This window comes from Triticum aestivum, chromosome 2D (assembly GCF_018294505.1).
Source record: "Triticum aestivum cultivar Chinese Spring chromosome 2D, IWGSC CS RefSeq v2.1, whole genome shotgun sequence".
NCBI lineage: Eukaryota > Viridiplantae > Streptophyta > Magnoliopsida > Poales > Poaceae > Triticum > Triticum aestivum.
This window is the reverse complement of record NC_057799.1, coordinates 397,841,795-397,985,973: the sequence shown is the minus strand read 5'-3', so window position 1 is coordinate 397,985,973 and position 144,179 is coordinate 397,841,795. Positions and strand designations below refer to the sequence as shown.

Here is a 144,179-nt window from a genome sequence, read left to right as displayed (position 1 = left end):
ATGAGTAATATAACCCTGCCAAGTTTGAGCATACACCTCAGGGGGATAATAGGACTGGTCATCTGCCTCTGAATCCTCCTCTGAAGAGCTATCTGTAACCAGCAAGATATCTGCTTCAGCAGGTAGCATTGTCTGCTCTGAAGACCTTGTTTTCACTCCAGATTTCTCCATCACCAATTCAAATGGCTGATGCACAGGAAGAGCAGTTGAATATACAAACATTGTCGACAAATGCAACGAGAAATACAAAAAAAGGACGGCATGATATAATTCACATATATGACGCTTGGCTAAACAGCATGGCATTGCATAATTCACATATATAATGCCTTGCAACAAGATAGCATTGCATAATTCACATATATAATGTCTTGCAACAAGATGGCATCGCATAATTCACATATATGGTAATTAGACACTAAACAGGTGGCATTCACACAAAGCATGTCTAAACTAAGCAAATGACATAGCAATGCAAGATACCATACGCACGATATGAGCAACATAACCCTGCCAAGTTAGAGCATGCACCTCGGGGGGGAAATAGGACTGGTCATCTGTCTCTGAATCCTCCTCTGAGGAGCTATCCGTAACCAGCAAGACATGCGCTTCGTCAGATAGCATTGTCTGCTCTGAAGACCTTGTTTCCACTTCAGATTTTTCCATGACCGTGCCGAATGGCTGATGCACAGGAAGAGTAATTGAATGTACTAAAATTGTTGACAAATTTAACACGTAATAAAAAATGATGGCATGATATAATTCACATATAAGATGACTGGCTAACCAGGGTGGCATTGCAAAATTCACATATATGATGCCTGGCTAAACAAGATGGCATTGCATGATTCACATATACGATAAAGAAACTAAACAGATGGCATTGACACAAAGCATGTCTAAACTAAGCAGATGACATATTTGATGTATCCAGTAAGCAATGCAAGGCACCATATGCATGATATTACCAACATCAGCATGCCAAGTTAGAGCGAAGACCTCAGGGGGTAAATAGGAGTGGTCTTCTCCTTCTGAATCCCCCTCAGAACAGTTATCTTCCTCTTGATTACGATCCGAAATGGGTGGAGGGGGGCTGCCTTTGCGCCCACCATGGAGCGACGTCTGCATGAAATTTTATTGCCACGCAAGGCTCGTCTCTTTTGCTCTACATGTTCAGTTCCATTGTGTACAATAACTGACATGCATAGGAATAAAACATAGTGAGATTATGTAAGGAGTGCATGCACAAATCCAGAGTGATGGTAGCAAACTGTGGATAGACCCAAAACCAATGATAGCAGGCAGATAATAGCTTTAGTTAAAAAATACAGATAATGGCTCCTTTAATGTTTGTTTGCACCCAACATGAAACTCATAGTAGACACCCGAGATTAACCAGATAGTAGACAGATAGTACTGATTGCTGCCCCAATATGTACCCCACAACCATTTAAAAACTCAAGTTTCAGCATTAGTTTGGACCTGACTCGGAGTCTAATAGGTGAACATGATGATAAAGTAGCATGTCATCATATTAAGCGATGCATAACGTAAGCAGACACGGAAGAGTGCGACCTCTCTTGCGGACCCGTGTAGTCCTCAAGGTCATCTGCTCAGTTGATGATGGTAATGCAGTTGTCGTGGCTGCCGGCGGCGGGGAAGAAGATCTGAGGCGGCGAAAGACAGTCTGGAGAGCGGATCCCTGCTGTGGTGAACCCTTCCGTCGTTGGAGCAGCTGAGCTGGGGTGGAACACAGCGCAGCAGGAGCAGGACAAACCACACAAGGTTTTCTTTGACACATATCTGTAACAGAAGTAATTGTGTAAGGGCTTGTTTGAATTTGAGGATACTAACAATCCAGGGATAGGAAATAGACAGGAATAGGATAGGAATGCACGTGCAAAACAGGGAATGTAAAAACACAGGATTTATGCCAATCTGGGTGTTTGATTCACAAGAATTGGAAGATCACAGGATGCAAAGAAGCAAGGTGAGATTAAGTCAAACCACAAGAAAATGTACGGTTATAATGCTATTATGCTACTATCTCTTAGTCTTGTGCTTCATGAATAGGAATTTGAAAAGGAGGACAAGTGGAAATTAAATCAAGGAGACACTAAAGGAACAAATCCTACAGTTTTCCTTTGCTGCATTCCTTTGAACCAAATTCATGAATAGTAGTACCATAGGAAACTTTCCAATTCCTATGGTTTTCCTTCACTTTTCCTTTCAAGCACTGGCGGTTCTAGTAGGCAGGCTTGAGCAAGGAAAATCCTACACTCAAAAAATGTTTTTGTGCTACTTCTATTACTTTGGACCCAGGCCACTGCCCTACTAGCTCAACTCCCAGGCCCATCGACAAATGCACAGCTCAAACGCGCAGAGATTAATAATGATGGCGTTCAAGAGAATCCATCATGGATAGCTAAGTTGCCTGGTACCTCACTGCTTGTCATATAGTAGGAGAAACTAATCGTATTTCACGTTACTGCGTGTGCTCAGTGGACAATATATATAACATGTAGAGTAAAAAAGACATGCAACAAGTGTACAACCTCTTTGGCAAAGCCATGTCGATCTCAGCATGATTGGGTTGGTCGGTGAGGATGATCCGGCTAACTTGGCTGTCGGAGGAGGGGAAGATCTTAGGCGTCTGGAGATGGAGCCCGAGGTACTGCTCCGCTGTGATGCAGGGTTTCATCGTTGGAGCAGCTCCGGTGAGTTGTATGACGCCGAGGCTGAAGCAGGACAAGAGAGACAACATTAACCTGAGTGGAATTCTAATAGCATCTCCAATATATGACGTAAATACATAACCTCAAAGTGCTAGCTGTAAAATACATCGGCCGCTCATCTCTGAACTTAACTGTCGAAACTGAATTTAACTGTCAAAACTGAACTTAACTGTCAAAACTGAATTTTTCTGTCGAAACTGAATGCACTAGTAGCAGAAAAGCAGTAGCAGCAACAGCAGCGCGTGCGAGAGCTAGGCCAGCTGGTCACGTAGCAGCATCAGGTGAGGCTACCCTGAGCCGCCAACCACCACTGGCCAAACAGCAGCCCCCCGCCGCCCGTGGCCGGCGGTGCGCCACCCCGCCCGCCCCAAAACCACTCCCCACCGCCGGTCCGTCGCCTCCCCGACCATCCCTCTAGGCCCCCGTGCCGAGCTTTTTCTCCGGCGATCCCCACGCCACCGCCCCACCGCCGCCGGCGACCACCGCCCCCACCCTGAACCCTAAGATAGATACTGGGGTACCTCTCCGGTGATCCCCCCTCCCTGCTGCGACTGGTTCTTCCTTAACTCCAGTGAGCCCCCCACCCCCACCCCCTGAAAATCGACTGACCCGAAAGTCGATTCAGTCGACTGAAGTGTAGCTAAATCGGAGCAGCATCACAAGCAAGAGCAAGAGCGAGAGCAGCAGCGCGAGCAAGAGCAGACCAAGCAGGGGACCGAGAGCAAGAGCAGAGCAGCAGCGCGAGCGAGAGCTAAAGCAGCAGTAGCTCCTACCGATGTGGTCGTCGTCGCCGAGGGAGCGACGCCATGGAAGAAGTGGCCGGCAACGCCGCCGTGGATGGAGCCACGCCGTGTCGGCTCGGGACCGAGCGCCGGCAGCACCGTGAGATCGAATCAAGAAGAAAATGCGGCGATTAGTGTACAACCTCTTTGGTGGCGCCGATTAGGCCTCAGCTTCATCCGAGGAAATGGTGATGATGATGCTCTTCCGGTGGTGCGGGTGAAGACGGTGGTGTGGGAATGGAGGTGGCGCAAAAGACGAGGGGAACGTCGGGGCAACTGCTTGGAGGTGGAGGACGGGGTGGCTGAACCGGCGGGACGACGAGATCGACGATGGATCCTCATCCGGTATGGTGGATGAGGGACGTCGAGGTGTTGCTGTGGACGACGTCGTCGGGGAAGAGGCTCCGGCTGGGTGGCGGACGGAGGAGGGTGTGGGGCTTCGCGGGTTTTCGCGGCCTCGGTGTACGAATGGGTGGGCGGATGGGATGGGAGTAGGGAACCATGGCTTAGGGACGCGCTTGTCCAAAATGTGGGGTAAGTTACAAAATTACCCCCACCAATTTGAGCTAGGCGGTTCTTTCGGTTCAGGGGTATCACGGGCATTTCGCGTGTCGGGATTTCACAGGAGGTGGGAGTTTTCGCGCGCGTTGTAATTTTGGAATAGCAAGGCGCGGGTTGAGATGGAGGGAGTTGTCAGAGCACAACGAGACAAAGATATATATTAAATATTTCGGGGTAACAAGGCGCGGGTTGAAGAGGCGGGAGTTTCGCAGCACGATAGACAGAGACGCTAGCTTGAAATTTCGGCATAACAAGGCGCGGCTTGAAATTTCGGGAGAACAAGCTTAACGTGTACCCAAAAAAAGACAATTCGCACCTCATCACTAGAGAGAGCTATGTCCCGTTTTACTATATTACTAGAAATGCATTCAAATACAACAAAAAACTAAAAAAATCAGGACAACAAACATAACGTGTACAGTACCAAAACAATTTGCACTTCCCTCAACAATAAAAAAACAATGTGTGTTGTCTAGCATATGGACTAAATTTGAGTACATTTTCCCTGTTTGAATGGGATTGTACTCGGGTTAGTTATACAACCATCTAAATATTATCTTCACAACACATGACATGAATATAGGAGAAGTAAATTCCTATATAAATACGAACTACATGTACATACGATCTCAAATTCAAATATATGTATAGATTTTATGTTGAATTCAAATCATAGTACATGTATGCTCTAGCTAGATGTTCGGAATCTAAACCATGTATGATATACTACGTACAATGTGTTTAACAAGCACAACACACACACAAACACCATTTAGACTAGTAAGGTACACGTGCATTGCACGCATGAGATTTGGCAACCAAATTATGAATAAATACCACATTATAGCATGTAAGCTTTGAGTCATATATGCATGATGTAGATGTTCGTTTAATTCTTATAGTTCATTTCATTCAAAATCATCTAGTGTTTATAAGAAAGCTAATCTATTTTAAAATTCATGAAATTGTGCGTTGTAAGGCATAAAGTAAAAACAAATAATGGCAAATCATGTAGAAAAACATTTGGGCAATTCTGATACGGAAGATTCTAGAACAAAGAAGAAGTGCTTGTGTTTTGAGGTTTGTGCATTATGCTTAAGTTCAACCATGGAGTCTTCTAGATTGTACATGTGGCAAAATCTGGTGGAATCTAGATGATATCCAACGGCCAGTTGTGCTCAAATTTGCCATCTCTGCACCATCGGATTGGCCTCATCCAACGACCATCTTTCAAAGTTAAAGTTATCCGCACACTATATAAAAAATATAAAATATAATATATATATAGGGGTATAGATATAGATATGTGATGCGAAAGCCACCCATCATCTCCAATTAGAATAGTGTGTCCATGCACGGATGCAATGTGGCCAAACGATGTCTGCCATCGATATCTCAAATACAAATCAGTCTGACCTTGTTCAATGTGTATACAGTACAACATGCTCGTTTCCAAACCACACCACGCATATCTCAGTTATATTCATGCATGCATGGGTTTCAAACATCATGATCTCTTATTCAAATATTTGAATTCTACTTTACATTGATTATGACGTCACCTAGTCTTTTACACCCACACAGTCATCTTCTCTTTATAATTGTACCATTAACTTTCTCTCGTGCATGCATGCACACACAGTACCAGTCGGCATTATCCATCGCACACATGCAATCTTTTTCTTCAGGTCGGTCTCCCATGCATGCACACACACACACCTCCCCCTCCCCATCATATCGGGCATTCTTTATCTCTCACGTGCATGCGCAACGATCGATGTTCCTCTATGTGTGTGTATATATAGCTAGGTCTTTCACAGTTTTCCACACAAACCGATCAATCTATATATCTAGTGAGGTCTCACCCTCTTTCCCACGTCCACATCGATCAATCTATACCTCTCTATATAGGATTACATAGCTAATACACCCACATTAATTATATATCCAACGTCCCCCTCTCATCATCCATGCCTCCGCTTCATCTCTCAGACGCGCGCACAGTGGCGAAGACAGGGGCAGCAAGGGCCCTGCCCCCCTAACATCACTATATATCGAGGCTAATATGAATGTGATCATTAGACAATTGCTGGTAAAATGGTTTAAGTTGATGAATTGGCCCTCCTCGTAAAGGATTAGCAATGCTTGGCCCCCTAGCTCATTTATTTTTCATGGCTCCGCCACTGCGCGCAACAGCGCACGTTCTCGCCCCCTCTCTTCAAATATCGATCTCGCACTTGTGCACTCCTTCATAGTCTCCCTCCACTTGGCCCCTCGCACCATCTTCTAGCCCCCACCGGATTTTGCCACATGTACAATCTAGCAGACTCCATGGTTGAACTTAAGCATAATGCACAAACCTCAAAACACAAGTGCTTCTCCTTTGTTCTAGAATCTTCCGTATCATAACTGCCCAAACTTTTTTTCTAGTTGAATTGCCATTATTTGTTTTTACTTTATGCTTTACAACGCACAATTCCATGAATCATAAAATAGATTAAGGGCTTCTTTGATTCAAAGGATTCTCAAAGGAATTTTGGAGGATTCTAATCCTTAGGAATTTTTCCTATCTTGGTTGTTTGATTCGTAGGATTGTAAACCATAGAAATTTTTCCATAGGATTCATTTGCACTAGATTTCATAGGAAACATCCCATCCACTCAAACCACTTTGAAAGAATCCTGCGTTTTTTCTATGCACAATCAAACACTCGTACAATCCTGTAGGATTCAAGACGACATTCCACTCTAATCCCATGTTTTTCCTATTCCCGCGTTTTGGAAATCCTACGAATCAAAGAGGCCCTAGCTTTTTTATAAAAACTAATTTATTTTGAATGAGATGAACTATAAGAATTAAACGAAGGTCTACATCAGGCATATATGACTCAGAGCTTACATGCTATAGTGTGGTATTTATTCATAATTTGGTTGCCAAATCTGATGCGTGCAATGCACGTGTACCTTACTAGTACTTCGAGTATGTGCAAACACGTAAATTAGAATTCCAATGGCACGCTACACAGTGTCTCTCTTACAGTTCATGAAGCTACGTGGCACATGTGGAGGCATTGTCGCGACCTCCTTGTGTGGATTGATCACGGTGACGTGCTGCTGCTTCCAAAAGAATGTACTCGTCCTCTCTGAGCCACACTGGCGGTACATGCACGAAGCGAAGATGTGCACGCACGCCACGCACGCACTCATTCCCTTGCACGCAAACGCGAGTACACGGGGCGACGCATTTTTGTACGAAGATCCACCCCATGTGATACTTTGACACGTGTAAAGTCCTTCATTTCATTGATGGTCAATTAATACAGCACATGCAAATTGAGTGGACGTGAGGGCGGAAGAAAGACATTACTACTCCATTGCGCGCATGCGAGTAGTTAAATCATGGGGTGCCAGTACTTCCATTGGTCTCCTTCGAATTTTGTGCCAATTTTTGACCATATTTGTAAGTAACATAATATTTATGCATGTCATAAAAAGTGGCACAAAAAAGGGGGCCAATAAACCAGGACGCAGGAAGCATGATCAATTTTTGCCAGGGCTACTGTTGGTGGCCTTTGTATTTAAATATTGAAGGAGTGGAGTAGTACTATCTTTATCTTAGCCTCGTAGGGCTCTCCCAGCGCCCAGGCTCGCCTCCCCGCCTCGCCCACTGGATCCCGCCACGGAGGATCCCGCCATGGATAATCCCTTAGATCCCAGGATCCCGCGGGCTGCCCTCTCGCTGCGGCCCGCAGCACTGCCGCCTTTGAGCGAAACTCACATGTGTTTTAGAGGGGATCCATTGCTCTGGAATCACAGATCGGTGGCGCCGGAGGACATGCCAGGGCTGCGTTTCAGGTGGTGGGCAGCAAGGGAAAATCGGATCAAGGAAGTGTCGCATCGATTGGAGAGAAGTCCCAAGGAGCTGCGCCTGGCGCAGCACAAGGCGGAGGCGCAAGTTGATCTCAGGGGAGAGATGTTGAGGGATGTCAGCATCTGACAGCGTCGCGTTGATTTCGAGCTAGGGCTAATGGCAGAGATCATATTCACGGAGTCGACTGCGGACCAAAGAACGTGCATGCATGCACAATGGCATGAGCAGCCGGTGCAACTGTTCAAATGGGCGGTAGGAGAACCCAAATCCCGGGACCAGTTGCGGCGGCGCCGCTGGGCATGCATCGTAGGAGAGGTGAGCTGCCCTCCTTCCCCGCCAGCGATGCTGTGACCTAGTCGATTGCTGCTGCAGTGAACTTGCAACGCTATGTCTGTTTGCAACCTTGACAATCACTCCATCTATAGGTATTGTTTTCCTATAAAAATACTTGGTCGTTTGGAAAAGGATGGTAATTGATTTATCACTAGTTTTAGAATGCTTGGTCGTGACAATCAACCGAAGCCACAACCAGAAGTCTCCATCGCGTAAGTACTTTACGGTCGGTCGCACCAACAGACGGTCGGTCGCACCCGCCTCTCACCGAAGGGACACGCATCGGCTTGGTCTGACATGTACGACCAGTTACATCACTGACTTGTGCGACCGCGTTTGAGCAGTGTAATACTCCCTCTATCTCAGTTTACAAGTCTTGCACGTGTACCTAGGTCGTTAATTTGACCAACTTAATAAGAGGCATACATTACAAAAAATATATCATTACAAACTTCAAATATTCTATTTTTTAATGATATATTTTTTATGTTAAACAATTTATGTTCTACTAAACTCATCGGGAGTACTTGAAATTTATGTTCCACTAAACTCATCGGGAGCCGTTTCGGGCCTCGAAACCAAAACCATCAAGTAATCTTTACCTTGTTCCCATCACATTCCAAAGTACTAGTGCTACAATTAAGTGCAAGCCTGCTCACACCTACCAGTACGTACCAAACCTGAACGTGTTCCCACTATGCAGGTTTTAGTACTATTGCTAGTACTTAGGTTATAAAAAGGGGGAACTACCTAACCGAAAATTACTCTACCTTCCTCCTCATAAGTCCTCCTCCTTCATCCGCCCTTGCCATGGCCGGTGTGCAGAGCTCTAGGTCGAGAACTATCCGAACTACTCATAACAAGGGAGCGGCAACCAAGGCTGCGGAAAAAAAGAGGGCTCGCCGCCACGTAGAGACCTCGAAAGATCTCTCACGGGCAGGCGATGGCTACAAGGAGCACCTTAGACGCGGAGGCGAACATGCCAAGCTGGCGGCGCTGGAGTCGTTATCCCTCAACGGCATGCCCGATCAGCTCAATAAGAACCTCAATAAGCAGAAGGAGTTCATCCACGGCTTGGTGGAGCTGCTGAAGGAGAGCCTCGACGACATGCCCGCTGAGCTCAATGAGCACGGGGGTTGACCGCCGGCTTGGTGATGCTGCTGAAGAAGAGCATTGCCTCGGAGACGAAGGCGGCCGGTGAAATCCTGCAACTTCAGGAGGACAAGGCGAAGCTCTGCCACGAGCTTGACCTGCGGAAGGAGGAGAACGCCGGCTGGAAGAAGCTGCATGAGAATAGTAGTTCCTCGATGAAGATGTTGCAGGCCCTCATCATGGAACAGAAGGAGGAGTTGGCAAACCTCCGCATCGAGCACCCGGCTGCTGTCAAGGTACGTAATGTGGCCGTGGAACAGATGATGAAGGCTCACGTCGAGAAATCCCGCGTCATGGACACAATGAAGAAGATGGCAGAGGAGACGCGCAAGGAGATTGTTGGGGATATAACTAGTAGGTATGACCCGCCCAGGAGGGGCCGGGTTATACCTACGAAGACTCTCGAAGCCCAAGACCAAGCTTGAAGATGGCGGTTCAGTTGAGGGCCTAAAGCCCAAAGGCGACTTAAGGCCCGTAGTGATAAACCTCCGTAATGGTATGACTTGTATTATAAGGCAAGATTAACTAGTCACTGAGCCGGACAGTGTTTATGAGCCGGCCGGGACTCTGTAGACCGCAGGGCGTGAACCCGTGTATATAAGGGGACGACCCAGCGGCGGCTTAGGGCAAGTAACATCAAATCGAGAGCCAGGCATAGCGGATTCGCTCCCTGGTCATCGAAACCCTAGCAATTCCACCTTCATCGCAAGGGGCCGAACCAGTATAAACCCTCGTGTCCTTTGTCCCGTTTTAACCCCTTTAAGCTTCCTAGTTGCGATGGCTCCACGACTAAGTCCTTTCACGAGGACATCTGCCATGACAATTCCACGACAGTTGGCGCTCACCGTGGGGCCAGAGCACGGTGGATTTGAGTTCTTGAAGGGCAGCTTCGAAGGGCTCAAGGGATACGCTGTCGGCCGGATGACCAAGAGTCATCGCGGCAAGCTCTACATCGACGACGCAGGCTGGGGCCCCGACGCCGGCTCAATTGAGTACGGGTACCGGGTCCCCTTCGGTGGAATTCACATCTTCATCGTCCGGATCGGCGAGCCGGGCCCTGAGCTGGACATCTGCACCGACATCATCGAGACGGCTCAGCGTGCGAGACCCGCCCAGGCTCCGCCCGTCATGAAGCGTGCCTTCGTGGGATGCGTCCATGGAGGAGAACTTCCTAAAGGATCCGTGTCTGGCGGTGAGACGGCCATCTATTCTGACAGTGAGTCGTCCATGGGTGAGACGGATTCGTTGTATCAACTACAAGATGGCAGGCTTGGGGGCTGTTCCGATGGCAGTAGTATTTTGGACCCCTTTGAGCCGCCGAGCAGAGTAGGGATCTTCATGGCCGGCACTCAACCAGGTCAAAACTCTACGGCTGCGGCAGCAATAACCTCCGGGTCAGCGGCAACCGGGGCAGGAGGCCCTGTGCGCCCGCCGACTCAGGTGCTGATTGATCTCACGGATAGACTGACAACCCTGTTAACCGCCACAGTTAATCCGGTGGATCAGGCTGAGCATGATGCAGAGGTGGTTCGGTTACGTGAGGAGATAGTACAAGCCAAGGAAAACTTAGCAACTGAGGACACCAGATTGGCTACGGAGCGGGCGGCTTTGGATGCTCGAGCCCAGCAGCTTCAATCAGAAGCGTTCCAGCTTATGATGGATCTAAACGCATCAAATGAGGTCATGAGGAGAAGGCACCAGAGGTCTCAATTCCGTCTGCCTTTGATTTACGATCCTAGAAATCTCTTCCGCACACCCGGTGCAGGTCCCAGTAATCCGCCAGAGGTAAACCCGGCTGCGACGCCGGGAGCTGGGGCGCCGGTTCAACCACGGGTGACGGAACCTCCCTGAGTAAATACTGCTCCGCCTTAGTATGTGCCAACACCATCGGGTCATTATTCTAACCCGCTGGAGAACATGATCGCTGCGGCGGCGCGATTGGCGGCTCTCCCGGGGGAGGGCGACTCTCCAACAGCAGTTGAGACGCGAAGGGTCATAGACGGCTCTGGTGTAGCAGGAGGCTTATTCTTATAGTCGAGACAGGATTCATTCGACTCCTCGCCCGAGCCGGAGCCCGAGTTACAGCAGACATATGGATTCGGCGGCCGTATAAAGCAATGCCCAGCGCCGTAACCAGCTAGGTGGGCATAACCCGGTACAGGACAGGATACGTCAAGAGGCTCAACAGGCGGCTGAGCGGACTGCTCAGCAGGTGGCTCACCAAACCTTCCCGGCTTATCCGACGACTTCTGTTGAGGCAGGCGTGGCCACAAGAACCGGCGGTGTTCCTTGTTTGGTGTCGGCTCTGCGTAATGAACGTTTACCCAAGGATTTCAAGGGACCTCGAAAAGGGCCAAATTACACAGCTGATTTACAGCCTGGGGCGTGGATTGAGAGCTATGAGATGGCCATGGAGCTGTTGGAGGTCAGTGACGCAGCGATGGCCACGTATTTCACTATGATGCTAGATGGAACGGCCCGCACTTGGTTAAAGGGATTGCCACCTAATTCCATTGGGTCCTGGGCCGAGTTAAAGGCCCGGTTTATTCAGAACTTCAAGGACACATGCAAGCAGCCTATGTCGATTGTGGACTTGACTAATTGCAAGCAAGAGGAAGGTGAGTCCACAACCCATTGGGTGCACCGGGTGAAGGAAATAATACATTCATCTGATAAGATGGATGCCGGCTCTGCAGTCTTAATGTTGGAGAAAAATTGTCGTTTTGAACCTCTGAAACAGAAGCTCGGGCGGCTCAAGCGCGATTGTAATGACATGGGCTAGCTGATGGCGGCTCTGGTTAAATATGCCGATACTGATAGTACCAAGGATCCCGCGTCTGATGAAGAGAAGACAGGGGAGGGAAAGAAGAACGGTAATGCTAAGGGTCTTGAGCATAACCCGGTGAATCAAGGAGGCAATAATAAACGTAAGGCTGATGGTAGCTCGGAGTTTATGGCGAATACACAGGGCAACAATCAACGACGCAAGGGGAGGCCACCTCCTCGGTCTGGTGGATCAGGTCCCACCCTTGAGCAGTTGCTGAATGAGCCTTGTCCAAGGCACGGCACCCGAGAGAAGCCGGACACTCATCTGTGGAAAGACTGTACGATTATGAAGGCTTTCAAGAATTCTAACATGTTCGACGGTAATCACGGGCCGGGCGGCGGCTCAGGCGGTGGCGGTTTTCATGGCCCGGGCAGCGGCTCAGGTGGTGGCGGCTTTCATGGCCAGGGCCCTCAATGTCACCAAGGTGGTTATAATCAGGAATCTGGCCAGGGAGGTTGACAGCAGCAGCAATCCGAGTATCAGAGTAACCCAAAGCAACTAAATAGTGGACAATATCATGTGTTCACCACTAGTCTATGCAAAAGGGGCCAGAAACTTCATAAGAGGGCCATGAACGCTGTTGAGCCGGCGGTCCCTCGTTATTTGAGGTGGTCAGAGCAGCCGATTGTGTGGAGCAGGGAAGATCACCCTCCTCGGGTTGACAATCCGGGTAACTTGGCTCTGGTAGTGGCACCTTAGGTTGGTGGATATAAATTCACTAAGGTGCTCATGGATGGAGGCAGCAGCATCAATATCCTCTATTATGAGACCTTTCGTCATATGGGGTTGACTGATAAGAATCTTAAGACATCTAACACTGTTTTCCATGGAGTGGTGCCTGGTAAGTCGGCATACCCAGTTGGCAAGATTGAACTGGAAGTAGCCTTCGGAGATGAGCATGATTCTAGGGCTGAGAAATTAACCTTTGAAGTGGTCAAGATCAAGAGCCCATATCACGCCCTGTTTGGACGGCCGGCTTATGCCAAATTCATGGCGCGGCCGTGTTATGTTTACTTGCAGCTCAAGATGCCGGGTCACAAGGGCACCATCACCGTGCATGGGAGTCGGAAGATAGCCTTAGAATGTGAGGAAGGTGACGCTGCTTATGCTGAATATGTCTGTGCAGCAGAGGAGTTGAAGTTCTATAAAGACAATGTTGACCCGGCGGACATGACGTCTCTGAAGAAGCCAACCACGGAACACGAGCCAGTGATGAAATTTAAGTCGGCCGATGACACCAAGCTTGTTGATTTTGTTCCAGGCGACTCATCTAAGCAATTCAGTATCAGTGCCAATCTGGATCCCAAATAGGAAAGCGCGCTCATCGAGTTCATCTGTGAGAACCGGGGCATCTTTGCATGGAAACCTTCTGACATGCCGGGTGTACCGAGAGAACTCGCTGAGCACACTCTCAATATTGATCCAAAGTTTAAGCCGGTCAGGCAGTTTCTTCGGCGGTTTAACGAGGAGAGACGAAAAGCTATAGGTGAGGAGGTGGCCCGGCTCTTGGCGACCGGGTTTATTGTTGAAGTTTTTCACCCGGAGTGGTTGGCTAACCCGGTGCTGGTACTCAAAAAGAACGGCACCTGGCGTATGTGTGTGCATTACACGGACTTAAACAAGGCTTGTCCGGCTGATCCTTTCGCTCTCCCCCGTATTGATCAGATCATTGATGCTACGGCGGGTTGTGAGCGTTTGAGTTTTTTGGATGCTTATTCTGGGTATCATCAGATCAAGATGGCAGTTAAGGACCAGGAGAAGACGGCTTTCATCACTCCGTTTGGATCCTTCTATTATGTGTCTATGCCTTTTGGGCTTAAAAGTGCCCAGGCGACTTATCAGTGATGTGTGCAGAACTGTCTCCATAATTAGATTGGGCGTAATGTTCATGCTTATGTGGATGATATTGTGGTGAAGTCCAGAGAGAAGGAGACCTTGATAGATGATCTGAAGGAAACCTTTGATAATCTCCGGGTCTACAAAATGATGCTTAACCCGGCCAAGTGTGTATTTGGCGTGCCAGCAGGCAAACTTTTGGGTTTTCTGGTTTCTAACAGGGGCATTGAGGCTAACCCGGAGAAGATCAAGGCAATCACCTCTTTGGCTAAGCCGGCGTGCATCAATGATGTTCAGCGACTGGCGGGTCGTATCGCTGCTTTAAGCCGGTTCATAAGCCGGTTAGGTGAGAAGTCTATACCGCTGTATCAGATGATGAAGAAGACAGACAACTTTGTCTGGAGTGATGCCGCTAACGCTGCCTTTGAAGATTTAAAGAGACAGTTATCTGAGCCGCCGGTCCTTGCTGCTCCCATTGATAAGGAACCCTTGTTACTGTATGTTGCTGCTAACTCATGTGCTGTCAGTGTTGCAATTGTGGTGGAGCGCAAGGAGGCTGGCAAGGAGCATCCGGTTCAACGGCCGGTTTACTACATCAGTGACGTGCTTATTGAGTCTAAGCAAAGATATCCACATTGGCAGAAGCTCGTTTACAGGGTGTTCATGGCGAGCCGGAAGCTTAAGCATTACTTCCAGGGTCACCCCATTACTGTGGTAAGTTCTGCTCCTTTGGGAGACATCATTCAGAATAGAGAAGCCACAGGACGAGTCGCCAAGTGGGCCATTGAACTTGGGCCTCATGGCTTAAAGTATATGCCACGCACTGCTATTAAGTCTCAAGCACTGGTGGACTTCATCAACGATTGGACAGAGCTGCAGACGCCTGAAGAAAAGCCGGACAACACATATTGGACTATTCACTTTGATGGGTCCAGGCAATTGGAGGGCTCGGGGGCTGGAGTTGTGTTAGCTTCCCCTCGAGGTGACAAATTTTGTTATGTGCTCCGGTTGATGTTTCCTTGTACTAACAATGCAACTGAGTATGAGGCCTTGCTCCATGGTCTTCGGATGGCTAAGGAGATGAACTTAAGCCGGGTAAGGTGCTTTGGCGACTCAGATTTGGTGGCTCAACAGGTGTCAGGCAGGTGGGATTCTAAGGATCCTCTCATGGCGGCTTATCGCCGTGAAGTTGATGCTATCGCTGGACACTTCAAAGGTTATCAAGTGGAGCACATTGATCAAAGAAAGAATGAGGCGGTTGATGCTTTAAGCCGGCTGGGATCTCAGCGTAAGCCGGTGCCACCTAACACTTTCTTAGATATTCTGCATAACCCTTCTGTTAAGTTACCCACAGAGGAAGACTTAGTTGTCCCAGACCCAGAAGCGCAATTGGTGGCGGCTCTTCACGTCATCCCAGATTGGACAGTGCCATATTTGGCTTACATGACCCGGGGCGAGTTGCCTGAGGACGAGACCTTGGCTAGACAAATCGTCCGGCGATCTAAGTTGATGACAATTGCTAATGGTGAGTTGCATCATCGCAGTGTTACTGGGGCATTTCAACGTTGTGTTTCACCTGAGGAAGGTCAAGAAATTCTTCATGAGATCCATGAAGGCGATTGTGGTCATCATGCCGGTTCAAAATCTCTTGTGGTCAAAGCTTTCCGTCATGGTTTTTATTGTCTGATGGCTCATGCTGATGCAGAGGATCTGGTCAGTAAATGTGATGGTTGCCAGAAATTCTCACGACGAGCTCATGTGCCAGCTCAAGAATTGAGGATGATTCCAATTACTTGGTCATTTGCAGTCTGGGGGCTTGACATGGTTGGGCCTTTCAAAAGGTCCAAGGATAAAAAGACACACCTCCTGGTGGCGGATGATAAATTCACAAAGTGGGTTGAGGCAGAGCCGGTCAATAAGTATGATGCAGCCACGGCGGTTCAATTCATGAAAAAGGTGATCTTTTGTTTTGGCTTTCCACACAGCATCATAACTGACAATGGTACTAATCTGTCTAAAGGTGCCATGGAAGAGTTCTGTCAACATGAGCATATCCGGCTTGATGTTTCATCAGTAGCTCATGCTCAATCCAATGGTCAAGTTGAAAGAGCCAATCAGGAGATCTTGAAAGGCATTAAACCCCGGCTCATGGTCCCTTTACAGCGGACGCCGGGTTGTTGGGTGGAGGAGTTTCCTTCTGTGATATGGAGCATCAATACTACACCTAACAGATCTACGGGTTATACGCCTTTCTTCATGGTTTACGGAGCAGAGGCGGTTCTACCGAGTGACATCCGTCATGACTCGCCCCGAGTAGCGGCTTATGTTGAAGCTAATAATGAACAAGCTCGTCAGGATGCACTTGACCTATTGGATGAGAAGCATGACTTAGCAGCAGCCCGTTCGGCGATTTACCAGGAAGACCTGCGCTGTTATCACAGCCGCCAGGTTAAGTCCAGAACCTTTCAAGAAGGTGACTTGGTGCTCCGGCTCATCCAGGATCAGTCCGATATGCACAAGCTATCCCCACCTTGGGAAGGACCCTTTCTGGTCAGCAAGAACCTGAACAACGGGTCATACTACCTTATCGATGTTCGAGAGCACAAAGACTCACGTAAGTCGGAGGAGGAGACCCGCCGCCATGGAACATTGCTCATCTTCGGCCTTACTACACTTGAGCCACCGGCTCTCATGATGTACATATTATGAAATATATATATTATGATAAGTAATAAAGCAGGACCTCTGTCCTTTTCATCCTCAATGATCATATGTCCTTATTGTTTTAAAACATAAGCGACCAGTTGGGGGCTGATCGTATTCGAATCTAGCTTAACTCTCTTGGTCCGGCTCATGATCGTATTCGAATCTAGCCGTTACACCTCATGGTCACTAGGGGGCTTCTTGTTCAAACATAGGTCGTATTCGAACCAAAGAGAACATAGCTGTCGATACCCTCTTGATCGGCACACTGCCATACTCACTAGGGGGCTTCTTGATCGTATCCAAATCATAGCTCAACCCCTTTTGGGTCTGACGTTGATCGTACTCGAATCAGCGGCGTTAAAAAACTCTCAAGGTCATTTGGGGCCTTCCTTTTCAAACATAGGTCGTATTCGAACCAAAGAGAACATAGTTGTCGGTACCCTCTTGATCGGTGCAACGCCAAAGCCACTGGGGACTACATGGTCGTATTCGAATCCTAGCTTAACCCCTTTGGAACGGTTTATGGTCGTATTCGAATCAGAAGCCTCAATTTTTTTTTTATGTTTTTTGCAAACAGTTTCTTTTTGAGTTTTTGTCTTGAGACTTCTTTTTTATCCTATTGGAAGCGTCTAAAGAGTAGCTTCTATTTAACCCGGCTTGGCCTTCGTCAATAAGTCGCCAGCAGATAACAATAATCATATGTGTGGAAGTACCAGCTTCTGCAAGATTGGGTTGTCACCCTTACTGTTTGGGTCACATAAACCAGCAGTATAAATCAAAGGATCACAGGTATGATATTGTGGTTATATTTCAAAGCTATAAATGATAACCGGTTTATCTATGACTCTTTTGCATATTCCGGGTTCTATGTAAGATATATGACCCGCCCTGCGAACCGCCAAGGGTCTTGTGATTTATTTCTGTATGCAGGACAGTGTAAAAGTTTTCTTAAGCACAAAAAAACAGATGATAAGCATAATATGGATGAATATAAGATGGCGGCTTAACAGTATTGAGCACCAAACACGTGCACGAAGGCATGGCAAAACCAAGTTATGTCTATCCTATTACATGACTCCCCGAGTCCAAATGATTAACATTGTTTTTTCAGCAAAATATAAATATGACCCGCCCGACGGATCAATTGTGTTGACGGCCTGAAGCTTCCGGATCATCCCTTTTCGCTCCTGCATCCTGTTCCCTGTCCTGGAAGGTTGATGATGACCAGTCAATGCCACTCAAAGCTTCAAATTTAGCTTCATCATCAATTAATCCGGCCGGGTCCACTTCAGGGGCGAAGGTATGCTTATGAATTTGAGGGATCAGGTTGATCACTTCATAATGCGGCGTTGGAATCCTCCGATTTTCAGCGTCATAACCCAGATAATACTTGGTAAGATCCATATCATCAGCAATCCGGGTCGCCACAGGGCGTATTTCTTTCACACAAGTGGTGAAGTCCTCCTGTCCACAAGGTGTGTCGTCCTCCTTTAAGCTTGGATACCCAATGGTGATGCTTGGCCCGGCTTAATGCAGCTACGGCTCTGGCTCTTGCAGAAGATCGCCCTAATTCCTTAAACCGCTGAGGTAGCACAGCAAGCCGCTTTAATACATCTGACAGGAGAGTGGGAACTTCATTTGACAGGGCCACTACGGCTAAAGCACGTTGAGACCCGGTGTAGAGTTACTCCACCAACGTATAAACCGCCTTCAGCTTTATTAACATGCTTTGGTTCAGATTGGAACTCCTGGGCCCTGCATTACAATGTTAGGTGAGTTGATGACAATATTATGCTCAGTTGACAAATTCCAATATCTAACACTAGCAGAATAGCTTACCAAAGATTGCTAAGACCATCTGAGATATATGGCGCTTTAAACCAGATAGTTCGGCGGTTGCTTCTGCAAGAGCCGCCTCTGCCTTCTCAGCTCGGTTGATCAAGGAGCTCTTTTCATCAGCCCAGGCCTTCTTCTCCACTTCAAAGTCTTTTTTCAGGTTTTCTTGTTCAGATACACTGAACTCGAATTTGGAGTTGGCTTTTTGAGTTTCAATCTCCTGAGCTTCCAGGCAGTTCTTCAAGTCAGATATTTCCGATTCAAATTCACTATTGGTGGCATGTACAAATACCGGGTCAAAAGCAGGATTTTCATGAGGCAATATTAAGTCCCAAGTCTTTTGCAAGCAATAACACTTGGCACTTGGGGACTAATGTATACTGAAGAAATTTTGTTTAAAGTGGCGGCTCATGACAGTAAGTCCCAATCACTTTGCAAGCAAGAGTATTTGGCACTTGGGGGCTAATGCATATTGATGTTAAAGCCTTTTAAATAGTTTGTTCTATGCAACCATATGAAGAACCGGTTCAATCATACTGATTAAACCGCCCCTTGGGGACTACGGAGTAAGCCGGAGTTCTTCTGTGTTTTAGTTTGTGCTAAGTTTTCTTTCCAAGTCTACAGCATATTCATCATAAGCAATAGACTTGGGGGCTGGCACAGTAAGGATAAATGAATATGGAGAACATGTTGTACCTCAAATTTCTGATACATTTGCTTCACCATATCAATTTCGGTGTCACGACTGCTGTGCACCTGGCTCATATAGCCAGAAAAGACTTCGCCAATACTCATGTGAGTATATTCAGTGACGTCAAATTTAACCCGGCGGCGTTCCAGAAGTTCATCCTTGGCAGAACATTTGGCTAGCACGGTTGGTCTCCCCGGCTCAGTAAAGCCGGTCTTGGTGATTTCAACATCAGCATCTTGAGGATCATCCGTCCTGGCAAGGCTAGGGACTTTCGGGTTTTCAGAACCATTGACGGCTTGCTCGACAGGCGGATCAGCAATGGGCGTCGGTATATCATGAGCTGGCTCAGGCGGTGGCTCATGAGTGGAGGCTTCAGGGGCGGCTGTTCCAAGTTCCGGCTCATTTAAGATCGGCTCTTCGGCCGGCTTGTTCTTCTTCGCCCTCTTGCTGGGCTTTGCTTGGCCACTGCATAAGATCAAAAGGTCAGTACAAGTGTAGTAAATTGAAATGAATACAGGATAAGCAGGTTATCATTACCCTGGAGCGGTTTTAAAAGCCGGCATATTGGACTGCATTGATTCGCTGGAAGAAGGTGAAGTTTCCTGATAATTTGAGTCAGAAGAATTGAGTGGTTGATGAGTGAGACCCGCCAAAGGATAAAAGGGATATAAATCGGAGGTGACCTCGTTCCGACGCTTTCTTGGTGTATTGGGCAAGCCGAAGGAGAGTTCCGCATCTTTGCTGGTCCGGGTCTGCCTCCGGCTCTCATGAATCTGTCTCTTCAAAAGAAATTGAGGATCTTGGTAAGCTAAAGGATGTGAAAATCTTACTTTCCGGGTTACTCTTCGGACTTTCTATCTTGGCAAAGGCTCGGAGTCGGAGGAAATGATAGTTACCTCTTCAACCGCTGCATGACTCGCTCCTGTATCCTCCTGAGGATAATCAGTGTCAATAAGATAGTTTAAAAAGGAGCCTAGAGAATCAAGAGCTACCTCTGATTCAGAGGTTTCCTCTAGCTGAAGCATGTCTGAGGCGCTGGGTTTGTTTCCTTTCTTCCTGGCGGCGGCTCTCCTGGCGGCTTTCTTAGCTTTTCGTGCCTTCTTTGCAGCCTCATGATCATAGTTGGCTTTCCAAAACTCGTCAGTGGCCTGTGAATTTCAACAAAGTTTTGAGTAAAGGTCAAACCTCAAAGGTGAGAGTATAAAATAAAAATGCTTAAGTTACTAACTTACTGCTGGAGCCGGGTTAGCTTTGCAGAAAGGGCTCAAACCTACTTTGCTACAGTCTGCCAGGCTCTCATTCAGGAGTGATTTTGTCGTATCATCAATGACGTCATCAGGTAAATTGCCAGGGCTGTGCCGCAGAGGATCATTCTTCTGGCCTGTGAAGTTGCACATCAAACCAAGGCGGTGGCTCAATGGAATAACCCGCCAGGCAAGCCAAACCCAGACCAAATCAATGCCATTTAAGCCATTCCCTAGAAGAGCCTTGACTTTGCTCATGGTGGGGGCAAGTTTCTGTCGTTCAACAGCTGACAGCTTATCTGGTAGAGGATGAGTAGACTCGAGGGCAGGGCGCGAAAGCCGGGCAGAGGGTTTTCACCAGCTGGAGAAGTATCTTGACAATAGAACCATGTCTGGTTCCAGTCTTTGGGGTGACTCGGTGGATCGGCATACGAAAAAATACAGTCTCTCCTTCGCTGGATTGAGATCCCACCATGCTCCAAGCTAGGCCCGTTGACACGTTCATTCTGGCGGTTCAAATAAAATAATTCCCTGAAGAGCAGCAAGTTGGGTTCTTCTCCAAGGTACACCTCATACAACACTTGGAAATTGCAAATGTTAGATACGGAGTTGGGACCGATATCTTGAGGTCGGAGGTCGAAAAAGTGCAGGACATCTCTGAAAAACTTTGAGCCGGTGGAGAAAAGCCCCGGTTCATGTGATCACTAAAGACGATGACTTCCCCCTCTTTGGGTTGAGGTTTTTCCTCTGTTGGATCAGGAGCACGATAGGACATGACTTCCTTCTTTGGCAGATAGCCAGTCTTCACAAAATCAGCAAGAGTGCTTTCTGTGACGATGGATTTGACCCAATTGCAGGTAACGGGTGATTTGGGCGCTTTCGGCGGCATTATAAAGATGGAAGCCTATGACAAAATAAAAATTTCCGGTTCAAATTTAAGCCAGAGAGAAATACTTCAAGTCATATTCAAGATGGCGGCTTATAAAAGGGGCCTAATGGTATATGGCTAATTATGTCAGATTATTTAAGCCGCCATGAGCAGTTAAGTTATTTAAGCCGCCATGTGTGGTTGAAGTTAGCTATTGAGAATTTCAAATTAAAGCCGACGGTATGAGCCGCCATGGCTAGGAGGATCTATCAAGATACACGCATTGACTAAGTGTGCAAAAAACAGATTTCACAGATTTCAATTATTACTTTGTATCAACGGATGCTCAGAAAAGGAAAAATATTCTAGACCTAACAAACTAGTACAGAGGAGTTCATCAGTTTTAAAGAAGCCTTTGTACAAGAAAAGGGGATCTACTAGCGTCTGAAATGGATGCGAAACAACTACCGCGTGAGTTTAGTACTTATTTTAGATCAAAAGAGGACGCAATGGAGAAACCATGGAGAATCCCTGATGAACAGCGAAGAACATAGAGGAACTTGAAAACCCTAATGCGGATCTGAGGTGCGGGAAGGCGAACACTTACAGCTGCAGATCTACTGCAGAGGGTCGCTGCCGTTCTCTGGACTAATTCAGGTTGATGCAGCGGCCAAGGTCGAGGAAGACGAGGTGCTCTGCGGCGGCGGCGGAGCTCGAGTGGCAGTAGGGTTGCGAGAGGAAGAAGACGAGGAAAGGGGAGAATGAGGAAAGACCTGGTCGTGCCTATTTATAAGGGAAGACTGATAAGTGGGCGCAAAAAACGAGGAAGCCGAAAACATGATTATCCAACTACGAAGATGCCTCGATTCTCGGGACGGTCATTAAGATAAGGATCCGTTGAGATACGTTGGGCAAAACGTGCATTCATGGCAGATGACGTCACGGCGGGTCACCATAAATCCAAAGGATGACGTCATGGCGGGTCACCATAAATCCAAAGGATGATGTCATGGCGGGTTACAAAAAAAATTTATACAAGAGAAGAGCAGAAGATTTTGCTTAAGTATTGAAGATTGACATGAACCAGTTCAAATCAATCTGGGGCCTAATGTTGGGGATACAACTAGTAGGTATGACCCGCCCAGGAGGGGCCGGGTTATACCTATGAAGACTCTCGAAGCCCAAGACCAAGCTTGAAGATGGCGGTTCAGTTGAGGGCCTAAAGCCCAAAGGCGACTTAAGGCCCGTAGTGATAAACCGTCGTAATGGTATGACTTGTATTATAAGGCAAGATTAACTAGTTACCGAGCCGGACACTATTTAGGAGCCGGCCGGGACTCTGTAGACCGCAGGGTGTCAACCCGTGTATATAAGGGGACGACCCAGCGGCGGCTTAGGGCAAGTAACATCAAATCGAAAGCCAGGCATAGCGTATTCGCTCCCTGGTCATCGAAACCCTAGCAATTCCACCTCAACTGGATTAGGCTTTTACCTTCACCGCAAGGGGCCGAACTAGTATAAACCCTCGTGTCCTTTGTCCCGTTTTAACCCCTTTAAGCTTCCTAGTTGCGATGGCTCCACGACTAAGTCCTTTCACGAGGACATCTGCCGTGACAATTCCACGACAGAGATGGAGGTCGTGGAGGCGATGAAGAAGCAGTTACGACTCCGCGGCCAGCAACCCTTCATGTAGTGAGAGCAGCGCCCCGGACTTGTGTGTGCGTCTTCCTTTTTTTTGGGGTGATAATCTTCCTTCTTCTTTTGCTCTTGTGTTTCTTCTTTTGCTTCGAGTGTTTCGCCGCACGTGTCGCCTTCTCTGTGAGGCATGAATAGAACAATGCTAAAAATGAGATGACTAGCAAATTAGGTCATTCTTTATCGCCAATAGAACAATGCCTCTTGCTAGTAATATATAATAAGAGTAGAGAGTAGAGGATATGGCACTGGGCTGCCGTGTTTCGTGCTCCTCCGTCGTACTCTAGTGGAAAACTTGAGTATACCGCACGGTTCTTTGCTCCTCCTTGGATCGTTGGCACATTTATACAAGCAGTCAAATCACAAGGCCCCGCCTTCCAGCAGTAATGAGCCGTCAAATCACAAAGGCCCTCGCCTCTCTTGAAACCGACCTAGCTAGACTGCCCCGCCCTCTAGCCTTTTAAAAAATGTATACTTTTGTACAGTAGTAGGATCGATGGATTGCGCCATGGAGCAAAACTAACAACATGCAATTAAATAAAAAAAGGTGGTACATATAGAGAGCGCTCATCGCCAAATTATGCATATAGTACTATTAAAAAAGCTAGCACGTGCTTAACTGGGGTGCTAAATTCTATTAAAGAAATTAGCATACCTATTTAATTCTTGGGTTCTTATTATTTATGCCACTAGTTTGTGTATCACTACTTAGTTTTTCCATTAGAAGTTACAACTACTCAAAAATGTCATCGATCCGTGAGATGCCTGCTCAAAAATGCAATTAGATATTTAAAAAATGCCACCGTTAAGTTAGGTGTTTGCTCAAAAATGCCATTAGACATTGTGATTTTCACGTCAAAACCGTTGACCATGTTACATGACAAAAATAAGCCGATTCTCACAATGATAAGTGTGGCCTCGCTTGTTAGGAGTAACCGAGCGAACAATTTTACAGGAAAATAAGAACGCTGTTGGGATCAAGTAGGCCCCACACTTTATTTTACTGTAGTGAGATAGAGGGAGAGCTGGCATGTTGGTCCATCGGTATTTATGTCATGATAACATGGCAAAGGAGATTTGAGTCACAATAATGGTGTCCAACAAAACACACCCCTCAAATAAAACTAAGCACCCTGAAATTCTTTGACAAAATTAAGCACCCTAAAATTCTTTGACAACTAAACTGCTGGCTATATGGTGTTGGCCATATATATTGTATGTATATAATGTGAAGAAACAAGTGGTAGTACTATACCAACTAAAAGATGAACTGTAAGAAATACTAGTATGTACGTACTGAAGAGTTAAAGTAACGAGAAGGAACATAACATAGTTCTGCTGGGGGCTCAGCACAACACACCCCTCAAATAAAACTAAGCACACCTGAAATTAAACTAAGCAACTAATCCGGTAGACACTGCATTAGAACCACCATGAGCAACGACACTACCACCTTACTCTGACTCCTCGTCCACGTGCTCGACTTCGTCCTTGTCCCTCTTCCTCTTGGGCGATACTTCTTTGCTTGAACCGCACACTTGGCTCTTGCTCTTCATCCAACCCTTGTAGATGTTGAAACAAAGGTAGCCATCCATTGCAGCGCAGTGGATGTGGTCTATATCTAGTACATTCCACTCCCATGCATGATGAAACTTGGACGGAGATTTCTTCAGTGTACCGTACGAAGGATGAACCATGGCTCCTGCCAGGGTCAGCATTGAAGGCTGATCATGGGAGGGCACCAGCCCTTTCTTCTGGAGGTCAATGGGGTTGCCTACAACAAGGCCTATCTGACCCAGGATTTCCTTGTCGTTCCTAAAGTCTATAGTAACGAATTTGACTAGGCCTCCCTTGAGGAACTTCTTAAATTCCTCGCACTCAACGTCGGCATGGCATATGTGGTAGACCAAGCATAAGTCATGCACGCAAACCTGGATCACGGCGGGCTTCTTCTCTGCCTCCTTTAGATTCTTCTCGCTTCCCAGGACTGTGGTGTACTCAACATCTAGCCCAGCGACCCACTCATCATTTGAGTTTTCGAACATGCGTCTGAAGCGAGCAAGGCATCCTTTCACCATTGCAGAAGAACGGGTGTAGATGATGTCGAACTCATCGCCGGTGATGGTTCTAACCTTGTACTCACCACCGATCATGGAGATTTGGAAGGCCATGGATTTGGGAGGAGGATTAGGATTAGTGGAACTGCCATAATGTGAAAGGACGAGACGACTAGGAGCGAACTGCCGTAATGTTAAAGGACGTCCAGGAACGAGTACGAGCGAGAACAGCCAGCGGTTTTTCTAAAAATGCTGAGTGGGGCGTGTAGGGTAGTGGCTTGCCTGGTGGATAAATGGATTCATGCACAGTACTATGGGGGCCCAATTAGATGTCATGTCTACTTGACGCCCAATTAAATGGCTTTCGATGTCATGTCAAGCGTCGGGAAAATTACAGGTGATACGAAGCTTCCGAGAGCCCTTGGATCTGAGATTGAACGGTTCCATGGCGTGATTCTAGACCTATGGGTGAATATCCTATCCTAGAGGGTTATTCTGCAAATTTTCAGCAACTTAGCATGTGACCGTTCGATCTCAAATCCAAGGGCTGCCAGCAGCCCGTATCATGGTCGCGCCTACCACGACCGTCGCCTCGCTCGCGCGGTCTCGCCCTTGGAGATTTAACACGGTGCGTTAGGCTATCTGATGTTGGCATGTCATACATAGTAATCACTTAGTCACTCATACTACAACAAGGTTAGCTATAAGGTTGGCTATAAGAGTATTTTTTGCTTACTTCTCTCTATCTCTTTCTTCGCAGTATTTATTGCATTTGCCAAGGAGTGACCTCTTCCAATGAAATGGTGCTTAGATGAGGTGCTATGGGCATTAAATGGCTTAGCAACCCAAGTCCCCAATGCATAAGTGCTTAGTTTTTTGTTGCTAAGTTTGCTTCATCTAGGTACACACGCTTCGCAATGTTTCTTCCTGGGGTCACCAAACTAGTCTCTCTCTTCTTAATTAACTTGCCACATCAAACTTTATGCCTATGTGGCAGGCTTAGAACCTGTAGGATCAAGTACAATAGTGGGCTATAAGCCCGCTTTACATGGCATTTTTGCATATGTGGGGGAAAGAGGCAAGGAAAAAGTGGAGGAGTGTGCTCTCAAGCAAGAGCCAGCCTCTACATGGTGGAGCATTGGGAGAGGCACCTGTATGGAGGTGGTCAGGAATCGGGAGACTCATGTCGGTCGTAGCACCGAGTTAAAATGATAATGGCAAGTCAAATCACCGGGCCCCACCTATCCAGCAGTAACACGCTGTCAAATCACACAGCCCTACGTTTGTAGCGGCCTACTCCCTCATCTTCTCGCATCTCTGTCGAACCGACTAGATGGAACTGCCCCGCCTACCGCGCGGGAAAAGCCCAGCCCTCGACTTTTAAATAGTAAAGTATACTAATTTTGTATCCATGGATTGCGCCATGGAGCAAAGCCTCAAAAAACGGCGGTGCACATTTACGGAGTACAGTATACAGCACGCCCGTCGTGTTCGCGTCGCACCCCAGACGGTCGGTCGGTCTGGCATGCCGCTCTCCGAATGGAACGCACGTCATATTGTGTTTGCACACACATGTGGGACCGCAATTGAGAACCGACCATAGGCACACTCCCCAGCCCCGCAAGTCGGGTGGGTTAATAGAAGAGAGAGACGAGCGATAGTACTAGAGAAGTGTTGTACAGATGTTGGTGCCTGGACGATCCCTGCATGACACGAAATATCAGTTCGTCCATGCATGTGACCAGACTCCAGCAGACATGCCTGGATTGACTATCGTCTACATATCGTGCAAGTTGTGTTGTACAAGGCTATAGTTCTGGTGAGAAATCTAAAAAAAAGGTTTCTTGTCATCTCGCAAAATTAGGTGTCATGTGCTTCGGATCACTGCGAGGGTTAAACAGCAACAACTGAGTTCCTCCAAGGCGCTAGTCATGGGGGCCACATGCACGAAGACTACTTGGCAGCCATCTATGTCAAGTCGGCTATGTTAATTAGGGCATCTATCGATGGACCCCTTTTCTACGAGTTTATCTTTAATTTGAGCTTTGATCCTCGTCTAGTTTATCCGTCAGGATTCATGTTGTCTCCTTTGGGCAGTGAGGTTATGGTTTCTTGTCATGTTATAATCCAGTGCTTCAGATCAAAATGAGGACAACTGCGCCTCCGGGGCACGTGCATGAAGACAGTCATTGACGAGGTCAAGCCGGCTCCGGTAGACAAAACAAAACTAGTAGTACTCCACTATATAGGCAGGAGCCTCCGCGCTTGCTTGCTAGTGTTGCTCTCTTCACACTGTCGCGTCCTCTCCAGATCTAAACACGACAGCGGTGGCCACACTCTCTCTCTCTCTCTCTGCTCACCGCTGGTCACAGATCCAGCCGAATCCTCTCCGCCGGGGAAGGTGAGAAGGTGCAACGTTCACGCGGTCGTCCTCGGCGACGGCTCTTACCCACTGCCGGTGCATCCCGATCAGCATGCCTTGCCGTTCTCTCCCAAGCACAGCTGGCTAGGGAGGGCCTCCGACCCCTTCTTCCTCGCTGTCGTAGTGTGGGCAGATCTGGCCTCCCGCCGCCCACCTAGCGACATTCCGATGACCCTCAGGTATAACTTCCTTCAAAACCGGCCTTGCTCTACTTCCCGAGCTCCTGACGTCGCTGCATTTGTATCTTTTAGTATTTCCCAGGCCCCCTCGTAGATAGGATCGATCGGCTATTCGAAAGCCACCTAAATTTTTATTGTTAAGAGGTAAAAATAGTTCATGCACTCGAATCTAGTACTACTTGGTTCAAATAAGGAAGAAAGGGGGTGGGGTGGGGGTGGGGGAAGATTTGTTACCTGAATCTACCACCTAAAGCCACCTAAATTTTTACTGTTAACACGGCCTTTTCAAACAGGGTTAACATCATGTTGGAAGCTTCATTCATGGTCAAAAACGAAACTACCAGCCAGTTAACATCATGCCAATCGACATTCATGCATAGCACATCTTCATATGATGCACAGTCAAAAAGATATGCTATTTTCAAAATGCCCACACAATGTCGAGTGTGCGAAAAACAGAGAAAACGAGGGATGAAGTTTTGGCAAGTGTTGGACGTGGTGTGCATAGATGACAATGGGGACCCCACATGTCAATAATGGCAGAGGCAAAAAAAATTGGAGATATTTTCCCTGCATCAGGTGGAATCGAACCCAGGCGAAACAGCTGTCGGGTAGTGTCACTTGGCCATTGGGCTAGTTCAGTATTTTCATTACAAATAAGGCACTGCCTTGGGTGGTCCGATCACCTCTTGCGCCTTTGTGCGCTCGCCGCGGCGCCGCTGTCTGCCGTTGTGAACATGTTGAACAAATGAGAGGAATCTGGAGAGGACTATACGTGGAGAGGCGGACAGTCGGGACCCACCAGGTCTATGGCCGTACGCAAGAAAGTGCCTCATCGAAAAAAACTTCCTCCTAATGCTATACTGACGTTGGGGCCCACGGGTTTGTCAACATAGTTACTTTTTTAGGTGCTTCAACGTAGGAGATAAATTCACAACGAAGTTGTGGAGCTGGCGGGTAGTATCATTTATTATCACTGGGGCAGCAAGTATCCGCTGGGTTTTGGGCTGCCCCGTCTAGGCTTTCTTTTTTAACATGCGCAGCCCACGACATGCCGGTTTGTATTTTTTTTAGGGCCATCATGTATCGACCGGCCTATGGTCCTCCCATCCGAGGTTTTATTTTTCCTGAAACATCAGCAGCCCAATTTATGTTTTTTTTTGAAGAAAACGTAGAGGTCTGTTTTATTTTCCTATATAAGAATAGGAACGCCTGGTCCAACTTTTGTTTCCCTTCTAACTATATTATATATATTTAAATTATTTTATATGTTATTATATATTATTGTTATAGTCATCATATATTTAACAGATACTTACATATGTAAGAAAACAATATCCCACATCTTATTAACTTATAAAAATAATTTCATAACAATAAAATACTGGATTTTTTGGCAACGAAAATCCTGGTGATTGTGTACAAAAGCTTGGTAAGATTTAAGGACCAATGTAATAATAAATCACTTATTATTTAAATATATTTATAACAAAATGCTCAGCCCCTGTTTATTTTTTGATAACATTGTTGTGCCAACCCAACATTATAATTAGAATCAGCCCAGCAAAATCGTGTATTTCAAGAAAGTGCAAATGGCCTGTAATTTTTTAGGAGAAAAATAAATGGGCCGCATGGACGCTACATTATTTGTTCACCCAGCCCAGCAAAAGAATGGAATTCTAAAAAAAGAGATCAAATTGACTGTAAATTCTGAAAAATGGGTTGAATACGTGCCACATTTTTGGAGGCTGAAATGTGGGCCAATAGGTCGAAGCCAACGCAAGTCGTTGTCAACTTAGTCAACAAATGATTCTGACATCGTTAGCCGTTGGATTTACATCCAACGACCAGCATCCATCTTCAATCTCTCGTCTTCTTCCTCCAGCGCCGCCGGGATGTAATGCCCCGAGACCGACGCTCCAGACGCCTTCCATGTTTTTCGTGACCGCCGTGTGTTTCTTTGTTTGTTGCATTCATCACTGCATCATGCGCATTGCATCGGCACTTCGTTGCCGTCATTTTTCAAAACTTGCATCCCCTCGTAGTTGTCGTGTCCCCCCTTGCTTTCGGTGACCGTTCCGAGACCAACCTTGTTCTTCGTTTTCCCTCTTGCCTAAACCGGAGTCTCTTTGCACAGTGCATCGACCGCCCGGCTACGATTGGATGGACCAAATTAGCCCCTAACCAAAATCCCATGTGCTATTTATAACAGTCCAAACCCTAGACTAGCCATCCCATCAATCATTTCCTCCCAGCCACCGCAAAAACCTCCACCTTGTCTCCTCTTCGTTTTCCCCTCGGGATCGCCAGCGAGCCAATCACCAGCCTCATCCTCCCCGGTCCAAATCCATCCGGCCACCCACTTCCTCCATTGATCCACCGCATGAGAGCGAGTGATCCCCTGCCTCCCTCGATCCTGCCGTGCCCGACTCCGCCCGACCCTGCCGACCACCCCGCCGTAGCACAACACCCTCGGAGCCCTGAGTCATGTGCCCTTCATCGCCTCCCGAGCTCGTCCTCCTGTGGATCCCCTCGATCCCCTGCCTTGCCGCGTCTGCCTCCCGCTCCAACCTCGTCCTCCAGCAGCTCCGAATGCCGCAGATGAGCCCCGTCCCGTCCCTTCCCTTCCTTCTCCTGCATTTGTCTCTGTCTCTCAAATCCCTCTCTCGTCTCTGTCTCGTCTCGCAGGAAGCCCCAAGGAGTTGCGCTCGTCCCCGATGCCGGCAAGCTCGCAGCCGCCGTGGATCCTCGCCTCCGCGCCCTAGATCCGGCCCCTCCGTCGGATCCCGTCGTCTAGCCCCGTTCACTCGCCGGGCCGCCAAGTCCCTGCTGCTGCGCCTTCGCCAAGTCGCTGCCTGCTGGAGTTCCTACCGCGCGTTCGTCTGCTTCAGGCGCTCGAGCCAGGAGCTAGGAGACGAGCAGCTTGTTCCCTCCTCTACCTTGCTCGCCCCAGCAACCGTCGTGCCCAGCCCCCGTTCGCCTCCACGCCGTCTCCGCCGCCTCTGCCTCGCCGGAGTTCCTCCGCCTCGCCTGTTGCCGACCTCTGCTTCCCCTACATCGAGTTGCAGTCCTGCGTTGACCCCGCGCCTCTCCTCAATCTGCCTGCGTGGCCCGCAGCCAGCGCCAAGTCCTGCTCGCTGGCCGCGCCTGGGCCTGCCTCGCGCGCCCTGCCAAGGAACAGCTCCTCTTCGCCAGATCCGCCGGCCTGCCAAGCCTCTCTACAAACGGGCCGAAGCCCATGGGTGAGCTGCCCCCAGCGCCTGCCCTGCTCGGCCCCTGTTCCAGATTCGTCCCGCATATGTTTTTTTCAGATCTGCGAATTTGCTAATTAACCAGGGAATTACAGATTTGCAGAAAAACCCTTGCTGTTCATGCATTTAATAACTAAATAACCATGCACCATATGTTAAAACTTCAAATATGAAAAGTGCTTAGAATTTCATCTAGTTTCATATTATCCCACTTTCATCCATGTTTAAAATGTTTAAACTTGCTGTTTGTTTAATTTGCTTAAATGCCGTGTTAAAATGATTTATTTCATAACCAAATAACCGTAGCTCGGAATTTAATGAACTTTATATGTAAATGGGCTGGAAAATGCATAGTTTAACATGGTGATATTACTTTGCATGTTTAACAACTCTAAAATATGGTTTAGGGCAGAACAGTACCATAACCAAAATATGCACATGGGGTTTTTCCGGAATTGTTGTTTGTTGTTCCGGCCTCATTTAAACTTGCCTAAATAGTTAGTTTACTTATGCTTCACCTCTTGCCATGTTTAATAACATTTAATATTGTTGGGTACATAAACAAGAGAGAACTAAATAATTGATGTGGTGTCTCGTCAATATGCAACTCGTTGCATATTGAGATCCACTTAATTTGTAGTGTTGTTTGTTGCACTTTGTCATGCCATGCCTCATTAAACCGGGCATGCATCATACTTGTTTGTGCATCATGCCATGCTTATGCTTGTTGGTTTACTATGTTGTTTGCTTCTTTCCGGTTGCGCTTCTCCTTGATAGTTCCGGTTACGTTGCGATTGTGAGGATTCGTTCATCTACATCCGTTTGTCTTCTTCATGGACTCATTCTTCTTCCTTGCGGGATCCCAGGCAAGATGACCATTACCCTCGATATCACTTCTATCTTTGCTTGCTAGTTGTCTGCTCTATCGCTATGTCGCGCTACCTACCACTTGTTTATCATGCCTCCCATATTGCCATGTCAAGCCTCTAACCCACCTTCCTAGCAAACCGTTGTTTGGCTATGTTACCGCTTTGCTCAGCCCCTCTTATAGCATTGTTAGTGGCAGGTGAAGTTGAAGTTTGTTCCATGTTGGAACATGATTATGTTGGGATATCACAATATCTCTTATTTAATTAATGCATCTATATACTTGGTAAAGGGTGGAAGGCTCGGCCTTATGCCTGGTGTTTTGTTCCACTCTTGCCGCCCTAGTTTCCGTCATACCGGTGTTATGTTCCTTGATTTTGCGTTCCTTACGCGGTTGGGGATTTATGGGACCCCCTTGACAGTTTGCTTTGAATAAAACTCCTCCAGCAAGGCCCAACCTTTGTTTTACCATTTGCCTACCTACCACCTATACCTTTCCCTTGGGTTCTGCAGACTCAAGGGTCATCTTTATTTTAACCCCCCCCCCCGGGCCAGTGCTCCTCTGAGTGTTGGTCCGAAACGGGCAGCTTGCGGGGCCACCTCGGGGCAACTCGAGGCCTGGTTCGTAGCTTGACCTATCCGGTGTGCCCTGAGAACGAGATACGTGCCAGTCCTATCGGGATTTGTCGGCACATCGGGCGGCTTTGCTGGTCTTGTTTTACCATTGTCGAAAAGTCTTGTAACCGGGATTCCGAGACTGATAGGGTCTTCCCGGGAGAAGGAATATCCTTCGTTGACCGTGGGAGCTTGTGATGGGCTAAGTTGGGACACCCCTGCAGGGTATAAAATTTCGAAAGCTGTGCCCGCGGTTATGTGGCAGATGAGAATTTGTTAATGTCCGGTTGTAGAGAACTTGACAGTTGACTTAATTAAAATGCATCAACCGCGTGTGTAGCCGTGATGGTCTCTTTTCGGCGGAGTCCGGGAAGTGAACACGGTTCTTGTGTTATGTATGAACGTAAGTAGTTTCAGGATCACTTCTAGCTTCTCGACCATTGCGTTGCTTCTCTTCTCGCTCTTATTTGCGTATGTTAGCCACCATATTTGCTTAGTGCTTGCTGCAGCTCCACGTCATTACCCCTTTCCTAACCATAAGCTTAAATAGTCTTGATCTCGCGGGTGTGAGATTGCTGAGTCCTCGTGACTCACAGATTCTACCAAAACAGTTGCAGGTGCCGACGATACCAGTGCAGGTGACGCAACCGAACTCAAGTGGGACTTCGACGAGGACCTTGGTCGTTACTATGTTCCGTTTCCTGATGATCAGTAGTGGAGCCCAGTTGGGACGATCGGGGACCTAGCATTTGGGGTTATCTTCTTTTTATTTGGATTTGACCGTAGTCGGTCTATGTGTGTTTCTTGAATGATGTATGAATTTATTTATGTATTGTGTGAAGTGGCGATTGTAAGCCAACTCTCTTTATCCCATTCTTGTTCATTACATGGGATTGTGTGAAGATGACCCTTCTTGCGACAAAACCTACAATGCGGTTATGCCTCTAAGTCGTGCCTCGACACGTGAGAGATATAGCCGCATCGTGGGCGTTACAAGTTGGTAATCAGATCCATCCCTGACTTAGGAGCCCCCTTCTTGATTGAATCGCTGACATTGTTGAGTCTAGAACAAAATGTTTTGAGTCTTTGGATTATATATATCGGAGAGTAGGATTCTTTTTACTCCTCAGCCCCTTCGTCGCTCTGGTGAGGTCTCCTGACGTAGAAGTTTTGGCTTCCCTCTCCTCAAATTTCACGAAAACAAATTTTAGGATCACGCGGGTATCTTGGAATCGTTCCGATAGTCTTGTGATGAGAACATTGTTCTTGGTGCCTCCTGACATTTAGGGGTTGTGGCAGTGTCCCGGGGAGTTGAGCTCCGAGGTGTTGTCGTCACAATTTTATCGTTGCAGTTCTGGAATACCTGAGTTTTTTGTCGACATCGAAAATCTCTTTTATGCAGTTGTTGGTGAGATCACCTCGACGCCACCCAGTACTAGGGCGGGAGTTCGGGAATATTGCCATAACTCGCATAACGGATGCTTTTCGAAGGTTGAGGTACACGAACTTCGGAGTTTTCTTGGTTATGTGTTGACGGATGGATACAGCTGGATCTAGGGATTGTTAGTTTGGGTGAGATATATTGCGTCCCCTGTATCCCCAACACCAGATTGCATAACCAGAAAGTTTCGAGAGTTTATAGGTGGGAATTCAAGTAGCTCCTAGAATATCTTTCCGACAGATGCATGATATGGGATTGGGTAAATCTCTATCATATGTTTGTTTCCGGCTTATTCTGCGAGCCAAATCCTTTGTTTTGTTTTGAGTTGTGGTATTCGAGTTGCTTCGAAGTCAAATGTGGATTCCATAACTTTTCTAAACGGTGTTCCCATATTTCCATGGAGATACTAATCCTTCTTGATCACCGAGGTTGTCATCTCAATTCTATTTCCTACCAGTGCGTTTCTCTTCGAGACGATCCCATCATTTTTCCCATCTGCAAGATCAATACTAAGTTTTCTCAACGGTGTTCGTTTCATCTGACCCAAGTTGCCTTTGTTTTCCCGCCCTCCCACCCTTTTCTTCAAGGACTCATATTTCTTAATCAAGTATCCTTTTTATTGATGTGAAGTCTCTTCATTCTTTTCCTCCTTGTCCTTATCCGGTGATTCTCAGGAAGATACTAATGGAGCTTCAAGTTCATCATTCTTTGTTCTTTTTCTTTTCCGGTGCATTAAATTCAAGCCTTCAGTGTTGATCACATTCCTTTCCTCGTTTCAAATGCTTTCTCATGTCGGTGCAACTCTTAATCATTCTTCGCGTGCTATTCAATTGTTCCGGAGTGCTGAAGATATCCCAAAAGATTCAAGTTTCTAGTCGAAATCCATTCAAGCTATTTCGAGGTCTTATCTTATTCAAGCCATTTAATTCAACAGGCACAATCTTTCTTTTAATCGTTCAACGGTGTATTTTTTGAGTGGGCCCATAACCCACAGGTCTTTTCCAAGGATCTTACCTGACTCTTCTAATTTTCCCGGAGCTATTCCCAAACTCTTTTCGAAGTTTGACGTAAGAATGATTTACCATCAGTCAAATGTCTTTCTCCAAGATCTTTAAAATTCTTTTCATCGTTGGTTCAACCTTTATATTCTTCATTCCGGAGTGCCTCAACAATTCATGGTGGTTCCCATCATCATTCTCAACATTTGAAGACTGAGGAAGAATTTCTCCTAAATCTTGGTCCGTTCTCTTGAAGATTCATAGTTCTAGCTTCTTGCCATCCTCATAATTGTTTTTGACTGTGAGAATTCTTTTCAACCATCCGATGCATTTCAGGAGTTGCTTCCTTTCTCGATCATCCGAAGGCCATCATTTCTGAATATTACTCATTCTCAGCCTGCAGCTCTTCTTTTCCAAATCTTACCGGTGGATCGTTCAAATATCCTCTAATCAGTTCATGATCTCTTGTTCTCATGTATCTAAATTCTGTCAAGTATCTTTATTCGTTTTCTAATTTTTCCCGGTGAATTGTGCCTTTGCTACTTTCATTCTCAATTCTTACGGTGGTTCATTCAAGAATTGTCTTCCTTGGTTATCATATTAATGTATTCGTTGTTTCAATCCTACCGGTGGTTTGTTGAAGACCTTCCCAAGTTGAGCACTATCTCTTTTCAATCCTTTCTACGAGAATAAGTAGTATGCCAAATCCGTTGCTTGTCATCAATTTATATTGGTGAAGGATACGCATAACATAATTCTTGTTCTTGTTTCATCCAAGTGATTAATTCCTTCTTCCGGAGTTTGTAATGGTATCAATTTCTCAGTTCTATGTTGTTCATATTTCTTTCCGGAGTTCCAAGTTTTTCCGCATTATCTCGTCGCGAAACTCCATCTAAATCATTGCAAGGCTTCACCTTGTGTTTTCAACTTCTCTCTCTTTCTATCATCCTTGTTTTACCAGAGTTCTTCATGGAAGGTTCACATGGTGGTTCGTCAAGGATTCTTTTCATTCTTCAATTGTTCTTCAAGATTTCTCTCGAAGTTATGATCCGTCAAGCCATACTTCAAAATAAACATGGTGCTCAACACATGTTTTGTTTTGAGGAGTTCAAGTATTCTTCTTCTTGCATTCCAAAGTGCAATTCTTTCTACAATATCTTTTGAGGTGGTGTTATGTCATTTTGACAGTTTCATTCATGTTTCATGATTCACATGTTGTCAAGAATGAGATATTTAAACCCATCGTTTCTTCATTGGAGTTCTCTTGGGTTATATTTCACCTAAAGCCTTCCATTGGGAATGTTGCTATTTGTGGTGCTTATCAATGATCCAAGTTTTCTCCTATCCTCTTGGTGAAAGAAGTTTTTCATCTCTTTGGTGTTCTCAATCAAAGTAATTGTTTCTGTTAGTGGTAGAATTTCGCCTCAATCTTGGGAAGTTCTCCATAAGCCCACTACAAGCTTATTCTTTTCATTGTTGGTTTTCCAACAACTCCGTTCTAACCTTCTTGGAAGGATGCTTCCCAAATTCAATTGTGGTAGAAGTTATCATTTCCTTCTCCGTTCTCTTATTCCGACGATCTATCTTCTATTCATTCGTCCTGGAGGCATTGTGATGTTGCTCTCGTTGACCAATCATCTCGTTTTCTCAAGATCATGTTCTTTTATTGCTTGTGTATTTAACCGGAGTGTTGTGTCTATCATTCTCTTTTAATCGGAGTCTCATCCAAGTGCTTTCATTTTGTCAAGTTCATGTTAAATTCCTTCCATTTACAGTCGAAGTGTTGTCCAAATTTTATCATCCTTATTCCTTCTCCATCTTGTTTTAACCGGAGTGGTTTCAATATCTATCTTGTCACTTAACCTCTTGGTTCACGTCGTATTCCATGTTCCTCTTATCTAACAAAGTGTTCACAATCTCGTTCATCTCCATTGTATTCTTCTTTCAATTTGTTCAACCTCTCAAGGTTCATGGTTTCACTCGTTTGTCGAAGAAGCAACTTTGTTTTACCTCTTCCTCTTCCGTTTCCCTCCGGTGCCATCCTAGATCTCGGGACGAGATCCTCTTGTAGTGGTGGAGTGTTCTAACGCCTCGAGACCGACGCTCCAGATGCCTTCCATGTTTTGCGTGACCGCCGTGTGTTTATTTGTTTGTTGCATTCATCATTGCATCATGCGCGTTGCATCGGCACTTCGTTGCTGTCATTTTTCAAAACTTGCATCCCCTCGTAGTTGACATGTCCCCTCTTGATTTCGGTGACCGTTCCGAGACCAACCTTGTTCTTCGTTTTCCCTCTTGCCTAAACCGGAGTCTCTTTGCACAGTGCATCGACCGCCCGGCTACGATCGGATGGACCAAATTAGCCCCTAACCAAAAACCCATGTGCTATTTATAACAGTCCAAACCCTAGACTAGCCATCCCATCAATCATTTCCTCCCAGCCGCCGCAAAAACCTCCACCTTGTCTCCTCTTCGTTTTCCCCTCGGGATCGCCAGCGAGCCAATCACCAGCCTCATCCTCCCGGGTCCAAATCCATCCAGCCACCCACTTCCTCCATTGATCCACGGCATGAGAGCGAGTGCTCCCCTGCCTCCCTCGATCCTGCCGCGCCCGACCGACCATCTCGCCGGAGCACAACACCCTCGGAGCCCCGAGTCCCGTGCCCTTCGTCGCCTCGCGAGCTCATCCTCCTGTGGATCCCCTCGATCCCCTGCCTTGCCGCGTCTGCCTCCCGCTCCAACCTCGTCCTCCAGCAGCTCCGAACGCCGCAGATGAGCCCCGTGCCGTCCCTTCCCTTCCTTCTCCTGCATTTCTCTCTGTCTCTCAAATCCCTCTCTTGTCTCTGTCTCGTCTCGCAGGAAGCCCCAAGGAGTTGCGCTCGTCCCCGACGCCGGCAAGCTCGCAGCCGTCGTGGATCCTCGCCTCCGCGCCCTAGATCCGGCCCCTCCGTCGGATCCCGTCGTCCTAGCCCCATTCCCTCGCCGGGCCGCCAAGTCCCTGTTGTTGCGCCTTTGCCAAGTCGCCGCCTGCTGGAGTTCCTGCCGCGCGTTCGTCTGCTTCAGGTGCTCGAGCCAGGAGCCAGGAGACGAGCAGCTTGTTCCCTCCTCTGCCTCGCTCGCCCCAGCAACCGTCGTGCTCGGCCCCCGTTCGCCTCCACGCCATCAACGCCGCCTCTGCCTCGCCGGAGTTCCTCCGCCTCGCCTGTTGCCGACCTCTGCTTCCCCTGCATCGAGCTGCAGTCATGCGTTGACCCAACGGCTCGCCTCGATCTGCCTGCGTGGCCCGCAGCCAGCGCCAAGTCCTGCTCGCTGACCGCGCCTGGGCCTGCCTCGCGCGCCCGGCCAAGGCCCAGCTCCTCTTCGCCAGATCCGCCGGCCTGCCAAGCCTCTCTACAAACGGGCCAAAGCCCATGGGTGAGCTGCCCCCAGCGCCTGCCCTGGTCGGCCCCTCTTCCTGATTCGGCCCGCATATGTTTTTTTTCCCATCTGCGAATTTGCTAATTAACCAGGGAATTACAGATTTGCAGAAAAACCCTTGTTGTTCATGCATTTAATAACTAAATAACCATGCACCATATGTTAAAACTTCAAATATGAAAAGTGCTTAGAATTTCATCTAGTTCCATATTATCCCACTTTCATCCATGTTTAAAATGTTTAAACTTGATGTTTGTTTAATTTGCTTAAATGCCATGTTAAAATGATTTATTTCATAACTAAATAACCGTAGCTCAGAATTTAATAAACTTTATATGTAAATGGGGTGGAAAAATGCATAGTTTAACATGGTGATATTACTTTGCATGTTTAACAACTCTAAAATATGGTTTAGGGCAGAACAGTACCATAACCAAAATATGCACATGGGGTTTTTCCGGAATTGTTGTTTGTTGTTCCGGCCTCATTTAAACTTGCCTAAATAGTTAGTTTACTTATGCTTCACCACTTGCCATGTTTAATAACATTTAATATTGTTGGGTACATAAATGAGAGAGAACTAAATAATTGATGTGGTGTCTCATCAATATGCAACTCGTTGCATATTGAGCTCCACCTAATTTGTAGTGTTGTTTGTTGCACTTTGTCATGCCATGCCTCATTAAACCGTACATGCATCATACTTGTTTGTGCATCATGCCATGCTTATGCTTGTTGGTTTACTATGTTGTTTGCTTCTTTCCGGTTGCGCTTCTCCTTGATAGTTCCGGTTACGTTGCGATTGTGAGGATTCATTCATCTACATCTGTTTGTCTTCTTCATGGACTCGTTCTTCTTCCTTGCGGGATCCCACGCAAGATGACCATTACCCTCGATATCAATTCTATCTTTGCTTGCTAGTTGTCCGCTCTATCGCTATGTCGCGCTACCTACCACTTGTTTATCATGCCTCCCATATTGCCATGTCAAGCCTCTAACCCACCTTCCTAGCAAACCGTTGTTTGGCTATGTTACCGCTTTGCTCAGCCCCTCTTATAGCGTTGTTAGTTGCAGGTGAAGTTGAAGTTTGTTCCATGTTGGAACATGATTATGTTGGGATATCACAATATCTCTTATTTAATTAATGCATCTATATACTTGGTAAAGGGTGGAAGGCTCGGCCTTATGCCTGGTGTTTTGTTCCACTCTTGCCGCCCTAGTTTCCGTCATACCGGTGTTATGTTCCTTGATTTTGCGTTCCTTACGCGGTTGGGGATTTATGGGACCCCCTTGAAAGTTCGCTTTGAATAAAACTCCTCCAGCAAGGCCCAACCTTTGTTTTACCATTTGCCTACCTACCACCTATACCTTTCCCTTGGGTTCTGCAGACTCAAGGGTCATCTTTATTTTAAACTCCCCCCCCCCCCGGGCCAGTGCTCCTCTGAGTGTTGGTCCGAAACGGGCAGCCTGCGGGGCCACCTCGGGGTAACTCGAGGCCTGGTTTTACTCGTAGCTTGACCTATCCGGTGTACCCTGAGAACGAGATACGTGCGACTCCTATCGGGATTTGTCGGCACATCGGGCGGCTTTGCTGGTCTTGTTTTACCATTGTCGAAAAGTCTTGTAACCGGGATTCCGAGACTGATCGGGTCTTCCCGGGAGAAGGAATATCCTTCGTTGACCGTGGGAGCTTGTGATGGGCTAAGTTGGGACACCCCTGCAGGGTATAAACTTTCGAAAGTCGTGCCTGCGGTTATATGGCAGATGGGAATTTGTTAATGTCCGGTTGTAGACAACTTGACAGTTGACTTAATTAAAATGCATCAACCGCGTGTGTAGCCGTGATGGTCTCTTTTCGGCGGAGTCCGGGAAGTGAACACGGTTCTTGTGTTATGTATGAACGTAAGTAGTTTCAGGATCACTTCTAGCTTCTCGACCATTGCGTTGCTTCTCTTCTCGCTCTTATTTGCGTATGTTAGCCACCATATTTGCTTAGTGCTTGCTGCAGCTCCACCTCATTACCCCTTTCCTACCCATAAGCTTAAATAGTCTTGATCTCGCGGGTGTGAGAATGCTGAGTCCTCGTGACTCACAGATTCTACCAAAACAGTTGCAGGTGCCGACGATACCAGTGCAGGTGACGCAACCGAACTCAAGTGGGAGTTCGACGAGGACCTTGGTCGTTACTATGTTTCGTTTCCTGATGATCAGTAGTGGAGCCCAGTTGGGACGATCGAGGACCTAGCATTTGGGGTTATCTTCTTTTTATTTGGATTTGACCGTAGTCGGTCTATGTGTGTATCTTGAATGATGTATGAATTTATTTATGTATTGTGTGAAGTGGCGATTGTAAGCCAACTATCTTTATCCCATTCTTGTTCATTACATGGGATTGTGTGAAGATGACCCTTCTTGTGACAAAACCTACAATGCGGTTATGCCTCTAAGTCGTGCCTCGACACGTGAGAGATATAGCCGCATCGTGGGCGTTACACGGGACCACCTGCTCCCGCCTCCTGCTGCTAGTAGCTCTGCTTAGCACGCTTCACTGTGAAGTGCTACCCCCACCGTTGGCCAGGCCATCCCTCCACACCTCCTATTCTTCTCCACCGACTGCCAAACCACACCGCACCAGAACCAGTTAACCCTCGTACACCTCTCCGTCTGTGACTCTACTCCCGCATCTTCCCATCTCTGGCTCGTTGCTGTCCGGGGCCTCGCCGTCGTCCACCACCTTGGATGCGCTCGGCGCAGAGTAGTCAACGTGGTCAATGAACGACATCCATTGGAAGTAGACTGTGCGTGGAGAGGCTGACAGCTGGGTCCACAGCCGCACGCAAGGAAATGCCTCCTTATTACACGTAAAATAATGATTCCTCCACCTGACAGCTGGGACCCACCGGAAGGGCCTCTGCATTTCGCGAAAAAAACGTTCCCCCCGCTGACAGGTCAGACCCACCAGCTATATCTTCGCACGCAAGGAAGTGCCTCCTTATTACGCACAAAAAATGAATACCCCCTGCTAGCTGGGACCCACCATAGTGGGAGGCTGACTTGTGGGCCTACTAATTTGACGGGGACGAAGGGCTTTGTCAACTTAGTCAATATGAACGACTCTAGCTGCAGTGACCGTACGATGTCCATCCAATGGTGGTAGTGCTTCTTCAACCTCTGGTCTTGTTACTCCAGCCGCCCAAACCAGCGCCGGTCGTGTCGCGTGCTCCTGCTTCCCGTGGCCGGCTGTGATGCCGCGGAGGCCTCACCGCCCCTACTACTCCCACCGCTGGCCAGGCCCTACGGCGACGGCAGTCTCACACCGCAACCGAACCAGTGAACCCTCATACTCCTCTCCGCGTGGGCAACCACTGTCGCGTCTTCCTCGTCTCCGCGTCGTCCCCTTCCTAGGCCTCGCCGTCGTCCACCGCCCTAGTGCTCTCGCCGCGGCGTGGTCAATGTGGTCAAGGAACGATTTCCATCGGAAGAGTACTATACATGGAGAGGCTGATAGCTGGGTCCACGGCCCCAGCAAGGAAGTGCCTCCATATTTCGCGGAAAATAATGATTCCTCCACCTGACAGCAGGGACCCACCGGACGGGCCACCATATTTTGCAGAAAAAATGTTTCCCCCTGACTGCTGGGACCCACCAGCTACATCTTCGCACGCAAGGAAGTGCGTCCATATTATAGGCAAAAAAATGATTCGCCCCCCTGACTGCTGGGACCCACCACCTACATCTTCGCACGCAAGGAAGTGCCTGACAGTCGGGACCCACCCGGTCGAAGCGTACGTAGCGTTGTCATTCTGGTCGCAAACGTGTACGTACATACTTGTCGATGTAGAGGCGCGCACGTGTGGTAGTAGAGGCGTGCACGTGTGGTAGTAGAGGCGCGCACGTAACATGTACACGTACGTACAGTGGCCAGGGTGCAAGAAAGTAAATATGGCCACGTACGTACATACGGGCGGGGTCTCAAATGCCTACTCGCGCATACGTACGGCCAGGACTCGTGTACATGGCTGTGGCTGGGTCGGAATGGAGAAACTGCATCGTCGTCGTGTTCATGGGGAGGCAACGGAATGTGTCATGTTCATCGGGAGGCAACGGAACACGTGCTGTTCATCGGGAGCCAACCGGCTTGGACGGAACAGCCGATGGAAACGAGGCCTGGCATACCGCAGAACGGAGGAAACGGCCTTGTGTTCGACCGGCCACAGCCGAAACAGGATCCTGTTCATCGGGAGGGGTCTGGCGTACCGCAAAACAGAGGAAACGGACCTCCTACGTTCGAAACGGGGGTCCTGTTCATCAGGAGGGGTGTGGCGTACCGCAAAATGGGACTCCACGGGATACTGTTCATCTCCACCGTCGACCTCCTCCAGCCTCCACAGGCTACTGTTCATCCATCGTCGACCTCCTCCAGCCTCCACCTGCGACTGTTCATCCACGGGCTCCTGTTCATCCAGCCTCCACTGCTCCTCCACCGGCTACTGTTCAACCAACCCTCTCCATGGGGTCCTGTTCAACCAACCCTCCACGGGCTACTGTTCATCCAGCCCTCCACCAGCTACTATTCAACCAGCCCTCCACCGGCTACTGTTCATCCAGCCCTCCACGAGGGTCCTGTTCATCCACCGGCTCGATCGATCGGGGTACTGTTCATCCAGCGGCAACGGCCTCTACTACCACGGGTTCCTGTTCATCCAACCCCCACCGAGAATTGTTCATCCAAACCCCCCAACAACGCTCACTGTTCATCCAGAGGCATCATCGATCGGCTTCAGTTAGCAGCAATAGCGAAGGAATCGCTCGATCGGGTTCAGTTAACAGCCATCGATCAATCACTCGGGTTCAGTAACGCGTAGCCTGCAGTGCAATCGCTCGGGTTCAGTTAGAGCCCAACGCCTCGCTCGGGTTCAGTTAGAGCGCAATGCCTCGCACACACGCGCGTACGTATGAGAGAAACACGCATCGCTCGGCCCCCGACGACCCACCATAACCGGGAACTCCCCCGATATTTTCCTCGCCCTCGCTTCTACTACGGTTTTCTCCATCATGGACAGCCCAAAGAATGTCATGCACCTACGTCTCCAGCCCGCCCAGGACGAAAAGCCCATTTTCTGTCATAATTTTTTGTCATAGAAGTAGGAGCCCACCACATCTATGACGATACCAGGTTTTGTCACAATTATCGTCATAGAAGTGGCATAAGCATGACAGAAACAAAATTCGTTCGGCCCAAAATGTCACAGATGTGTCTTTTTTTGTAGTGCTGGCTCCCTCCGCCTTCCCGTAGATTGCATTGTCTTTCAGCCGTTTCGCCCCCTTTGCTTCCTCTCCCCATTGCTTCTACCTGGTGCCATGGTGGCGCAGCAGATCACGGAGTCTGAGGTGAGGCGCCTGACACAGGAGCTCCAGGCCAAGGATGCGGAGCTCAGGGCCATGGACGTGGGGCTCCGTGAGCTCAAGGAGGAGAGGAGTGCCATGCTCCTCCGTTATGTGTGGGAGTTCACGGAGCTTCAAAAGCGGCAGGAGTCCACCACAAAGATGCTCGAGGTGTCGGCGGCATTGCTGTAGAAAGCGGGAGATATGATAGGCCGTCAGGGGAGCCGGCTGGAGCGCGAGCGAGCCGATCGTGACGAGGTCCAGGATCGCCTCAACCACTTGGTAGACCAAGTTGCCATGCACGTGTTGCGGCTGCGTGATGCCTACCGTCGTTCCAGCGCGACCATGCCGGCCGTCGGGCTAAACCCGTTCAACCACCCCGTCGACTTCAACGAGTTGTGGCTTCCTAACCTGGTCTCCTTCCTTATATCTCCGAGGAGCTCAGCCGTCTCCGCGCGATGGTGGGGCGAAGCTGGACAAGGAGGGGTTGCGGGCTGCCGTCGCCATTGCCGGGTGAATCCTCTCAGGGCTCCGTCACCGAAATCCATTCATGCCATTGGACGCCGTCTTTGATGAGCTGGCTCCCGTCGACCGGGAGCGGGCTCTGCGGGCAGTTGCACCCTGCATCACCAACGTCGTGCACCTCGAGAAGCAGAGGGACTTCGGTGGTGTTTAGGCGTCCTCTGCATGGGCATGTCCATGTCTCGGCGCAACATGACCGTTGGATCAAACTCAGACGGTGCAGATCGGTCACTGTAGCACAAAGCGTGTGGGTGTGTTTGGTTGCATTCTCATCTCAATATAGTTGTTCCCTCTTTGTGTATTTGTGTTAACCTACTAAAAGTGGGTCGAGAAGGGAACTTTTGCTCCCATCCCGTGCACCCTTCATACACCCTACCTAACACTGATTCGTGCTTCATATGGTTCATGTTTCGTGGAGTACTGTAGCACCGTACTCTCCGTGCGCTGTAGACCTAGTTCTGTTAACATTGATTTCACCGTTCATTCTCGACCGGACAGTCGAAAAAGCGGTACTATGTTACATTACTGTTCATATAGTTGACATACGCATTTGTTGTCGTCATATCTTACTACGCTAGCAACAAGATTATGTAGTAGTGACGTATGAACCACTGCACATGCCTAGTAGTAGGAGAAATGTGTATGTTCAAGTGGCTGCCGTGTTTCGCACTCCTCCGTCGTAAGAGTGGAAACGCTTGATGTAATCATTTTTTTCTTCTGAAAAACAGTGGACACGCTCACCGTGCGGATCCTCCTCGACAGTCGTTGGGAACCTTGCTACTCACTTTCGCCGACGTGTGGGACAGCCGGCATCGGGATCCACCAGCAATGCACTAAATTACTCCATAGTAGAGTGCCCAACTGCATGGTAGACTACCCCGATCGAAGCGCCGCAGTAATGCCCAATGAGCCGTCAAATCACAAAACCCCCTCCTTTCCAGCAGTAAGTTGGATGGACGAAGCAACCATCATTTCACTCTTCTCTCTCAGCTTCCTCTCTTGAAGAAAACCCCCCACTCACTTCTCCCTCATCTTGTTCCTCATTTCTTCAAGAAAACCCCGATCTGCTTCTGCCATTGTTCTTCTCTCCCAAAGAAGGAACGGTGAGCGCATCAATGGTGTTGATTCTGGCCAAGGCCCGGTCTTGCAACCCCGAGACTGATCCTATAACTCCCTCTCTGTTCTTCTTTTGGGTTTGTGATTATGGTTTCTTTTCTTTTATTTCTATTTGACAGTTTCTTGATGGACGCTGGAGCACCGGCCAAAGTGATGTCTATGGCTCCGCCAAAACCTTCGAGGCTCATGGTATGAAGAAGCACAAGCACCCCGCCGAGACTACCGCAGACAAGCTCAAAGCCATCGCCCTGTCCAAGCCCCCCTCTCTGGGATCCCTCATTAAGCAAGTCCAGGTAATATCTCTTCTTAACGATCTTTTTCTTGATCTTGATCGTGTTTTTTTCATCTAACACGCAGTACTAGTACTAGTAGTACAACTTTCCGGGTGATCTTGCATGTGATTTTTGTGTGCCAAATGATGGTTCTAAATTCCTCTTTTGACCAAAACATGCGAGAGGTTGACACTGATTTCTTATAGATTACTTTCAACTACTTTATGAACATCAATGCTACCTTTGAAGAGGGTATATTTGCCTCAGTAACTTGTGTTATGGATATTGCAAGTAATCCCTCTGCTCTCATGCCTTTGAAGACATGTTCTAGTGTCTTTGTTCACTCATTTTTGTGCGTATATGTAGTCATATATGGAGTAAAATATCGAATATCATCTTATATTTCTGAACGGAGGTAGTAACAAAATATCTGGTTTCTGTTTGAATTAGAACCAGGTCCGCGGTGGAGATGAAGTTCTCAAAGTCATGTCGTGTGAACTGGAAGACCTGAGGATGAGTTCTACTGCTAACCTATCCAGTTGTTGTGTCCTTGTCGCCACGTGTCCTGAACTAGTGTTTTCCTGTAGCATTGTTGTCAGGCATGTTCTCGAGGTTGTACTTGACCACAATAATTTCCTGGTTGTGCCTTCGATTACGCAGGGTGTGGTTCTTGTAAAGCTTCCCGCCAAATCTGATGCGGCATGTCTTCATCGTCATGTTTATGAGTGGAAAGACCACTCTGTTAGGTTCTCCAAGGTTGACGAGATGGTGATGGTGCCAGTAGACATCTCTCACGAAGTCCATGGCCTAGTCAGTTATGCGGGGTTCATCCCGTAGGTCGGTGGCAAGAAATAGTCTGCAAAGTTTAATTAGTGCAACTTTGCTTGTCTGTAGTAAGTACTATTGTTCAGTACTTGATTTGTGTTTGTGAACCATGTATTGTTTAGTGCTGCCGCTTTTGGTGTGTGGTGAGTCCTGAGAACAGTCTATGTTAATGTCTATCCACTCAATTCAGTCTGTATATTTTGAAGTATCCAGATCATCTTTTTTGTGAGGACGGTTTATCAATTATGGTTACACTCCAATATCTGTATGCATTGCAGGGTTTATCGCACCCACCAGGATTTCCAGTCCCATGGATGTTCGGTCCATACGATTTGTCACGACCTTTGGACTGTCCTGCTTATGCGAGTAGGCGGGGGCCCTGCATGCCATGCGTAGTTGGACGATCAATCTTCTGTTTAGTACTTCAACATAGTGATTTCCTGGTAAGGATTCACTCATGTCACATCAAGTAAATCTTATTGATTTACTGTCTAAATCTTATTGATTTAGTGTCATGTTTTCTTTCTTTTGCTGCAATTTTACGATGCAGGTTTTGCCATGTGACATTCATCATAGAATAAATTGTTTGGTTTGCTCTATGATGGATATTTTTGCAGGTTTCACTTCTTATGTCGTGTCAGTAATGAAGGCACTGTCCATCACTTATATTACTGGAAAAAATTGGATCAGTCTATTGTCTGAGTACAAGGTGAATCCCTATGATGAACTGCAGTTTGGTTTAACAAACACGCCACAATTAGTCCTTCTCGCGTTTAAAAGAAATGAAGAAAAAGACTGGATCACGGTCACGGAGCCTACTCAAGTTAGAAAGCTGATCATAGCAGACCAGACACGATCGCCGCTGTCTCGCACATCGGTACCACCTTCAGCAATGGATCGAGCACCGGCAGTTTCTCTAGCACTGACAGCGGCAGCAGCTCAGTCTGATCCAGCTGAGGATTGGGCACCGACCGTGTCAGCGGATCAGGCTGATCTACCGGAGGATCGGGCATCGACACCGGCACCTGCTTCGACACCGGCACCAGCTCTACAAGGATCACCATCTCCGGCAGCAGGAGCGGCACTACCAGTCGCACCGCACGGGCACCAGCAACGGCTTCGGCACCTGCACCAACACTTGCACTTGCATCTGCTCCAGCCCGTGCAGCGGCAACGGAACCAACAGTTGCACCAGCAACAGACTGGGTTGCCGTACGCACTTCATATACCAAATTCCTTACAAAAACCGACATATCCACCTTCTTGGTAAGCATTGGCCGCCCAAGTGCTTCGTTCTTTTTTCTTTCCATGTTGTTTCACATGATTCACTGTGTTGATCTAACTGTTTGTGTAAATCTTCTTGTTTGGAAACAGAGAATTCCTAGAGCAACGAGGGAGTCGTTCAACAATCCGGGCGACCGTGGCCAAGTTTCTCTTACCATGCGCATCCTTCGTGTGAATGAACCTGCTCAATATACCGTAAGTACAAAGGATGGTCGCATGATGATTGATTCTAAATGATGGTCAAGGTTTAAATCTAAATCATATCTTGCGGTAGGGGATGATGTCAAAATCGAACTTTCTCGGCAAGGAGAGTTGATCCAAATCAACTTTGAAATTCTTCAGTAGCAGCACGCAACTGCCGAACTGATCTATCCTCCGAGAGATTTTGATGTAATAATCTGGCATGGTGAAACAAGTGTCCTATGTGTATAAGTAGTATGACAGTATTATTTATCACATGGTATATCATTGACAGAATTGCAACTCTGATTGCTGGTTAGGAACTGTCGTTCGATTTCATTCTAACAGCTGTCGTGCTTTACTCAATTTTGTGTATTCGCCTTGCGACCGCATCTAAAACCAGCGCCGTACCGATTGCTTGCTGAGGTGGAACACATGGGCCCCCAAACATGTAGGCCCACCGGCCTGTGGCCCAAAGTCCAGAACCGTGAGCCTGTCTGAGTATTATATTCTCAGCTGAACCCCCATAATGCTCGTGCGTTGCACGTAACATCAAGATGCATTTGTATGAGTATTTTATCTTGTGAGAGAAAAGGATGAACGAGGGAAGGCCTTATTTGCAAATGTGGAGAGGTGTGTGGGTACCTTTTTGCAAAATTGCCATAGTTTCCTTCCTATCTGTCAGATATAAATCGGACGGCCTATATTGCAGGATGGCAAGCACACCATCATCACCAACTCGTCTATACTGTGTTAAAAAAACACTGTTTTTTATAATTATATATGTTATATATATTCCCCTTGATTTTTCTTATGTATAAAGTTGTGATATAAAATATTTTTATATTTCTTTACAGAGGGAGTATCTCTTTGTCAAAAATATATTTATGTGTAACTAGTTACTCCTGTCTTTCTACTTCCTTCCGCTGATATGTAGGGCATCCGGCAACGGGGTCCACGTGCCATATGCACCAAATTAGAGTGCACAACTGCACGGTAGACACACCCTGGTCGTAGTGCCGCAGTAATGCCCAATGAGCCGTCAAATCACAGAAAACCCCACCTTTCCAGCTTTAGCAGTAAGCTGGACGGACGAAGCGGCAATATTTCACTGGGCCTGAATCCCCTTCTCCCTCGTCTGCTTGTTCAGAGAAAACCCCCGCTCGGCGATTGCATAGGTTTTTCTCATGGAGAACCTGGTACGAATTCTTCATCCATCCTTGATAAATCCAAGTCCCTTGGTCGCGGGTAATCCTAGGATGGCAGCCGCCGCCGTTGATGCATTTTTCTTCCTACTGAATCTAGTATGTTTCATTTGCAGTGCCCAAAGTGCGAGGACCCTACAGGTTTCTGCACCCTCGGCGAGATGCCACACTTGTTCCTTCTCATCCTAACACGGGATTTTAATACGCGCACAATATGTTCTTAGAATCCTCTTTTCTATCTGGGAGGGTGGGGTTTTTTGAACATGCTGCCGACTAATTTGGAAATTTGGATTGCTATATTTGGATAAAGGGTACTAGTAACATGGTCAACACTGACGTGAAGGAGGAAATTATTTCTAGATTTGGATAGGGAATACATTGTGTTCTCATATTATTTTTCCTGCAATGCACTCCCTGCTCTGCCAGAACACATGTACTCAAGATGCTCGGCCTTCCCATAACTAAATACACCAGTTTAATGGTCACAGTGAAGACAAGCCATGGATATAAGTTCCGAGTTGGTTTCATGAACCAAGAAGATCGCTGCTTTTTTATGGCCGAACTTGGATAAACTTTCTCAAGTGTTACGGACTGAAAGTTGACGCGCGGATGTTGATGGAAATAGCAGAACCTGGTCTCAACTTCACTGCGATCTTCCACCCCGACATCGTTCCAATTGTTCATCCATGTTAGTTTTGTATCTGGTTCTTGCTTGTTGCCTCGATTACTTCTTAATCCACCTATTCTGTCTAACTAATCACAATTTAACTTTAGAAGTAGCAACGAATCTCTCATGAAGATGCTACTTCTAACTAATATTTTCTTATAATTGATGGCACGTGTAGGTTTTTTCAGAGTTAAGCAGGCTACTCGTTTGTTATTCTGTAAGAACTCGGCTGTTACTGATGGCACTGAAGTTGACTGGGACGACATCCACAAGTTCCTACACTTTATTGATCGTCTTGAGGTCCTTGTGGGGCGTTTGAATGGTGGAAGGCCACGTGGGATATCTGTGCCACTGCTGCACTCGTTGAACAGGTCCAACTGTGTCGAGAAACTTATGGTACGAGCTGTTTTCTGTTATATATGTTGTTCATAAACTCTTGCTTATACACAGTTTTACAGTTGTGATCTTCTTCAAACAGAAACTGCCCAGTTCTATTCTTCCTATACAGATGCTTGACCATGGTCGGGGTCAGATTTGCGCTTGGTCACAACATGATGTTTATGTCGACCTACTCCATTCCCCTTGGAGGTGAAAAGATACTTATTCATGGGTGGTCTCAAATAATGAAGGCCCGTCCATCTTGGAGAATAGGATAGAAGATTATGTTCCTGCTTTTCCATGGCTCTAAAGCGAATATACTGTTTATTGACCACATTGCGAGATGACGCCGCTTTCAGAAGGTTGTGGATGCGCGGGGTGGCGCCTGGGCCTTGTCCTGGGGCTTGGCGGCCTCACCCTTGGTTAACTATACGCAAAGTACCATTGTTCGAGGCATGTTTTGTACGGTTGAACCTGTATAAGTACTCACACTGCTGTCAGCAAGGGTTGTTAAGTGCCCCTACTGGTTTCGGCTAAGGTTGTTAAGTACTCCTGCTGCTTTTACAGTCTGTCATGTTTCTTCAGTCATGTCTTCCTCCAGCCGCCAAAACCAAACCAGCGCTGGCGGGGCCGCCTGCTTCCGCCTCCCACGGCTGGCTGCGCCTCAGCGCACGCATCGCCGCCCCACCGTCTCCTAAATCGTTATAACCGACATCCGAGGCCTCGTCGTCGTCCTCCGCGCGCTTTGGTGCGCTCGTCGCGGCGCCGCCCTCTTGCGTTGTCAACATGGTCAACAAACAACAGGAATCGGCAGAGGATTGTGAAGGAAATATGCCCTAGAGGCAATAATAAAGTTGTTATTTATATTTCCTTATATCATGATAAATGTTTATTATTCATGCTAGAACTGTATTAACCGGAAACTTAGTACATGTGTGAATACATAGACAAAACAGAGTGTCCCTAGTATGCCTCTACTTGACTAGCTCGTGAATCAAAGATGGTTATGTTTCCTAACCATGGACATGTGTTGTCATTTGATGAACGGGATCACATCATTCATGTGATGGACAAGACCCATCTGTTAGCTTAGCATTAGGATCGTTGAGTTTTACTGCTATTGCTTTCTTCATGACTTATACATGTTCCTCTGACTATGAGATTATGCAACTCCCGAATACCGGAGGAACACCTTGTGTGCTATCAAACGTCACAACATAACTAGGTGATTATAAAGATGCTCTACAGGTGTCTCCGAAGGTGTTTGTTAGGTTGGCATAGACCGAGATTAGGATTTGTCACTCCGAGTATCGGAGAGGTATCTCTGGGCCCTCTCGGTAATGCACACCACTATAAGCCTTGCAAGCAATGTGACTAATGAGTTAGTTGCAGGATGATGCATTACGGAACGAGTAAAGAGACTTGCCTGTAACGAGATTGAACTAGGTATGACGATACCGACGATCAAATCTCATGCAAGTAACATACCGATGACAGAGGGAACAACGTATGTTGTTATGCGGTTTGACCGATAAAGATCTTCGTAGAATATGTAGGAGCCAATATGAGCATCCAGGTTCCGCTATTGGTTATTGACTGGAGATGTGTCTCGGTCATGTCTACATAGTTATCGAACCCGTAGGGTCCGCACGCTTAACGTTCGATGATGATTTGTATTATGAGTTATGTGATTTGATGGCCGAAGTTTGTTCGTAGTCCCTGATGAGATCGGGGACACGACGAGGAGTCTCGAAATGGTCGAGAGGTAAAGATCAATATATTGGAAGGCTATATTCGGACATTGGAAAGGTTCCGAGTGATTCGGGTATTTTCTGGAGTACCGGAGAGTTACGGGAATTCGCCGGGAGAAGTATTGGGCCTTATTGGGCCATACGGGAATAGAGGAGGCAAGCCAAAGGGAAGGAGGCGCACGCCCCCCCCCCCCATGGGTCCGAATTGGACTAGGGGAAAGGGGGCGGCACCCCCCTTGCCCTTTCCTACTCCCTCTCTCTTTCCCTCTTTCTTCTCTCCTACTCTGGAAAGGATAAGCGGAATCCTACTAGGACTTGGGAGTCCTAGTAGGACTCCCCACACTTGGCTCGCCCCCTCTAGGGCCGGCCTCCTCCTCCTCCCTCCTTTATATACGTGGGCAGGGGACACTCCAAAGGCACAACAGACAATCTCTTAGCCGTGTACGGTGCCCCCCTCCACAGTTACACACCTCGGTCATATCGTTGTAGTGCTTAGGCGAAGCCCTGCACCGGTAACTTTATCATCACCGTCACCACGCCGTCGTGCTGACGGAACTTTCCCTCGGCTTCAACTGGATCAAGAGTTCGAGGGACGTCACCGAGCTGAACGTGTGCTGAACGCGGAGGTGTCGTACGTTCGGTGCTTGGATCAGTTGGATCGCGAAGACGTTCGGCTACATCAACTGCATTACTAAACACTTCCGCTTTCGGTCTACGAGGGTACATGGACACACTCTCCCCGCTCGCTGCTATGCATCACCATGATAGATCTTGCGTGTGCGTAGGATTTTTTTTGAAATTACTGCGTTCCCCAACAATGGCATCCGAGCCAGGTCTATGCGTAGATGTTATATGCATGAATAGAACACAAAGAGTTGTGGGCGATAATAGTCATACTGCTTACCAGCATGTCATACTTTGATTCAGAAGTATTGTTGGATGAAGCGGCCCGGACCGACATTACGCGTACGCTTACGCAAGACTGGTTCTACCGACGTGCTTCGCACACATGTGGCTGTCGGGTGTCAGTTTCTCCAACTTTAGTTGAATCGAGTGTGGCTACGCCCGGTCCTTATTGAAGGTTAAAACAGCACACTTGACAAAAAAATCATTGTGGTTTTGATGCGTAGGTAAGAACGGTTCTTGCTAAGCCCGTAGCAGCCACGTAAAACTTGCAACAACAAAGTAGAGGACGTCTAAATTGTTTTTGGAGGGCATGTTGTGATATGATATGGTCAAGACATGATGAGATATAAATTGTTGTATGAGATGATCATGTTTTTGAAATTATCGGCAACTGGCAGGAGCCTTATGGTTGTCTCTTTATTGCATAAGATGCAAGTGCCATGTAATTGCTTTACTTTATCGCTTTGCAATAGCAGTAGTTGCAAAAGCAATAGTTGGCGAGACGATCATATGACGACACGTTGATAGAGATCACGGTGTCATGCCGGTGACGATAGAAATCATGACGGTACTTTGGAGATGGAGATCCAAGGCACAAGATGATGATGGCCAAATCATGTCACATACTTTAATTGCATGTGATGTTTATCCTTTATGCATCTTATTTTGCTTAGTTCGGCAGTAGCATTATAAGATGATCTCTCACTAAATTTCAAGTTATAAGTGTTCTGCCTGAGTATGCACCGTTGCGATAGTTCATCGTGCCGAGACACCACGTGGTGATCGGGTGTGATAAGCTCTACATTCACATACAACGGGTGCAAGCCAGTTTTGCACACGCGGAATACTCGGGTTAAACTTGACGAGCCTAGCATATGCAGATATGGCCTCGGAACACTGGAGACCGAAAGGTCGAGCGTGAATCATATAGTAGAGATGATCAACATAGTGATGTTCACCATTGAAAACTACTCCATCTCACATGACGATCGGACATGGTTTAGTTGATTTGGATCACATGATCATTTAGATGACTAGAGGGATGTCTATCTAAGTGGGAGTTCCTAAGTAATATGATTAATTGAACTTTAATTTATCATGAACTTAGTCCTGATAGTATTTGCATAACTATGTTGTAAATCAATAGCTCGCGATGTAGCTCCCCGTTTATTTTTGATATGTTCCTAGAGAAAAACTATGTTGAAAGATGAGAGTAGCAATGATGCGGACTAGGTCCATGATCTGAGGATTATCGTCATTGCTGCACAGAAGAATTATGTCCTTGATGCACCGCTAGATGACAGACCTATTGCAGGAGCACATACAGATGTTATGAACGTTTGACAAAGCTCGGTATGATGACTACTTGATAGTTTAGTGCACCATGCTTTACGGCTTAGAACCGGGACTTCAAAAATGTTTTGAATGCCATGGAGCATATAAGATGTTCCAAGAGTTGAAATTGGTATTTCATACTCATGCCCATGTCGAGAGGTATCAGACCTCTGACAATACTTTGCCTACAAAATGGAGGAGAATGGCTCAACCAGTGAGCATGTGCTCAGATTGTCTGGGTACTACAATTGCTTGAATCAAGTGGGAGTTAATCTTCCAGATAAGATAGTAATTGACAAAGTTCTCTAGTCACTATCACCAAGTTACTAGAACTTCATGATGAACTATAATATGCAAGGGATGACGAAAGTAATTCCCGAGCTCTTCACGATGTCGAAATTGGTGAAGGTAGAAATCAAGAAAGAGCATCAAGTGTTGATGGTTTACAAGACCACTAGTTTCAAGAAAAAGGGTAAAAGAAGAGAAAGGGAACTTCAAGAAGAATGACAAACAAGTTGTCACTCCCGTGAAGAAACCCAAAGCTAGACTCAGGCCTGAAAATGAGTGCTTCTACTGCAAAGGAAATGGTCAGAAGTGGAACTGCCCTAGATACTTGGCGGATAAGAAGGATGGCATAGTGAACAAAGGTATATTGGATATGCATGTTATTGATGTGTACTTTACTAGTGTTTATAACAACTCCTCGGTATTTTATACTGGTTCAGTTGCTAAGAGTAGTAACTCGAAACGGGAGTTGCAAAATAAACAGAGACTAGTTAAGGGCGAGGTGATGATGTGTGTTGGAAGTGATTCCAAGGTTGATAAGATCACCATCGCACACTCCCTTTACCTTCGAGATTAGTGTTGAACCTAAAATAAATGTTATTTGGTGTTTGCGTTGAGCATAAATATGATTGGATCATGTTTATTGCAATACGGTTATTCATTTAAGTCAAAGAATAATTGTTGTTCTATTTACATGAATAAAACCTTCTATGGTCATACACTCAATATAAATGGTTTATTGAATCTCGATCGTAGTGATACACATATTCATAATATTGAAGCCAAAAGATGCAAAGTTAATAATGATAGTGCAACTTATTTGTGGCACTACCGTTTAGGTCATATTGGTGTAAAGCGCATGAATAAACTCCATGCTAATGAGCTTTTGGAATCACTTGATGCTTGCGATCCATGCCTCATGGGCAAGATGACTAAGACTCCGTTCTCCGGAATAATGGAGCGAGCAACTGACTTATTGGAAATAATACATACTGATGTATGCGGTCCGATGAGTGTTGAGGCTCGCGGCGGGTATCATTACTTTCTGACTTTCACAGATGATTTGAGCAGATATGGGTATATCTACTTGATGAAACATAAGTCTGAAACATTTGAAAAGTTCAAAGAATTTCAGAGTGAAGTGGAAAATCATCATAACAAGAAAATAAAGTTTCTACGATCTGATCGCGGAGACGAATATTTGAGTTACGAGTTTGGTCTTCAATTAAAACAATGTGGAATAGTTTCACAAATTCATGCCACCTGGAACTCCACAGCATAATGGTGTGTCCGAACGTCATAACCATACTTTATTGGATATAGTGCAATCTATGATGTCTCTTACCGATTTACCACTATCGTTTTGGGGTTATGCATTAGAGACAGCTACATTCACATTAAATAGGGCACCATCTAATCCGTTGAGACGACACCGTATGAACTATGGTTTGGCTAGAAACCTAAGCTGTCATTTCTTAAAGTTTGGGATTGCGATGCTTATGTGAAAAAATTTCAGCCTGATAAGCTCAAACCCAAATCGGGGAAGTGTGTCTTCATAGGATACCCAAAATTAACTGTTGGGTACACCTTCTATCACAGATCCGAAGGCAAGATATTTGTTCCTAAGAATGGATCCTTTCTAGAGAAGGGGTTTCTCTCGAAAGAAGTGAGTGGGAGGAATGTAGAACTTGATGAGGTAATTGTACCTTCTCCCGAATTGGAAAGCAGTTCATCACAGAAATCAGTTCCAGTGATTCCTAGACCAATAAGTGAGGAAGTTAATGATGATGATCATGAAACTTCAGATCAAGTTACTACCGAACCTCGTAGGTCAACCAGAGTATGCTCCGCACCAGAGTGGTACGGTAATCCTTTCTAGAAGTCATGTTACTAGACCATGACAAACCTATGAACTATGAGGAAGCGATGATGAGCCCAGATTCCACGAAATGGCTTGAGGCCATGAAATCTGAGATAGAATCCATGTATGAGAACAAAGTGTGGACTTTGGTGGACTTGCCTGATGATCGGGAAGCGATTGAGAATAAATGGATCTTCAAGAGGAAGATGAACGCTGATAGTAGTGTTACTATCTACAAAGCTCGAATTGTCGAAAAAAAGTTTTCGACAAGTTCAAGGTGTTGACTACGATGAGATTTTCTCACTCGTAGCGATGCTTAAGTCTGTCTGAATCATGTTAGCAATTGCCAAATTTTATGAAATCTGGCAAATGGATGTCAAAACTACATTCCTTAATGGATTTCTTAAAGAAGAGTTTTATATGATACAACAAGAAGGTTTTGTCAAACCTAAAGGTGCTAACAAAATGTGCAAGCTCCAGCGATCCATCTATGGACCGGTGCAAGCATCTCGGAGTTGAATATACGCTTTGATGAGTTGATCAAAGCATTTATAGTTTTATACAGACTTGCAGTGAAGCCTGTATTTACAAGAAAGTGAGTGGGAGCACTACAGAATTTCTGATAAATATATGTGAATGACATATTGTTGATCAGAAATAATGTAGAATTTTCTGGAAAGCATAAAGGAGTGTTTGAAAGGAGTTTTTCAAAGAAAGACCTCGGTAAAGCTGCTTACATATTGAGCATCAAGATCTATATAGATAGATCAAGACGCTTGATAAAAATTTTTCAATGAGTACATACCTTGAAAAGTTTTTGAAGTAGTTCAAAATGGAACAGCCAAAGAAGGAGTTCTTGCCTGTGTTGCAAGGTGTGAAGTTGAATAAAGACTCAAAACCCGACCACGGCAGAAAATAGGAAGAGGATGAAAAGTCATTCCCTATGCCTTAGTCATACGTTCTATAAAGTATGCTATGTTGTGTACTAGACCTATTGTGTACCTCACCATGAGTTTGGCAAGAGGGTACAATAGTAATCCAGGAGTGGATCATGGAACAGCGGTCAAAATTATCCTCAGTGGAATAAGGAAATGTTTCTCGGTTATGGAAGTGACAAAGAGTTCGTCGTAAAGAGGTACGTCGATGCAAGCTTTGACACCGATCTGGATGACTCTAAGTCTCGATCTAGATACATATTGAAAGTGGGAGCGATTAGCTAGAGTAGCTCCGTGCAGAGCATCATAGACATAGAAAATTTGCAAAATACATACGGCTCTGAATATGGCAGACCCGTTGACTAAAACTTCTCTTACAAGCAAAACATGATCACTCTTTGGGTGTTAATCACATAGCGATGTGAACTAGATTATTGACTCTAGTAAACCCTTTGGGTATTAGTCACATGGACATGTGAACTAATCACATAAAGATGTGAACTACTGGTGTGAAATCACATGACGATGTGAACTATATTATTGACTCTAGTGCAAGTGGGAGACTGAAGCAAATATGCCCTAGAGGCAATAATAAAGTTGTTATTTATACTTCCTTATATCATGATAAATGTTTATTATTCATGCTAGAATTGTATTAACCGGAAACTTAGTACATGCGTGAATACATAGACAAAACAGAGTGTCCCTAGTATGCCTCTACTTGACTAGCTCGTTAATCAAAGATGGTTATGTTTCCTGACCATGGACATGTGTTGTCATTTGATGAACGGGATCACATCATTAGAGAATGATGTGATGGACAAGACCCATCCGTTAGCTTAGCATTAGGATCGTTGAGTTTTATTGCTATTGCTTTCTTCATGACTTATACATGTTCCTCTGACTATGAGATTATGCAACTCCCGAATACCGGAGGAACACCTTGTGTGCTATCAAACGTCACAACGTAACTGGGTGATTATAAAGACGCTCTACAGGTGTCTCCGAAGGTGTTTGTTGGGTTGGCATAGATCGAGATTAGGATTTGTCACTCCGAGTATCGAAGAGGTATCTCTGGGCCCTCTCGGTAATGCACACCACTATAAGCCTTGCAAGCAATGTGACTAATGAGTTAGTTGCCGGATGATGCATTATGGAACGAGTAAAGAGACTTGCCGGTAACGAGATTGAACTAGGTATGATGATACCGACGATCAAATCTCATGCAAGTAACATACCGATGACAAAGGGAACAACGTATGTTGTTATGCGGTTTGACCGATAAAGATCTTCGTAGAATATGTAGGAGCCAATATGAGCATCCAGGTTCCGCTATTGGTTATTGACTGGAGATGTGTCTCGGTCATGTCTACATAGTTCTCGAACCCGTAGGGTCCGCACGCTTAACGTTCGATGACGATTTGTATTATGAGTTATGTGATTTGATGACTGAAGTTTGTTCGGAGTCCCAGATGAGATCGGGGACATGACGAGGAGTCTCGAAATGGTCGAGAGGTTAAGATCGATATATTGGAAGGCTATATTCGGACATCGGAAAGGTTCCGAGTGATTCGGGTATTTTTCGGAGTACCGGAGAGTTACGGGAATTCGCCGGGAGAAGTATTGGGCCTTATTGGGCCATACGGGAATAGAGGAGGCAGGCCAAAGGGAAGGAGGCGCCCCCCCATGGGTCCGAATTGGACTACGGGAAAGGGGGCGGCGCCCCCCCTTGCCCTTTCCCTCTCTCTTTCCCTCTTTCTTCTCTCCTACTCCGGAAAGGAAAAGTGGAATCCTACTAGGACTTGGGAGTCCTAGTAGGACTCCCCACACTTGGCCCGCCCCCTCTAGGGCTGGCCTCCTCCTCCTCCATCCTTTATATACGTGGGCCGGGGACATCCCAAAGGCACAACAGACAATCTCTTAGCCGTGTGCGGTGACCCCCTCCATAGTTACACACCTCGGTCATATCGTCGTAGTGCTTAGGCGAAGCCCTGCGCCGGTAACTTCATCATCACCGTCACCACGGCGTCGTGCTGGCGGAACTTTCCCTCGGCCTCAACTGGATCAAGAGTTCGAGGGACGTCATCGAGCTGAAACGTGTGCTGAACGCGGAGGTGCCGTACGTTCGGTGCTTGGATCGGTTGGATCGCGAAGACGTTCGACTACATCAACTGCGTTACTAAACACTTCCGCTTTCAGTCTACGAGGGTACGTGGACACACTCTCCCTGCTCGTTGCTATGCATCACCATGATAGATCTTGCGTGTGCGTAGGATTTTTTTGAAATTACTGCGTTCCCCAACAGATTGTACGTGGAGAGGATGATAGTAGGGGCCCACCATGTCCATGGCCGGACGCAAGGAAGTTCCTCTTTTTTTGTTATATATACTCCATTGTCAGCGTATGGAAAAAGAAAATGCTTCCTCCTAGTGGTTTCCTGACATCTGGGACCCACGACATTGTCAGCGTATATAGTCAATGGACAAGAGAACAGCACCACAAGATCGGCTGACACCTGGGACGTAGCTGCTCGAGCAGCATTTTTTTTATTGTTGAGACGGAGCAGGGTTTCAACCGGGCTGCGGCCCGTCTAGCCCAGGCTTATATTTTATGTTCACCATATGACCAGCCCAGCTATTTTTTCTTTGTGAAAATGAGCCCGGTTTATTTTTTCTGAAGAATACCCAATCGAGGCCTACTTATTTTTCTACGCCCTGATGGGCTGCAACTCCTTCAAGACGCATGCAAATCTTGAAAGTAATATGAAATGGGTTGTAAATATAAAAACAGATGACAAATTGGCAATTACTTTATAATTTCTGAAATTTTTTTCACATTTTCAGATTCCTATTTCACTGGGCTTTAACCTAATTTAAATATATCTTCAAAGTACTTTAAATCTGGCTCGACATTTCGGTATTAAAAATAGTTTGGAACCCACAGAAATATGCAAAATTTCGTTTTAATTTTTAACCCTGGCCCTGGCCAACAAAAAAAACAGACTGCAATAAATTGCATAAGAAGTTGCAATGAGCTATATATAAATTATTAAAAAAATAGGGAATGGTCTGACTTGTGGGCCTATTAATTTGAGGCATGTGCAAGATTTTTTTACTTATTATATACGTCAACAAATGATTCTAGCAGACGTAACCGTTGGATGTCAATCCAACGGCCGTCGTGTTTCTTCGATCTCTGATCTTCTTGCTCCAGCCGCCAAATCCAGCGCCGGCGGGACCGCCTGCTCCCGCCTCCTGTGGCCAGCTGTGCTGCCGCGCAGGCCTCACATCCCCTACTACTCCCACCACTGGCTAGGCCATCCCTCTACTCACCCACATCCCTCCACTGTTGTGGCTTCGCCGCCCCCGGGTCATTCCCTTCCTGGGTCTCCCCGTCGTCCATCGCGCTGGTGTTCTCGGCACGGCGTGGTCAATGTTATCAACAAACGACAACATTGGAAGAGGGATGTACACGGAGAGGCTGACAGTTGGGACCCACATGGTCCATGGCCGCACGCAAGCAAGTACCTCCTTATTACGCCAAAAAGAATGAATACCCCCGCTGACAGCTCGAACCCACCAGCTATATCTTCGCACGCAAGGAAGTGCCTCCTTATTACGCAGAAAAAATGAATACTCCCCCTGCTAGCTGGGACCCACCATAGTTGGAGCCTGACTTGTGCGCCTGCTAAGATGACGCGGACGGAGGGCTTTGTCAACTTAGTCAACAAACAATTCTATCACCAGTGACCGTTGGATTGTTAACATCCAACGGTCGTCCTGCTTCTTCAACCTCTGATATTCTTGCTCCAGCCGTCCAAACCACCGCGTGCTCTTGCCTCCTGTGGCCAGCTGTGCTGCCGCGGAGGCCTCACCGCCCCCTACTACTCCCACCGCTGGCCAGGCCCTGCGGTGACGGCAGCCTCACACCGCAGCCGAAGCAGTCAACCCACGTACTCCCCTCCGTGTGGGCATCCACTGCCGCGTCTTCCCTGGCTCCGCATCATCCCCTTCCTAGGCCTCGCCGTCGTCCACCGCCCTGGTGCTCTCGGCGCGGCGTGGTCAACGTGGTCAAGGAACGACTTCCATCGGAACAGTACTGTACGTGGAGATGCTGACAGCTGGGTCCACGGCAGCAGCAAGGAAGTGCCTCCTTATTACGTGCAAAATAATTATTCCTCCACCTAACATCAGGGACCCATCGGACGGGCCACCGTATTTCGTGAAAAAATGTTTCCCCCCTGACTGCTGGGACCCACCAGCTACATCTTCGCACGAAAGGAAGTGCCTGACAGTCAGGACCAACCTGGTCGAAGCGTACGTAGCATTGTCATGCTGGTCGCGAACGTGTACATACATACGATCAGCCGGTCTGCAGGCTGCAGCGATGAACCGTGGCCGTGTAAGGAAGGGCACGTGTCGTAGTATAGGCGTGCACGTGTCGTAGTAGAGGCGCGCACGTAGCATGTACACGTACGTACAACGGCCAGGGTGCAAGAAAGAAAACACGGCCACGTGCGTACATACGAGCGGGGTCTCAAACGCCTACTCGCCCAAACGTACGACCAGGGCTCGTGTACATGGCTGGGTCGGAACGGAGAAGCTGCGCCGTCATCGTGTTCATGGGGAGGCAACCGGCTAGGTCAGAACGGAATGCGTCGTTGTGTTCATCGGGAGCCAACCGGCTTGGACGGAACAGCCGATGGAAACGAGGCCTGGCGTACAGCAGAACGGAGGAAACGGCCTTGTGTTCGACTGGCCACGGTCGAAACGGGATCCTGTTCATCAGGAGGGGTCTGGCGTATTCTACCTCTTGAGCACTGCGTTGGTTTTTCCCTTGAAGAGGAAAGGGTGATGCAGCAAAGTAGTGTAAGTATTTTCCTCAGTTTTTGAGAACCAAGGTATCAATCCAGTAGGGGACTACACAGAAGTCGCCTCGTACCTACACAAACAAAATAAGAACCTTGCAACCAACGCGATAAAGGGGTTGTCAATCCCTTCACGGCCACTTGCAAAAGTGAGATCTGATAGAGATAATAAGATAAATATTTTTGGTATTTTTATGATAGAGATTGAAAGTAAAGATTGCAAAATAAAAATAGATTGGAAACTTATATGATGGAAAATAGACCCGGCGGCCATAGGTTTCACTAGTGGCTTCTCTCAAGATAGCATAAGTATTACGGTGGGTAAACCAATTACTGTCGAGCAATTGATAGAAGAGTGCATAATTATGAGAATATCTAGGCATGATCATGTATATAGGCATCACGTCCGCGACAAGTAGACCGAAACGATTCTGCATCTACTACTATTACTCCACACATCGACCGCTATCCAGCATGCGTCTAGAGTATTAAGTTCATAAGAATGGAGTAACGCATTAAGCAAGATGACATGATGTAGAGGGATAAACTCAAGCAATATGATATAAACCCCATCTTTTTATCCTCGATGGCAACAATACAATACGTGCCTTGCTACCCCTGCTGTCACTGGGAAAGGACACCGCAAGATTGAACCCAAAGCTAAGCACTTCTCCCATTGCAAGAAAGATCAATCTAGTAGGCCAAACCAAACTGATAATTCGAAGAGACTTGCAAAGATAACCAATCATACGCAAAAGAATTCAGAGAAGATTCAAATATTGTTCATAGATAATCTTGATCATAAACCCACAATTCATCGGATCTCGACAAACACACTGCAAAAAGAATTACATCGAATAGATCTCCAAGAGAATCGAGGAGAACTTTGTATTGAGATCCAAAGAGAGAGAAGAAGCCATCTAGCTAATAACTATGGACCCGAAGGTCTGTGGTAAACTACTCACACATCATCGGAGAGGCTATGGTGTTGATGTAGAAGCCCTCCATGATCGATTCCCCCTCCGGCGGAGCGCCAAAAAAGGCCCCAAGATGGGATCTCACGGGTACAGAAGGTTGCGGCGGTGGAAATAGGGTTCTGTGGTGCTCCTGGATGTTTTCGGGGTATATGGATATATATAGGAGGAAGAAGTAGGTCGGTGGAGCTGCGAGGGACCCACAAGGGTGGGGGCGCGCCCAGGGGGCAGGCGCGCCTCCCTGCCTCGTGGCCTCCTCGCTTCTTTCTTGACGTCCACTCCAAGTCATTTGGATCATGTTTGTTCCAAAAATAACTCTCCCAAAGGTTTCATTCTGTTTGGACTCCGTTTGATATTCCTTTTCTGCGAAACACTGAAATAGGGAAAAAAACAGCAATTTGCACTGTGCCTTCGGTTAGTAGGTTAGTCCCAAAAATAATATAAAAGTGCTTAGTAAAGCCCATTAAACATCCAAAACAGATAATATAATAGCATGGAACAATCAAAAATTATAGATACATTGGAGACGTATCAAGCATCCCCAAGCTTAATTCCTGCTCGTCCTCGAGTAGGTAAATGATAAAAACAGAATTTTTGATGTGGAATGCTACCTAGCATATTTCTCAATGTAGTTTCCTTTATTGTGGCATGAATGTTCAGATCCGAAAGATTCAAGACAAAAGTTTAATATTGACATGAAAATAATAATACTTCAAGCATACTAACAAAGCAATCATGTCTTCTCAAAATAACATGGACAAAGAAAGTTATCCCTATAAAATCATATAGTCTGGCTATACTCTATCTTCATCACACAAAGTATTTAATCATGCACAACCCCGATGGCAAGCCAAGCAATTGTTTCATACTTTTGATGTTCTCAAAAATTTTCAATCTTCACGCAATACATGAGCGTGAGCCATGGACATAGCACTATATGTGGAATAGAATGGTGGTTGTGGAGAAGACAAAAAGGAGAAGATAGTCTCACATCAACTAGGCGTATCAATGGGCTATGGAGATGCCCATCAATAGATATCAATGTGAGTGAGTAGGGATTGCCATGCAACGGATGCACTAGAGCTATAAGTGTATGAAAGCTCAACAAAAGAAACTAAGTGGGTGCGCATCCAACTTGCTTGCTCACGAAGACCTAGGGCATTTTGAGGAAGCCCATCATTGGAATATACAAGCCAATTTCTATAATGTAAAATTCCCACTAGTATATGAAAGTGACATCATAGGAGACTCTCTATCATGAAGATCATGGTGCTACTTTGAAGTAAAAGTGTGGTAAAAGGATAGTAACATTGTCCCTTCTCTATTTTTCTCTCTTTTTGGGGGCCTTTTTCTCTCTTTTTTTAGGCCTTTTTCTCTTCTTTTCATGGCCTCTTTTTTTTCTCTTTTTTTCTTCTTTTCGTCCAGAGTCTCATCCCGACTTGTGGGGGAATCATAGTCTCCATCATCCTTTCCTCACTTGGTCACTTTTATTTACTTACAACTCAAAGAGTACAACTCAATACTTAGAACAAAATATGACTCTATGTGAATGCCTCCGGCGGTGTACCGGGATATGCAATGAATCAAGAGTGACATGTATGAAAGAATTATGAATGGTGGCTTTGCCACAAATACGATGTCAACTACATGATCATGCAAAGCAATATGACAAAAATGAAGCGTGTCATAATAAACGGAACGGTGGTAAGTTGCATGGCAATATATCTCGGAATGCTATGGAAATACCATAATAGGTAGGTATGGTGGCTGTTTTGAGGAAGGTATATGGTGGGTGTATGATACCGGCGAAAGGTGCGCGGTATTAGAGAGGCTAGCAATGGTGGAAGGGTGAGAGTGCGTATAATCCATGGACTCAACATTAGTCATAAAGAACTCACATACTTATTGCAAAAATCTATTAGTTATCAAAATGAAGTACTACGCGCATGCTCCTAGGGGGATAGATTGGTAGGAAAAGACCATCGCTCGTCCCCGACCGCCACTCATAAGGAAGACAATCAATAAATAAATCATGCTCTGACTTTATCACATAACGGTTCACCATACGTGCATGCTACGGGAATCACAAACTTTAGAACAATTATTTCTCAAATTCACAACTACTCAACTAGCATGACTCTAATATCACCATCTTCATATCTCAAAACAATTATCAAGTATCAAACTTCTCATAGTATTCGATGCACTTTATATGATAGTTTTTATTATACCCATCTTGGATGTTCATCATATTAGGACTAACTTTATAGCCAAAGCAAACTACCATGCTATTCTAAAAGACACTCAAAATAATATAAGTGAAGCATGAGAGATCAATAATTTCTATAAAATAAAACCACCACCGTGCTCTAAAAGATATAAGTGAAGCACTAGAGCAAAATTATCTAGCTCAAAAGATATAAGTGAAGCACATAGAGTATTCTAATAAATTCTGATTCATGTGTGTCTCTCCCAAAAGGTGTGTATATAAAATATGATTGTGGTAAACTAAAAAGCAAAGACTCAAATAATACAAGACGCTCCAAGCAAAACACATATCATGTGGTGAATAAAAATATAGCCTCAAGTAAAGTTACCGATAGACGAAGACGAAAGAGGGGATGCCTTCCGGGGCATCCCCAAGCTTAGGCTTTTGGTCGTCCTTGAATTTTACCTTGGGGTGCCTTGGGAATCCCCAAGCTTAGGCTCTTGCCACTCCTTATTCCATAATCCATCAAATCTTTACCCAAAACTTGAAAACTTCACAACACAAAACTTAACAGAAAAATCTCATGAGCTCCGTTAGCGAATGAAAACAAACCACCACTTCAAGGTACTGTAATGAACTCATTATTTATTTATATTGGTGTTAAACCTACTTTATTCCAACTTATCTATGGTTCATACCCTCCGATACTAGCCATAGATTCATCAAAATAAGCAAACAACACACGAAAAACAGAATCTGTCAAAAACAGAACAGTTTGTAGTAATCTGTATCAAACGTATACTTCTGTAACTCCACAAATTCTAAAATAAATTGCTGGACATGAGGAATTTGTCTATTAATCATCTTCAAAAATAATCAACTAAATAGCACTCTCCAGTAAAAAATGGCAGCTAATCTCGTGAGCGCTAAAGTTTCTGTTCTTTACAGTAAGATCAAAAAGACTTCACCCAAGTCTTCCCAAAGGTTCTACTTGGCACAAACACTAATTAAAACATGAAAACACATCTAAACAGAGGCTAGATGAATTATTTATTACTAAACAAAACCAAAAAGAAAGAAACAAAAATAAAATTGGGTTGCCTCCCAACAAGCGCTATCGTTTAACGCCCCTAGCTAGGCATAAAGGTAAGAATAGATCTAGGTTTTGTCATCTTTGGTATGCAATCCATAAGTGGCTCTCATAATAGATTCATAAGGTTATTTTATTTTATTTCTAGGAAAGTGTTCCATGCCTTTCCTTAACGGAAATTGGAATCTAATATTTCCTTCTTTCATATCAATAATTGCACCGATCATTCTAAGGAAAGGTCTACCAAGAATAATAGGACATGCAGGATTGCAATCTATATCAAGCACGATGAAATCTATGGGCACATAATTCCTATTTGCAACAATAAGAACATCATTAATTCTTTCCATAGGTTTCTTAATGGTGGAATCCGCAAGGTGCAAGTTTAAAGAACAATCATCAAATTCGCGGAAACCTAACACATCACACAAAGTTTTTGGAATCGTGGAAACACTAGCACCCAAATCACATAAAGCATAGCATTCATGATCTTTAATCTTAACTTTAATAGTAGGTTCCCACTCATCATAAAGTTTTCTAGGGATAGAAACTTCTAATTCAAGTTTTTCTTCATAAGATTGCATTAAAGCATCAACGATATGTTTGGTAAAAGCTTTATTTTGACTATAAGAATGAGGAGAATTTAACACGGATTGCAACAAGGGAATACAATCTATTAAAGAACAATTTTCATAATTAAATTCCTTGAAATCCAAAATAGTGGGTTCATTCCTATGTAAAGTTTTGACCTCTTCAATCCCACTTTTACCAATTTTTGCATCAAGATCTAAAAACTCCGAATCATTGGGGCGCCTTTTAACTAAAGTTGACTCATCTCCAGTCCCAGCATTATCAAGATTCATATTTCAAAACAAATATTTAATAGGGGACACATCAGTAACTTTTAGATCTTCATCCCTATTATCATGGAAACTAGAAGAACACGCTTTTACAAAGCAATCTTTCTTAGCACGCATCCTAGCGGTTCTTTCTTTGCACTCATCAATGGAAATTCTCATAGATTTGAGAGACTCATTGATATCATGCTTAGGAGGAATAGATCTAAGTTTCAAAGAATCAACATCAAAGGAAATTCTATCCATGTTCCTAGCCAACTCATCAATCTTAGGCAATTTTTCTTCAAGCAAAGCATTGAAATTCTTTTGAGAAATCATAAATTCTTTAACACTAGTCTCAAAATCAGAGGACATCTTATTAAAATTTCCATAAGAGTTGTTGTAGGAATTACCATAATTATTAGAGGAATTACTAGGATACGGCCTAGGATTAAAGTTTCCTCTATAAGCGTTGTTACCAAAATTGTTCCTACCAACAAAATTCACATCCATAGATTCATTATTATTCTCAATCAAAGTAGACAAAGGCATATCATTGGGATCAATAGGAGCACTCTTATTAGCAAACAACTTCATAAGTTCATCCATCTTTCCACTCAAAACATTAATCTCTTCTATCGCATGGACCTTTTTACTAGTGGATCTTTCGGTGTGCCATTGAGAATAATTAACCATAATATTATCTAGGAGTTTAGTAGCTTCTCCTAAAGTGATTTCCATAAAAGTGCCTCCCGTGGCCGAATCTAAAAGATTTCTAGAAGAAAAATTCAATCTGGCATAAAAATTTTGTATAATCATCCATAAATTCAATCCATGTGTAGGGCAATTATGTATCATTAATTTCATCCTCTCCCAAGATTGTGCAACATGTTCATGATCAAGTTGCTTAAAATTCATAATATCGTTTCTAAGAGAGATGATCTTAGCGGGAGGAAAATACTTAGAGATAAAAGCATCTTTGCACTTATTCCAAGAATCAATACTATTTTTAGGCAAAGATAAAAACCAAGTTTTAGCACGATCTCTAAGCGAAAACGGAAATAGCTTCAATTTAACAATATCATTATCCACATCTTTCTTCTTTTGCATATCACACAAATCAACAAAGTTGTTTAGATGTGTAGCGGCATCTTCACTAGGAAGGCTAGAGAATTGATCTTTCATGACAAGATTCAACAAAGCAGCATTAATTTCACAAGATTCAGCATCGGTAAGAGGAGCAATCGGAGTGCTAAGAAAATCATTATTGCTGGCATTGGAAAAGTCACACAATTTAGTATTGTCTTGAACCATCGTGACAAACGATCCAACACACAAGCACACAAGAAGCAAGCGAAAAGAGGCGAACGAAAAAAGAGGGCGAATAAAACGGCAAGGGTGAAGTGGGGGGAGGAAAACGAGAGGCAAATGTCAAATAATGTAATGCGAGGCATAAGAGTTGTGATGGGTACTTGGTATGTCTTGACTTGACTTGACTTGGCGTAGATCTCCCCGGCAACGACGCCAGAAATCCTTCTTGCTACCTCTTGAGCACTGCGTTGGTTTTTCCCTTGAAGAGGAAAGGGTGATGCAGCAAAGTAGTGTAAGTATTTTCCTCAGTTTTTGAGAACCAAGGTATCAATCCAGTAGGGGACTACACAGAAGTCGCCTCGTACCTACACAAACAAAATAAGAACCTTGCAACCAACGCGATAAAGGGGTTGTCAATCCCTTCACGGCCACTTGCAAAAGTGAGATCTGATAGAGATAATAAGATAAATATTTTTGGTATTTTTATGATAGAGACTGAAAGTAAAGATTGCAAAATAAAAATAGATTGGAAACTTATATGATGGAAAATAGACCCGGCGGCCATAGGTTTCACTAGTGGCTTCTCTCAAGATAGCATAAGTATTACGGTGGGTAAACCAATTACTGTCGAGCAATTGATAGAAGAGTGCATAATTATGAGAATATCTAGGCATAATCATGTATATAGGCATCACGTCCGCGACAAGTAGACCGAAACGATTCTGCATCTACTACTATTACTCCACACATCGACCGCTATCCAGCATGCGTCTAGAGTATTAAGTTCATAAGAATGGAGTAACGCATTAAGCAAGATGACATGATGTAGAGGGATAAACTCAAGCAATATGATATAAACCCCATCTTTTTATCCTCGATGGCAATAATACAATACGTGCCTTGCTGCCCCTGCTGTCACTGGGAAAGGACACCGCAAGATTAAACCCAAAGCTAAGCACTTCTCCCATTGCAAGAAAGATCAATCTAGTAGGCCAAACCAAACTGATAATTCGAAGAGACTTGCAAAGATAACCAATCATACGCAAAAGAATTCAGAGAAGATTCAAATATTGTTCATAGATAATCTTGATCATAAACCCACAATTCATCGGATCTCGACAAACACACCGCAAAAAGAATTACATCGGATAGATCTCCAAGAGAATCGAGGAGAACTTTGTATTGAGATCCAAAGAGAGAGAAGAAGCCATCTAGCTAATAACTATGGACCCGAAGGTCTGTGGTAAACTACTCACACATCATCGGAGAGGCTATGGTGTTGATGTAGAAGCCCTCCATGATCGATTCCCCCTCCGGCGGAGCGCCAAAAAAGGCCCCAAGATGGGATCTCACGGGTACAGAAGGTTGCGGCGGTGAAAATAGGGTTCCGTGGTGCTCCTGGATGTTTTCGGGGTATATGGATATATATAGGAGGAAGAAGTAGGTCGGTGGAGCTGCGAGGGGCCCACAAGGGTGGGGGCGCGCCCAGGGGGGCAGGCGCGCCTCCCTGCCTCGTGGCCTCCTCGCTTCTTTCTTGACGTCCACTCCAAGTCATTTGGATCATGTTTGTTCCAAAAATAACTCTCCCAAAGGTTTCATTCTGTTTGGACTCCGTTTGATATTCTTTTTCTGCGAAACACTGAAATAGGGAAAAAACAGCAATTTGCACTGTGCCTTCGGTTAGTAGGTTAGTCCCAAAAATAATATAAAAGTGCTTAGTAAAGCCCATTAAACATTCAAAACAAATAATATAATAGCATGGAACAATCAAAAATTATAGATACATTGAAGACGTATCAAGCATCCCCAAGCTTAATTCCTGCTCGTCCTCGAGTAGGTAAATGATAAAAACAGAATTTTTGATGTGGAATGCTACCTAGCATATTTCTCAATGTAATTTTTGATGTGGAGCGCCGGAAAAGGCCCCAAGATGAGATCTCATGGGTACAGAAGGTTGCGGTGGTGGAAATAGGGTTTCGTGGTGCTCCTGGATGTTTTCAGGGTATATGAATATATATAGGAGGAAGAAGTAGGTCGGTGGAGCTGCGAGGGGCCCACAAGGGTGGGGGCGCGCCCAAGGGGGGCAGGTGCGCATCCCTGCCTCGTGGCCTCCTCGCTTCTTTCTTGACGTCCACTCAAAGTCCTCTGGATCACGTTTGTTCCAAAAATAACTCTTCCGAAGGTTTCATTCCGTTTGGACTCCGTTTAATATTCCTTTTCTGCGAAACACTGAAATAGGCAAAAAAACAGCAATTTGCACTGGGCCTTCGGTTAGTAGGTTAGTCCCAAAAATAATATAAAAGTGCTTAGTAAAGCCCATTAAACATCCAAAACATATAATATAATAGCATGGAACAATCAAAATTTATAGATACGTTGGAGACGTATCAGCGTACTGCAAAACGAAGGAAACGGACTTCTCTTGGACTTCCTACGGTCGAAACGGAGTCCTGTTGATCGGGAGGGGTGTGGCGTACCGCAAAACGGAGGAAAAAAATGTTCAACTACTCTAACTACTAAGTTCATCTAGTCCATTTACTGATAATACTCTTTTCAAGAAAAACAAGAAACATGACAACTGGTAAAAAAAATGTTCATCTGCAAGAGCTTTCCTTGTTTAAAATTATAACTGTACTTAGTCCAGATCTTTCCTTACTTACCAGCGCTTTCCTTTGTAGATACTGTCATGTTTCTTGTTTATGAACAACACCACACTAATTTTCAAGATGTTCATCAATTCCTTTCATCCACTAAAGCTACTGCTACTTCTTTCATTGCATATGTGTGCCCAACTTGGAAGAGACTTATGCTTTTTCAATGATTTTAAGAGTAGGATAATTGAGAGTGTGCAGACATGACTGCTCAGCTGCAAGCTACTGCCACACAATCTTGATGTTCGTTTTAGAGAGTGTGCTTGCTGAGAATTCTATTGAACACATTGTCATTATCACATAAAGTGTGTTTTTAGCAAAATAAATACTCTAATCTGAAGAATTACATTGTCGTTATCATATTACAGAGTGTGCTTTCAGTAGTATCCATCTGATCATGTTAGTTACTCCAATTGTAATCAGACAAGCTGCACAAGATGAATTTTTTTCACTAGGGCTAGGAGAGAAGGAGATATCTCACCGGCCATTGAGGACGATGGAGCCGAGACGCCGCGCCGGGCTGCCTCGACGGAGGAGGACACGCAGAAGGACCTTTGAAATTCATGGCCACCGGCGGCACGAGCTTGGCGGCGGTGAAGGGCGATGTCTCATCTCCTCCCACCCGCAAGTCTGTGGCTCGCATCGCCGTTGTCGCGTCGTCATGGGCGACAACACCTCACCGACGTCCTGCCGCCGTGGCCCCCATCTGGTGTTGGTGGTGGTTCGGATCCGGCGCGTACAGACTTGTAGCCACCAGATCCGGCCTCACCGGCGCCGGATCTAGCAATTCGTTGCCTTCTTGGACCGGAAGGTCCAACCTTTTCGAAGGTTTGCTGTCGGAACATGGAAGGGAGCGCAGCTAGGCAAGTGAAGATGGAAGAGAGGGAGAAGAGTGGAATGCGGTGGCGAGCCGGAGCAAAGCACAGCGGCCGGGGGCGGGAGCAGAGCAAGAAGTGGAGCGAGTGCAAAGCAAGAGCGAGTGTGAGTCGTGTCCAAACCAGACGTGGACTACTTGTTGAGTACGGAAATTTTCAAGGACTATTTTGCAGAATTCCTACTCGTGTCAGTTATTTTGGAACGGGGGGGGTATAAAAGAGAGGAAAACCTGGTATACTGCTGTACTTTGTTTTTTCCTTTATTAAGTCGAATATACGTGCTGTCTGCCGAGAGTCAAAATCGATCTCCTCCACGGTTTCCTCTCCACCGTCCCGTACCGGCGCCTTTCTTTCCTCTTCTCGTCCATCTCCGTGCCCTAGAGCTGCCGCCGTGCCGTCGCTTAGCATCACCACCGACGCCTCAGCCCCCCTCTCCCCCAATCCTCTCAGCGTGTCGCCGCCATCGCCGCTCCCGTTCTACCTCATTCCGTCCATGCTGGCTCTCGTCCCCATCCGCAATTTTGGCCATTGTTTTCTGAGGTATGAGGATTTCGTCATTCCGCCCATAGCTAGAGCTGTGTAGATCTTGCTGATTTTTGTTTCTCTCGTTTCGAAGCTTTGAGATTGTATTTGTAGACCAATTTGCTGAATTATTCGTTTGCCCCCACGTTAGTTTGGGGGAAATTGCATATGCGAGTTTTTTGTCGTGGACTATTTTGCCCCTGCCGTCTTGAGTTGCAATGATTAGACAATGTGTGATGATCACCTAATCATAATGAAACGGTGGGTTAATCTTAAGAGAACTATGCTCATAAATCACGGAGTGAAATGTAGATAGAGAAAACTATGATGGATTTTATTCTGCAATGCAAATATGCATTGAAAGAAGCAGGTAATTCTGAAGAGGTCAAGGGTTTGGTGAACGGCAGGTAATTCTGAAGAGGTCAAGGGTTTGGTGAATGAAGCCATGTCAACAATGAGCACTGACTAGATGAGAAGCTTGTCTGTTAAGCATGGGTGTCTTACATTGACAAGTCAAAGTCTTTCTTCTGTTATCGTAAAATACTAACAAGATAACACCATTTGCTGATTACCTGCCTACACATGTCTTCCAGTGTTGGTAATCTTTCTGCTCTTCTCTCCTTTCAGGATTTTGGTCTGCAGTATGTGAGAGCTTTGGCTGTGCTGTTAATAAAGTGAGAATGCGTGGAGGTCTTGAGCTGTTCAGCTTTTTGTAATGCACTTGATTACTTTATTCACCAAGATTATTGGTGTGGTGACCATTGCTCTCGTTTCCATAGTTTCCATCTTGGGCCTGATCTGCCTAAGCCGAGCGGTGTATTTTCAGCTGTGGATCAACAGAAGAGGCTACCAGCGACTTAACTACTTCAACGGGCCGTGGCTGACACGGATAACACTAGTATTGGTTGCCTTCTGGTGGGGTATTGGAGAAGTACTTCGGCTCACTTTCGTGAATGGAGAGGGGAGGTTCACTTCTGACCAGATGTGGCAAGCAAATGTTTGCAAATTCTATATCATCTCAAATTTGGGGTTTGCAGAGCCAGGATTGTTCTTGCTGCTCGCTTTCCTTCTCAGTGCAGCTTTACAGAAGCAAGAGCTTGGTACCTTAAACCGGAAGTGGAATCAAAAAACCATACGTGCCATGTTTATTATCTGCCTTCCTTCGTTTGTCTGGGAAGCTTGTGTTGTTTTCATTGGTCCTCGTGTTGCTTCAGATGATGGCCAAACATCAAATCTTGGAAAGTTCTGGTATTCAGCCTCAACAGTCCACAATGGCAATGTCACATGCACATACCCACTGTTGAGCAGCATATTTCTTGGGGCATTCTACATCATATTGGCCATTTATGTGATGTTTGTTGGAGGACAGATGCTGTCTTTGGTGATCAACAAGGGGCTCCGACGGAGGATATACATGCTAATATTTGCCACTATGATATTACTTCCCCGAGCTACACTTCTTGGGCTCTCCATTGTTTCATGGCCAGGTGAAACAGCCCATGAAACTCTCGTATTTACCTCCTTCCTGGTGCTGATGCTTGCTGCCATGGCTGGTATTGTGATTTTGGTGTATTTTCCGGTTGCTGATGCCTTTGCTATAGTTGATCAAGGGAACATTGAGATGCAAGCGGATCAGGAGACTATCCTATGACTCAGGCTTTGTTATTTGACTGGTTGTTTAGCTGATTGTTCAAGGACAAATTGATAGCCATTCCATTGGTTTCTTCCCTGACCTGCATATGATCTCAGAGACATTGTAAACATAGAATAGATTAAATAGGGACAACATTCTCCTTCTTATCTGATTCTTTTTATGCTTTTCTTCACACACGTTGGTGTGAAGAGAAGTCCTGTAAAATAGTTTCTACAGAGTAGTGAAGATCAGCCATGTTTTTCCTTACTGTCTTCTGTACATTGAAAGAAGAGATTATACACTTTCACCTCTCCAAAGGGGCTTATATCATGTGGGTGATGTCTCCACCATTTTAGTAGTTCAAGATTTGTTTTTCTAAATGATGTGTGCTCATATAATAGGATACTTAACTAGTGTATCTTTTATAAACCAATTTGCGTCTAAAATCTAACTTCAAGGCTCTCTGATGTGTCTCTCTTTCTTAATCACAAGCTTTGTTGGGTATGGAAAAGATATTCAGAATCTTGTAATCACCTACTGCCTAAGTGCCTATGTTGTATGTACTGCCTATTTATTTTACCAGATTACCAGTTTTTCAGAATCGTGCTGGCTATGATGTATGTACAACTATCTCTATTTTTTGAGATAGCCAGATTTATTGTTACAGTTTTGCTAAAACACAATGTGCCATAAGTATTGCACATCTAAGCCGTATGTCATTATAAGTATTGCACATCTAAGCCATATGTTATTGATTTTACACGGAGATTCATGTGGGTATTTTCCTTTTTCTTTATCTTTTTTTATGCTTGATTGAGTCACTTAGATATACAATAATTAAGACACGTCTAGATGTGCAGTTATATCCCCTCTCATATGTAAATTGCACAAATATAAACACAGCGAGGGATGGAATGAAGCTACTCACGGGAACCAGTAAAATATCATGCCGTTTTGTGCTGGGATCCAAACCACAGATTTTGGTTTCTCCACCCCCACTTGAAAATAACATTAGTCTTAGCTTCAACAACAACAAAATCTTGTATGTACACCCGTCAAAAAAAAAAGTGCAAATCTTGTATGTACACTACGCATTCGACTGTGTATAATATGGTCTCCAAGGCTCAAGTACAATCTTATGTTAGAGAGAACTGGGGCAGCAAAATCGAAGCCTGCCTTGAAGGTGCATGCAATTGGGACAACAAACCAAGCGTCGGCTTGAAAATGTATCAATACACCTAGAGAGCACGAATCTAGTTCATGGGTCAGCACTTGGGTGTGAAAATTTATTTACAAATGGCACAATAGTTGCTCGAAAAACCATTCACGGCATGGATGATAGGCGACTGAGTGGTAAATCTCATCCCTATTGTTTCGTCTTTCTTTTTGGCACAAACTTTCTCTTCCATGAGAAACACAATAAACAGGCACCGATACGAGCCCTCGCTTTTTCCCTACATAGTGCTGATGTTGGCAGTAGGTACTGCTCCTCCTTCCAGTCTATTGCTGCCATTTTTTTATGAGGCCAGGTATCTGAGAAAATATAAGTACCAGACATTAGTTGGAAAGCGAAGCAAATATTTGGAAATGGAAATAAGGAGATTAGTTACTGACCTCAACACCATTGGGCCCTATTTTGTTGCGAGATATGAAGTTCAGTATGTGTGATGCAAATTCTTCAGGCACATCTTCCTGAAATGAAGTTTTCAGTAATATGCTAAAAATTGGTAAGATTTATCACTGATAGTTATAAAGCTTAATAATATCATTCTTCTGAAGAAATACAATCGTCAACTATAACACTAGTATAACTAGTATAATAACGAACAACAATCAGTAGATGAACCTTTGGTTGCTAATCCATGTGTGCTTCAGCATGTCAGCAAATTCTACGAAAAATTCAAATTAGCCCTCAAGCATCTACCCATCTAGGCATGCTGTGGTCATTCAGGCCCTAGAAGCAGATATAAAGCGAAAACATCCAAGCCTTCGACTAAAGACATTAGAAGTACATTAGGATCAAACCTGTATGGCATGTCCAGTGTGTCGAACTACTATCATTTGAAACTTCCCTTGCATTTGACCAATTGTTAAAGCTCTGCAAAACATGTTAACCAATGCATTACACATACTTTCCTGCATGGGCTATGAAGTGATACAGGGTGTTCACATTTCAGAACACTATTAAGGGAACAATGAGAATGCATGTTCGGAAAATGAAATCCTCTTAAATAGAAGGTTTGATAATGGATCAGCGTAATATGCTTTGCACTTCAAATAACTCTATCTTGATAGTCTGGTTGTTAGTGCGAGTCTAAAACTAGTATAGAAAAAAAAACTCTTAAAAACATATTGCATGCCCTTAGAAAAGCATAGTGCACACTACATGCTGGTGCAACTGACATACAATGATAACAAACGATCGGAAATGAATAGCACAGAGTTAACTGGTGAAGGTTTTAGCACAAGCCAACCGTGCAACGGTAACGAATGAAAATAGAGTTTCTCAGACTGGATGGATGTTGCAAACCTGTCCAATCTATCGGTGCCAGCTAATAATAGTATCTTTTGTACAGGACAAGATAAGAACTTGTCTGAAAGACCTTCATACCTAAAACAGAAGCATTTATGTGCTTCAATGTCAACCAATCACAGAAAAGATAAGCAAATAATTCAGAAGTATTTCCAAAACCAACAAGAGCGTTCCCCAAAAAATTCATGAAGGTCTTCTCTGTTTGTTTCAATCCATTCAACTAGCTTAACTTCCAACATTAGTAAGAAGAGTTGGGTCCTTATCATATTAAATGGGTAAACCCTCTTGCGTAAACCAGATATATCAAATTGAGCAGCACAGATAGCACTTGTACAGATCATGTGAAAATGGACATGGTTTTAGTAAAAGTGGTGGTAGAAATAGCATAAAGACCATAATCAGGTTGAAAACATACCATCCTTTCCAGTACTTCTCTGTTTTCTCAAGAGGAGTACGGTATGTATAGCTGAAACAAAGAACACCAATATATTTAGTCACCCAAATAATGGTCAATGTCAAGTAAATGCACTTTTTTTTCTCTAACCACATTGAGCTTGAAGATACAGGCATGCATTACGTAAGATATTGCTTACCATTCCTTTGATTCATCATACTTCAAGGTAGATGGAATAGAAATACGCGCAGAATCAATGTTCCGTAGCGGCCCACCTTTGACACTCCATTCAATCTGTGTAATTATAAGTTTGATTAAACAAAAATAGGGTGAAGGATATATTTTAGCATGGTACATTTGGCTTTTTATAAGAATTCCACTTGCATTGAGTGGCTTCTACTTGTTCTATTTTATTTCTTCATTTATATCTTGCGGCCATGGACAGGGATGCGTGGAAGCTTGCTATCCATGTGCCAGAACCATGAGTTGTTGTATGTCTTGCGGCCATAATCTTTACAACATTAAATCCATACTTCCGAAAATCAAGTGATGAAGGACAGCATAATGAACTAAAGATGAGAATTCAGATACTGTGGACAGCAAACATACTTAAAGCTGAAATGGCATGAGCACACAGAATATAGTTTTGAATCAACATACTGCTTTTTCAATGCTCGGGAAGTGCTGTGCTCGATTTAATAAGATTTTCTGCATATGAATCAATGAAGCCATTGCTGTTCCCTGTGTACGAATGGAGAAGTTTGGAATCAACAATGAGTCAGATCGTTTCATGTGCAACCATAATGTAAGATCTAACATAAGTAAACTGTTACTAACCTCAACCACATCAACAACAACAAGACCATGAAGATTACGAATTGCTCTTCTTGCAGCCACATGTACAGCCACTGAACCACCCATGCTAAAAAAGGAGGTCAAAGAGTGGATCACTATTCACTAGAAGCTACCAAGAACACTTATCAGAATGAACAAGCTTGCTGAGTCAAGAATACGCATAGTACAACCAGCCAAGTAACAGCAGAGTAACTAAAGGTAGAATGTATTAGTGATTAGTATCATGACATTTTCGTGTTAGTTTTATAACCGTGGAAATTAGCTTCCAGAAACTATTAAGATAATTTACTTTATGTTAATGTTTTTTGGCTACATGCACTGTACCAAGGGATATATCATGCTAATATGTCCACTGACTAGAACTTCAGTCAAGTGCCTTCAGATAAAGGAGGCACACACAAAAGAAGAAATACACAATGCTGACTTACCTATGACCAACAAGTATAATTGCTGGTGGCGGATCTCCATACAATGTACGTATAACAGCTATTACATCATTGGTAAGAGTCTGCAGTTGCAAATAACAAGAGCATAGATAAAGGTCAAGGTCAAGAAGCATGGAGTACCTTATAAGTATGAAAAGTGTAGCTATCTATCAAATTAGTAAGTTATGGAAACAGTGAAAGAACATACTTCAATGGACAGATCCAAATCATCACTTGTGGAAGATTTCCCATGTCCCCGTAAATCCATGGCAACAACACGAGCCTTTCCCTTTATCTGATTAGCTGCTAGCGCAAATGAAAGCCTAAGGAAGATTGAGGAGTAAACATACCAATGTGAGCAATAAGCACACATTTGTTAAATAAGCAAGTTTCCAAGGCAACATTTCACAAGGAGTATAGTCAAGTCACTTGGAGAAGGATTTACATGATTATTGTAAATAAAAGCAAATGTTGTCTTTAAAAACTGTTCAAAACTGTTCAGTACGCCTAAAACAGAAACAATAATAAATTGCAATATTAGCAGAATAAAGATTTCATTTTGTCCTTTCTACATTTGATATTTATCAATCAGTCCACACTGAATTTACCCAAAACATTCCACAAATACAACAGAAGTTGGGGTGGGTACATTTTCCCTAAGGCCATAATAGCTGGGATGCGGTGCTTTAGAAATTTAGCTAAACACACCTGAACATCTGCATTTTGCAACATAAGCTTTCCAGGGTTCCAGCACGGCCGGTCATCACTAGTTAGTGGTTAATCAATGATTTTGAAAATCACAGAAACTAGCAGCTGTCTGCGTATTTGTATGCAAATTATGCTGCATTGTCACCGTGCTCATTGTAACCGTAGCATCTGAACTTACCCAGAGTAGCCGCCTCCGTGCAGACAGAACACGACGGGCCCTTCCGATCCGGCCATGTACACATTGAAAACCTACACACACAGAGAACCCAAAAGGAACACTTCCAATAGTCAGATCACGCATCACAGATGAGCAATCCGAGAAATTCCCCTGCTCTCTAACGCACGTACGTCCTCGGTGTTCGGGATGGCGACGGGGCGCTCCTCGTCGAAGTAGGCCGACCAGTCCATGGGCGCGTACTTGTGGAGCGAGTGGCTGCGAAGGAACGTGGGTTAGGGCTTCTCTCGCGGTAGAGAGAGTGAGGAGACGGGTGGGGTTGGCGGCTTACTGCGTGGCGGGGCGAGGCGGCACGGCGGCGGCGGAGAAGGCAGAGGAGGAGGACGGTTCGTCGGGTTCCCCTTCCTCCTGCAGCGAGGAGAGTGGCGCGGGCTCCATCGACGCGGCTGGGCTGGGGAGGAAGAATCGATGGAGTGCCTGGGGAGAGCGGAGAAGGGTCTCTCTCGATGGTACGGCGAACCCCAGAATACGAAGGGAAATGGAGAAAGAGAAGCGAACAGAGCGTGAAGAAAGACGATCTACACGCGTATGCGCTCTAGGCTACACTATCAGAGCATCTTCAACACATGATGCAAAAGGTAACACCCAAAAAGTGTTTTTAGTGATTTTTAGGGTAGAAGAGTGAAGGTTTTTGGGCATAATTTTTATTTCTGCCGCAACGGATGCCCTAAAACTTTCAAACATGAATATGATTCATTGTATATTCTGAAACTTCAAACTCAAATACAAATCTTGCTACCGTATGCTTGTGTTGTGGTCGGTGCTTTATAATATAAAGCGGGGGAAATTCTTTTTCGTCAAACTCAAATACAAAATTTTTCAACATTAAGCTATCCTATTGAGGCTTGGCTTTTGTGTAAATTTGGTGAGATTGTTTATGAAATGTGTTTTCGTCAGTTCGATTCTCAGTTCGCGTGAATGAAGAATTGCTACCTTGTTTCACTCCTTTGAGGGGCCCTCGGCAAGGTGACCTCATGTCATCATACCTTTTTCTACTATGTGCCGAAGGTTTTTCTTCACTTCTAAAATTCTATGAAAATTTTGTTGATAGAGGTATTAGAGCAAGCTTAAGAGCACCTTGGATGAACCACTTGCTTTTCACTCATGATAGTCTCATTTTCATGAAGGTGACTATGGAGAGTGCAATTATACTCAATGAGATCCTAGGGGTTTACGGAGATGCATCGGGAAAAATGTGTTAACAAGAGCAAAAGTTTTACCTATTTCAGTCCCAACTCACCCACAACTTCTCAGGCATAATCTAAAATAGCTTCTCGGCGTTCAGGTGGAAGCTTTTTCAGAACGTTATCTTGGCCTACTCACCATTGTTGGAAGGATCAATAGTCGGACTTTTGACCACATCAGGGATCAGGCTAGAGATAAGATACAATGACGGTCCGAGGTTGTTTGCATGTGTTAGCTAGAGAGATTTTGCTCAAGTCGGCCATTCGAGCAATACTGACATATAGCATGAACTGCTGCTTCTTGACAAAAAGGTTTGTACAAGTTTTATCCCGAGTATAGAAAAATTCTGGTGGGGGAATTCTCTGGATAGAAGGTCTCTTCACTGGATATCATGGGACAAACTAGCAACACCAAAGGCCATAGGTAGAATGTGATTCCGTGACTTTCATTTGTTTAACTTGATACTTATTGGGAAACATAGGTGGAGATTTATGATGAACCATAACTCTCTTTGTGCCAGAGTTATGAAAGGTAGATACTTCCAAGATTCTGATTTCATGCAAGCTACTATTCCAAAATCTTCCACGGCTACATGGAGGGTGAATGTTGCGAGGCTGGTGCACTTCAAATTGGGTTAGTGAAACGAGTTGGAGATGGTTCCTCTATTTTGGTGTGGGAAGACATGTGGATTCCCTCTACTGTTTCAATGACAACTATGCTTCGGCCAACAACAATGACAATGCAAACTCCCAAATGATTTGATTGACACATTGATACGTCTCCAACGTATCTATAATTTTTTATTGTTCTATGTTGTTATATTATCATTTTTGGATGTTTTACATACATTTTATAGCAACTTTATATCATTTTTTGGAACTAATTAACCTATTGACATAGTGCCCAGTGCCAGTTGCTGTTTTTTGCTTGTTTCTTTACTTCGCAGAATATCAGTACCAAACGAAGTCCAAATGCCACGAAACTTTTTGGAGATTTTTTCCTGCCCAGAAGACAACTTATTGGGATCCAAGGAAGTGCACGAGGGGAGGCCCGTGGGGCCCACCACCCACTTGGGCGCGCCAGAGGCCCCTAGCACGCCCTTATGGGTGGTGGGGCCCACAGAAGTCCTTTCCACTACCTCTCAGCTCTATAAATACCCAAATATTCTAGAAACCCTATGGGAGTCGACGAAACACAATTTCAGCCGCGGCAAGTTCCAGAACCACGAGATCCAATCTAGAGCCCTATTCCGGCACCTTGTCGGAGGGGAACACGATCACGGAGGGGTTCATCATCCTCTGCTCCTCCGATGATGTGTGAGTAGTTTACCACAAACCTACGGGTCCATAGGCAGTAGCTAGATGGCTTCTTCTCTTTTTTTGATTCTCAATACAATGTTCTCCTCGATGTTCTTGGAGATCTATTTGATGTAATGACTTTTTGCGGTGTGTTTGTTGGGATCCGATGAATTGTGAGTTTATGATCAGATCTATCTATGAATGTTATTTGAGTCTTCTTTGATCTCTTATATGCATGATTATTATAGCCTCATATTTCTTCTCCGAAACTTTAGTTTGGTTTGGCCAACTAGATTGATTTTTCTTGCAATGGGAAGAGGTGCTTTGTGATGGGTTCAATCTTGCGGTGTTCTCACCCAGTGACAGAAGGGGTGGCGAGGTACGCATGCATCGTTGCTATTAAGGATAAAAAGATGGGGTCTATTCCTACATGAATAGATCTTGTCTATATCATGTCATCGTTCTTATTGCATTACTCCGTTTTTTCATGAACTTAATACACTAGATGCATGCTGGATAGCGGTTGATGTGTGCAGTAACAGTAGTAGATGCAGGCAGGAGTCGGTCTACTAATCTTGGACATGATAGATATATGCATGATCATTGCCTTGGATATCGTCATAATTATTTGTTCTTCTATCAATTGCCCAACAGTAATTTGTTTACCCACCGTATGCTATTTTCTCGAGAGAAGCCACTAGTGAAATCTACGGCCCCCCGATCTATTTTCTATCATATTGTTTTCAGATCTATTATTCCAAAAACCCAAAAATACATTGCTGCACTTTTTCTTTATTTATTTTATTTTGTGTTTTAGTTAGATCTATTTATCAAATCTCATACAATTTAATCTATCTTATTACCGTGGAGGAATTGACAACCCCTCTTACGCGTTGGGTTGCAAGTATTTGTTATTTGTGTGCAGGTAACGTTTACATAGTGTTGCTTGGTTCTCCTACAGGATTGATAACCTTGGTTTCATAACTGAGGGAAATACTTACCGTTGTTGTGCTGCGTCATCCTCTCCTCTTCGGGGAAATACCAATGCAGATACAAGCAATCACACATATACTTGGACTTGGCGACAGGAGCCTGTGTGGGACACATTCATACCACCCAATGCCGATGCAATCTTGAACATCCCTCTTCGGCACGCTGGTGGTGAAGATTTCTTAGCTTGGGAACATTAGAAATTTGACATCTACCCTGTTAAATTGCCATATCAAACTCTGGTGAATCAAAATGAGCTCCCGGCTCTAAATGAAGGGAAGGTTACAGGATCTTCAGTGGACCAATAACAAATGTGGAAGGCTATTTGGAAACTCAGCATAGTTCCCAAGGTGGAGGTTTTCTGGTGGCGTGTGATTCGAGGTATTATACCTGATGAATGTACTCTGAAGCACATGCAAGGAACTCAACACTTGCAAAGTTTGTCTAGCCATGGCTGAAGACCCAAAGCATGCTCTTTTACTTTGTTCTCATGCTCGTTGGTTCTGGGAGGAAGCCAAACTCCTATTCGATATCCATGTCCCCCAGCTTCATCCTAGTAACCTAGTTCATGGACCAAGACATTTTATGTGATTTGCGGCTCTCAGATAAGGATAGAGAGACCATCATCACCGTAATGTGAGCCATTTGGATGTCTCACAACAGATGGACTCATTATCATGAGCGGAACCTTCTTGTTAGCTTGGTCAGAAGTATCAGAGAAGACCTAGCTCTCTTGGATCTACCTCGTCAGCAGCCCTTGATGCTGCCAGGCTATGGTTAGCGGCCTCCAGACGCAACACAAGTCAAGATTAACATTGATGTTCCAATTCATTTTGATGGCCGCAACGCTGGAGATGGAGGTGTAGCTCGCTCTTCTTCGGCTTTCAAGGGTGCATGGTGCAAGCCTCACTTGGGGGTCACGGATCCCCTCGCCGCCGAGGTCTTGTCAATGAAGGATGTTGCCATCTACACCAAGCTGAGAGGCTTCACACATGCGATCATGGAAATTGACTATCTAGAGGCAGTTAACATGTGGAACACTCGTTACGCATCACTGAATTGTAGCACCAATTGTCGCTGAAATTGGAGAGCTTGCTCTTAGTTTTACTTCTTTTGTCATTCAACATGTAATAAGATCAAGAAATAGTCATGCACATATTTGTGCTAAGCGTGCTTGTACGCTTAATATGATTGAAAGTTGGTTAGGCTCTACCCCTAGCTTCCTGATCGGTAGCCTGCTGGTTGACTACTCGGCGAGTACTTTTATTGAATAAAACTCTCGAAGTTCCTTGTAAAAAAACAGATGATGCAAAAGTTAACGCCGAAAAGTGATTTTAGCTATTTTAGGGTAGGAGACGGAAGTTTTTAGTCATAAGAAAGTTTTATGTCGTAAAAGATGCCCTAAAACTTCCAAACATGAACATGATTCATTGCTTGCCTCCGACTCGGGCGCCCTAGCCGATGCCGCACTCGACCTCCCTCCTCCCCTACTTTCCCGTCGCCGCCGCAAGAGGAGGTCGGCGAGCAAAGTTCGCCCGGCGGACGGCGGGCCCTCCTCCTTTCTTCACGATGGGATCCTCTGACTGAGATGCGACGGCGCCCCTGGGCGTACGACATGGAGGCGAAGTTGGCGCGCTCGGGCGATGGCCCGATGGGATTCTGGCGGCGCTGCGGGGGCTAGCGGCGGCGGATCTGGGGTTTCCCACCCCAGATCGGTTCTCTTCCGGGTGGTCCGGCGAGGGCGCCGTCTGGCGGGCCTAAGCGATGGTGGGCGCGCGCGTTGGCTGTCCTCCTTCACCGATGTGATTGGGGGCGGCCGGAGGCGTTGGCGTGGTGCTGGATCCAAACATTATGGTGGCGCCGTCCCCTTCGTCAGGAATGACGGCTAGGTGGTGGGTCCTTGTGGCGGCACCGGTGGCGGCGGATCTTGGGATCCCACTCCTGGGGACGTGGTGGCCTGTGCACGAGAGATGGAGTTTCTTCGAACAGATCTGGGTGAAAACTTGCTTTCGGCTACTGCCAAGGCCGGCGGTGGCGGCGATGTTTCTGTCGTTCCCTTCTTGAAGGCATCGTCGTGGAGAAGTGAAGCAGCACAAAGTTTGTGGAGGAGCAACTCCACCTTGCTGCTACAATGTGTACAGCACAAGTGTTGAAGGAACAGCTTCAACGTGCTGCGCTAGATATCGCTCTAGAGGCGAATGTAGGTTGATAGGGCAGCAAGAGTTCAATCCAGAACTCCTAGGGCACAAGATCTACTCCAAGATCTTAGATAAGAACAACAAGTTCTATTATAGGTAGGGGTACATAGTCTGCCTCCAAAGTAGAGGCGAGGACCTCTATTTATAGGGCTTTGGGAAGCCTTCACATACTTCTACTTATAGCTGGAATACTCTAGAAAACATTATCTAAGTTTCACCATTCTACTCATAGCTACTCACAACTAGAAGACTCTAGAAAACAGTAGGTAGGATAGAAAAGAAAAGGAAAGAAATACTACACTAGAGTGGAAGCATCTAGAAGTAGCCAAACAGATCTGGCATGTGTTTTCTTTCTTCTCATCTAGTGTTCCTCATCATTCTCCCCTGGTTGTTTGGAACTTGCCCTCGAGTTATCTTCATAGAGCGCTTCTTCTGGATGGTAGAGAGTCAAGTCCGCAACATTGAAAGTGTTGGAGATACCCATGTCACTTGGAAGATCTATCACATAAGCATTATCATTTATCTTCCTCATGATAGAGAAGGGCCCATACCTTCGCTGCCTAAGTTTCCCTTTAACACCTAAAGGCAGCCTCTCTTTTCGGAGGTAGACCATCACCTTATCACCGACTTGGAATGATTTTGGCCTCCTTTTGCAATCAGCAAGTTGTTTATATTTCTGATTTTGTGCTTCCAAAGCGCCGCGAATCTCTTCAAATAACTCGGTGTAATTATCAGCAAAGGACAATGCTGATTTTGAGTTTTCCCTTGATGGTAGCTTCACCAGGTCCACCACATGTGTTGGAACTTTAGTGTAGACAACGGAAAAAGGGCTCCTTCCTGTGGATCTATGCTTGGAGTTATTGTAGGAGAACTCTGCAAGAGATAAAGCCAAATCCCATTGCCCCTTTCTTTCTCCACAAATGCAACGGATCAGATTACCCAAAAACTTGTTCACCACTTCCATTTGTCCATCTGTTTGTGGATGAGCAGTGCTAGAAAATTTCAATTCAGTGTTGAATTGCTTCCACAAAGTGAGCCAAAATGCAGCAAGAAACTTGCTATCACGGTCTGAGACAATGGACCTTGGAACTCCATGAAGTCTGACCACTTCTTGAAAGAATAGGTTTGCCACATGATGAGCATCCGTTGTCTTGCGGCATGGGATGAAATGAGCCATCTTAGAGAATCTATCCACGACCACAAATACAGCGTCACTTCCTCATCTTGTTCTTGGCAAGCCCAAGACGAAGTCCATAGAAATGTCCTCCCATGGAGCAACAGGAACAGGCAAAGGCATGTATAACCCTGTGTTCTAGACTTGGACTTTGCAAGTCTGACATACGGGGCACCGTTCAACGAACTTTCCAGCATCTCTCTTTAGTTGTGGCCAAAAGTAGCGAGCTTCCAGGTTAGCGATAGTCTTGTCCCGTCCAACATGGCCACTAAGATCACTTGAATGGAGCTCTCTAACCAGCTTGTCACGTAGAGAACTTCTTGGAATGCACAAACGATCATTTTTGAAGAGATATCCATCTTGCATCAAATAGTCATCACCTAATGGTTGGTCCCTTGCGTGCTTTACCCAAACATGGCCAAAGTCTTCGTCACCCTCATACAACTCCTTTATTTGACCCATGCCCGGAAGTTCAGCTTCAAAAGAAGTCAAGAGGCATGCACGACGACTCAAAGCATCGGCCACTCTGTTAGTTATTCCAGATTTATGCACGATGAGATAGTTAAACCTCTCAAGATATGCTGCCCATCTTGCTAGCATGCGGTCAACATGCTTTTGATTTCTAAAATGCTTCAAGGATTGATGGTCGCTATAAACAATGAACTCTTTAGGCAGCAAATAGACTTCCCAAGTTTTCAACGCTCTGAAAACGACGTATAATTCTTGCTGATAGGTACTCCATTTCTGTCTAGCTTCACTTAACTTCTCACTAAAGAAAGCAATGGGCTTCCTTTCTTGAGATAGGACAGCTCCAATGCCTACTCCACTTGCATCACACTCCAACTCAAAAGTCTTGTTGAAATCAGGTAGTACCAAGACAGGAGCTTGTGATAGCTTTTGTTTAATCTCATTGAAGCTAGCTTCAGCTGCTTCTGCCCATTGGAACTTTCCTTTCTTCAAACACTCGGTAATTGGTGCCATGATAGTGCTGAAATTCTTAACAAAACACCTATAGAAAGTTGCAAGGCCATGAAAGCTTCTTACCTCAGAAATGGTCTTAGGAGTTGGCCATTCTCGGATTGCTTCAACCTTAGAATCATCAACACGAATGCCGTCACATGTTATGACGAATCCTAGGAAAAGAAGTTGTGTTTGTAGGAAAATACATTTCTTCAAGTTGACGTAGAGCTCATTTTCCCTTAGTACTTCTAGCACCTTCCGAATGTGATCAAAGTGTTCATCCTCATCCTTGCTATAGATCAAGATGTCATCGAAATAGACCACAACAAAGTGGGATAAGAAGGGTCTAAGGACTTGATTCATTAAGTGCATAAAGGTACTTGGTGCATTTGAGAGTCCAAATGGCATGACTAGCCATTCAAACAACCCTTCCTTTGTCTTGAAGGCGGTCTTCCATTCATCCCCGGGTCTTATACGGATTTGATGATATCCACTTCTTAAATCTAGCTTTGTGAACACTCTTGCTCCACTAAGCTGATCCAACATATCATCCAGACGGGGAATAGGGAATCTATACCTTACGGTGATCTTGTTAACGGCTCTACTGTCCGTACACATGCACCAAGATCCATCTTTCTTTGGCGTGAGTAGGGCTGGTACAGCACATGGGCTAATACTTTCTCGAATGTGCCCCTTTTGCAACAACTCCTCCACTTTCTCCTTCAATATACCATGCTCCTTTGGGCTCATTCGATAGTGTGGAAGATTAGGAAGATTTGCTCCCGGAATTAAGTCAATTCTATGTTGAATTCCTCTCATCGGTGGCAAGCCATGTGGCTCCCCAAGTATGTTCTGAAATTCTGCCAATAAACCACGTACCTTTGCTGAAATTTCAACAGTCAGGTGCTCTTCTCCCTTTACAACGTGCAGCACACAAATCTGCCTCCTTCAAGTCTTCCATAAACTCATGAGAGGTATGGGAGATAGTTAACATAGTTTTCCCCTCCTCCTTAGAGGTATTACCTTCGGGTTTGTTTGGTAAGATAATGATCCTTCTCTTGTTCCAAATGAAAGAGTAAGAATTTTCCTTGCCCTTGTGTGTAGTATCCACGTCAAATTGCCAAGGCCTCCCAAGAAGAACATGGCTGGCATCCATGCCAACCACATCACACAACACATTTGAGCGATAATGCTTACCCAAAGAAAGTGGCAGGTTGCATTGTTTGGTGATCCTAATATTCACTCCTTTCTTGATCCATCCAATAGTGTAGGGATTTGGATGATCATGGGTTTCAAGCTTTAAATGGTCCACCAACTTCTGGGAGATAAGATTCTCGCAGCTGCAACTATCAATCACTAGTTTGCATACCTTGCCATTCACCGTGCATTTGCTCTCAAATATTTTCTTCCGTTGTGTGTCATCGAGTTGTGGTGTGGAACATAGGACACGCTGGATCACACATGCCACCTCTTCACCTTCTTCTTGACAAACCTCTTGTCCGTCTACATCTTCAGATTCGTATTCTTCCTCATCGCTTTCACCATCATGGATAGTCGTGTTAACAAATTTCCTTAGTGGGCAGCCGCTGGATATGTGTCCCTCTTTACCACATTTATAGCACTTTGGACCTTCATTTGCCTTACCCTTGCCTCTAGTTTGCTTCGGGATGGGCTGTTTTGTCTTTGGTGGAGTGGTCTTTTCTTCCACTCTATTAGGTTGGCTCCTAGATGAGCATTCGGTATGAGGATATGGAGCCTTAGTTGTCTTTCTCATCCTCACAAACCTCTCGGCCTTTAAGGCTAGAGCTTGTGCCTGATCAACGGACCAGATTTGTTGCATCATCAATCGATCTTGAATAGCATCATTGAGACCATTGATGTACCTTGCAACTTGTTGCTCTTCAGTTTCAGCAAGGTTGCACCTCACTTGTAGCCTTAGAAACTCCTCCGTGTAATCTGAAACAGTCCTATTTCCTTGAGCACAATTTTGAAATTGGATAAATAGGATCTGGTCATAATCAGCGGGCAAAAATCTCCCTTTCAAGAGGCCTTTCATTTGTCGCCAAGTTCTAACACGAGGTTCTCCTCTCAGCCTGCGCTCCTCTTGAACGCGATGCCACCATGCACCGGCTCCTCCTTTCAGTTTGTATGCGACCAAAGGAACTCTACGATCTTCCGGAACCTCCATGACCTCAAAGAAAGTCTCCACTTCATATAACCAATCCAGGCACCCTTCAATGTCAACATTTCCATTAAAACTTGGGATCTCAGCTTTCACCTTGTATGTATCTCTTGCATATGTAGGGTTGGGTGCTCTCCGATATGCGTAGAGATTTGGCTCTTCAAGGGCATCATCATATTCTTCACCTTCAGAAGCCTCAACATAAATTGGCCTTCTTGAAGCACGTTGAACAACATGTTGTCGTGGCGGTCTTGCTCCAAGATTACCTCTCCTTCTTCCTTGATGAACATCTTCCTCTTCTTTAGATGAATCTCCTTCATTGGTAGCAGGGGGGGCACCCTTTCTTATCATCTCAACCAGCTGGTCAAATCTCCTATTAAGATCTTCACGCAGCTATTTGATTTGTTGTTCAGCAGCATCCATCCTCTTCTCCAATTGCTCCATTGCTTGCTGCAACTTACTCTCGAAGAGGACAGCAAGAACTAGTATGGGTCAACGAGGCTCTGATACCACCTAAAGCAGCACAAACTTTGTGCTGCTTCAAGAAGTTCAAGGCCACTCTCTGCTACCTCCGGGGGAAAACCAAGATCGGTAGATCGGATGACGGCGGCGCTCTGGTGTCGTTTGCCCCTTGGGGCGTCATTCATGAAGGTACACACGGGCTCGAGGGAACAGAGGAAGGCTTCTTTGGTGGAGTGGTGCTTCATCTTACACATTGATGGCGGTGGATCTCGGCGGTGTGGTGCTATGAAGACTCGGAGTCCGATGCACGGAGATGGACTCGCGCAGGAGGAGGATATTGTCTAGGGTCATGGTTACATCGATGGCAGAGAGGCATGGCAAGGTCGGTGCATTAGTTTCTGCTCTGAAGATGGATTGGTGGAAGATGGCGGCGACGACTCAGAGAGTGCGTCGGACCAGTTTGTGCCCCAAACCCAGTATGTGGCTTGGTTGGGGCCTTTGTCTTTAGATGTTAGGCATTTGTGCGATGTCTGTTTGGTATTAGGCTCGGACTATCGGCACCCCTTCATCAGGTGGATAGGAGTACCGACAATTGTTGCTAAAATGGTTGCTTCAGACTACCTAATGTACTATTTTGTAAGGTCTTTGTGAATAGGCTGCATGCATCGTCCAGATCCAGAGGCCGGGGTAATCCTCCTTTTCTATTTGTTTTTCTGAAATTTCAAACACAAATACACTATGTTCAACATTAAACATCAAAACCATGTCATACTAAATAATTAATTGGTACTACGATAGATCATCACACTACTCATCCTCACTTCTATAGTAGACCATCACAGGGAAGGCGTCATTGTACACGCACGGTACGTGTTGTGGTTGTTGTCCTAGTCAGTGTCGATCGCCCTTATGGTCATTTCTGGTAGACGCGTCCAAGCCCTTCCGGTTGAACAACTCATCGACCTCGGTCTCTATCCTGTGATGATCCTCCGCATCCTCCTTAGGCGTCGCATCCATTTTGATGTAGAATGAAAGCTCCGCCACCACGAGTTTCGGGTTGGCCTCGACGAACTTCGCCATGTGCAACTAATCATTGGCCTTAGCCCGGCAGTGCGCCTTCTCCTCCTCATGGGACACAATCTACATGGAAGGGGCGAGGAGCTGTGTGTGGTCGGCCTCCTTAGGGAAGTTGAGCTTGGCCAGCCTCCATCCATACCGGACCGCCACCGCGTCGCACATACGCGCGGCAAGCTCCGGGGTCTCGAAGGTGCCGAGCCACTTTTGCACTAGTCGTTCCACCACCACCATCGGTGGTGGAGGAGGATCGGGCGGCTGAGGAGGCCTACATTGCGGGCCTCGAGGAGGCCATCGAGGATTCCAAGCACGAATAGCTCGCGCCATTTGTAGGCGCTAGCCGAATTGGCTGCCGGGGTAGAGGCGAACACGTCCCCACCGCCACCAGCCCAACCCACATCTGTGGAGGAGCTGTGGGAGCTAGACGGCCAATCTTGGGTGTGGACGAGCACGACGCCGATGTACTTCCTCCGTTTCTAAGTATTTGTCCTTTTAGAGATTTCAAATGGACTATCACATACGGATGTATATAGAAATATTTTAGAGTGTAGATTCACTCATTTTGCTTCGTATGTAGTTATTTGTTGAAATCTCTAGAAAGATAAATATTTAGAAACAGAGAGAATACGTTTCATGCATGCCCGTGTGACTAGGCGTGACCGACGAGAAGACTAAGCGGCACGCGTTGGAGGTAAGTCGCAGCAAGGATAGCTGCGCAGGATATGCAACAGCAGCATGCGGCTGGGCTGGCAGCCTTCCAGCAAGCGTTCCCCATGGATGCCGACGCCAGTCTTCATTAACCTGACCAAAGAGAGGACGATGACACCTAGATCTATCACTGTTGGATGGCTGTTTATTTTAATGTTTTTTAGTTTTAATTAATGTGAAACTGACATTTGTCGGTTTTTTTAATTCCAAAATACGCCCAAGTGTGAAATACGTCAATCTGCGTTGGGCGCACCTACAGGTGATAGACAAAACAAAAACAGATAAATCTTTTGTTCGTTTAGGTTGCCCGATTGAAGTTGCCCTTAGCAAAAAGATCTTTTAGCTCTAGATCATCTAGCTTTTGGGATTCTTCAATCTCTGATTTTATTTCTCATCTTCGAGTAAACAACATGTCGATTATTTGAGGAATACAGTCTAACTGTCAAAAAGAAGATACAAAAGTAGAACCTCTATTCTAAACTGTCAATTTAGAGGACACTAGCAATGGTTTATGGCTACAAAGATTTAAGGAGGCATCCAGATGCAGAGACCGGGGGCCTATCCTCCTTTCAAAAAAAAAAGGGGTATTTGGGGGAGGTTTCGTCGCTGATCCATAAAATAACACAGATGAGCATGTTTTCTTCACAACGCCCTGGGGATTGGGAGCACACAGCACAACATCATGTTGTCTTGTCTATCCAGGACTCGTTGAAGCAAAAATCCTTATTAAACCTTGCACCTGGTTGTATTGACCATACGATTTTTCTTGCTACTAGCAACAACAGCGCGCACGCGTATGCTGCACTTTGCTGTTAGTTCATTGGAGCATAGACAACACAGGTTCTGCTAGGAGTGTACACTGAGAATGAATGGGGCCTGTTGTCATGTTGGCAGTCCTGCAAGTTACATGTGAATCATATGTTACTTCAGGTTTGCTAGGAATGAGATTACACAAGTATAGTAGAAGCAACCACACGTCCGAGCAAAAAGGCTTACAGAAGTGAAGTGCTCTGCAGTGTGATGGATCCTACCAAATCCACCAAAGAGTCCAGCGTCCGAGTCTAAGACCACCTGGTAGAAAGAATATATTTTGAGCACCCAACATAAGAAGGTAAACAGAACTAGTTCAAGGAATTTTGAGTAAATTCCAGAACATGAATAGGCTGAACAATACATTCGAAAAAAAAAAATTTGTGCTCTCGACCCCCACGTCGCTCCACTTGGGCGACTCACGGGAAAAATCTAGCACCGCTGCCAGGCTCCCCCGTCGGCACCTCCTCTCCCCAGCCACTGCCGCTGAGATCTCCGTGGTGGCAGTGGCTCCTGCCTCTGAACGTGGCACCGGGAGGACTCATGGTGGACGCGCGTTGTTGCTGCGTAGCTGTGGTCGGCCAGGCGGCGGCTGTCGTCGCGCACGCTGGTGTGAGCTGCGCGCTTGCAAGGTGCTGGAGGCACCGAGGTCGTCGCAGGCCTGCTGGGTGCTTGGTCACGACGCATGCAGGACGGCTCCCCTCATCGGCGGATCTGGCTAGGTGTCGTTCTGGGTGGCGTGCTGGCTCGCACGGCTTCGGTTCAGGGAGGCAGCAGCTTGGGCCGTTGGGCGGCGTGTGGTGTGCTCCTGGTGGTGCCGAATCTGGCGTCGTGGGTGTCGGGCTGCAGCGGATTTGACCAGGGCGTGGCGGGTCCGGAGCTCCCCTGATCTGGCGTGAATTGGTCTGCAGGTGCAGGCGCAATGAGGCTCGGGCGGCGGCCCCAAGCCGTGTACATTGGCGCAGTGGTGCCTGCCATTGCATGAGGAGCTACGGTGGGTGCTACATGCCACGAGGTGGCTTGGATGATGGCGGATGTGGGAGTGCTGGAGCCTCGGCCGAAAACCCAGCTGCACTTTGGTTGGTGTCGACGACGATTGTGCCTGTGGGCGTCGCCCTCCTCTCTGGAGGCATCGTCGTGGGTGCTGTGGCTCATCTCTTGCCTTCACCGCCGTTGGTTCCTCCGGACGAAAGTTTGAGCTCCTGGAGTGGGCGATGGTGGCATCCTCGTCACTTCCTCCTTGGAGGAATCGCCTTAGGAGGCCATGGCCTAGCCAGACAAGCCTGCACTGCATGATGTTGCCATGCCGGTGTGCGTAGCGGACGTCGTGGTCGAACCATCGGCCGGTGTGGTGCGCACTAGATCTCGACGTCATGGAAGGGTGTCAGGCATTGGTCACTTGGGTGGCAGTGCCGTTGGCCAGCCTAGTGCGTGGCCTCGGGCCGGTGTGGAGGTCAGAGCGGCGGCTTCGTAGATGGTTGCAGGGTGTCAACTCCAGTTGCTTGGATTCTAGAGCCCGCAGCTCGCCTGGTGCGTGTGTGTTTGTTCTTTCTTTTGTAAGTCGGAGCAGCGACTTAGAAAACCATCATGGTGTTGTAGGGTGTTGTCTCTGGTTGCTTGAGTGACCGAGTCATCGACTCGTCTGGTGCACAGTCTCGGGGCTGTCATGATGTCGAAGCAGCGGCTTCGGATCTGGTTGTAGGGTGTCGGCTTCGGTTGCCCGGGTGGCGGAGCTGGCGGCTTGTCGGGTGCACGGCCTCAGGGCCGGTGTGTGCGTTGATGATGTATCAGTTTTCAACCAGTTTTCCTTGTTAACGGGCTAGTTCGTTTCTTCTTAATGAAAAGGCAGAGCTTCTACCAGTTGCTCAAAAGAAAAACAGGCTGAACAATGGGAGGATCAAAAGATTACGCATATAGAACTACCCAGCATAGGTGGTCAACTGTTGCTTTTTTAAGGGTAAAGAACTTTATTCATCATATAGTAGTCAAGTCATTTTTACAAGTAAAGATGAAATAAAACTATTTGTTAAGCTTCATGCATTAGCCAATGTAACCAAAAGTCCGAATTGATGGAAAGGGCTAGGTAATCCACATATACACTTCAACACCCCCTCTCACGTGTGACGCGAGAAGTCAACACGTGAATAGACTCAGAGGGGGGCAGCAGCAATTTTTGAATAAATTTCGAAAGCCGGGACTTCCAAGACCTTAGGCCATGATACCATGTTAAGCTTCATGCACTAGCCAACACAACCAAAAATCCGAACTGATGGAAAGTGCTAGGCAATCCACATATACACTAAAATACTATCCAGCATAGGCGGTCAATTGTTAACTGAGATTGTGATTAAACTTGAAAGATTTGTGAGAGAGAAATTAATTCCAACAGGTATAAAGCATTTGAATTTTGCTGACTATGTTTGCTCGTACTACAAAAGCAACCCGAAAAAGGTTTTTTCTAAAAATAAGACGGAAACAGAACCTAGTCAGACTACCAAGACTCCCCCCCGGCCCACCCACCCCACATAACCTAGTCAGCGTATTCAAGGATGAGCATGAGATAATGTGTATAGTACAAGCGGTGCAGCAAAGAAAACTAACAATCTAAACATGGGGAATGGCAATAGCTGAATACCTTGTACTTCCCAGGCTTTAAACAGCCGACCCGGTAGTCGAAATAGCTACTACTCCAGTGGAAGTTGAACACAAATACCAAGTCCCCTTTTTCAAACACGATCACCTTATCTTCCTCATGTTTCCGAGATACGTACTGGTGGTCTGATGTCATAAACTGCAATTACATGGCCTGTTTCATCAGCGAATATTCATAGGTGCCACATAATGAACTTACTAATATCTGCCTACATTAACAGATATAATTTTAAGGCAAGAAAGCAGTAGTAGAGGTACTGTAAATCCACTACCCCAATTTCAAATCCGGGTTTAGCACCCACAAAGTGAAGACAAATCAAATGTTTTCAAAGGAGGAGAAAATGTGCAGCTTTCTCCTGAATTGGTTAATGCTTTCATTGTTGAAGCATGGAGATAATATAAAGGAAAATATCGACGACTGGCCCTTAATAAGGAAACAAAGGAAGATTATAATATTATCCCACTGCCTTCTGTACTAATTTAATTCTTCTATCCAGCATATATCAAGGTAACTGGTTCTGTTAAGGTTATCTTTTAAAGAAGGGTCGTGTACTCTTCCTTATTTCAATAATGTAGCCAAAAGAATACAAGCATCAAGCCCAAAGGGGGGGAGGACACCTTAGAAACACCGGTATGGTTTTGCTATTTTTTAAGCTAAATAATTGAAACGAACAACATATTAACATGATTAATACAAAACGAGAGTACATGAATACAAAATGCTGCATTTTTCTTATGTCCGATTTAGTGGATGTCCCTTGTACCATCATACCAAACTTCCTCCTAATGTGACAGTTAAATGAATATGAATGGAATGACATGACAGAAAAAATGAAAGACCGACTCCTAATGTGATGTTTTTAGTGGGAGAAAAACGCTAAGTGATGGCGATTCAACCTCACAGGAAAAGAAAATAATGTAAATATCACATACACCATATTTTTCCTCAAGATGCTGCATTGCCTGATCAAACTGCTGCATACCATGATACCTAAGAAATTCTGCATCACCCTGACAAGTAAAACAATGGAGATTTTGTTATCGATGACTCAGTCAAAAGTATGGCTAAGCTTCGACATATTACTTCTTCAATCACTGCATCGAGATGTAAAGCTTTTGTGTTTTCTCAAAAAAATAATAGCGATAGTCCTACCCAAATGCTAATGAGAATAAGAGTAGAGAACCAAGATGAACATCATATATGGTACCTTGTTGAATAAAGCACTAGAGAAGAGGTAAAAGAAGCTCTAAATTGACTCTTTTTAACCAAAACTAAATTGACTCAATGGAGGTAGAAAAATTACTGTTGTTAGCAACACTCAAAAGAAAATTTACCAGGTCAAATCTTCGACGGCATTTGTCGTAACTGTTGTTGTTTCCTGGGATGAACTTACCACTTGGAAGTACTTGTGGGCCTCTTGGAAAGTCTATCCATTCTACAAAATAAAAGTTTTAATAAAAACCTTACAATTAATGCCTTCCTCAGACGTTAGAACTACCATGTCAAGATTCAAATGAAATGTTTGGTCAAGATTCAAACAAAATGCAACAAAATATTTAATCTCACCAGGATGCCCGAACTCATTTCCCATAAAGTTAAGATAACCCTCTCCTCCTAGACCCATTGTGATAAGTCTAATCATTTTATGCAGTGCTATTCCACGATCAATATTAGGCGTCGAAGGTCCGTTCAGCGCCATGAAATCATACATATCCTGCATCAGTAAAACATATGAGGTCTCCTGTCATTCTTTAGTCAAAATTTATGATGGTGTACTTCCACATGTACTTTCCTATGAACAATTAAATCAGATACATCAATGAAGTCTTCAAACAAGGAAATCACAGTTGTCAACGGCTTAGTTATGAATACATTCTATCAGACAAAAATACTGGTGTCAATCATTGTCAAGTGCAAAAGATTTTAGGAAATATAGGATAAAGTGATTGCAGATGCATACAGCTGATATGAGAGAAAGCAGGGCACTTGTCTAGCTAAACCAATAATCTAGCTCACCCACCTCTCACCCCCCTACCACCGCCGCATCCCTCTCTCCTTTCTGACATCATGTCTCCCTCGGTTCCAAGCGCGACAGGAGATTCAGCCCATGCTGGAGGTGTTCGCGGCCACGAGGGAAGATGCTCCCCAGCGTGGCGATGCAACATTCTCATCAGTTTTTCTGGCATGCGTGAAGGCCAGCGGTGCCCATGCGGCGTTGTCCCTTGACGGCCGCATGGATATCGGGGCCTGTCCTCCTTCGGCAGGCGTGCAAGGGGGGTGGAGTTTGCTGTCAGTGAGACGCAAGGAGTTGGAGAGTTTTCCAAAAGGCATGCGTTGTGTGCGATGGCTGATTTGGACGACCGTGCACCCGTGGTCAGCCGGAGGCGGAGGTTGGCGTGTGGCCTAACGTGGTAGCCAGCACGGTGTAAAACATTAAGTGGCACGGGTCCTAGGGCATCGCTAGTAGCAGAGAAATAGTTGTCAGCAAACATTAACATATGAGATTTTATGATGTGGCATATTCTAAGAAGAGAAAGCAATGTTGTAAATGGATGAATCAATAACCTTAGTGGTGCGGAGCACCCTAGGGTCATCACCATGGTCTTGGCTCCATCGCCAAGGGACACGCACAAGACATATTCAAAGGTGAATTACATCCTTTATGTGTGTCTACTTGATTCTCACGGTCGGTGTACTACTTGACCCTCCTTACTCATGCGTGTATAGGTTTGAGCCGAGCTTCACGCGAGTCAAGGAGGAGAAGCACAAGACTACACCTACACCATCTGCGAAGGAAGTGTGGAAGCAGAGCCGAAAGCGCACGACGAAGGAGATGAGCTGCTGGAATCCAGAAGCCGAATTGTCCGGCCTATAGCCGGATAAAAACCTCCTCTGGATCACCGTTCGACCCTTTGTCCAGCTGCCACGCGCGAGGCAACAGAAGGTAAATTGGCGAAGCCGGACTGTCCGGCTTGGAACCCAGACTATCTGGCTCCTGGAGCGAGCCCTTCGAGCGGCGCATGTAGAAGCTCTTATCCGGATGAGCTACAATGGTCGGACTGTTCGGCCACCAACCCGGACTGTCCAGCCTATGTCTACGTGCAAATAGGGCCAAGTGGCCATGTATCCCTCTCCTACCTACCCTCTCCGTCCCTAACTATATAAATCGTAACATGGGCTCATATTAGGGTTAGCAAAGCATTGTTAGAACTTGGGAGAGCTTTGCTCCTTGTCTATATGTGTATCTTACCTTGGACGCGCTGAGAGGGCATGCGTGATGTGACCCTTGTTTGAGTGCTTCCACTTGAGATCCATGTGTTCTTTGTGATTTTCCCCTTTGCCACCTCAAAATTATGAAGATTGGGACAAATCATAGGGTTTGCCCTACATCATTTCGTATCATGACTCATGAGCTTGGTTGCCACTATTTAGAGCCCCTCCTCATCCTTCTACCCTAATTTTGTTTTGTTCTTACCTAATTTGAAAATCCCCACCAAAAATAGCTCCACCCAATTTTCTTACAATTTGTGGTTCTTGTGAGATTTTGTTGCTTTTGGTCCATGGATTTGATGTGTTACTCGTAGATCTAGCCTCCCTTTGTGTTGCTTTAGCTAGTTTCTTCCATTTCCACCCCAAAAAAATCTCACTCCCAATTTTGAGATCCAATTTCCCCTGAAGAACAGCCGAGTTGACCTACCCGAACTGTCAGCTTCCAACCCGGACTGTCCAGCCAACCTCCGTCCGGCCACCAACTCGGACTGTCCGGCCTCTCTTGAATCTGCTGAAATTTGTTCATCTTTCGCCCCTTTTTCGATTTGTGGTTGTTCTTCCGCTTTGGTTCTCGTAACAACAACAACCACTCCATCCTTTGACACCACAACCGAAAGCAAGGCCGGTTGCCTCTGACCTCGACAAAGGTATTGTGTTGACGAATGTATCGGGAAGAGGTAACTTTGGTATTGTTCTCTCTTAATATTCCATAGTGTGAGATCGCTTGATCCTTCACCAACATCGGAAAGAGGTAACTTTGGTATTGTTCTTTCCCTTGTCCACTCACACTTTGCTCGAGTCGAAAAAGGGGCCACCAACTCGACTGTCCGACCTCTCCCGAATCTGCTGAAATTTGTTCATCTTTCGCCCCTTTTTTGATTTGTGGTTGTTCTTCCGCTTTGGTTCTCGTAACAACAACAACCACTCCATCCTTTGACACCACAACCGAAATCAAGGCCGGTTGCCTCCAACCTCGACAAAGGTATTGTGTTGACGAATGTATCGGAAAGAGGTAACTTTGGTATTGTTCTCTCTTAATATTCCATAGTGTGAGATCGCTTGATCCTTCACCAACATCGGAAAGAGGTAACTTTGGTATTGTTCTTTCCCTTTGTCCACTCACACTTTGCTCGAGTGTCAATATGAATAGGGAAGGCACATCACCTCCGGTCTAGGCCTACACCAAAAACTTTGACGCCGAGATGGACCATTGGGACGCCAAGATTGACGCACAACTCTTTCAAAACGTGCTCAACCACCACAAGTCTTCAGGATCACACCGGCATTGACACCTCAAAGTACAAGAGCAACATCAAGCTACAACCTTCTTCGCAACGATGGATTCCAAGGCCACACCCTTGACCGTGAACATCATCAACAAGAAGAGCGCTTCCACACTCCAAACGCATCATGAAGAGGAATGGCCACGACATCAAGAAAACGATGCATAAAGCCTACAAGAAACATTCCCTTGAAGAATCTACACCAACAATGGACACAATGCTACATCAAGCAACATTTCTCTTCCTCGAGTTACAAATAAGTGATACTCCTTCAAGCTCTGACGCTCCGGCGACTACATCACGTCGATCACCAACAACAAGCAAGTGTGACCGCTCCATCTTCGGAGGCACCTCAAGTGAGATGGTTGAGCATGGGATATTCCCTTCAGTCATGGAGGCGGATGATGATGATGAGCCACACCATATGGCCTTCATCCTTGGCAACGGTGATGAGATGGTTGAGCATGGGACTTACCCTTCAAACATGGCGGCGTGTGGCAATGAGTTCGTCCATATTGAACATGAGAGCGAATTTACCAAGGCAAGCACAAGAGTACGCCTACACCATCTGCGAAGGAAGCGTGGAAGCGAAGGAGGAAGTGCACGACGAAGGAGATGGGCTACTGGAATCCAACAACCAGACAAAAACCTCCTCTAGAACACCGTCTGGTCCTTAGTCCGGCTACCACACGCTAGGCAACAAAAGCTAAATTGGTGAAGCCGGCTGTCCAACTTGGAGCCTAGACTATCGACACCTGGAGTGAGCCCTTCGAGCGGCGCATGGGGAAGCCCTGATCCGGACGAGCTACAACGACCAGACTGTCAGGCTTGCAACCCGGACTGCCCGTCCCATGCCTGCGTGGAAATCGAGTCAAGTGGCCATGTATCCCTCTCCTACCTACCAGCTTCGTCCCTATGCTGTATAAACTGTACCATGGACTCAAATTAGGGTTAGCAAAGCATTAAACTAGAGAGGACATGTGTGATGAGAATATTGTTTGGGTGTTTCCTCTTTAGGTCTATGTGTTCTTTGTGATGTTCCCCTTTGCCACCTACAAATTATGAAGATTGGGACAACCATAGGGCTTGCGCTTACATCACTTAGCGATACCTAGGAGCAATCCTATATATTCTCTCACCTCCTATTCGACAAGCTAAATACACTCCATTGGAGTATTTGTAGGATGGCTTATTGGCTGAAGAGATTACTATATTTTGTAACAAACTAACATACCACAAGTTATTGGAGATGCTCTTAGTCCCCGTCCGGCGTCATCTTGCAACATCTACGGATGGATGTACCTGGCATCATTTGTCATGCTTTGCCCAGGGTTGCTGATGTGTGCTCTAGTGGTGTTGTCGTAGGTCCGGGCATCTCACTGCAGGTATAGGTTTCAAGTACATAGGCTCCTAAACCATGTTCCAGCTCCTTGCAGTCAGTCTATGTTGGTCCTGATGTGCAATGCATGGTAGTCCTTGTTGGTGGGATGGCATGGCAATCAGGCTGTCGAGCTAGTGTGATTGCGGGTGGTGATACATTTTGTTGAGGAGCCTTCATGGGGCTGCAACCATGGCATGAGTGGTGGTCATGCGGCTTCAAACGAAAACCATCCCCAACAGTGTAGGTGTTGGGAGAATATATAGTGCTCCCAACACTTGGGCGTTGTCATTCCCCATATCTAGAGATTCATTTTTAAACGTTTCAAACGATTCTAGAAAAAGAGTTGTGAAAGTTCATAGGATGTGTCTACGACCTCTAAAAAATTAAAATCAAAATACTTGGAGGAACGAAAAAGACAAATCATCATGAATAGAATCAAAAAACAAAAATGGCAATGTTCACATCTAGATTTGTCTTTTGTGTTGTCCTATATGTATTCTGAGTTTGGATTTGTACTTTTTAGGGGTTGCAAACACATGTTTTATGAAGATTCACAAAAAAAGATTTTTTTTGAAACATTTAAAATTGATTTTTCTAGACATGGGAACACCTAAGTGTTAGGGGCACTTGATATTCCCACTGTCAATGCCGACGAGGCTCATAACCTTGAGGTCACGGGTTCGATTCCCGTCTCCGCACTTAGCAGTCTGTATAAAAGGACTAGTGACGCCTTCCTAACACCGTTTCCACCTTGGGGGCATTGTCAAGGAATACCAATTTACCCCATCCCCTGTTGTCTAATCCTTAGAGTGAAAAGCCAAATCGGGTTTGTCGATTCAGACCTAGATCAGACGAGGTAGCCAGTTGATGTTGATACCTTTCTAATGGCTTTGTTCTTCAAGGTTTTCCTTCGATTGGTATGAACACAAGCCTTGGCTTTTTCAGTGGTTCCTACTTGCATCAGCCATGTGCCAATCCCGTGATGTGGCATCTTGGGGGCACGATCGACTACGGTTGCGTACTAAGTTTCAACATGTAGAGGATATGGCAATGTGTGATGGTTCACTATTCAAGCGGCCATGGCGGTTGGCAGTTCCGAGGTGCGACCGGCAGTCTAGGGGCCATCGATTTATCCAAAGCAAGGGCAACCCAGTGTGTTTGTGTGGTTGTCATTTAGGCTAAAAGTAGTTCGGTAACGTGTCTGACAACCATTTGATTGTGGACTTCGCTTGAGTGGTCGGTTGTCGCCTATTCTTAGGCTTGTAAATACTTTCACTCTATCAATGCATAGGCACAAGCTTTGCATACTTTCATGAGGAAAAAAATTCTAGCTTGCATTTTTGTGGTGGAGGAAAATCAAGAGAGATAAGTATAATTAAAAATCATAGATATAAGGAAATTGACGAAACAAAATAAATGTTAGTATTTAAAGTCTGGAGAAATAATGTGTTGTTACCTTGTCCATCAACCAGAATGCAATAGTCTTGTCTCCAACAAGTGCTTGATCGTGACTTTCAGCATAAGTAACACACTTTTCCAGCCACCTTCTGTTTGTTAGTGTGTGCACAATATTACCCATCTCCCAAGCTTCATCGTTTCCTCTGTTTAGAATAAAAAGTTGCAATTCATGTTTCAGATACAAGATACTCCACATCAATAACCAGAACACGAAACCAAACTTTTATAGAAACTTGAAACAACTGAGACAATAGAAATGATGAGGGATGCAAGATTAAAAAAGTGTAATATCATTATAAGAATTCCCAAAAGTTGGTACATGTATCCTACTTTTGTTGTTATACTGTATAAACTACGAAATCACAACTATAATCACATTGTGGCCAAATCAAATACACTAATAACGATACATGTTTTTGGACATTCATGTGGAAGTCCATATGTGCAATAGTGTTACGCAAAGGAACATTTTAATTGCATTAATATACACTGACAATCAAATCTTCTGTCCAGTAAAATATTAACATATGCATACCAATTTTGAAACACTTACTTGAGAAGTTCAATCCATTTGTCGGCAACAGCCATATGTAAGCGATAGTCAAAACCAACCCCACCAACTTGAACAGGAAGGGCAAATGTAGGCATTCCACTAACCTGAGAATTCAAATGAAAAACCAACACCTCAGTTGAACAATTAAGTTATTATTGTTGAAAGTTAGATGGGCCTTGGGCCATATTATATAATTAATAATTCCTGCATAATCTCAAAGACCCATTAGTGGTTTCATGAAATGGTTGGAAATTTAGTCCGACCCAAGGAGTGGAGGAGAATTTGGACCAATATATAAGAAACTCTCTTCCATGACCCATTGGAGCATGAGAAGAGGAGTGGTACATGTGCGCACCTTCTCTGCGGCACGCAACAGAACCATGCACCAGGTGGAGATCAATAAGGTTATTGGGGAGCATGTCACCCTGACGGCTCCCTTCTGTCCTTTTGCATCCACGACTTCGACTACTTTCTTGACTTCCCCAACCAAACCCATGGGTGGGAACAATGGTTCCTTGAAGAAGGCCACCAATGCCAATGCTGCTGTTGCCACGGCCCTAACCCCTTACTTTTGCTACTGGAGGGTATGATCCATTCATCCCACTTCTGCTTGGTTCATGAGTTTCCAGTACTCACTATGTTAAGAGATATGCATGTTTTATGCACGCACTCACATGTTTAGATTACAATTAGGATTAAATCTTGCCAGCACTATCATCATGCTTTCGTATTAAATAAATAAATTGAAAAATTGCTGATATATCCAACAATTTGTTCCTTATTTCTGGAAAGTTCTGTTTGTTTATAGAAGTTGTTGATTTTCATCTGACTTTCATGGAAAGTTAGTAGTCTCACTCAAGAAAAAGAAAAGTTGTCACTACATGAAATGGATAGAAAATAGTTTTCCATGCCAGAAACATTTTTTCCCTAGTAACTGACAGTAGCTCTGCCTTTTCATACAGAAGAATTTTAATTGACCGGTTAACAAGGAAAACTAGCTCAAAACTAATACAGTTGTGAGCCTGTGACACACACACCAGTTCCGAGGCTGCGCCCCAAATGAGCCGGCGACTCAGTCGCTCTAACGACCAGAGTCGATACCATACAACACGACTTGGAGCCGCCGCCCTGGCGTACAAACCTCAACAACACACAAACAGACACACACAGAGAGACACATATCGGCCCTGAGGCCGTGTACCAGACGAGTCGACGACTCCGTAACCCAAGTGAACAAAATTGATACCCTATAACATAAAGGCGTTCTCCACACACCAGCCCCAAGGCTGTGTACCCACTGAACCGATGGCTCAGCCACCCAAGCGACCAGACTCGGCACCATGCAACACAAATGCGCTCTCCGGAGCTGCTGCTCTGGCTTCCACACCGGCCCTGAGGCCGTGCTCCTGCCTAGCCGATGACGAACCTTCAGGACCACACCAACCACTGACGCCTAACAGAAGTCTAGACCTCCAAGACTACACCCCCATGGGGGGAGCGACGGTTACGCCGCCACCGCCCACTCCGGCCAAAGCCAAAGCCGGCGTTTTCACCCAGAGAGCTCGAGATCTAAATGCCCATGGAGGTGAAGGGGCTCCACAACACGCCTCCAACAAGGGCAACAACGTCCTAAGACACCAGCGGCGGCGGCATTGACCAAGGTCGGTGCTAGGTACTTAGCTGAAATTCACTATGCCCTAAGGCATTGCATCAAGTCTGTCCATCCGCCAAAACCCTAGCCGTGTGCACCAGGCACTTTGCTACCGCCAACAACCACCACCACCATGGCACCACAATCAGCCGAGACCCCCAGTGCACCACCCGCTGCGACGAATCACCACCTGAAGCTGCCGGAGGAGCGCCCACTTCAACGACCCGAGGACGCTGCTCCGGCATCGTTACGCACCACCGGTCCGGGCAAGCAGCAGCCACACCCGAACCTCGGCCCACGGACCCGCAACAGCCACCGCCCCGTACGAAGCCACTCGAGGCCAGATCTGGCCGGACCTGGCAGCCCGCACGCCCTCCGAGCCTGAGCCACACAACCGCACAATCGCTGCACCTCCGGACGCCAGACACGCCGCCACCGCAGACTCGGGCCACTGCCGATGCCCAAGCTGCCACAAACCGCGGCAGCACAGTTCTGGGCAGGGGAGGCCAAATCGCCGCTGCCAGATGCCAGCCCAGGCCGCCACCCACCGCCGCGACGCCGCGCGGTCTTTGCCCTCCGGCGGCGGCGAGGGGAGAGGAGAAGGGTGGATGCTCCCTGTGGCGGCGGGGGTGAGGGCTCCGCCCGTGTCGCCCTGAGAGGAGCGACGCGGGGGGTGCGTTCTTTCTTCTATCTCCACGTCAGGAACTTAGACATGCAACTATCTAATGCAATGCCACGTCAGGAACTTGATTACCATGGCTCTCAAGTCTCAACTCGATATAGCTACAAAGTAATGGCACAATGTGCACTGCGTTTCAAAATCTAAAGCAACTTCTGTATGCACCTCCTGTAAGAATGAACAGAATAGCCTAAACTACAAAAAAGATAAGTACCAATAGTTCTAACAAATTCATATTGAAAGATGACTATAGAAACACTTACATCTTCACCGATAGTTACGGCTTCAGGATAAAACCCATGAATTAGATCATTCATCAGCATCAAGTAAACGACCGCATCTACATCAGTGGCAAAGCCAAAATATTCATGGTAGCTTCCTGTAAAGGTTACCTAAAATAGAGCGCAGCAATTCAAAAAAAAAAGTAATTTAGGTTTCAAGCTCAAATAAAAATTGATACTATAACATAAAAGAAAATATTAGCTAGGCGTAATCTTATTAAAGTTGCCCAGGTAGTCAAGATAGAACAAAGACAATCAAGCAATGAATTACTTGTAATCCATGATGGGTATACATCATGGAGGTCGCGCCATCGAATCGGAAACCATCAAACTTATACTCCTCTAGCCACCATCTTGCATTGGAAAGTAGAAACCTTATAACCTGTATAAAGATAACAATGTTGGAATATCGGTTGGAGGATTAATTAATGGATAAATACATAACAAATGGCAATAGAAATTCTATAGTCCCATACTTCCTTATTCCCATAGTTAAACACACGGGAATCCCACATCCAGTGATGGCCCCGTGAACCGCCATGGAAGTAATGTGTATCCGTGCCATCAAAACCATTCAACCCGTCCAAGGTATTATTTGACGCGTGACTGTGAGAAACAAAAAACCAAAAGTAAAGCTACGCAAGAAAGGATGGAGTAAATCAACCAGGATTACCAATGGGTTAAGGGTGATCTCAACCCAAAGGTAAAGCTATAGAACAAAAAGGGGCTTTGGACCAAGACATAAAATAGATTAAAAGTTAGAACCATAGTTTTAAATAGCGAGTTATGCCTCTTAGCGGGTGACCATAGTTTTAAATAGCTATAGCGCGCTATGTAAAATGTTTGATCATGTATTTGGACTAAGGTCCCTTAGTGCGGGATCTTCTAAACGCTATAGCATTACTATAGTGGAGTTATAACGCGCTATTTAGAATCATGGTTAGAACCTATCTGATTTGCACATACATGAACACAAGAGTTCGGTCCAAAACTGGCATTGTACTCTGTAGGTGCAGGCACAAGGAGGGTGTCCGGTTCATTTAGAGATAAGTTATATTCTTAGTTTGCTTGAATGTCAAGTTAGCTAGTGTCGAGGAGAAGTGGTTTCACCGTGTTTGCCCGTGTGCGCGAGGAGCGGAGGATCCATGCCTGGGTGACCAACTTCCCTAGATGCACTACCCCTGATTTCCTCAAAGGGAACCGTGCATCTACCAACTCAGAGGAGTTTATGTCATACGCTGCAAGAAGCACATGAAGGAAGGACAACACCTTATGCCCAAGGGCACCCAGCCCAAAATGAAGGACATGTTCAACGTCTCAAGGCCTGGATTTTGCTACTTAGCCTGATCAAGATATCCCATCAAGATCAGTCGTATAGAACTCAGCGAGTTGATCCTTAACTTGTTGAGTTCCTAAGTGTAACCCCAAATTGAAATCTATCTTGAGATAATTTCATATAAGGAGTAAAGCTACTACCCGCATCAAGGGGAGCCCAAACCTGTGGCTAAGACGTGTGTCCCGTGTTCCTCGGACAATCTGTGGTTACTTTCCACTCCCACACAAATCTATGTGCGACTACGTGCAAATTACCCTTGACAGCTAGCACCGACCGTGGGAGCTGAAACCAACTTGATGCCTTGTTCTTTGCACTGGCATCACTATACTTTATTTCCAAACAAGTTGCTGATTTTACCAAGGCTAATATTAACTCGTTCTCTATTCATTTTCTTGTATTGTAGTATGAAATGATATGTGATCAACCAATTGTTCATCTTGTGAGATCGGTACTTCTGTCGTAAAATCAATAAGTATGTAAATTTCTATATTTCATAGTAATTGAAAATACTTAACATGTAAAATGTTCTTTTAGCAATTTATACAAACTGGATGATGCTTTTACTGTTCCAATCTAGGAGAGAGGCCATAGGAATTGAAATAAAGAATTAAGATTAATGTGAACTTAACACGCCAACCTCAAATTACATTAAGTACCTGTGAACAACATCCATGAGGACAACCAAGCCAAGCTCGTGAGCTCTATCAATCAAAGATTTTAAATCTTCTGGGGACCCAAAACGGCTACTTGGTGCAAAGAAATTGGTAACATGGTACCTGCAATAGAAGTAAAAACACATAAAAGTGGTATTGTATTAATTGTCAAACAGGAAAAAAGCAGCACTTAAAAGACAAAAATGATTTGAAAGTTGTTACAGCTTCCATGTCATTGGAAAAGAAGTTAATATGATATACTCTTATATAACAAGTCATTATGCTAGTATGGTGAGGAACATACTACCGCCACTCTATGCAAACATGGTCATTATGTGTGTAATCGTACTGTTATGTGGCTATCTGAGCAGTATGTTATTTTAGACCAAATCAACCAGTGATACTTCCGGAATGTCAACATAGAGTTGTCTACTCATAAGATGTCTACTCTGAATGAGAACACAGGAAGTAGCAAGAAGCAGCAGTCTCTCACATAAGAAAAAGGAAGACAATAGCTGAAAAGTTAATATAATAGTATAGTTGCTAAAGTTGAAATATGTTCTATGGACAAAAGATAACTAAAAGAACCAGAAATCGACCCAGAGAACTACCCAAAGCTTCCATAGTATGAGTGCTCTTGGATTGCCATTATTTGCACTGCATTGTATCCAAGTCTTTTAATTCTTGGAAGCACCTCATCCCTGAAGTTTGCATATGTGTTGATCTTTGGTTCCTGGTTGCACAAAGAAACAAGTAATTGCCCATGTGTTAATGTAAAAAGGCTACCAACAAGCATAATCTATTTATTATGTTATTAAAACAAGAGCATAACAAGCCACAAAATTCATCCACATATGCCAAATTATCTCAATCGTTGATATACCATCGGTTTTAATTATAACAGTCATGATTTATAAAGTTGATATATAAAATAACTATATATGTAGGAACAAATGTAAATACAAATGTTTGTAAGGAATGAGGTTAATTAAATTGTTGATGAAACATGTAATATAGTGAAAAAATATATGAACTTGGGCAATTACTTGTTTCTTTGTGCAATTACTTGTTTTCACTATAGTGTTAATTAAACATTTGAACAAATGGACACCAGCTTTTGATGCTACACACTAGTACTTCTCTTGAGCATTCAAAACATCCTAGTTGACTGAAATGACACTATTCCAGCATGTTTTTTCAGATTTGTATTATCTAGTTCTAGATTGTCCACAGTTACATTTTTCAGATTGTATTAACCAAGCGGCATAACAAATAAATTTATGATAAGTCTTTTACTTATAAAACGAAAGAAGGGCAACAACACAAAAATACCATTGTAACAACCTGTAAATAAATTTGAACTGCATATAGCTAACTTCATTTATGGAATACATGGTAAAGATGAAATACCGGGCTACTCATGCCAACATGTGTTTCATATATCCGCAATGATTTTGGTCGTTTAGGTTGAGGATGCTTGAATACATACTTCTCCTGCATATGCATGTAAGGAATTTCATAACTGGTTAGAGAATAGAAAAATAAGATGCCAGCAGCAAATAAGTAGGACAGCTTGAAATAGCAATTGGGAAGGTTCGTGAGGGAAAAAATCATAATTTTCTTCTAATAAAAATATCTGAAATCTAAAAGCACAGAAGATGAAGTAAAATACCTCTTCGGGAGGATCATAATATATTCCATTGTATGGTATATCTCCTGGAGTCTGCACGGAGTACTTGATCCAAGCAGGAATTGAATCCTTTATCCCAGATGGAGTATCCATTCTCACCTAGATGTTCAAAAGAGCTTCTGAGTAATACATGACATGTTCCTGAGCCTAACACCGTTGGCAAGGAGAAGAAAACAACCTTCACCCGTGAGCCGTGAGGAATTGGTGGCGAACCATCTGCATTGTTTGGCAGAAAAATCTCCCAAACACCAAGGTCATTCTGAAAACAGTTACATTGAATATGAGCATTTGTAATCTATATCAACCACATGGAGCTACAGTTCAGATGTGCAGTCGGCCTGCTCCAACGCCATTATTATGTAAAACTGCTTAGTGTCTTGCAAGAACAAAATCAGTAAATAATGTTTAGATCATAAAAAATACATGTGCAACCTTACTTATATAAAAGGGTAACATGCATGTTTCACTTCGACCTCATACAACAAAAGCATCATCGACATTGATATCTAGTAATGGGCTCGTGCAACAGGCAAGTGAAAGAATAGAGTCCAGTGAATTTAATACTCCTAAACACTTCCAACTATATTTACAGCTCAACGTACATATAAGGTGTATATTCAACCACATTTAAATAGATAAGCCGATCTAAAAAAAATAATCTACAAAGAAAATATGATATATTTGTGAAACTACATGCATACTTTGCTCATATGGTCTGCATTTGGATCCCAATTGTTGAAGTCGCCAACTAATGCTGCAGACTGCAATTGGAAGCAGGAGTTAGTTCTTAATAATGCTAGTTGTGCGACTTAATATGCTGTTCATCTGGGAGGTGCAAAATCCCCAACCTTAGGATAGCTGATGAGCAGTAATTATTCACAATTAGTTGAAAGATAGAATTAGTATAGTCAGGTAAACGATCAGATGGTTAGAAGAACATACATCTGCTCCAGGAGCCCATTCTCGGTAAGTGATACCTTCAGCGCTGCATGGGAAGAGGAATGTTGATAGAGTACAAAGAAAAGGTAGATACATAGTTATTTAGTCAAGAAATTTCACCTGCGCATAAATCCAAACTTCTCGTAACCGCGGGAAAATACATCCATGCCTCCTTCGTGTTCATCAATGTCTGAACGTATTCTCCTGTATAGGCTATATCTGTTTTTGATCCATTAAGGCACAGTTAGACTGCTAGTATAGTTTGATCTGGACATATGTGTTTCATCCTTACAAAAGCAACACGGGGGAAAGTGGCATTGTTGTTCAATTTTTTGTAGGATACGCATGAGTATGCATATCATCTATTGATAGAAGAAGAGGGTAAAAGAACACCCGTCCACAAAGCATTGTTGTTCAATTGGCATAGATATTGAAAAAAAATAGAGCCCATGAAGACATATATATTAATCAGTGTACCCAATTACAATGGGTGGTTATCAGTAGCTCACATTGCAGTGCTTGCCACTTTCCTATTTTTGTTCGGTTACCATGTTACCTCAGAACCATGAACACACAAGAGTGACTACGAACTTCAAGAGTTTCGTGTCACAGCAAGCAGCCATTCACATCTTATCAAAGACTGTAAATTGTTTTTAAAGTGCACACAATAGAAGCGAAGCATACCGATACTCAAGATGGTACTTAAAGTCTCGGAGCGTTGGGTCAATCTCGTATATTTGCTGTCCATTTCCCGGTGGTGGCAGAATGCGTAATTTCTCCCTCGTAGATGATTCTTTGTCCATTCTGCTCGTGTCTTCAGCATCAATTTCTTCACTAACCTGATTTGTCTCTGAAGACCAAATACTATCTTCACCTCCATCCTGTAGGCTTGTTTCATCATCAATGAATGGAACCTAACACGATGTGAAGGACAAAAAGTTCAGACGAACTGTGGCACACATAGTTGTAAACCAACCTACCGTGTGTAGGCCTCGCATATGGTGTTTTGTCTTAGATTTCAATTGTCATGCAGGCAGGTACTAACAAGATAATAATACCCCTTCCCCAATAAATTAGAAAGAGGGTGTACTGCAACCTACGTGTGAAATAAGCAAATCTTTAGAATTTCGCCGGATAGCAGATTTTGAGTTTCAGTTCTATTAAAGTTTCGGCTACTATGAATTTCAGTGATTTCGGTTTACATCTCAGCCAAAGGACCAAAACGCTTCACTTGAAACTCAACCAATTAGTTGATTTTTTTTTAAAAAAAATATTTGAATTCTTGTATACAATTGAAACTACCACAATATTTTGACCTAAAAGGTACTCCCTCCGCCCTATAATATAAGGTGCCAAAAACGCTCTTATATTATGGGACGGAAGGAGTAGTATATATTTCGGTGTCTATCAAATTATAGGAATTCAGTGAATTTCGTCCGACGTCTCAATGAAAGTGAAAACCGTAGCAAGTAAACAGGTATTTCAAGCGAACCATAAAAATATGGTGGCAGTATTTACTCAGGGTAATACAGTAGTATATGTCAAGTACCTTCAGATCGATGCAAAAAAAAAACTACCTTCAGATCATCAGAATCGAACTGAACGGGACCGTCGATGGAAGGCGGTGTTCCGCCACTACCGCCGTCAGGGATCATCACCTCCCCGGACGGCCCCCCCGCGCGCATGACCACGCGCCATCCAGAACCTCCGACGCCGACGGCACCTACAGACATCACCACACCAGGAGGGAACCGACGTAAGATCGCTGAACACCGCAGCCCGATACGGAATCGGCACGCGTCGTCGGCGAAGGGCGAGCACGACAGAATACACGAGAGAATGTGAGTGAGAAAGGTGGCGCAAATAATTACGGGGTGAACGGGTGCCCTTGTTGCGGCCGAAGAGCAGCGATGGCGACTGCAGCTCCACCCCGCGCCCCCTCCGCTCTGCCCCGCCGGATCGAGGAGCCGACGGCCGGGCCAGCCCCGCCGCGGAAACTGCGAATGCCGGCGCAGCCATCCCGTCGCCGCCGCCGCAGCCGGATCGGATCCAACCTAACTGCCCAACTGACCCCGCCTCGTCTCCTGCTTAAACCCACGCGAGCGAAATGAGGAGGCAAAGGGAGGGGTGTTCTAAGATTGGGAGGGGGCGGAGGGCGGATGCTATATACTGCTAGCACGGAGAGAGAGTGGAACTAGGAGGAAGCGGACGGAGCCTTCACGCGAGAGTGGCGGCGTGGTGGCCGCCAGCGGGTGGTGCGGGCAACGCGCGCGCGGGCGGACGGCTGCATGGATGGTAGCGTGGGACGCACCGGCGAAGAGGTTTTGGTTTTTGCGGTGGTGTGATCGCGGACGCGCGCGGCAGGAGGACGGCGTCGTCTTGCGGCCAGGTGCCATGTAGGACGGTAGGGTAGTGACGAGTGAGTCAGTTTTTTTTTCTACAATCATTTTTACTTTTTTGACAATCGAGTGAGGCAGTTTGTTGGGGAGCCCGTGCAAGGCTACAAAGCTTGGCATCTCGGGCGGATCATCAAACAGACATCATGGCCAATATTATCCAACTGTAGTTATCAAATGTTTTGGTCTCTCATCTGTTGTTGATCTTGTGTAGTTTGAATATTGAAAATAATCAAAGAAAAATACTCCAACGTCCACTTCGAGTCTCCGATGGCATTTTCCCTCACTCCTCCCCTGTTGTGGTACTTGATCGTGGTTGATGTTGTCTTTGTTGGTCATGTGCCTCCTGCTCTGGTTTATGCCTATGCACCCCACGGTCCTTCTATGGCCTTGGTGGCAGTCGGCCCGGCGGTGGTGGATTTGTGGCCTCCTTGCTCAGTGACGTCATGCCTTCTTCATGTGTTCTTTGGGTTTTATTCGATGTTGTCGTTGTCGTGGTCGTGTTGAGATAGTGTTGTTGTCTATTGTAGTCTTATGCACTGAAAATGTTGTCCTACTTTGTTGTCATGTGTAGTGCCCTTGCTCTAATTTAGGCTGATTTTGTTGGTTTATTAATTGTGAATCATCAATGGTTTGGTTTCTTTAGTTGGGTCATGCCTATGTGGTCTTTGTAATGGTTGTGCCTTCTTTGGCGTTATACCTTTGCTCTCTTAACGCAACTCTCTTACATGGTTTGAAAACAATCAAAGAAAAATATCGCAGTCCTTCTAACTCAAAGATTAATATTCCAATGCGACAATAGTTCAAATAAAAGTATTACAATCCAAATATAAAATTACTAAATAAATAGTTCAAATTTGATTTCAATTAATTCGGACACATGTTCTAATTGTCCATATGAAACGCTCAAAAATGCTCAACAACATCATTCTAAGCTACATATGAGTTTCTCGATTATGATTCTGATGATGCAGTCCGAGAAATTCCTCAAATGTCGTGGATTCTGCTCTAGAAGCTGTATAGAATCACCCATGTTTTAAAATTCCAGACCATGGCAAACTCCCTCACCCTCATCCTCCACAATTATGTTTATGTATGATCACGCAATTTGTCATCACCTCCCACGGTGTCTCTGGATCTCATTGTTAATGCCCTCTCCACATCCTTTTGAGCACCTTTTTGTCTTGCATCAAAGTGATTTCGTTACCTGTTGGATCGGAGATGGTCTTGACAAATGTCATTCATGAAGGATAGATATTGTCACAAAGACAGTACCCCATGTTGTAGTCATGCCCATGGATGGTATAATTGCACGCAGGAGCTTCGCCCACACACAACCGGGCAGACAAAGGAGACCGCTGTAGCACGTTGTTGTCATTGTGAGACCCTGACAATCCAAAGAAAGAGTGTCGAATCCAGAGGTCTTGTGATGCAAGTGCTTCAAGAATAATGGTAGTATTTTGTGATGGCCCTAGTATTGCCCTTGTTGACCATATGGTCATTTTTTTCATTTTTAGTACATGCGTCCCGAGATCCGAGCATACCTGGAAACTCTCTTGATTCTCCAAGTTTCATGATTCTTGTTGTATCTTTGCCATTTGGTTCTCTCAAGTATTGTGGACCAAATACCTTGTCCACTTCAGTAGTAAAACTAACCATAGCCTGCATCTAAGTGCATCTAGTGCCAATGGTTTTGGTGTGTTGATGACAAAATTAGTTAAGGGATTAATATGTTTGTGAGTATACACAGGTGGAAGTCCCTGAAGATTTGGTTTAAACAATGATACTGACCCCTAAAATGTGAAGGAAACACAAAAGAGTTCATCATGCCCTTTCTGAAGAATTAGCTGAAGAACTAGATCGTGAAGACTTAGTATTTTTATAGTTCTTTTTATTCTACATTTAGTCATAGGACACTTTATACTGTTAAAGGGGAGGGGCCCAGATGATACAAAGATAGTATTTCCAAAGTTTGCTCAATCCAAATATATTTCTTCGAGTGAAGACTTTGGAAATCTCTTTTAACACATAATATTTTTCCTCAGTGCCCGAGATGATATTCTTGGGGACGCTTTAGTCGAAGTCATCTTTGAAGAGTAAGAAAACCAACAGTTTGGTTCTCCTACCATGAGGAATTTGAGAGTTCAAAATTCCAACCATTGCCTTGTTGGCGACAGATGGTTGGCAGGCCTTTCCTGTTCAATGGTCACGCCGGCCGTTACGCTACAACCCCGACTATAAATAGCTACCTATTTCCACCATAAGTTGGATGGTTGCTTCGAGTGAAATTGAGACAAGTGTCGTCTGAGCAACCCATCCTCTTCATGGTTTTGAGTGAATCCTTTGTGAGGAAAAACCGAGTGCCTAATAGCCAATGTGATTGAGCATCACTCAAGAATATGTGTGAGCTCACTAAAGGACCGGTTAATCTTGAAGATTGTGATCTTCTAGACGGTTAGGCGTTAGTTCAGAGCATCCAAGAATAATTGTGGATTGTCGAGCAAACAAGTCTATGAAGGTTTGGAGATCTACCTTGAAGATCTATCATGGTTGATTGGGCAAGGTCTAAGTGATATTAGCTCAAAGAGAACATGGTGAAGACTTGTTCTTCTGAGTTAAAGCTTGCCCCCCTCCCCCAATCAGACGTAGAGTTGTCACAACAACTTGAACTCGTGCAAAAAACTAAATGTCTTCACCGAGCCCTTGGTTCCATATTCTTCAGTTATGTTTACTTTAAGTAATTTGCATGTTCTAAAGAATTTGATCCTCCCTCTCTCTATGAATACTTTGATGACCTGCTTCATTTTCTTATGCTCGGCTTACATTCAATGGTGTCGTGATGAATTGTATTTGTTATGTGTTAAGATAGTTTACACATTCAATTTCATCACTTGCATGCCATCTCCCGTTCTGATGACTTTGATTGCATGCACTGTTTAGTTTAATCTGTTTTATTCTATTCAGTTTATCTCGTTGTTCTTCGAAGAACTGGTTTTTTGAAGAATTTCTTAAAATCTCTCATTCACTCCCTCTAGTCGATTAATCATTCTTACAATTGGTATCAGAGCAAGATGGTCCCTTGTTCTGTGTGATTTGCTTTAACCACCTGGAGTTTTAGTTATGCCAACTAAAGAAAATTTCAAGACTTCCGCCAAGCGCCCAATCTTGATGGCCCAAACTACCTGTATTGGAAGAATATAAATGTGAATGCACCTTAATGATGTCGGTGAAGAACTCTGGAGAGTGATTGTAGAAGGTTAAGTGATTCTTGGACCAGCCAACGTCACTCAGGACGTCAAACGAAATAGACAACATGATGCTCAAGCTAAGGATCTCATATGTGATTGCCTCATCAAAGGGCAGTATGGTCGCATCAACTCTATGAAGACTGTCAAGAAAATATGGGATTGGCTATAAAACATCAATGAAGGTATCTCAACAGGGTTGTTAAGGTCATGTTCTTTGATGTGTCCCGTGTTCAATTAAAGGTAAAAGAAATGGCACAACAAGAAATTCATAGCATGTATAGTAAACTCCCGGCTCTACAAAATGTGTGTCCTTAAAAGTTAACCACATATAGACCACTATAACATTTGTGATGTTTTTTCAAAAAGGAATGTTGTACTATTTTACAACAAAAGATACTATATTTGAATGGCATGGTTCTGTTACAAATAGCAAGGAAACATGGACAATCAAGACCATGCTATTTATTTCCTTTGAACAATACAGATGCAGATGGTCATACAAATGCATATACACTCACCCCTATGAATTCACACACGCATACCCTACCCCTACGAGCACCTTCAAGAGACTGAGTCGGCACATCAACTTGAGATTGATGAAGTCATCATAGGCTTCTTCATAATCTATAGGAATGTCTCCTCCCACTGAACGCGCATCGCCAAAAGGCCTAAAATAAATTCAAGAAAATTTGAGCACCAATGTCAAGTTTAGGACTTGAAGTCTGATGAGCTGGGGATACCACTATCCTACTAACCACCCAATTATAGGTTGGTTCCCAAGACCTTGCTATTTCATAAGTACTACTAGATGCTTCTTCCTTTTTTCAAATAAAGAGGACAAGATACATGGTCGTACTGTAATTTCTATTAGTCTTCAAAGATGTGAATTGGACCCTCGTCTAGATCTAGCAAAGACATCATACATGTGTTGCATTTAGAGCAAAATTTTACTTCGACCGGGGATAGAAATATGAAACCTTTAGTCATATAATCAAATTAGCTTATGCCTTAATCAATCTACTTTGGAAACTATTTGTTTTGTGAATTAAAAATATATGCAATTAAATATTGATATTCATGCACTTAGATTGTCTGTTGGTCAGCTGAGCAAGCACTAATCGAAATGAGGGGAGGGGGGCTGAAGCGTTCCAACAGCTAAATAATTTGTTCGTGGTAGGGAGCTACAATAGTGATCGGTTTGCTCCAGAAGAAGATGGAGACAGTGGCGTCAGATGTGTGTCTAGCTTCTCCCTCGTATTCGTAGACGTGGAAGACCTAGCCGATGAAGCTTCTTGATGGGCATGCTGCCATGGGGGTTTGCACTCCGAATGGTTAGAGTTGAGCTAGCGTTAATTGGTCGTGTGGAGAAGTAGTGCATGATACGTCCAGTGAAGAAACTTGGTTTAAATAAATGGGTGTGACTCTGGTTTCGTACTATCCATGTGTTATAGTTAAATTTCTAAATCACAAGTCATCATTGGACGATATGCAACATGAAAAAATGGGGGAAGTCTTAAGGGAATTGCCATTTTGTTACTCAGGCATTTGTTTTTGTTTATTTTCTCGTATATATACACCATATTACTTTCTCTGCGTTTCTTGTGGACACAAAAGCATTATCTTTGTTGACATCGAAGAATAAGGAGACAAACATTGTCATTGCACTACATGCATCTTGTAAATAAGAATTTTAATATGTCATTATCTCTCAAGATTGGTTAGAAGCATTTCATTTGTACCTCAGAGGTACAATGTACTATACTCTTGAAGTGGTGACAATGCTAGAGCAATGGGGTAAAGAGAATGGAAGTCAAGGGGTAGGATGGCCCGGATGAAATATGTTACTTTGTGTTTCATACAAGGATATGGTGGTTAAGGGGACATGACGATTGCCAAGGATGAAAGAAGCGGGAGAGAACCGATCCCTATATTAATTGAAACCACATGCCATCATAAAACGGCATATATTTGTGTCTATATTTTTTACTAGTGGACCCGTTGCGCCAAATGGCGCAGAGACCTGCTGATTCCATGTTAGCGATGAAAAGAAATCCATGATTTAGTTGACTTAATTAATGGCAAGCACATATGGCAACAAATTTAATCTCTTAATTAGAAAAAAAATGGGGGGCTTGTTGTCTACAATGACATTTAAATTTGGTGGCATAGGGTTCTATTTGAAACAAAATGTATGTAACAAATCTAATCCCTTTAATAGAAAAACGGTATTTTGTTGTCTATAATAAAATGTACTCCCTTTGTAAAGAAATATAAGAGCGTTTAGATCACTAAAGTAGTATAAGAGCACTTTAGTGATTTAAACGTTCTTATATTTCTTTACGGAGGGAGTATATACACATTCTAATTTGATAGCACAAAGTCTCATTCAAAATCATGCCGCTAAAAGTATGTGTCTCTTTTTAGTAATCTTCTGTCTGGCCAAACACACACGCTAAGAATTTAGATCCTTACGTATAAAAAAACACATTTTCACACAGCCCCTTTGTAAGGTCAAAACTGACATGGCAAAAGTGGGTATGGCCTAGGCGCATGCCTTTATCAGAACCTCCTTCACGGCCTTGGTTAGCATCTTTTCCTTCCATCCCTGTATACGTTGGCAAATTATATCCTTCATATACGCAAAGACTTTTGTTCTTGACTCTCCCACATACACCGGGAGCCCCAGTTGGTCCAGCATAGCTTTCCGAACATCATTCTTGGTGTTTTTACTAAACATGATAGCAGACTTGTCAAGTTGTGGCTTTGAATTAGAACCAATGATTATGTAGGTATTATAGAGCATTTGTAACCACTATATATGTGAGTATCTTAAATCAATCAGAAAATAAAGATAGAATTATCTACACTGATATATCCATGTTTGTTCTTGCACTTGCCGGCAGTGACAAAACTACATGAAGAAGCCTAAGACACCGATGTGCTGATCACGAAGGTATCCTTCCGTTTCCTCTCGCGATGGCAGCTTCAATAAAATGCTACATACTCCCTCCGTTTCTAAATACAGTATAAGTCTTTTTAGAGATTCCACTACAAACTACGTGCGTAGACATATATTAAAGTGTAGATTCACTCATTTTACTCCGTATGTAGTCCATAGTGAAATTTCTAAAAAGACTCGTATTTAGGAGGGGTATACACAAAATAATCTAACACAAAACACAGACAAACACAGAGATAAACATTGATCCATGAGTTAGTGTCGTAGAGAGCATCAGCACGACACGTTTTACTCTCTACGGCAGTACGTGCAACTCGAATTCTGGAATTACTAACCTCGGAGATGGGCACAAAGTTCATGGTCAATATTGTGATGGATCAGCAACCATAGGAGTTTGCTCCATCAAAGATTTTATAGGCTCAGAAAAGACAACCATGAGTACTGGTGCAAGCAAGGCACTTATAATAGAGCAACATCGAAGCAGTTCTAGTAACCAGGACAAGGCTAAAGCGTACAAGCGCTATATGGTTTTCTTGTCATGAAGAAACAGAAAAGCTGCCAACGGTCAGTAAACCAATGACCATGAATTCAGATCACTTGTTATAAAGGAAACGATGTGATGCATAAAAAATGCAAAATAAAATAACAGGCACATGGTAAGAACCGATGACTATGAATTTAGATCACCTGTTAAGCATTGTGTGCCCTCTGTCCTAAAAGAAAGCCAAAACAACAGGGCAGCCAAAAGACTATAAGAAAGTGCACGGTATTTTCTTTATCCAGTTTCTACAAAAATATAATAAATTAACCATGAGAAGTACCTTCTGCCTTGTTAGTTTCATATCATCAAAAGCAGGCACTGAAACGAAGGAAATAAATCTTTAGGTGAGCAATAGGAGGGCTAAGCTGGGAAGTTTCTTGCAAATGTTGAATTATCCATAAGATTGCATCTCTCCTGTTCTAGTCAAATAATATTTTGTATATATCAGTCCTTTCAGAAGCCAGGTTTCCGGTCAACTCCCATTGTGTCTCTTTGTATAAATCATTGGTCTGTTGTATTCTAGATCATTATTAGTATAAAAAAATTGTTTCAAACATCACAATTGAAAAAAAAACATAGCCACCAAAGGAAGGCCTTGCTAACCAAATAAAGATCACAATTTGAAGTGATGCCATGGATTTTTCTCTTATATGCCTTTCAAATTTCTGTGTATTGAAACCAAATAAGAACCATACCAAAAATATATATGAATTAGTACAACTAACTGGACTACTTTTGTATGAGACTGTAATCAAGAATGACGATGGTAGGTGATCTCATATTATATCATATTCGACTAATAAAATAAACAACATGAACCCTCTCCTGGAGCGGGGGATGGAAAGACACACGGCCTAGAGGAACTATATAAACAACATGAACCCTCTCCTGCATCCATAGCTCTCGTGGCCACCATCTCTCACTGCAGTAGTCTCGCTCATCCTCTTTTCTTTTTTCGGTAGCTGCCCACAGCCACAACACAATAAAAACTATCCTTGGGCTAATGAAAATATAAGTGAATACTGAATCTTCTCAATAGTAGAAGGGAGTTCAGTTATCACCTCAGCTCACCTAGGAAGCAATAACTTCCATTTCCAAAAGAAAAATGACCAGGAAACGTAAGCCGCTATTGGTTAGATACATGCAAATGATTAATTATTCAAGACTACTTTGGGAATAATCGCTCTGAGCAATTAACAGTAATAAACAGAGAACAAAAAGGAACAAAACAAAGCCAGGTTTTTTTAGCTAAAAGGAACCGCCAAATGCAGCGATAGCATGTGTGCATTTTCTCCAAATTGCACATGAGCTTTGACTGTAGGGAAGAGACAAAACTTCCCACGAACAAACGAATGTCCACAATAGCTGCAAGTTGCATCTACTATCAAAGGAACACTTCGCATATCTCAAATAAATAGTTATGATAACCGTGATCTCAGGAAGAGTAGGAACATGCATCTTATACTCTAGAGTTCAGATATATCGACCTCTTTGGAGTTAAACTGTTAAAGGGCACTGTTAAACTAAACAGCTGTTCTTATCCTGTAACATGCTACTACTTAGTTGCACCCCTCTTACTCCTGACACTACGAACTCCAGTTCATGTGGCGTACTTTATGCATATACAAACGATGTATAAAGCCTGAACATGGCAAAAAAATTCAAGGGATTACCTGAATATATGATGCTGCAGTACACCTATTTTTCTAACTGAAATTAAACCTACCACTTCCTGCTCACAAATTTTAGTTCATTTATAAACTCTGCATTTTCTACTCATACAAGCATACCACATTTAATATTCTGCTATAACCCAGATTATTGTTACCTTTCTAAACTCATAATTATTATCAGTTTATAATGGAAATAAAGTACCCTAATGCATCCCCTATTAAGTGACATTACGAACTGCAGTGTATGTGTGTACTTCTATGCTTATACACATGCTATGAAGCATGGAACCTGACAAGATAAATGCAAAGGATGCCCAACAGAACTCTTGCTCCATGGCCTTATTTCTATTGTGGTTGCAGACTTGGGAGTCCCACTTTGCTGAACCTTTTGTACATGCTGATAAAGAAAGAGACATCTTAACAATTTAACAAATAATCTGTGCAAACACTACCTGGGCACTATGCAAAGAGACAAAACAAAAAAAATTAATCAATTGCCTAGGTGTGCCAACTTGTAGTGTTATCCTGCATATGTCAATCTCTCTTCTTCTTTTTTGAGAAAGCATATGATAATCTCATGCGTTCTAATTTAGCCAATACATGCTATGTGTGTCAACTTGTAGTGTTATCCTGCATATGCCAATCTCATACTACGTTCTAATTTAGCCAATACATGCCAAAGCATTTCAGTCTCACTTGTTTTAGTTTTGCATAAAGCAGGCAACTAACACAATATTGGCCGCCGTCTCTCTCGCTGTAGTAGTCTCGCTTATCGTCTTCTCTTTTTTCGACAGCTGTCCATAGCCACAACAACACAAAGAAAACTATCCTTGAGCTCATGAGAATATAAGCGAATACTGAATCTGTTCTACAGTATAAGAGGGTTCAGTTATCACCTCAGCTGACCTGGGAAGCAACAACAATTTCCATTTCCAAAAGAAAGATGACAGGAAACTGAAGCCACTAAAGGTTAGATAAATACCTGCAAATGATTAATTGTTCAAGACTACTTTGAGAACAATCACTCTGAGCAATTAACAATAATAAAAGTCACCAACAATTTCACCAACTTAATTCTCTAGAAGAAGAACAAACCCGTGAATACACATATCAATGAGTAAAGAATGTTCAGCCATGGCGTAGATACACGCAGAAAGAAACAAAACCAAGACAAGAATATGAAGGTAAAGAGACCGCAATATCACCGTTTGTCATCTGTGTCCTACGAACAAACAAACAGAACTACAGTGGCTAGCACCCTGTAAAAAGAAAATTCGCATCAAACCTAGATGTAAGCACATGTGACACACACACACAAGAAGACATGAGGATTAAGGAATGGAAAAACCACCAGTTGTAAACCCAGGCATCAACTTGCAGCACGATCAGCACCTGCAAATAACAAACCGGAGCACCGAAGCAGGCGTCTTAGACAATTCATAAGAAAAGAAAAAATGAAAAAAAAGAATCAGGGGAATAAGCAGAGCAACATGGGACAAGAAGGGGCCACGTACAAATCGGACGGTCGAGGAGAATACTGCTTACTTTTCCCGAAACATCGTTTTTAGGGAACCTCTGTTAGGCAAGCTGCAACCCCTCAAACCACACATAACTCACCGTCAGAAAACTTAACTTTTAATCTTCCTGTAAAGGGGAAAACTTACTATGTCAGTCTCATACATATAGTCACAACATGTGAACCCCAACAAAAAATTGCTGTGACAACATGTATGCATTATTCTCCAAATGTACAGATAGGAAAAGGCGGAGTTCAACAGTGCCTTAATAGCATTCATGGACATCACAGTTCATTGGTCAGTGCAAAAACTGTACAGAGAACAAAAAGGAACAAAACAAAGCCAGGTTTTTACACCTAAATGGAATTGTCAAATGCAGAAATAACATGTGTGCATTTTTCTCCAAATGTACAGAAAGGAAAAAGGCAGAAGGAATGGACATTACGCATTGCAGTGACACACTACCAACGCTCATGGCATGAGCTGAGACAATCTAGCAGAGCTCATTCACAACTATGTTGGTTTGCACACGTCCAAGATTAGGCATACTGCAAATCCATCAGTGAGATATATGTTTTCCTTGGATTTCCATGTGTAGCAACTACATCATTTAAAAATGTTTATCATGAATTCAAGATCTGTAGGACATGAAACGCAGCAGGATCAGCTCATAGACCTTTCATCAAACAGGAGGCGAGCAAGGTAACTAATAAATATCTCACCTTGCCAGAGCCCATGGGTAGGAACCTCGCTTGCCCTTCATCACCGAGCCCAAGCCCGGGCATGACGATCTTCACCTTGCTGTTGCCCCTGTACCGGGGCGGGACGCGGGAGGCCGGGAACAGGGTGGACCTCTATCTGGCATCCGCCAGCTCCAGTCGCAGCCGCCATATCTCTCCATCCCTTCCTCCTCCGTGATAAGTGGCAGTCGACGGGGAGGTGGAAGAGGTAGCCGAGGGTGAGGCGTGCCATCCAGATCTTGATCCTCCTTGCCTTGGTCGTTCCCAACTGCGCTGGAGTCCGCTGGAACACATGGTTAGGCATCGGGTTGAAAAGGAAGAATGGGAGAACGGCGTCGAGCGCGCGTCAGTTCCTCACCTTGGACCATGTCAACGAGCTGCTCCCGAGCTCACGGCGTCCAGCCGCGGCCGCTGTTCTCATGCTCACCAGTCACCACTGCCGCCGACGGAAAGGAGTAAGAAGCTGGTTGAGGGAGCCGACGGCGCAGGGGAGGAGAGGAGGCGGCTGAGGCGAGAGAGAGAGGGCCAGCGGCGTGGGAGAGAACACGAGGGAGAGGGGAGGAGAGACGAGGCGGCTGCGCGAGGCAGGGGTTCGGGACGAGCTCCGGGACGAGAGGGGGATTGGCGGCTAGGTTTTCACTTTTCGCCCACTTTCTGCACGATGGAGCGCGCGGCGGGCACGGAGCTGATTGGTGAATTCCTCTCGCACCTGGACGCAACTGACCCCGCCAATGCAAACATGAGACGAGCCCACACGTCATTGGGCAGAAAAATGAACTGGGAAGGTAAAAAAAGATTGACTGCAAGGTGATGATTGAACGGATCAAATGGACCAGAACACCTGATCGAACGGCCAGGAATCACTCTCGCGAGGGAGCTCCGTGGAGGCAAGTTGGCTAGCATCATTATATGTTTAATGTTTAAATTTCGTAGCAGCACACAGACATTCAACGAAGTTTTACTAAACCGGCAGTTTGCTTTTATAAGTAATGTTGTTGTCTTTTACCCTAACAAACAAAGAAGCATACATTGAGACGTCTTGAATCATCATATATTTTCTTGTTAGTATGAGTACTAATTGATAGAGTAGGAAAAATTGATTTATTAAGTACTAATATGTTTTGCTGTCATAATGCTGACCCCGAAGTACCAAACACGACACTCACGTTTAGCGCTGCGGATTATGGAAATGACGGACCTGACAATAACACCATATATATAACGCTGGGTGCAGTCCTCAACACAAGCAGTGGACGTGCCAGAGTGGTTATTGGGTATGACTAGAAATCATATGGGCTTTGCCCGCGTAGGTTCGAATCCTACCTCCACGCTTTTTTTTATGTATATATCAGTTTTCGTAGCAGATCACGCTGACCCAAGCTAGTGGAATATTTTTTGTAATTTATCGTGTACATCTGAATATTTTAGCAAAATATATTTTATTTGCCAAGCTTTAAATCATTTTTTGCAATTCATCTATACTTTTGGATATTTTATCGAAAACACTACGCCCACACGTGTGGGCGCTAGCCAACTCAACCACACGCCTCCATCTCCATTGAACAGTTTCTGCACGAATCTTGGCACGTTTTGGGTGATTTTGTGTGCCACGTAGGACAACTCGCGTGTGGTGTGTGAGAGGGTTCACCCACGCGCCGGTTTCCTCTCCGCGGTCAACGGTTGCCACTCGGGGGCGTGTGGTGGAACTGCTTAGCGCCCGCACGAGTCGCCCGACTGCGGTTGCCGTCAACCACGTCTCGCACTTCGCCCCCTCCACTCACGGTTCCATTTACTCGCTCCACTTCATTACTCACCCAACCCACCGCGCAGTTCATTCTATTGGAAGAGAAGCCGAGAGGAGAAGGCGGAGGCGGAGGCGGAAGAGTCGACGGCATTCACGGACGTCGGTAGGACTTGTCGGACCAGAGCGTCTTCGCCGGAGTGCCTGCAAATTGAAGGTATTTCATCTATACTTTTGGATATTTTATCGAAAACACTAACGCCCACACGTGTGGGCGCTAGCCAACTCAACCACACGCCTCCATCTCCGTTGAACAGTTTCTGCACGAATCTTGGCACGTTTTGGATGATTTTGTGTGCCACGTAGGACAACTCGCGTGTGTGGTGTGAGAGGGTTCACCCACACGCCGGTTTCCTCTCCGCGGTCAACGGTTGCCACTCGGGGGCGTGTGGTGGAACTGCTTAGCGCCCGCACGAGTCGCCCGACTGCGGTTGCCGTCAACCACGTCTCGCACTTCGCCCCCTCCACTCACGGTTCCATTTACGCTCCACTTCATTACTCACCCAACCCACCGCGCAGTTCATTCTATTGGAAGAGAAGCCGAGAGGAGAAGGCGGCGGCGGAGGCGGAAGAGTCGACGGCATTCACGGACGTCGGTAGGACTTGTCGGACCGGAGCGTCTTCGCCGGAGTGCCTGCAAATTGAAGGTATTTCATCTATACTTTTGGATATTTTATCGAAAACACTAACGCCCACACGTGTGGGCGCTAGCCAACTCAACCACACGCCTTCATCTCCGTTGAACAGTTTCTGCATGAATCTTGGCACGTTTTGGATGATTTTGTGTGCCACGTAGGACAACTCGCGTGTGTGGTGTGTGAGAGGGTTCACCCACACGCCGGTTTCCTCTCCGCGGTCAACGGTTGCCACTCGGGGGCGTGTGGTGGAACTGCTTAGCGCCCACACGTGTGGGCGCTAGCCAACTCAACCACACGCCTCCATCTCCGTTGAACAGTTTATGCACGAATCTTGGCACGTTTTGGGTGATTTTGTGTGCCACGTAGGACAACTCGCGTGTGGTGTGTGAGAGGGTTCACCCACACGCCGGTTTCCTCTCCGCGGTCAACGGTTGCCACTCGGGGGCGTGTGGTGGAACTGCTTAGCGCCCGCACGAGTCGCCCGACTGCGGTTGCCGTCAACCACGTCTCGCACTTCGCCCCCTCCACTCACGGTTCCATTTACTCGCTCCACTTCATTACTCACCCAACCCACCGCGCAGTTCATTCTATTGGAAGAGAAGCCGAGAGGAGAAGGCGGCGGCGGAGGCGGAAGAGTCGAAGGCATTCACGGACGTCGGTAGGACTTGTCGGACCGGAGCGTCTTCGCCGGAGTGCCTGCAAATTGAAGGTATTTTATCTATACTTTTGGATATTTTATCGAAAACACTAACGCCCACACGTGTGGGCGCTAGCCAACTCAACCACACGCCTCCATCTCCGTTGAACAGTTTCTGCATGAATCTTGGCACGTTTTGGGTGATTTTGTGTGCCACGTAGGACAACTCGCGTGTGTGGTGTGTGAGAGGGTTCACCCACACGCCGGTTTCCTCTCCGCGGTCAACGGTTGCCACTCGGGGGCGTGTGGTGGAACTGCTTAGCGCCCGCACAAGTCGCCCGACTGCGGTTGCCGTCAACCACGTCTCGCACTTCGCCCCCCTCCCCTCACGGTTCCATTTACTCGCTCCACTTCATTACTCACCCAACCCACCGTGCAGTTCATTCTATTGGAAGAGAAGCCGAGAGGAGAAGGCGGCGGCGGAGGCGGAAGAGTCGACGACATTCACGGACGTCGGTAGGACTTGTCGGACCGGAGCGTCTTCGCCGGAGTGCCTGCAGATTGAAGGTATTTTATCTATACTTTTGGATATTTTATCGAAAACACTAACGCCCACACGTGTGGGCGCTAGCCAACTCAACCACACGCCTCCATCTCTGTTGAATAGTTTCTGCACGAATCTTGGCACGTTTTGGGTGATTTTGTGTGCCACGTAGGACAACTCGCGTGTGTGGTGTGTGAGAGGGTTCGCTCACACGCCGGTTTCATCTCCGCAGTCAACGGTTGCCACTCAGGGGCGTGTGGTGGAACTGCTTAGCGCCCGCACGAGTCGCCCGACTGCGGTTGCCGTCAACCACGTCTCGCACTTCGCCCCCCCTCCCCTCACGGTTCCATTTACTCGCTCCACTTCATTACTCACCCAACCCACCGCGCAGTTCATTCTATTGGAAGAGAAGTCGAGAGGAGAAGGCGGCGGCGGAGGCGGAAGAGTCGACGGCATTCGCGGCCGTCGGTGGGACTCGCCGGACCGGAGCGTCTTCGCCGGAGTGCCTGCAGATTGAAGGTAACGCTCCTTCACACGCTCACATTCCTTTTCCTGCATTCCCCCCCTCTCATTTGTGGACAATGTTCCGCTCGAGATTCATCGAGATTCCGGCGGATTCGCGGTGCTCCGGCGTTCCCGTCGGCGGCGGAGTCCCGTGCTTGCCGTTTTGGGTGGCATTGCGTAGTTTCGTCGCCACCGCGGTGGCAGTCAGGCCGGTATTGCTCAGCCTATCCACAGCCACATCCTGGTTCTGCATTGCGATTGAGCTGGCGTTTACTAGTTGCTAGTTATGTATTGCATCGAAATGTTATTTGCGATCAGTGGGGGGAGTTTTTCATTGTTGAATTTGAGGTTATGATAGTTGCCAATTAACCCTGGATCTATGTAGTTGTATTTTCAAAGTGTAGTATGAAGACAGCCATGGCAGTTTCAGCAATTATCTGCACTGGATGGCAACTAATTTCCTGATCAACTGTGTCATTTGCCACAAATATGCTTTCCATGTGGCAACTATTTTTGTGAACACACTATGGCCGTTGCCATGCTGCAAGTGTAGTATGAAGGCAGCCATGGCAGTTTCAGCAACTATCTGTAATGGATGGCAACTAATTTCCTGATCAACTGTGTCAGTTGCCACAAATATGCTTTACATGTGGCAACTTTTTTGTGAGCACACTATGGCTGCTGCCATGCTGTAGGCAGCATAATGTGGCAACTTCACTGTACTGTAGATTCAATTTTGTGTTTTTAGCAATGCTGATTAGTGATATCTGAACGTATTTGGCTGTATTACACGGCAACTCATTTTTAATACGAGGCCAGTGTGTGAATTGCCACATTACAGGTTGTCTAGTGGATGTTTTCAGCACTTTTTGAATTGTCTTCCATCTTAACATGGCAATTTCAACCTAGTACATTTGCCTTTGAACATATGACAACTCATTTTTTATATGAGGACAGCGTGTGAGTTGCCACATTACATGTCTGCGTAGTGGAAGGTGTGCTCATTTCTTTGTACTGTCTTGTGCTAACATGACAACTTGAACATTTTTGTGTAAGTGCCTTATGATCTGTACATTTCAAGTAGAGCCAATGTGTTTAGTTGCCACTTTTATTGTTGGACAATCATAGGGGGGTGTGGGTGTTCCTATGATATTGCCTAGGCTTTTTTGTCACTTTTTCAATTTGAGGCATGTGACAAGTACATTTTGTTAGGTGGCAACTGCTTCATTCATAAGTTCATTTCACCCTGACATTTTGATTTTGTTCTTATCTCAGCACAATGACTCGCGGCGACCATCAAGACGATGATGATGATTTCATGGAGTTACCGCAACATAATCGCGCAACTGGACGGACAAAAGATGGCGATGAGGTAACTTTTCGTATGACATATGTTTTGAATGTCACATTTTAGTTCGCAATCGTCTGTTACGAACTAAAATTTCATGATACTGAAACATGGCAACAAATTATCATTTGTCTGTTTTGTAGAAGAAGAAACGTTATCGCAATAGGGCTTCACGGGAACGCCTGACTATATTGACCAAGGGATTTACCGACGATCAGAAGGGAGCTGCTGCTGAGATGGGGATGCAGGCTCTGATGGATGTTCGGTTCAAGAACCTAGTGAACCCTGTATGCGACTGGCTCGGTGAGACTTACGATACCTCCTCCAGGGAATTTGTTATTCCGGGACGTGGAAGACTCCCGTTGGACGAGGAATCAGTGTTCTGCACTTTGGGTGTGCCCCGTGGAGAAATCAAAGTCCCGTATGAGGTCAATAATAAGATTGAGGTAACATTGTTTGCCCGTTTCTTTCCTGGGATGACATCCATGCCGAACACGACTGTGCTGGCAAATTCGCTGGAGGGCATGAAAACCCATGGCGAGGTTTTTAAGATGAAGCTACTCATGTACCTGATCTCAGCTGTATTTGCGCCTACCGCGTCTCTTCGCCCAAGCAACAAATGCTTTCCCATCCTGGTGAATGATCTATCTCTACTCCTTTATTCCCTCAATCTTTTGACTCCGATGTCATTTGTAAGCTATTAACTGCAAGTTTTTTGATGTTTTTTTGTTTGATTTCTGATGCGGCAACTTCTTGTCCTGAAATTTGTGTCGCGTAGGCGAAGCTGAAAGATGTGAAGAACATGAATTGGTGTAAGTTCATCGCGGACTTCCTGCATGATGCATTCTCAAACAAGATGTACCAGAAGGGTTGTCGACTCCATTTAATGGTATTTTTTCCCTATTCCTTTGCAAACACTCTTACCACGTTGATTGCTTTCCCAAATCAACGTGTCAGCCGTTGATAATTGTGAACCGTACAAGATCATGCATGGCAACCCATTTTGTTTTCATTTGTTTTCTATATGATTTTTGTTTACGTGTGAAGGCAACTTTCTGTTTAATCCATGGCATCTGTGGTTGCTGCCTACAAGGCAATATTGTTTGTCAACAACATACAAAAAAAATCATTTCATACATCCACTCTCTGTTCATACAGCATGCATGGCAACCATGACGGTGACCTTGTTGCAACTATCATCACAACAAGATGGCAACTGCCATCACATTTTTTGGTTGCCATGTTGCATTTTTCTTTCGGCAAGCACATGGCAACTGGAGTGGATACAACATGGCAACTCCAGTTCAACCCACATTGGCAACTTCAGTTGTTGTCACATGGCAATTACATTGCATTACACCTGGCAACCGCAGTTGCCTCCACATGGCAACTCCCTAATTTTGCACCTACATTTCGTCTTCTACACCCTTTCTCCAACACAATTAACTTGATGGCAACTAACACATTGTACATCATGATGGCAACTAACACAGCTAAATGGCAACTCTTTTTTTCTTCGTCCCCATCAACTTGATGACTCAAGGAATATACAGTAGCTTCTTCTCAACATAGCATGATGGAACTGACATTTTTTTCCTTTTTATTTGTGTACACCAGCTGATGTAGTCGATCGTCTTGATCTGTCCACCGTTGACTTTACTGGGATAGGAGGTCCGCCACCTCCACATAAGTTTGTTGTCTCTGTGTGGACGTACGATGCTGTCAAGGCTGTGCTTGCCGCAGACAAGATAACTGATAAGAAATATGGAAAGCTGCAAGTTAGTTCTGCCTCCTTTCTTTTGCATGGCATTCTTTCAATTTCGATGCTACATAACATATTAAAAAAATCCCCATATGGCAACTGTCTGTGGCTAACAAGATATGAATGCCCTTGTTAGCCATGGCTGTCTTGCGCATGGCACCCATGTCTGACGCCACACGGCAACACCGCCATCCGTGTTGAAATTTCCATTCCCCCCCTCTCTTTTTTTGCAATACATGAGCTGTTAGTTAGTGTTCCTTTATTTTCTCTTTTACATCCCTATCTGCTTTTGATGTTTTCCAGCTGATGGCCAAGCATGATATAGACTACAGCGTGTTTGGTGGGGCTCAAAACTTTGGCAAGTGGATGGACGTGCACTCAGCTCCGTCTTGTCCTCCTGAGGTAATCAAGGATTTTTATTTTGTTTTTCTCTTATTCTTTTTTTGATATATCTCTATGGTTGTTTTGGTTTATTTTGATCTTGTGCACGTGACTCCAGTATGGTTGGTTACTGTTTGCTTGTTGTTTCATGCACAGGCAAGGGCACCTGCTAAGCATCTAATTGGGCAGTTTGCTTCCGGAATGACTGGCTTGCTGGGGAAGTTGGTTGCGAGGCAGTTCACTCCATTTGTTGCAGAACGGACACATCGGCCAACTGGTTGCCGTGGCCGGTACAACTACAACAGCTCCCAGGAGCTTCCTGACACGCAAGATGAACTAGATGGAGATGCTGATCTCGACAAGGACGATGATGATGACATGGAGAACGTGCAACATGACACCAATGATGAGCACGTTGAAGTTTGTGCAGGTGGTAAGAAGGGCAAGGCTGCACCAGATGCCCCCCACCGGAGAAAGTCAAAGAACATACCGCTGTGAGAGACAAGGGGGTGTCGCCCTCAAAGAGGGGGAGGGCTCCAGAGGACGTTGGGCAGGGCTCTCCTGGCAAGAGGTCTAGGACCGATCCCTTAGCTGCTAGGAGGAGGTTCGACATCTATTTTAGTGTCTTGTTTGTCTCTCCTTTTGAACAGACTGACCCCTTTTTTCCATTTGTTTGCTAAGCGTGGCAATTATTTTCGTGGCTTACACTTGGTACCTTTTTTTGTCATTTTCTTACACGTGCAGTGAGGCGACAGCTTGTGGGCGAGCAGTTATGAAGAAACAAGCACCAACGCCAACCCGTGTTTCTGCGCGTTTGAACAAGGGTGCCCCATTGCTGGTGACACCCCTTCCACTAGGTCATCTCCTCGTACGACGACGTCCAACACCGGGGATCCTGTCATGTTGGTAGACTCGAGGAAGACAGTCAAGAAGTAGGTTATCCCTGTTCTTTCAATGTCATAGTGCTATATTTTTTGCTTTTCAATGCAGCTGTCCAGCTTGCCACATGGGCTACTGCCATCAGTCTCACATGGCAACTGCTGTTTTCCCATGATCTCTTTTTTTTCTACATGGCAACTCCTGCTTGTCCTGCATGGCAACTGCTAACTAGGTCACATGGCAATTCTTATTCCACCTATATGGCAACTCTTGTTCCACCTATATGGCAACTCATCCCATACCTAGTCCGAAATGGCAGCTCTGGCACATCACGCATTTTTTCATTCTTCAAGATGGCTACCATGGCAACTATTTTTGTTTACTTTTTAACACTGTTCATGTGCTTTTTTGCAGGGTGAAGAAGACTACCAAACGCGTGACCAAGCAGAACCCCAGAGACCCACTCGAACGCATACACTCAAAGCTGTCGACAAGTGGCAACTCAGATTCTCATGAGGCGCGGGTCGACAAAGCTGTTGCTGCACCGTCCATTGTTCCAACTAGCTCTGATGCAAGCGGCCGACCTTCTCCGCCGGTTGCAGATGTGCAGGCTACAACAGCAGGCATCCGTACATCCGGGAGTGATGAGTCAGTATCTGCCAGGACTGCTGAGATATTGCCCACTCTGCTGGCAATGAAGGATGCTGCTGTGAGCCATGCCACCCGATCAGCAAGTGTTGAAGTGGACACCCCCGAGATCAACCTAAGCAAGGAAGATTCCCGCTCATCTGATACGGATTCCAAGCGCGTGGGTGGTGGCACTTCTGCGTCCACGAAAGAAGGGGCTGAGGCGACAGTTCAGACTGATATGCCATCCACAGGTGAGAGTCTTGGCACAACAGCTCCAGCTTCTGGTGTTCAAGAGGTTGCTAAGGCGACCGTTTCGCGAGCTGGTCTTCCACCTAGGCATCATAGCCCCCGCAAGCAATCTGCAGATATACCCAACGCACCAGCTATAGCTAGGAGCAGCAGAGATGACTCTGGTTACGTGCCTGCATCCACTCTGTTCCCACCACCTGCCGAAAGCAATGTTATGGAGAAAACTGAAGACCGGAGTACAACTGACCCAGGTGGCAAGTTGGGCACGACTGACGGAGGTGAACGTCCGGAGCAGACTGCGTCTTTACCCGCCGCGAAGAACCCCAACTTAAATTTGCGTACTTCTAAGCTCCCAGTCAACATTGGTGTCCCCTACAGCCCAAACAAGAAGATTGGCAAGAAAGTTGCGACTGATACCGCTGACCACACGCCCCGCCCTACTAATAAGCCTGATGATTCTGCAGCAGACGAGGCAGAAATGTTTGTTGATCTTTCACCCCTGGATTATGCCTCGCAAGTTGTTCGTGGTCCGGCTAGTAGGCAGGAGAGGCACCCAATGGCCTTCACCCCACCGAGCTTTTGCCTTGGCATCAGCCAAGATCAACCAGCGGTGCATTACGCCAGTTGCCTTTGCTTTCCCGGCAGGCATGGCCCCAATGATGGCGCAACCAATGGTTGAGGGCAGAAAGGCTGTGAAGTTTGCAGAGCCGATTGTGCAAGGTACTCTTTTTATGCGTTTATCATTTTGTTCTACACATTTTTCTAGTCTAAATTTTGTGCCAAGCTTTTTTTTGGCTTCTCACCGGTGATGGCAAAAGTTATCTGAAGAACATGGCAACTGGATTTTGCTGCACAATGTCACCTACATTTCTTGTTGCCATGTTGCATTTTCCATTCGGCAAGCACATGGCAACTGGAGTTGATACAACATGGGCAACTGCAGTTCAACCCACATGGCAACTTCAGTAGTTGTCAGATGGCAACTACAGTTCATTACACCTGGCAACTGTAGTTGCCTCCACATGGCAACTCCCTAACTTTGCACCTACATTTTCACATCCTACACCCTTTCTTTGCACAATTAACTTGTTTTATTTTCCCACATGCCCTAACCCACTTTTTTTATCATTGCAGCCACTCCTGAGGAGATTACGCCGTCACTTGATGAAGCTTACCGCAGGATTGAGGAGGCAGCACTGCAGAGGAGGTCCTCACGAGGTCAGGGGCAATCAAGTTCTAGCATGCATACCGAGTCCGTATCTGAGGATACCATTAGAAGTGCCACCCCTGGTTCTGTGAGGCAGCATAGGGTAGTTCACGCACCACCCGCGGATGACTATGAGCCAGAATTCAAGGCCACAAAGGATCAGAACCAGCTGTACGAAATTGTCAAGCGCTTTGGAAATGCAAGGTCCAACAGCAAGCACGTGAAGGAGTTGAAAGCGTAATGACCACACCGCATAACCCCTCATTTGCTTTCCTTTTTACTTTTCTTCCTTTTTGCTATTTCTATAGATGCTCTGTTTTACGATTTATTTCTTTTTTCTAGTTAGTAGACATGATTCTTTCATGTTACATCATTTTCATACAACTCATGTTTGGACAGAACCAAGATCATACAATGTGATGCGACGTACGTTGACCTGGGTGATCTTGCCAAGTCTGTGAGGCCACTTGGCAAAATGTCGTAGAATGTAGTTGCATGTGGGATTGACTTCATCAACAGGCATATGGATATGTCTCCCGACAAAACAATCATGCAGTACAGCGTGACCTGCAAAATATGGGATGGTGACTTCCACCACAAAATCCTGAGGAAGCATTTTGCTGCGCATGGTGATTTCAAGCTCACAATGAAGAAATGTGTGAGTATTCCTCCCCTTTTTGCACATTTTCCCACCTTGGTATGTTTTTGCCAGTAGATATGCTTCACATGTGGGTTACACCCTGTTCTGTGACAGGTGTTTCATGTGGCAACAGCTGCCATGTAAAGTGAGTTTTAATTTGTTTCTTAATGCAAGTTATGTGGCAGCTCCAACTATAATACTGGGCAACTTACTCCATACATGGATGGCAACTTCTTTCAATTACAAAGTGCAACTACCCATTTTCTACGATGGTGTACTTTTTTGGACACCTGTTTGCTTTTATGTCATTCATGTGCCTCTTAGTGCAACCGGCGATATCCTTACACATCATTTTTCCAACTACATCATGTCTGTTTATGATGTGAACTCTGCTTTTTCTTTCCTTTTTTTACTTACAGGTCATGTTCCCCATGTTCCAGGAGCTTGCACCACAGGACCCACATGACAAGTGTGGTCACCACTACGCGATTTGCCTTGACCTCAAGAACCAACGATTTGAGGTGCTTGATTCAATGCGTTCATAAGCTGACGTAGACCTTACTACGCATGCTGAATACTTCATCAACAACCTCAAAGAGACATGGAACCATCACTATGAAAACTCAAAGGTCCAGATCAGACATTTTCCAATCGAGTATATTGCGACCACGAAGCAAGGAAACGGGTAATTAAGATCTTTTTTTCATGTGTCCTCTACACCAATGCTAACCCTCGTGCCACAACTTCATTGAAGTTTATGATTTCTTCTCTGTTTTCTTGAGTTCACCTGATTCTTTTGTTTTATAGGCACGACTGTGGCTTTCACATGTTGGAATACCTTGCTAAGTGGGAAGGTCGACGAGTCCCTGTCGTCACAGCTGCAATGGTCGTCGAGCTCCGCAAAATTTACACATGGAACTGGTTGATGAACGAAGTTTCAACACGCGGTCCAACGCACGAGAGTTTATAGAGGAAGCTGTCAAGAAAGCCACCAAGAAGTACAAGTGATCACGTGGTGCTCCACACCAAACGCCTACCTTACATTCTGTTGCCGAGGAATGTAAGGTATTACCTTGTTTCTTTCAAAATGTCTATGTAATATGCTATGACTGCATCTTCCTGTAGCCTAGTATATAGTGGTGGCGTGTGAGCGACAGTTGAAAAGTTTGTAATATAGGTGTGACAGCAGATACATTTATGTGTTTTCAGTATTACTATGCGTTTGTGGTTTTGTAGTACCAGTTTGGTGTTTTGAATGCGTCTATGATGTCTGAAAACATGCAAATGTAGTTGATCAGTCATGGTTAGTGAAAGTTATCGTTCTTTCTCATTTGGTTTTTTTGGTTTTTTGCATTGCTAACTGTATTGGCTAGCATGGTAGTTTGTACGCAGCCGTAACCTTACGGTTTTTGCACGTGATCGTTTCAACTTGTTTTCCATAGCTTGCACACAATACAATATGTGTGAACTAAAATGTGTTGACTGAACACGGAAATATACGCGATGGCAGACTCAGTATAAATAACATGGCATATTCAGTAGAACTAACATGGCAGATTCAGTAGAAAAGGCATGGCAGATTCAGTAGAACACGCATGGCATATTCAGTTGAAACAACATGGCAGATTCAGTAGAAAATACACGGCAGATTCAGATGAAAAGACATGGCAACTTCAGTACCACACACGTGGCAACTACAGTCATTGATTCATGGCATTTCCTTTCAGCTTCTGTTGCACCTCAAGAGTCATTCTCCCATTTTTACAAATTTATAACATCTAGCTTGCAAAAAAGTCACCAACAACCAAGTCACAGTGCTCCAATGTTGCTTACGGATTGCCCATCCCTTTCTTTGTTTTCTTGTGCTTTGCTTGAATCTCCAATCCCGATTTGTATCTTATCTCTTTTGGACGCCCCTTTGTGATGGAACGGGGTGGGTTCCTGACCTGGGTTTGTGTGCTTGCTGTTCCAGATCCTACCTCCGAGTTTTCAGATGATGGCCCCGTGGACGAAGGCACACTTGTGGTACGGGGGAACCTGTGTAAGGCTTCCTCAGCTTTCCTCTTCTTGATCTCATCAAGCTCTCTTTTCAGGGCCTTCCTGTGTTTTTTCTGCGACCCTTGCTGTCTCATCGCTCTTGCACGCTTCATCTATTAGCTCAGCATAGTTCTTTGTCAATACAACGTGCCTCAAGGCATCCATGGTTGACTCTGGTCTCTCATCATGCACAGCCAAAACTGCATTTGATGTTTGCGGCCCCAATGCGTCGTCAGCGTCCCAAGTCCATCGTCGCCATATGAAATGGCGGGGCATTCGTGTCACCGCGTTCATGTCCATTACTTTCAGTATGTGACAGCACACAATCCCGTCCCGTTCGAATTTGCAGCATTGGCAGTAGTATTCGCCTTCGCTTATCAAGGCCTTTACAAAGTAGTTCCTCCCCTTGTCTAGGTCTTCAGGTTATGAATCCGACATGCCCATGATAGAACACACCTTGAACGTATGTTCGTCCACCTGGAAAGCCGTGTACATGCTGGCACGCTTTATTTCTTCCTGGAATCTGCAAGTTTTGTGTGGTTTTGTTAAACTCTTGTGTGATGTTTTTTGTAGCACCTTATGTTGTTGTAGGCTGTAACGTAGGAAAGGCATCTAAAATGAATGATGGCTATGGCATCTGCATGATATTTTTTTCACATGGCAAATGCATAACATTTTTAATTGGCATGTGCATTCCATACCATCATGGCCAATGGAAGTACAGTTCGTTTAAACATGGCAACTACAGTTCATTAAACATGGCAACTGCAGTTGAGTAAACATGGCAACTGCATTTCATTAAACATGGCAACTGGAGTTCATTAAACATGGCAACTGTAGTTGAGTAAACATGACAATTGCATAACATATTTAATTGGCATTTGCATTCCATACCATCATGGCCAATGGAAGTACAGTTCATTAAACATGGCAACTACAGTTCATTAAACATGGCAACTGCAGTTGAGTAAACATGGCAACTGCATTTCATTAAACATGGCAACTGGAGTTCATTAAACATGGCAACTGTAGTTGAGTAAACATGGCAATTGCATAACATCTTTAATTGGCATTTTCATTCCATACCATCATGGCCAATGGAAGTACAATTCATTAAACATGGCAACTGCAGTTCATCAAATATGGCAACTGCAGTTGAGTAAACATGGCAACTGCAGTTGATTAAACATGGCAAACTATAGTTCATTAAACATGACAACTACATATCATGGTTACTCTGTACTCGATGGCTACTTTCAAAAAATCATCATTTTCAAATAAGCTTTTCAACTGCATTGCATTCTACATGGCACCTACTACCTTCATGCTTGTGCAAATAAGATTGTAACACAACTGACTTACTTGTTAAAAATCTTGTTGGTGTATATCTTGCTCATCTGCCTCTCCATCGGTAAATACGTTAGCAATTTTGGCGGCTTGAGCGCGGTGTTTGCTTCTTGCTGTAGCTCAGATCCCAGTATTTTTTGTTGCAAAGCGGAGTATTGCTTGGCAAACTGCAGCAATGAGTTGCCAGGGCTCACGTACCGCTTCAAAACAGCATTGAACCCCTTGCTGTGCTGCGTAGTCTGCAGAAACGGGAAGAAGCACTCCATGAAGTAGGCCGACACCCAGTACATTCGCTTCTCCCACAGGCTAGCAAGCGTCTTGTTGTCTTGCACTTGATATGTTTCAATCATAGCCATCCAGCTCCTTTCAAACTCCTCCACCGTCAAGCTGTGGTCCACGCACAGCTCGAATGCACCGTGCAGCTCTGGACGGTTAGCAAAGAACGGTCCTAGCGTCTCCTCAGCCTTCTTTATAATGTGCCACCTGCAGTGCCTATGCACTGCCAACGGAAAGACCTTCTCTATGCCCGCATGCATGCTAAAATCCTGGTCTATTATTATGTTCATCGGAGCAAGTCCACCCATGCACTCCAAGAAGGTCTTGAACAGCCAAGTGTACCCATCCGTGTCTTTGTTCCGAACGAGCCCGCATCCGAACTGCAATGACTGACTGTGGTTATTTATTCCTATGAAAGGAGCACATGGCATCTGATACGCCCATTTTGCATCATGCTTTTCTATTGATATTTATTGCATTATGGGCTGTTATTACACATAGTGTCACAATACTCATGCCTATTCTCTCTTATTTTACAAGGTTTACATAAAGAGGGAGAATGCCGGCAGCTGGAATTCTGGGCTGGAAAAGGAGCAAATATTAGAGACCTATTCTGCACAACTCCAAAAGTCCTGAAACTCCACGAAAGTTATTTTTGGAAATAATAAAAAATACTGAGCGAAGAAAATACCAGAGGGGGCCCAGACCCTGGCCATGAGGGTGGGGGGCGCGCCCTACCCCCTGGGCGCGCCCCTGCCTCGTGGGCCCCCTGGTGGCCCTACGGTGTCCATCTTCTGCTATATGAAGTCTTTCGTCCGAGAAAAAAATCATAAGCAAGCTTTCGGGACGAAACTCCGCCGCCACGAGGCGGAACCTCGGCGGAACCAATCTAGGGCTCCGGCAGAGCTGTTCTGCAGGGGAAACTTCCCTCCGGAGGGGGAAATCATCGCCATCGTCATCATCAACGCTCCTCTCATTGGGAGGGGGCCAATCTCCATCAACATCTTCACCAGCACCATCTCCTTTCAAACCCTAGTTCATCTCTTGCATCCAATCTTTGTCCCAAAGCCTCAGATTGGTACCTATGGGTTGCTAGTAGTGTTGATTACTCCTTGTAGTTGATGCTAGTTGGTTTATTTGGTGGAAGATCATATGTTCAGATCCATTATGCATATTAATACCCTTCTGATTATGAACATGAATATGATTTGTGAGTAGTTACGTTTGTTCCTGAGGACATGGGAGAAGTCTTGCTATAAGTAGTCATGTGAATTTGGTATTCGTTCGATATTTTGATGAGATGTATGTTGTCTTTCCTCTAGTGGTGTTATGTGAACGTCGACTACATGACACTTCACCATTATTTGGGCCTAGAGGAAGGCATTGGGAAGTAATAAGTAGATGATGGGTTGCTAGCGTGACAGAAGCTTAAACCCTAGTTTATGCGTTGCTTCATAAGGGGCCGATTTGGATCCATATGTTTCATGTTATGGTTAGGTTTACCTTAATACTTCTTTTTAGTTGCGGATGCTTGCAATAGGAGTTAATCATAAGTGGGATGCTTGTCCAAGTAAGGACAGCACCCAAGCACCGGTCCACCCACATATCAAATTATCAAAGTACCAAACGCGAATCATATGAGCGTGATGAAAACTAGCTTGACGATAATTCCCATGTGTCCTCGGGAGCGTTTTTCGTTCATATAAGAGTTTGTCCAGGCTTGTCCTTTGCTATAAAAAGGATTGGGCCATCTTGCTGCACTTTATTTACCCTTGTTACTTGTTACAAATTACCTTATCACAAAACTATCTGTTACCGATAATTTCAGTGCTTGCAGAGAATACCTTGCTGAAAACCGCTTGTCATTTCCTTCTGCTCCTCGTTGGGTTCGACACTCTTACTTATCGAAAGGACTATGATAGATCCCCTATACTTGTGGGTTATCAAGACTCTTTTCTGGCGCCGTTGACTGGGAGTGAAGCACCTTTGGTAAGGAAAAATTTATATAGTGTGCTGAAATTTACTGTCACTTGCTACTATGGAAAGTAATCCTCTGAGGGGCTTGTTCGGGGTATCTTCACCCCGACCAGTAGAGCAAAGAGTTGCTCCTCAACCTACTGAACCTACTGAAAATGTTTACTTTGAAATTCCTTCGGGTATGATAGAAAAACTGCTAGCTAATCCTTTTGCAGGAGATGGAACATTGCATCCCGATTTACACTTAATCTATGTGGATGAAGTTTGTGGATTATTTAAGCTTACAGGTATGCCCGATGATGTTATCAGGAAGAAAGTCTTCCCTTTATATTTGAAGGGAGAGGCATTGACATGGTATAGGCTATGTGATGATATGGGATCATGGGACTACAAGCGATTGAAATTGGAATTTCATCAGAAGTTTTATCCTATGCATCTTGTTCATCGTGATCGTAATTATATATATAATTTTTGGCCTCGCGAAGGAGAAAGCATCACTCAAGCTTGGGGGAGGCTTAAATCAATGTTATATTCATGCTCCAATCATGAGCTCTCAAGAGAAATGATTATTCAGAATTTTTATGCTCGGCTTTCTCGTAATAATCAATCCATGCTCGATACTTCTTGTACTGGCTCCTTTATGATGAAGACTATTGAATTCAAATGGGATTTATTGGAAAGAATTAAACACAACTCTGAAGATTGGGACGTCGATGAAGGTAAAGAGTCAGGTATAACACCTAAGTTTGTTTGTGTTAAATCTTTTATGGATACCGATGTTTTCTGTGAATTTAGCACTAAATATGGACTTGACTCTGAGATAGTAGCTTCTTTCTGTGAATCCTTTGCTACTCATGTTGATCTCCCTAAGGAGAAGTGGTTTAAATATAATCCTCCCATTGAAGTAAAAGTAGTTGCACCTATTAGGGTTGAAGAAAAGACTATCACTTATAATGATCCTGTTGTTCCTACTGCTTACGTTGAGAAACCACCTTTCCCTGTTAGAATAAAGGATCATGCTAAAGCTTCAACTGTAGTCAACAAAAGTAATATTAGGACACACAAACCCCCTGAGCAAGTTAAAGTTGAACCTAATATTGCTATGGTTAAAGATCTCTTGGCTGATAATATTGATGGGCATGTTATTTACTTCTGTGAAGAGACTGCTAGAATTGCTAAACCTGGTGCTAAAGATAAACATAGACCTGTGGTAGGCATGCCTGTTATTTCTGTTAAAATAGGAGATCATTGTTATCATGGCTTATGTGATATGGGTGCTAGTGCTAGTGCAATACCTCATTCTTTATACAAAGAAATTATGCATGATATTGCACCTGCTGAGATAGAAGAAATCGATGTTACCATTAAGCTTGCCAATAGAGATACTATTTCACCAATTGGGATTGTTAGAGATGTTGAAGTCTTGTGTGGGAAGGTTAAATATCCTGCTGATTTTCTTGTTCTTGGTTCCCCACAAGATAGCTTTTGTCCCATTATATTTGGTAGACCCTTCTTGAACACTGTTAATGCTAGGATAGACTGCGAAAAGGATACTGTTACTATTGGTTTGGGTGATATGTCTCATGAGTTTAATTTTTCTAAATTTCGTAGACAACCCCATGATGAGGAATTTCCTAGTAAGGATGAAATTATTGGTCTTTCTTCTATTGCCGTGCCTCCTAATGATCCCTTAGAACAGTATTTGCTTGATCATGAAAATGATATGTTTATGAATGAAAGAAGGGAAATAGATGAAGTATTGTTTAAACAGGGACCTATTCTAAAACACAACCTGCCTGTTGAAATCCTAGGGGATCCTCCTCCACCCAAGGGTGATCCCATGTTTGAGCTTAAACCATTACCTGATACTCTTAAATATACTTATCTTGATGAAAAGAAGATATATCTTGTTATTATTAGTGCTAACCTTTCAGAGAAGGAGGAAGAGAAATTATTGAAAACTCTGAAGAAGCACCGTGCTGCTATTGGATATACTCTTGATGATCTTAAGGGCATTAGTCCCACTCTATGTCAACACAAAATAAATTTGGAGAAAGACGCTAAACCAGTTATTGATCATCAACGACGGCTAAATCCTAAGACGAAAGAAGTGGTAAGAAAGGAAATATTAAAGCTCCTTGAAGCAGGTATAATTTATCCAGTTGCTGATAGTCAGTGGGTAAGTCCTGTCCATTGTGTCCCTAAGAAGGGAGGCATTACTGTTGTTCCTAATGATAACGATGAATTGATTCCGCAAAGAATTATTATAGGTTATAGGATGGTAATTGATTTCCGCAAATTAAATAAAGCTACTAAAAAGATCATTACTCTTTGCCTTTCATTGATCAAATGCTAGAAAGATTATCCAAACATACACATTTTTGCTTTCTAGATGGTTACTCTGGCTTCTCTCAAATACCTGTGTCAGCTGATGATCAAGCAAAGACCAGTTTCACTTGCCCTTTCGGTACTTTTGCTTATAGACGTATGCCTTTTGGTTTATGTAATGCACATGCCACCTTTCAAAGATGCATGATGGCTATATTCTCTGACTTTTGTGAAAGGATTTGTGAGGTTTTCATGGATGATTTCTTTGTTTATGGATCCTCTTTTGATGATTGCTTGAGCAACCTTGATCGAGTTCTGCAGAGATGTGAAGAAACTAATCTTGTCTTGAATTGGGAGAAATGCCACTTTATGGTTAATGAAGGCATTGTCTTGGGGCATAAATTTTTTGAAAGAGGTATTGAAGTTGACAAAGCTAAAGTTGATGCTATTGAAAAGATGTCGTGTCCCAAGGACATCAAAGGTATAAGAAGTTTCCTTGGTCATGCCGGTTTTTATAGGAGGTTCATTAAGGACTTCTCAAAAATTTCTCGGCCTTTGACTAATCTATTACAAAAAGATATTCCTTTTGTCTTTGATGATGATTGTGTAGAAGCATTTGAAATACTTAAGAAAGCATTGATTTCTGCACCTATCGTTCAGCCACCTGATTGGAATTTACCCTTTGAAATTATGTGTGATGCTAGTGATTATGCTGTAGGTGCTGTTCTAGGGCAAATGGTTGACAAGAAATTAAATGTTATTCAATATGCTAGTAAAACTCTAGACAATGCCCAGAGAAATTATGCTACTACTGAAAAGGAATTCTTAGCAGTTGTTTTTGCTTGTGATAAGTTCAGACCTTATATTGTTGATTCTAAAATAACTATTCACACTAATCATGTTGCTATTAAATACCTTATGGAAAAGAAAGATGCTAAGCCTAGACTTATTAGATGCGTTCTCTTGCTACAAGAATTTGATTTGCATATTATTGATAGAAAGGGAGCTGAGAACCCCATTGCAGACAACTTGTCTAGGTTAGAGAATGTTCTTGATGACCCACTACCTATTGATGATAGCTTTCCTGATGAACAATTAGCTGTCATAAATGCTTCTCGTACTGCTCCATGGTATGCTGATTATGCTAATTACATTGTTGCTAAATTTATACCACCTAGTTTCACATACCAGCAAAAGAAAAAGTTTTTCTATGATTTGAGGCATTACTTCTGGGATGATCCACATCTTTATAAAGAAGGAGTAGATGGTGTTATTAGACGTTGTGTACCTGAGCATGAACAGGAACAGATCCTACGCAAGTGTCACTCTGAGGCTTATGGAGGACACCACGCTGGAGATAGAACTGCACATAAGGTATTGCAATCCGGTTTTTATTGGCCTACTCTCTTCAAGGATGCCCGTAAGTTTGTCTTGTCTTGTGATGAATGTCAAAGAATTGGTAATATTAGTAGACGTCAAGAAATTCCTATGAATTATTCACTTGTTGTTGAACCATTTAACGTTTGGGGCTTTGATTATATGGGACCTTTTCCTTCCTCTAATGGGTATACACATATTTTAGTTGATGTTGATTACGTTACTAAGTGGGTAGAAGCTATTCCAACTAGTAGTGCTGATCATAAC

General features: G+C 44.9%; 3 protein-coding genes, 1 long non-coding RNA gene and 1 other non-coding gene across 9 annotated transcripts; 2 read left to right on the top strand and 3 right to left on the bottom strand.

The window, feature by feature from the left end:
- Positions 1-72,376: 72,376 nt before the first annotated feature.
- LOC123053393 (uncharacterized) lies at positions 72,377-74,588 on the top strand. The gene is made up of 2 exons (XM_044476868.1): positions 72,377-72,643; positions 73,253-74,588. Exon 2 carries the CDS (start codon positions 73,341-73,343, stop codon positions 74,274-74,276), a length of 936 nt encoding a protein of 311 aa, XP_044332803.1. The 5' UTR covers positions 72,377-72,643; positions 73,253-73,340; the 3' UTR covers positions 74,277-74,588.
- A 751-nt stretch (positions 74,589-75,339) lies between these two features.
- Positions 75,340-79,961, bottom strand: LOC123053392 (protein phosphatase methylesterase 1). The gene is made up of 13 exons (XM_044476867.1): positions 79,680-79,961; positions 79,522-79,606; positions 79,352-79,422; positions 78,674-78,788; positions 78,469-78,548; positions 78,023-78,107; positions 77,846-77,926; positions 77,385-77,479; positions 77,207-77,257; positions 76,789-76,869; positions 76,284-76,356; positions 75,873-75,950; positions 75,340-75,791 (listed from the first exon to the last, which is right to left on the bottom strand). The coding sequence occupies exons 1-13, from the start codon at positions 79,784-79,786 to the stop codon at positions 75,759-75,761; spliced, it is 1,035 nt and encodes a 344-aa protein (XP_044332802.1). The 5' UTR covers positions 79,787-79,961; the 3' UTR covers positions 75,340-75,758.
- A 12,037-nt stretch (positions 79,962-91,998) lies between these two features.
- Positions 91,999-112,422, bottom strand: LOC780587 (1,4-alpha-glucan-branching enzyme 2, chloroplastic/amyloplastic). Its single transcript, XM_044476866.1, has 22 exons — positions 112,148-112,422; positions 111,854-111,999; positions 110,961-111,190; positions 110,397-110,495; positions 110,280-110,322; positions 110,039-110,098; positions 109,516-109,596; positions 109,320-109,436; positions 109,058-109,141; positions 108,259-108,380; positions 107,651-107,770; positions 106,135-106,264; positions 105,930-106,040; positions 105,641-105,769; positions 103,048-103,151; positions 102,493-102,637; positions 96,669-96,816; positions 96,437-96,537; positions 96,035-96,112; positions 95,085-95,240; positions 92,636-92,710; positions 91,999-92,535 (listed from the first exon to the last, which is right to left on the bottom strand). The coding sequence occupies exons 1-22, from the start codon at positions 112,293-112,295 to the stop codon at positions 92,452-92,454; spliced, it is 2,511 nt and encodes an 836-aa protein (XP_044332801.1). The 5' UTR covers positions 112,296-112,422; the 3' UTR covers positions 91,999-92,451.
- Positions 112,423-118,321: 5,899 nt separating this feature from the next.
- Positions 118,322-124,022, bottom strand: LOC123053391 (uncharacterized). 5 transcript variants are annotated; one of them, XR_006425559.1, is made up of 6 exons: positions 123,709-124,015; positions 123,333-123,623; positions 123,056-123,248; positions 122,608-122,737; positions 121,990-122,485; positions 118,322-121,887 (listed from the first exon to the last, which is right to left on the bottom strand). It is a non-coding gene; the product is annotated as an uncharacterized lncRNA (long non-coding RNA). The 5 variants fall into 5 exon arrangements; XR_006425557.1 differs by having other exon boundaries at positions 122,608-123,248; positions 123,333-123,633; positions 123,709-124,022; XR_006425560.1 differs by having other exon boundaries at positions 122,608-123,248; positions 123,333-123,618; positions 123,709-124,016.
- Positions 124,023-124,596: 574 nt separating this feature from the next.
- On the top strand, positions 124,597-124,682 carry TRNAS-AGA (transfer RNA serine (anticodon AGA)). Its single transcript has one exon. It is a non-coding gene; the product is annotated as a tRNA-Ser (tRNA).
- Positions 124,683-144,179: the final 19,497 nt, after the last annotated feature.

Coding starts and splice junctions, on each gene's coding strand:
- LOC123053392 (XM_044476867.1), bottom strand. CDS start 79,786: ATGGAGCCCGCGCCACTCTCCTCGCTGCAGGAGGAAGGGGAACCCGAC. Junction 79,607..79,679: donor CCGCCTCGCCCCGCCACGCA/GTAAGCCGCCAA, acceptor GTTCCTTCGCAG/CCACTCGCTCCACAAGTACG. Junction 78,549..78,673: donor ATTTGGATCTGTCCATTGAA/GTATGTTCTTTC, acceptor TTGCAACTGCAG/ACTCTTACCAATGATGTAAT.
- LOC780587 (XM_044476866.1), bottom strand. CDS start 112,295: ATGGCTGCGCCGGCATTCGCAGTTTCCGCGGCGGGGCTGGCCCGGCCG. Junction 109,597..110,038: donor ATGCAGACCATATGAGCAAA/GTATGCATGTAG, acceptor AACTGTTTTCAG/AATGACCTTGGTGTTTGGGA. Junction 96,538..96,668: donor AAATGAGTTCGGGCATCCTG/GTGAGATTAAAT, acceptor TTTATTTTGTAG/AATGGATAGACTTTCCAAGA.
- LOC123053393 (XM_044476868.1), top strand. CDS start 73,341: ATGCACTTGATTACTTTATTCACCAAGATTATTGGTGTGGTGACCATT.